The sequence below is a fragment of the Thamnophis elegans genome, chromosome 10 (genome assembly GCF_009769535.1).
Source record: "Thamnophis elegans isolate rThaEle1 chromosome 10, rThaEle1.pri, whole genome shotgun sequence".
Classification (NCBI taxonomy): Eukaryota; Metazoa; Chordata; class Lepidosauria; order Squamata; family Colubridae; genus Thamnophis; species Thamnophis elegans.
In genome coordinates this window covers 34485522-34629700 of record NC_045550.1, presented here as the reverse complement: position 1 = coordinate 34629700, position 144179 = coordinate 34485522, and the positions used below count along the sequence as shown (strand labels likewise).

The window sequence follows — 144179 nt, the reverse complement described above, 5'->3', positions numbered from 1 at the left end:
CTAGTCGGAAAGTGCTCCCATGATCTTTTTAGCGGGGTTGTGTCGGGTTTCTGCCTTGTCCTTTGCCAGGTCAATTCTCTAGGAGTTGGAGAAGGAGCAGAAACCATCTCAGTTTAGATCTTAACTCCCAGTGCAGTTTACATTTCCATAGTAAATATAATAAATGGAAGGTTCCGCTGGTACCTTCCCCCATCAAAGCAGGGTTTAGGACTATATTTCTTAACTCAAACTGAAGAGAATTCTTCAAATCCTACTATTCTGTTTTTCTGTCCCATAGTTGAGCATATGACCTAAATAACAGAGAAGAGGGTAAATGGTTTCTGAGATTCCAGAATTTTCTTTTATACAAAATCTGGCCGTCCTATATTGGAAATAAGGCCCACTGAATTAAGTTCCTCAGTGGACCAAAAGTATCAAATTGTGGAGCAACAGACATTACCTAACATTTTGAGTAATCCAGTCCCTCAAGTCCTAATACGATGGACTAAGAGCAGTGTGTAAAAATATGTACACCGCACATTGTCTTGCATTAACTGAGATTACAAACTCGTTCGTTAATTCGCTAAAGAAAATTAAAAATTAAAGGTAAGTGAATTGTGCAATCTATTTTGTTGCGGCTGCTACACTCTTCTTAACAAAGCAAGGGACACACCAGGCAGGTGTTAAAAATATTGGGTAGCAGGATCCTAGGTATATACAACATAAAAAGAGGGCTGCGTGTGTTGGGACAAATCGCGACAGTAAATCCTAAAATGGGCGAATGACCAATATCTTTTCCATATACTCGATACACCCAAAATAAAATTCCAAGCCTTTTCAGTTGAAATATTGTCCTCCCTTCTGCTCGATTTCCCCCTCCCCCCATGAAAATCCTACAGACAGAAATCCTAAACCCATGTTTTAGGAAATAAATCCCGAGCAAAACAAAAAACACGCGGTTCGAAAATCAGTTCCCAAATGAACAGCGTAGCTCAGAGCGTGTGCGCTGGAGCGCTTCTGGCATGCCTTAGTGGCAACAACAAGGGCAACCTTTACTCCGAGTGAAAACACTCGGACGATTCTTCTCTCCTTTTCTCCAGCCTTTAGGAAGACCCTGAAATGATGGGAATCCGAGGGATTAACAAATTATCTATGGAACTGATCTTGGAGGCGGGGCAGGGAAATGCTCAGGAAAAATCAGCAGGAGCTTCTAAGTAGCACCTTCTCCCCTATATTTGGGGAAATCAGGAATTTTTTTTTATGACTTCGGGAATCGGACGCTTCTCTCCAATTGCACCATTTAATCGATTTTTTCATTGTCCGGTTCTTCATTTGATTTTTCATCCTCTCTCTCTTTCCATAAAGGTTCGTGTTGCTAGAGATTTGTGTTCAGATGGTGGTTGAAAAGGAACGAAGACACAATTCTACGGGGGAAATCGCTTTTAAAGCCATAGGACCCAGCACACAGGCCTCGAATCGAACCTAAAATAACCAAGATCTAAGGAAATTAAAGTCCATGATTAAACGGTTCCAAGTTAAACCGGTTTATGTAATGTTCTTCTTCTCCTTAGAAAAGTGTACTTCTATCTTGTCCCTCTTTTACTCTATGTAATTGTTCCATGTAGATATTTAGAAAAATATCCTTGTTTCTGTAAAGTCCTATTAAATGCAAGAGGTTTTCGCCAACTAAATGCATATGGTTTTCAGTCTAAACTTATATTTTTATATAACAGCTGTGATAAAGTACACTTAATTTAATAATGGATGAGGAGTGGATGGATGAGGAAAGAACACCATTGAAAGGAATTCAGTCAGCTACTCAAATCTTACTAAAACGAACTTGGCAGGACTGGAACCCCACTACTTTACAAATAAAAGAATAAAAGGGAGGAAGCCTATACATTTGTGAAAACGATAAAATCTCCTTCACCCTCTTGTCTACTTTTAAACACAGTATACATTAGAAACAATTTTGTCTATTAGATTTGTGCAAATGGCCATTTGGAAATCAATGGCACAGGGACGCATGCAGGTAATGCTCCTTTGTAAGTGTGCTCTGATTGCTGAGCACAATCAACCAAAGATGACCATTGTAGCTGCCAGATCCTGTGCAGGTTTGCTCAGCAATAACTCTCACTATGGATATTGGAGTTTATTCCCCAAAAAACTGTATCCAATTTTTTTTTATCCAGGAATAAGTTCTTAAATTTAGTGAGATTTAGTTCTGAATAAATCTGCAGGGGGTGATGCTGGGCTCGTGTTTTAAAGTACTTGTTGAGGGCTGATTTGGCATTTCCAAACCAGTGCCAGGGTAAGTCATTGTCCCATTTGGGGGGGGGACAACACTTGAAGGGGTTTGTCTTCTGACTTTCCAAATACAGGAGTTATTAAACCAAAACTGTGCTTGCCTAAAATCATTGAATTCATGTCAACATCTTAAGGTTGTAGTTTGGGATCCTAAACACACTTTTTTCAAGAAGAATGGAATAAAAAGGTCTGACTTTTTCATAAGAAAAGAGTAATTCTATCTATTCATTGAATGTATGCATATATATATATATATATATATATATATATATATATATATATATATATATATATATATATATATATATATATATATATTACTGAAGGGAGACTGGTATAGATCTATTTCAAGCTATTTAGCTCTCATCAGCTAGCCATACCCCTACTGGGATTTGAACTTGAGCTATTGTAAGACACAGCATCGCAGCCTTCCCTTACTCAATTAAATGCCTCCAAATTGTTTTCAACTCCTAGCTACCACATAGAAGGAACCTCAACTTAGGATTTTCATATCAGATGTGTATCAATTTCCCAAATTCCCAGACAACATACTGAGAATCAGGGAAACACACTTTCAACCCATTTTAGGGTCTCAGCTTAGGGAGAATATGGGGAGCTGATGCTGGCTACCAGTTGGATTGTGAAAATACATGTTTTGGTTTAATTCAATATATTTATTCTCTGTATGTCCCACTTATCACCATTGAACAGTCTTAGCCATGTTTTCTAGGGCAACGTAATTGCTAGTTCCAGACTTTTGTGCATTTTCAATTTTACTTCAATATTACAATAGAACAGAAAGTACAAAAAGAAACTCTTGGAACTAAAGTCAGACCTATTTATTTTTATCCCAGAGTAATTATGGGATCCGTGTAGATTACTTCTAAGTAAGTGTTAAATGGAATTGCAGAATTTATTTATTTATTTATTTTGAGGGGGAGATTGCATCCAGTTGATTTTATTTCTGAGGGTTGTAATTTATATTTAAGGTTAGGGCAAAAGAAGTCAGAGCATTGTTTTGTCCTTTTGCCCAGAAAGAGACTTTAAATTTACTGAGTCCAAGGAAAACTAGCTGACAGCCATTAATTGAGGACTATCCCTAAAACCTGAATTGGACTTCCCTCAAGATCCATGCCTGCTTCCATTTCTTGCCTATAGCCTTATGTATTTAGGCCCTATTGATATGTGGGAAGAAATCTTTTTATAGATTTTCTATGCACTGATATGTTTAGAACTAAGTGGCATGCATAGGACAGATCAACTGTCTTTTTTCTGCTTTTAATCACAAACCAATTTGCCCTAGTCATAAATATAATTCACAATTACTGTTTGAAAAAAAAGGAATCCCAGTTGTCAATGACATTAAAAAGATAGTTGAATGAATTCTGATGGAACAGAAATCCTGCTTAAAACTGCTTTCGGATTATGCTTTTCAGAAAAGGTAACTCAGACCAGTAACATTTCTATCAGGCATTTTTACTCAGATATTTTCCATTCAGTTTAAGTCTGCCCACAGGATGGCAGCCTGAATCAGTTTCAAATCCACCAGTATATTTGTTTGTGGTAGTTTATGGCTCAAACTCTCAGTGAACAAATGACAAAGATAGACTTTAATGAATGCAACTGAAGTTAAAACCAACTGATTGCTTAGCTGCCTTTGGATGATTTAAAATGCAGTTTTGTACACACTTAAGTAGTACTTACTAAAAAGATGAAAACATATAATTTTTATTTACAAACCTTTGCATACTTACCTGTGAGTAGATCCCATTTAATTCAGGAAAACCTCTGAGTGAATTAAATGGGATCTACTCACAGGTAAGTATGCAAAGGTTTGTAAATCAAAATCATATGTTTTCATCTTTTTAGTAAGTACTACTTAAGCGGATTTAACAGATTTCCTCTGTTAATTAAAAAAGATTATGTTTTCCTCAAAGTATATTTTTTTAAGAGGACATCTAAATGTAGGAATTATCAGTTTTGTGTAATAATTAACAAAGAGAAAGCTGGAAACCTTCATTTCCTTTGAAAAGTAAAATTATCTCCTCCAGCGCTATGAAAGATGAGCAAACTGCCCAATTGTTTCCTCCTGATAGCGCTGTGAGGGGACAGGGCATCAGATGCTTTCAATTCACAGAATTGTTTATTATTTAATGGAAGCTTTGCGGTGGCTTCCTCTTCACCCCCAAGACTCAGGTCACACTGTGACATTCTTCTGTACACAAATAGCCACCACTATCCAAGTGGACTGTTTGCTAAGGCCAAGGAAGGGCCTGGATTAACTGCTAGCTGGTACTTCAGAACAGACCTGAAGGTACTTAAAAGTGGACTAATGTTACTATCTGATCATTTTTTGTCCTAAACTTAATTATTTCAAAATTATTTGTTTATATACTTTATATTACAGTTCACTCAGGGATTCCGAGTAGCTTATGAAGTGTTCCTATTTCTCTCCCCCCCACCCACCCCAAAAAGCCCACCCCGTAAGGAAGGTTGGACTGGGACAAAATGACAAAGTTACCCACTGATTCTCTATAACATTGTCAGGGTTTGCCCATCATACTAAGTATAGTTGATCCTTTAAAAACCATTAAGGCTAAAGTCACAAATAACTAAGCCTTCAAAATGACTTGTTGTAGTGCCATTCATCAGAACTGGCATTCCGGTTTATTGTTACCACTAAGTCTTTGGTTGCCAATGGTGCAACATAGAAAACAACCAAGCTCATGAACTGGCTGCCTATCGTGTTTTCTAGCAAAGGAGCAAAGACAGGCACTTCAGATGGTGAAGCTAAGGATGTAATCCCTATTGGTAAGATCTGGGGGATTTGCAAACCCTCGAGGTTGAATTGAATTGAATTGAATTGCTTTATTTGTATGTCGCCCTTTTCCCTGGGGGGACTCAGGGCGGCTCACAATTCAGGGGGAGGGGGGGACAAACAAGTTACAAACATAAAGACAATATATCATTAAAAACGCAACAGTCATCCTATTCGAGTGGGGTTGAGGTCTCTAGCCCCAGGCCTGTCAGGACAGCCAGGTTTTAAGGGCTACACGGAAGGTCTGGAGGGTAGTGAGGGTACGAATCTCCATGGGGAGTTCGTTCCAGAGGGTCGGAGCGGCCACCGAGAAGGCTCTCCTCCGGGTAGTTGCCAGTCGACATTGGCCGGCTGATGGAATTCGGAGGAGGCCTAATCTATGGGATCTTATTGGCCTAGTGGAGGTAATTGGCAGTAGGCGGTCTCTCAAGTACCCAGATCCAATACCATGAAGGGCTTTGTAGGTAACAACTAGCACCTTGAAGTGCACCCGGAGATCAACAGGCAGCCAGTGCAGCTCGCGGAGGATAGGTGTTACGTGGGTGAACCGAGGCGCACCCACGATCGCTCGCGCGGCTGCATTCTGCACCAGCTGAAGTCTCCGAATACTCTTCAAGGGCAGCCCCATGTAGAGCACATTGCAGTACTCCAGCCTAGGGGTCACAAGGGCACGAGTTGTAATTTCACTTGCCCAAAACTCAATACCATGCCAAATCCAAATCAAACTCCATTATGTTTGGTGTGATGTCTGAATTAGGGATTAGGGATCCCTAAACTATTTTGATTTCCACATCTTCTGATCTCTGAATGCTAAATGCTCTGAACACTGAATGATCAGAGCATGACACAAAACATGCCTGTTTTCAAAGTTTAAAAAAAAGCACTATCCTTATTACATCTCCAATAATGTGCTACTTTGGACAGTCCTTTTCCATAGAAACATAATTGAATCCAATAAATTCTAAACATTATTTTTATTGTTTAAGTTGTAATTTGAGGTTCACTGAGATTATTACTATAGAGCTTAATGTACTCTCTTATTGTTTAGGACCCTAGGCAATATAGGATCTTCTAATTCTTAATTCCATTCATTTCTTAGCACCTGCATATCAAATTGATTTATTGGTAACAAATACCTATAAAAACTAATATTATCTTTTTTTTCTGATTTGTAAAGTTGGGTTTCCCCATTAAGTCAATTTAGCATGTGAAACCCCCTTTTTTCCTTTTCCATGTATTCCCTTTTTCCCAATAAATGTATTAGACATTACATTCCATAACTTTGTAACTGACATAATTGTTTCTAGAGAGTTCCAGTATTTGTAGACCCTAATATTGTCCATCCAAACAAAGATGCTGTATATGTATATTCCAAAGTTGCACAAATCAGAAAATTAACACCAATTGTTGGTTTCCAGCCTGAACATTTAAAAAACCTTCAGCATAATTTTGTAGATGGGATTATTTTGTTCAGAGTTTAAAGCAAAAAAAATTGTTTTGTGTATGCTCTATTATTGACACAATATGCTAAGCTAGAAATCATTGTTTACAAACCACAATGGCTGAGTTTATACAATGAATGTAAGTCAAAGCCAAAGAAACAGCATGGCTTAGCATTGTCAGGAGGCAGCCCCTTGTTTCGCATTTCTCTTTGAGAAATGAAGACATCTTCACAGAAAGAACTTCATTTCAGGCGGAGTCTGTTAAACCTTTTGTTTCCTAACCAGGTTTGGTGCCAGGCAGCCACTGTTCTCTCCTATGTAGGAAAGGTGGATGATACACAACAAAGAGTGACCTGTGGAAATGGGAGTCATCTTTGCCGTTGTCTGATATCCTTGCATGAAGTCTGGGCGCACATTGCAAATCAAATGATAAACCTGTTACCACTTATTGCACAGATAATATGAACTCCTTTTATATTTAAATTCTCTACAACTGCTTTGTTTATTCTCCTTTTCTGTCACAGAGCCAGAATTGGTAAAGGAAGTCAAGAACCACCATCTGTAGTAGTCAGTCTGAGGCATTTTTTAAAAATTATTATTAAAACCTGATGGGTGGATCAGGAAAAGGCTTACTATTGCTCCAAAATGTGTCCAAGGTGGCTTTCAGCTGGTCCCAATCAGGTCACTGCACAATCTTTGCCTAGTGGCTTCCTTTGAAGCATGTGAGATTATCAATGCAAAAATGGAACAACTGCATCATATTTGGATGGAAAGGGCAAGCTTGCAAACAGGGCAGTTATTTCTGGGATGTGGTAATAAAACTAGCTGCAGATGAATCTTCTTGGAAAAATGTGTAGGTCATAACTTTGCTTATTTCCAATTGGGGGAAAACATCAGCATACAAGTATGGAAATGGGTAAAAAATGTAATCCTTTCCCAAGTTTTATTGACTGAAATCCAACCAACTGAATGTGACGAGGCAGTGAATTGAGAAATATTTTCTTCCAAGTAAATCATAGGGGAGAAATCCATATATATAGCAGGCTGACTTTCAGGTGACTTCATTTTCAGAGGCAGCGTAATTTCTGTGGCATTGAAAAGCAAACTGTCCTCTCCTTAGGCATTGCTGATGATGTAATGGCAGGTCTGAATATCAAGCAGGTCAGGTAGCTTACCTGAGGGCACCAAGAGATTAACTGGCTCTTTTCCACTTGATTTATATATCACATTAAGTCATTACTGTTAGGTATGCACTATAACTATTATCCAGGGGTGAAATTCAGCAGGTTCTGACCGGTTCTGGAGAACCGGTAGCAGAAAATTTGAGTAGTTTGTAGAACCGGCAAATACCACCTCTGGCTGGCCCCAGAATGGGGTGGGAATGCAGATTTTGCAATAGCCTTCCCTCAGGAGTGGGGAGGGAATTGGGATTTTGCAGTATCCTTCCTTTGCCAGGCTGACCAAGCCATGCCCACAAAACTGATAGTAAAAAAAATTGAATTTTACCACTGCTATTACACCAACTACAGTTTATGCTAGCAAATAGTTCAAAAGAGTTTCTATACTCATAGTTCAAAAATTCATAAAATTGCTTATGGTATTGTGGTACTTAGCCAATCAAGGTATATTCAATAAATCATGATTAACATCATTAACACATAGTGAGATTTTTGAATTAGGTCCTAAGCTAACAGCACAATTCAGGGGTGTCAAACTGGCAGCCCACGGGCCAGATGAGTCACAGGCAAGAGTAGATATAGTTCATACCTTTTTTAATGAAAATTATCAGTACTTTTGATCAGTGACGTCATCAAAGTAAACAAACCCACGTGCTGAATACATCACCAGATCATGCCCCCTAAGCGGAAGTGACGTGCACAGCCCCCACCCTCCGGATGTGACGTGCATACCCCTCCTCCCCGGCTGGGGTGTGCATAATTGACCCCACGTGGTGCAGGTTTCACAAGATCATAATCCTAGCCAGATATGTGTAATGGCCTAAGCCTATCATGATGAGTAGCCCTAACAGATAAGTTGTTGTGCGATATCCTAACCCTATTTTTTCAGATAAGACATGTTGAAACTTACCCCATCAAGAAAGATGCCAAGATTCTGTGTACATGATTAGTTTAACCCTAGATTAATTCTATGGACATTCAAGGGTGGTGGGAGTGGGGTTGTAAAATAAAAAAATGTTTTTTATTTGTAATCAATCTCCTAAGGGCTGCATTTAAACCCACTTTTTTCCCTAGAAGGAATTTATTTCTAGGCAATGTTGGTTTTAATTTTTGTTGAGACATGGGGTCTGCATTTAACCATTTTTTCTCTAAAAGGTATTTATTTCTAGGTAGATTGAAGCCCGCCAACAGGAAAAGACAAGGAATATTAACAGGAATTAAAATGTTCACAATAGGCAACCCCGCCAGGTTGCATGCAGTGGATAAGCCTGTTCATTCATGCCTGGGATATGCCCTGACATGCCTTACTCACCCACCCACCCCACTCCTCTGTGATTCCGGGCATGAGCAAGAGACATGTGTGGGACATGCCCGGACATGTCTTACCCGCCCCACCCCCTCCCTCCCCTGTGATTCTGCGCATGCGCAAGGCGCACTTGTCATTACAAGAGCTGGTTAGTTTGCCTTAATTTCAGCAGTCTCTTGAAGATGGCAACCTCTGATTCCAAATATGTTTTTAAAACAGCAGCAAAAGCCAGCATCGAATGCTCTGACACAAGACCCCTGCCACCAGAATGCAACAAACCCTGTTGCAAGGGGTATGATAAAGAAAGTTTTTTATTCAGACCTGTTTTGCATGGCTGCAGCATGGAGTGTTGTAATTTTAACGATGATGTGCAGAGTACTTACCGGACAGTATGTGAAACAGCGAATGATGCTTCATTATCGCCCTGCAATGGTAAGTAAATATGTTTTTTTTTATTTATGATGTTGTAAATGACACTGGAGTGGATAATTCACTAATAAGATGTGCTTTATATTTTGCAGACTCCAAAATAATAACTCCTAGACAGCAAACTCTTCAAGACACCCCGATTTTATATTCCAGTGCTATTTGCTGCGGTCATAAAGCTTCTGCAGATTTTTATGATCTAGACTATAACTGGGGTTCTGAGCTATCCCAGAGACCACGCTATCTAAACAGTGAGTTAAGAGTTGCAATCTGTGTAAAGACTGGTTTGCTTGTGGCTGCGGACATGATTTGTGGAATACAGACTCAACGAATTGTAAAATAGCATGTTATGCACCTCTATATTCTGCTTCTGATAGTGATGATGAGGGATATTTTTCTGATGGAGGGGGCATAACCCTCTGAACTCTGTATAGCCAATAAAAGATTGTGTTAATGTCAATGCTTGCCCCATTTGTCAGTGTTCTTTCAATATAATGAAGCATGAAAAGGTTCTAAGCCATATTTATTATACTCCAGGATATGTAGGGAGTTATGGAGGAGTAAATACCCTTTTCCAGGAAGCTAGAAAACATGATAAAAACCTGACCATTAAGCAAGTCAAGACGTGGCTGTCAGGGCAAGATGCTTATACGCTTCATAAGCCTGCAAGAATTAATTTTCCTAGAAATAAAACAGTAATGTCCGGCTTAGATCATCAATGGCAGGCCGATCTCATAGATGTCTCCAAAATTTCTAAAGAAAACCATGGAAAAAAAATACATCTTAGCAGTTATCAATGTGTTATCTAAATATGCCTGGGCCTCCCCTTTATCTGATAAATCAGGGAGGGAAGTTACATCTACCTTCCAGAATATCTTTAAAACAGGACGTGCACCCCGAAAAATACAGACAGATGTTGAATCAAGTAATTTGTTGAAGTCTTTTTCAGAGTAGCAGACAGGGCACCCATGAAAAAAACACCCGTGAAATTCAAAAGCTGTGGGGGTTCCATTTATGACCGCAAAACCATCCAAAAAATATTTGCCCGCTTTTTTTTCACCACCCTTCAGAGCATGTTGAATATTGAGCTTCTCAGTTTGCTCTATATACAACAACCATTGAATCGCTGGAGCCGAATACCTTTTCTGTGTATTGTGATAATTGTCCAAAGGATCTAAAGCAATGGTATTGCTTTTCAAATACATGAACAGGTACTGCGCCATGCAGACAGATGCCAATGTGATATATTGGAAGGGGTCAATGCATTGAATCTCCTCAACAATATCCAACCCGACCCCACTGTGGTACTCACGCTCAGTCATTTTCATCACCTGATCCCTAAATCGAATACAGGCCTCTCTTAATATATTTACATCCTGTCTGCAATAGTAGGCCAGAACCTTCTTTAGTTTAAACACAGTACCTCTATTAGCAGTGTGCCATTTCAGGAATTCTTCTCTCTCCCCGGGCATCATAGTTTCTGGGCTGTAATACTTGGTTTCAGGGAGTGGTCCCACGTAGTCTTGATTGGCCATTGTATTGAACAAGTGAGGGAAATATCCTTTGCAGCCTTGAAACCCCATAGCTTTGGGTAATTTGGATAATTTAAGTGGTAAAAATGAGAGGCTATCAATAAACCGAATCTTATAGTCTGGAAGGGTAATACACAGTAGTTTCCCCCCCTGACTTATAAGTTGAACCCTAACCTTTTCACGGATCAGCTGCCTCAGTACAAGGTATCCATCATAACCTTTGGAGTTGTGTGCAATAAAAGTACATCCTTTAAACTTATGATTTATAAATTTCTTTATAAACTGTTCCAGGCATCTAACACCATAACAATCCCACCTCACAACATCTTTATCGTCCTCATCTTTCAACATATCCCTGGCACATGTATAATTAGGTATGTGGGTGCCTGTTTCTTGGCAGCATTCAAAATCATAAATAATGTATCTTTCACCAATTTGTGGTTGGTTCAAAGATTTTAGAAAGCATAAATGACCTTCCAAGCTTTCAACCTTCTCAGAGCACTGCCCACATTTGACTTCCTTGCACTTTTTGTGGGGGGTAAAGACATAAAGACCACATGTTTCACAATATTCTTTAGTCTTACACTCAACTTTTCCCTCCTTAGCGAGTTGTGTGTGTCTTTCAGCACATTCCTTAGACCAACAAGGTGCTTTGCACCTACAGCACAGCACCTTCTCCACCTCAACCTACTGACACTCTTGCTTTAGGCACACTCTGCAAATATATTGACACCCATGACTAAATTTGTGGTGGTAAGCCGTGTGGCAGAATTTACAGAAATAGCGTTCGCCCAGAAAGCCCTTGATATTTTTGATGCCATAGTAATGCTTGTCGTGTAATAATATAAATACTATTTTTTCTTGCTGTGGGTGACCTGTAACAAAAAACCGCCACCCGTCCTGCATGTAAAACAAGATCTTTATAGTGACCTGTAAATGTTTTTCAAAGATGTGTACCTGAGAAAAGTCAATCCTGTTTCCTGTGGAAATACCCAGTCTGCTGTGAAGTTCCCTGGCCCTGGTAATAATTTCTTGCTTTCTACCATCAAAACCAATCAGACAGAGCAAACAGCTGGCAAAACAAAGAAATTCGCCTTCCACATTGAAATCTACTAGATGCTGTCTTTTTTTCTCCAGTACTCTGGTGAGCAGCAAAGTATTTAACTTCCTAAGCCCTCCTCCCTCCTTGTTCTTCACAATGGTAACCACTAATTGCAAATTACCCCCCACACACACAATATCTCAGCCTTACTTTGTAGCAGATTTTCAACACTGGTCAGAAAATAATCAGCGTTTAAATCATTCATACACTTCCTTTGAGAAAAGAGAGGACCCCTCTGCATCCAACCGTAGTTGAACAAAATCATTTGGGCCGATGTTCATGGCTACATTATTCAAAAGAATCTGTAACACATTATGAATGGCCTCTATAGCAACTACAAAAGATCGGATTTGGTCAAGATTAACAAATCTGTATCGCTGATAATATTCCACAGCTCTAAAATTCCGGATAGGATTTTCCCATACCTGCACCATATCCAGATAAACATTGTTCACATTTTGAGAGTTTACAGAGCTAGGAGCTTGTAGCTGGGACATAGAATGGCGTGTATCTTCTTCTGGTTGAGAGACAATCATAGAATCACAACTAACACTGTCTGCTGGGGATTCAGGAAGTCCGGCGCCATGCATTTTTGCTTTTTTGCAGGACGGCTCTGATTAAACAAACAAGCAAAGAACCAAAAAAGTTATCACCAACATTCCAAATAAACACCCCCCCACACACACACACACAAACACATACACACATTTAGTTTCTAAAAAATAATACTAATAGAGTTATAGTTGGATAAAATGCTAGATATTATACCTCCTAACGGCCTTCGTTCTTTGTGGCTTGTGGAAGGCTGAGGGGTCATGTTATGCTGGGACCCCTGGGGTTCTGCAGGAATAGTGAGATCCACGAATGCCTGATCGTCCACCCATTCTGGAGGAAAAGAAAAAAATCCCAATAGTCAGAATTGTTGCAGAATGTTTATAAGAATCTAAATATATGAAAGTATGAAAGATAAATACCTTCATATGCCCTCAAACATTCTGAGTCTGTCAATTCATTCTAATGAAAAAAACCAAACAAACAGTCAAACAAACAAGCAAGAAAGCAAGAATGTTATAAACACTTTTTACATCTAACAAGGGGTCAGTGCATCAAAAAAAAATTAGCCATAAATCTACTTACAATTGTAACACCCATCAAACATTCTGAATCTGTCAATTCATTCTAGTGAAAGAAAAAATTCAATCAAACAAATAAGCAAGCACTCTATAAAAACCATTTTACATCTAAGTGTTTCAAAATTAGGCATAAAATTACTTACAATAGTAGATTCCATTCTGAATAGGGGTCTTCTTAGCAGTTCAAATTGCTCCAGAGGTATGGTTATGCCAGAAACCAGTATAGTACGTATAGTCTCCTGCTTTTATACACCTTAGTGATGTCACAAATTAATCACATCAGAAAAGGGGAGTTCTTCACACCTTTTGCAAAAACTGCCCGCCCTGCCTAGCCGGAAGATGCATTTGAATAGAAGCTAATGTAGCAAATTAATCGCATCAGAGTTGATGAGTTCTTCACACCTTTTGCAAACACTGACCAGGCCCCCCCAACCAGCATAGGAAATTCCAAATGAATAATATCACATGAGCTTTAATTAAACTGTATCTCTGTGTTTAACATCTGACAAGTTTAAACAGAAGGGTCAGCAAAAGAAAAAAAACATAATACACCTTTCATATGTTTTGTAAAGCACATTTTATTATAAATTTCATAGCTTTAACAGTTTCTTGTAATTAATTTCTGTTACATTCTGGCATATGATCCTCTTCAGAGCCAATGGCAATTCAGCTTCAATCTTTGACATTAATGACAGCGGTTTATGGCTCTTCTCGATACACTGTATGAATGTCTTGAGATCGTCAAATGTATCCCGGGTGAAATATAATTTATTCACTTTGTCAGTAATACTGATGATGACCCAGAGAACATGCGGCATAGAAAGCCGAATACATAAGCTGTTAATAAGTTCTGTTTCACTGTTTCCATCCACATTATCTTCTGATTTTAAACATCCAATTAAACAATGATGTATTATTTTAATAACACACGCTTTCAGAACTTGCGGCATGCTGACATTTTGAGGCTCCACCATTTCTAAAACAGGAAATAAGGTAGAATTAGATTGGGGTGTTTCAACTAATCAAATACTGTTTTCTTAATTTTTATATTGACTTACCATTTGATATTTTGCAGAATCTGCAATAACAAAGCTTTATATTCTCTTCAATGAAGCCAGATCTTTTTCTTATTCTACGCCCATGCTTGGGAGGTTTGGGGATCAAATTTATATCAAACAAATCCCCTTCTGAGGTTGCCATATAGGGTTTGTTGCATTCTGGTGGCAGGGATCTTGTGTCAGAGCATTCGATGCTGGCTTTTGCTGTTGTTTTAAAAACATATTTGGAATCAGAGGTTGCCATCTTCAAGAGACTGCTGAAATTAAGGCAAACTAACCAGCTCTTGTAATGACAAGTGCGCCTTGCGCATGCGCAGAATCACAGGGGAAGGGTGAGGTGGGGCGGGTAAGACATGTCCGGGCATGTCCCACACATGTCTCTTGCGCATGCCTGGAATCACAGAGGAGTGGGGTGGGTGGGTAAGTAAGGCATGTCAGGGCATATCCCAGGCATGAATGAACAGGCTTATCCACTGCATGCAACCTGGCGGGGTTGCCTATTGTGAACATTTTAATTCCTGTTAATATTCCTTGTCTTTTCCTGTTGGCGGGCTTCAATCTACCTAGAAATAAATACCTTTTAGAGAAAAAATGGTTAAATGCAGACCCCATGTCTCAACAAAAATTAAAACCAACATTGCCTAGAAATAAATTCCTTCTAGGGAAAAAAGTGGGTTTAAATGCAGCCCTTAGGAGATTGATTACAAATAAAAAACATTTTTTTATTTTACAACCCCACTCCCACCACCCTTGAATGTCCATAGAATTAATCTAGGGTTAAACTAATCATGTACACAGAGTCTTGGCATCTTTCTTGATGGGGTAAGTTTCAACACGTCTTATCTGAAAAAATAGGGTTAGGATATTGCACAACAACTTATCTGTTAGGGTTACTCATCATGATAGACTTAGGCCATTACACATATCCGGCTAGGGTTATGATCTTGTGAAACCTGCACCACATGGGGTCAATTATGCACACCCAGCCGGGGAGGAGGGGTATGCACGTCACATCCGGAAGGTGGGGGCTGTGCACGTCACTTCCGCTTAGGGGGCATGATCTGGTGACGTAATCAGCACGTGGATTTGTTTACTTTGATGATGTCACTGATCAAAAGTACTGATAATTTTCATTAAAAAAAGGTATGAACTATATCTACTGGCAAGCCACACCCACCACAGCATGGCGAATGGGAAATACATCGCAAAATGTCATGTGACGGCAATGTGACATGGCAAGTCTGATACCTGTGATCTATATACTTGCCAAGAAGTAAATCTTACTAAGCCAGTGGCATTTATTCACTCTAAAGTTTAAGGGTATACAATACAAAATTGCCAACTAAGTAGCCTGGTTTAGGATTAGGCACAACTTGCTCTTGTTTTGTAAAAGAAGCAATGAAAGAAAGGGATAGCTATCTGTAAAACAGCAAAAAGAAACATTAAAATGAGCTGTCTCCATTATTCCCAGTACATCTTGCTGACTTAATATGAAGGAATCCTACATGGCTTCAGAACAGCAGATCTCGCAGTGGAGAAGGGCCCTTCCCATGGTTAACTTGGGCATGGGGTGGCATTGATAGCACATTCGTGTTCTCAGTTTCACAGAAATTCATGACTTTGGGACATAGACATGCTGCTGTTTGACCCACCAAGACCAGTGCGTTTACCCAAAATTGTATCCACTTTCCAGGCTCTGGGAATTGAGACCGCACTGTTGAATCTACAGCCAGCAGGAGTGAATTACAACTTGCTTTTATTTTCAGTTTATTCATCTGGGTCTCTTGAAACAAAGCTCAATACTCCAGCAAATGTAACAGTACTATAGGGCAAGAAGCTAATTCTGTACAATTTCTTGTTGGGAAATGTAATTCTGTACAATTTCTTGTTGGGAATTTCTTGTTATGGAAATGTATTACTTCACATTAAAAATTTGCAAGATTTAATTTCTTCTGGTAGGTAAACATTTTTTTCTCAAGAAAATCTCATCAGAAATAAGGCTCCTTTTAAAAGTCCAGCAGGAATCTAGGGTTAATGGCTGTTTTTAACAACAACTTGCCCATGATTAACTGAACCATGGTTTACTTAATCAAGTAAACTTAATTTCTTGGATTCGTATAAGTTATTAGTTATCACCTACACACAAAGACTGGGTTAAAAATTTGAAAGAGTGTGATAGCACCATTTCAGACTAACATGTGCATCATGCAAAGCCCACACCCACCTCTGCTCCGCGAAGGGGGAAAGCATTGTGATACATCACATGACGGCAACATGATGCCACAAGTTTGACACCCATGCCATAGAGTAGCATGGCTCTTCTCCTACAACATAGACTGGATTTCTATAGAGAGGCTAAAATATGGTTGGTTAGTTTGTGGTTCTGCGCACCTTGAAAACATTAGTAATCTTTAACCCAAGTACTTCTGAGATTCCTGAGCAGAATGCCCTCCTGGCACAATGGAGGAGTTAATGTTATGATGCCATAAAGTGTTTATTTCAAGGAGGATGTATAGCAACTGAGTTGATTGGAATTTAACACAGAAATCCCATTGAATTTAGTAGGGATTATATTCAGTGAACATCATATTGTATCTTAATACTGGAAAATGTCAAAACACTCCAGAAATTCCTTGATGTTGCTCCACAGAGCATGTTGAGGCATGTTGGATGCTACCCATCCACTTAATATCCTTTAATTGTTCACAGGTCTGTAGGGAGTGTCTTTCATTGATTTCCATTGTGACTATATCTTCTACCTAATCTGGAATCCTACAACTATTAGCAAACCTGAAACTAAACATATCCATGGAGAAAGGAGTCATCAGATTTTTTTTTCCAAGGCAGTATTTTTGTAAAATTCTAGTGCACTACACAAGTGGCCTATTTCAGTTTAAACTAAGTCCAAATGTATATGGCTTGGTAGAACATTTCACCTCAGCTTAAAATTTCCAGGTCCCTCAGTTGGAATCTAACCTTGTAAGGATGAGCTAAAAAGCTGCACATGAGTGTTCAAACGTTCAAATGTTTCTTTCTCTTGCTATCCTCTGCTCTTTTCCAAGTAAAATGGTACAAAAAGAAGATGAAGCAGCAGCTGGAAGATGATGGCAGCAAAGGTTCTACACCCGTGTGTTCATGGATAAAAATCTATGTGGTTGCTAAGAGCCAAAAATGGCTTGATTGCACATAATCGAGCAGTCAACCAGAGAGGGTTGGAAGAAGACATCTTGCTGCAACAACATGTTATTTTGGTAGTCTTTTCCCTCCTTTCCAAGAAAAGAGTGCTTTAATTCAGTAGCCATTATCTAACCTTTCCTGACCTTCCTAGTCTATATCATGATACAATTGCCTTTCCCCTACCCAGGGATACAGTTAAAAAAAAGTCAGGATGGTGGCCACAACCAATGCATATGAAAATAGGTGGACCTTTAAGCATACACACAGCTGTGGCCATCATCCTGATTTTTTTCAGACCATACCTATAGCCCTGTTCCATTTGAGAGGAAAAATTGTCCTTATGTCTGTTGTGTGAAGTAGGCTTCACACAAAACTAGAGGCCCACAGAAAGTTGGTTTGTGGCTCACTGGCTGCATGTGCATAATTGATAATCAGGTCAATTGGACATCCAAGTGCTACATCATCAGAGCATGGTAAACCTGATACACGGAAGTCTTGACTAGTCCTTGTAGGTGTCCTCTACAGTTCATTGCATTGTGCCAAGCAGTTGAATTAATTGTGCTAATCATGGGCCAGTCTATTGTGTAAACAGTCATCCAGTCTTCTTTCCACCCACATCCTTAGATCTAATTTTCCCTATGAAAATTATACCTTCCTTTCCAACATCTGTGCAGCAGCAGATATGGTGGTCTGAGAACGAAGTCCCAAAGGTGCTTTTTCAAGAGGCAACTGGACTTTCTGGCTGTTTCTTTGAAGATATTTGGCTTCATTGGAAGAAGCTTCGCTTCAGTGGAAGAAGCTTCTTGGATGAGAAGTGAAACGTCTTCAAAGAAAAATCAGAAAGTCCAGTTGCTTCTTGAAAAAGCTCCTTTGGGACAACCATGACCTGGATGACTGAGAATCTCCATAGACATCTGAGAAGATATATTCCTCTCTCTCCTGCCCTAACCACAACCATCTTCCTTGTCTCCATCTCGACCTTGCCCGTATATATATATATATATATATATATATATATATATATATATATATATATATATATATATATATATATATATATATATATATATATATATATATATATATATATATATATATATATATATATATATATATATATATATGGAGGGAGAGGGAAAGAGAGAGAGAGAGAGAGTTTGCGCTCGGAGTTGGATTTCGCAGCTCCTTGGCCCTGCGACCGCTTTTAATTAAGGCCTTCTTCGCAAAGGAGCAGAGGTAAAGCCTCGGGCTATAAGCATGGTGCTGGCGGCGGGCTCGTGGCTGTCGAGGTTTGCCCTTCCCACTCGGCAGCGCTCAGGTGGCGGGGGACATATAGTATTACATCGAGATTAAATTAGAAGTGACAGCCCCGCCCTAAAGATCCCTCTTAAGGCCGGACCTTGGAGACAAGGGGCTGCTGGCCGCAGATCACCCGAGCCGGTCCTCGGACCGTCCAACGGAGCACGAGGGTGCATCTGAAGGGGATTAAAAGAAAGCACAACTTTGGCAAGGGCAGCGCTTTTGTTTTGTTTTCAGCCGTCCGGGCTGGCTAATTATTCCCACCTTTGGAGGCAGTTTCATATGCCGATCCCATCGATCCTCCCCCTCCCTTTCAGCCCCCGAAAGATAAAGGATCCATTTGTGTAGGATTGAAATTTTATAGAACCCTAAACCGGGTCTTCTGCGCGGAATTCAAACCCCTTGAATTCATCCCGACTCTTGTCTACGACAAAGCCCTTTGAATCCAGAATCTAATTGGTTTCGAAGGGAAATGACAGATTAGCCCTGCTGCATATCTCTACTCCTTTGGTTCTTTCACGCAGAGGAATCCTACCCATTTTGATTCAGGAGGAAGTCCAGCTGAATTCAGTAAGACCTATTCTGAAGTAAGTGTTCCTGGGGTTGAAGCACTAAAGTCCTATGCAGTTCTCTGGAAGTAAATCCTGTTGTCGTCGGCCCCCCCCCCCCCCCGCCTTTTTTTTGTTGTTCAATTGTGTCAGATTTTCACAGACTGCCTGGACAAGACCCTGCAGTTTTCCTGGCTGGGTTTTTTAGATGTGGCTTGCCATTGACTCCTCGGGCAGAGTGAAAGTGACTGGCCTAAGCTTACCCAGTTGGCTTTGCTCCTAAGGCGGGACTTGTGGTCTCCAAGTTTTTAGCCAATTCCTTAATCACTACACCAAAAAAAAATTATTTACTATCTGCCAATTAAACTAAAGCAGATTTGGTTTCCAATGTTGACTTAGTAGTAGGACTGTTGTTATAGTTACTGCTGTTGTGGCTTTTTCCTCAAAAAGACTTGTGCCATTAACTTCTCTCTCCACCATTCTAATTTTAAAATTTTGTCCAGTCTTCACCTTGGTCAGGTTGGAAGTACTACCTGTGTGAGTAGTAGAAAATCAAGCAGTCCTGTGAGGATGGTAAAAAAAATGTTCATGTTCAGCATCATTTATGCCTGTATGGAGATGGTTGTATGGAATCCTAAGCGACAAACCTCTTTGTTCTCTTTACAGCAATGTGCATTATTAAACTTAGCGACTTTAAGATATGTGGCTTTCAACTTCCAGAATTCTCCCAATTACCATTTCTACCTGAGAAGGAACCTGACACTGTGCCCCCCTTTGTTCTCTCTGTTCTACAACAAGGGAAAAATATTACACATTTTGGCAGTTGCTACTGTTATTTGTATTATTATTATTACTATATTTATTTTATGTAATTTTATCATTCAGTTTTGTTAATTATAGATTTATGTATTTTTGTTGTAGTGTTCTCTGGCCTAAAGGCTGTAATAATAAAGGTTTTGTTCAAATGTTATGCCTTATGCATAGTGCAGTAAGTCGATGGTATCCTATTTTATCTTAATACACTTCACTGCTAAAGTTCATGAATTCAGTTCCCCAAATGGATCTTAATAAGCTTATGAACATTAATAATGCTCCCTGAATAATATTCTTAAAGTGATGGTGTGGGAAGTCAGAAAATTGGCAGAAGAATGCTAGTATGATTAATCTGAGATCTTGGAATTAATATGATTATATATTAGTATGTAAGTATTGTTGTTGGTAGCCTAGCCAATTTTAAAAAAACTAGTAAAGATGAATGAAATCCCCTTTGACTGTGGATCGGTTTCTTTTTCCCATTCCTGTCCAGCTTCTGTCATCTTTGCTACCTTTAATTTATTTTTTGTTTGTTACTATATTTGAGGGGGGTACCTTTTTACCTGTGAGTCACCCGGTATCATTGGAATTTGGATGACATACAAATTAACCAAATGAGAAAGAAAAACAATTTGAGCTCAGGAGTATGCAATATTTCTCTAATCAGATCCCAATAAAGGTTTATGTTTAAGTTAACTTATTTATCTTAAAGATGACACAAGATTTTGATTATCTGATCTAGGAAAAAAAGTGGCAACAGTATTCCATTATAATTATTTTAAATGGCACATTGATAGTGAAACTTTGAAAACAGTTTCCACTAATCATGCAACACCATCATTTTCTAAATGTGAATGTTCTTTTGTTTAGTTAAAAATAACTAATCAAGAAATGACTCAGATTGTATGTATCAAATTCTGTATATATGTATGTATCAGAAAAAGCCAATGTAAACGTTTGCTTGATTTGATCAGGCTATAAATATTATAAAATAGATATCCTAACAGAATACCAGAGTACCATTTTGGCATAGTACTTAAAATATTGGGTTAAAAACCAGGAAATTGTGAGTTTTAGTCCTGCTTTAGGCATGACGCCAGCTGTGTGATCTTGAGCCAGTGACTTTCTTTCAGCCCTAGAAATTATGCAATAGCAAACCACATCTGAAATCTTGCCAAGAAAACTGCAGGGACATGTCCAGGTAGTTACCAGGAGTTAATATTCACTTGAAGAGACACCAAAAATAATTTTCTGCCTAAATATCAGAAATGTCTTGGCCTATATAATGCAAAATCCAGCTCCAGAAATTAATTTTTGTTAAAGGAAATGTTTTATTGCAACCTTCTTCCACTGGATGTCCTTCAGGTGTCTTGGACTTCAAATCTCACAATTTTTTAGGCAGCAAAGAATAGTGCAATTTGCAGTTTAACACATCTGGAGATGGGAGGAAAAAACAGGTTTACTGCCTAAATCTGATATAAGACTAAGAAAGAAACTGCAACATCCTGTTATTATTTTTTGTGATTCTCTAAAAATTTTAGTAGGCCAGATTCTGACCAAGGTTATCACATCTATTCATTCAGTTAAACCATGCTTTTTGTATTTGAAAGACGCATGGCTAAATACTTTATTTTAGATATACTAAATTTAGGCATCACAGACATAGGTTAGGAGTCTCATACCATAGAACATATTTTGCCAACAGGTTCCCTTCTGATAGGTTGGAACTGTAATTTTTCAATAGCATAGCACTAGGTTGGACAGACTACATTCAAACAATATATAAATAAATTTTATGCCAATTTTGAAAGATGTCTTATCACCTTTTCTAAAGTCCACAGAATTGGAGAAGGGGCTAATTACAGTTTCTAAGGATTTACATTCCTAAATTTTGGAGTGCTATAGGACAGTTCTTTTTTCTTTCCAGCCAACCAAGACGTCTTCATAAAGAATGAAGATTTCAGAGGACAGCACCTACATACAGAGATGGAAACTAGAACTTAAACTTTAAAGTGTATTTCTTTATAATATTTCTAGTTGACCCAGGAAAAAAAATGCCACTCAATGCATTACTTCAAAATTGGCATAAGCAAATACTGAAATGACAGACAAAAAAATAGCTAATGAAAATGCAAAATATGCATTTAATTGGTAATATTTTAGCAAGATTTTGAGCTATGATTGTGCCTTCAAGTCGGTTAAATCTGCTTGGAATATTTAAACATCTTTTAAAATCTTTTTAATTTTAAAAATCTGCTTTTGTCATTAAAATCAAGAAAGAAGTTATGATAATGAATTAAAATAATGACAATGGGATGATGTTATGGTTACAGAAACATAGAACTATTGTAGGATTTAGTATGCTTAAAAGATGAAATTAAGAAATCAAAGATCAGGTGGAAAGCCACATGTTTTATGCAATGAATAATATCGTGTTACCTATAGATCGTTTGGTAGAACTGGATAATTCAGATTGCTTCTCAAGTTTCACATGATTTTTCAAAACATGAACGTTGCTATGCCTTATGTTTTTAATATTATCTTTCAGCATCAATGGTTATTTCCTTTTCAACATTTCTCCTCATAAAGCCAATTGAAGAAAAATATTTTTTAAACATCATTCAACAAGAGGCACTGCATAAATATCTCATATTGTAAAGGTAAGTGCTTTTCTTATAACCCCAAGATTATTTGTTTGGTAAAACTAGAGAGCATAAATGAGAGATTGCAATCTTTTTGTATTCTAAACTTGCCATGAATTATTTTGAAAAGTCGCCTGTTGCTTTGTTCCTTGATATTAATATTAGTTTATTGTACAGTTGCTTGTTTATATAGTTTAATGTTATAAATAAACAGTATAATTGTTTTCCTCTTGGTGTACATTTTTGTTTGAAACAAGGATTAATATCTAGATCACAGAACATTGTTCTGGATTAAAGAAGAAAATGTAGTTCTGAACTATCTGATTCAAAATAAAAATTGAACATTAAACAGATGCTTCAGTTTTGAATTTAAAACTGTTTCGCTTTTGGACTGTTTTACACAGGATGCACATTACCACTATGTGGGCTTTGAGGCTTTGTTTATAATCTGTATCGTTGCGAACAACGATACAGATCTTTGTCTATAAAAGGCAACTATCAATAGGTGAACTTTGTCCTCCCAAGATAGAAATGTGCTGGTAAGCAAAGGATTGGCTGCTACCTGGGATGCAGCTGTATCTTTCTTTTTCAGGCTGTTAAACAGAAAGATGGCTCCCATTTGTTTCACATGCCATCAAAAATACTTTTGTTAGACAATCTGCCAGACTCTGCATGTTGTTTTGCTTGGATTTTCTTACCGCATAATACCTGTCATTTGTTCTGAATTTAACCAAGGGTGACCCTTTTGAAACATGCACACCTGGAGGGTTTTCTGTCCTTTGAATCCATTTGTCTGGCATCAATCTGCAATTGTTTGTTTAAAGATAATTATCTCCCTGCTCACACTTGGAGTGTCAGGCCTGTTAGTAGAGTTAAGAATTCTTGAGATGGGGAATTCAGAAGAAACGGCAGGAAACTATACCATTTAAAAAAGGAGTCTGCAAAGGAAGTTCAAGGTAAATGAATTAATGCACGTTGTCATCTAATTCTAAAGAACTTCTTCTATAAACTCTGTCCTTATGTGTGAAATCTTGTCCCAGAAAATCACCTGATAAATACATTCTTATTTCTTCAGGCATTTTAGGAAATCAGTTCATAGTTATCAAATACTGTTATTTATTTGATTTGTTATTGTATATTGTTATTTGCCTACATTCTGTTGTTTTTAATTGTATTACATGGACTTGTTTTAAACTCCATTTGCTAATAGAACTATATACAGTCCAGGAAACTGATCATTGGGCCTCCTGTCAATGTATGTTTATTCTGACACAGTCAAATTTCACTTCTACAAAACAATATTGGCAGAAACATGCTCCTATATACATATACATATAGTACTCGACTTACAACAGTTCATTTATTGACTCTTCTCAGTTACAACAGCACTGAAAAAAGTGGCTTATGACCGTTTTCCCCACTTACGAACATTGCAGCATCCCTATGTCACTTGATCAAAATTCAAATGTTTGGCAATCTGGAGCATCTGGAAACTACAGATGGTGCAGAATGCAACCACATATGACAGTTATGTGCAGACCCCAGGCAATACATGTTGCACCTCTGTTCTGTGGTGTGCTGTGGTGCTATGCTTCTGGGTTCAATTTAAGGTACTGATGACATCTTGCAAAACTCTTAATAGTATAGAGTTGGGTTGTTTGATGGACTGTCTCTCCCAGTTATATCTGCTCATCCCATTAAGTCTGGCAGGAGAGGCATACTCTGGGTCCTATCTACTAGGGAGTGATGTTTGGAACTAAGACCAGAGCCTTTTCTGCCTTTCCAATGGTGCTGCCCTTTGGAATATTATCTCTTTGGAGATCAGGTTGGCCCCGACCCTATTGAATTTTCATAAAGCCTTAAAGATTTGGTCTTGTCATCAGTCTTGGGGATTTGGGATTTGCAGTAGAATGAGTGCAATGGCTGTATTGAGTGTTGTTGACTGCCTCTGTACCTTGGCTACCAATTATGTAACATGGTTTTTTAAAAATATATATATATGCTTTTATTTTGCATTCTTTTGATTTTAGTTGGCTAGCCAGAGTCTTTTGATTTTAACTGGCTACCCAGAGAAATGGACACCTATAAAGAACTGAATAATTAATGAGCGAATGAATGAATCTCAATATACTGCAGATGCCTTAAATATAGGTTAAATAAACCATCATACGTCATGAAGCAATGACTAATTTCTACAAGATGCTAAGATGATGATTCATTTCCAGCAATGCATTAAATCACAAACAGGCCAACTATATTTTAGCCTACTTGCAATATCATACATCCAATACAAAGTCATTACATGAAATTTGTCTGAATGTATTAAAGAAATGAAATATATCAAGAATTTTTTTCATAAGCAGTGCATTGCAATAATTCTCAGATCTCCTAGATCTACGGCCACATCCTCTCTTTTTACTTTTTACCCCAAGCTTAATGAACAAAGGAAGTCCAAAGCTTCATTCAAGGTGCTAAACACCTTTCCTTTACCACTGTCAATTTCTGAGCTAGCAGTTTCCTGAAATTCTTGTTGTGCTTAATGTGTTAGAGAAGTAATTTTCAGTCCATGCTCTGGATTTCACCCCGACCTCAATGAAAAGAGAGTGGAGGGTCAGTTGTGTTTATTCTACATCCCATTAAAACAGGAAAATATGTAAAGTTTTCATTCACTGAGATCCGGCTATTGTTAAACCAAAAATGGTATTTTTGTTTCTAAAATTAAAAAAAAAAGGTTACTGAGTTTTTCTTTTTCTTTTTTCTTTACAGAATTTTGCTGTTTGACTGCATCTGTTTGGATCTCCTATATATTATATAGTACATCTTTTTTTAAATTTACATCAACATGATCACTGAGTTCAAGATAACATAACATACAATTTGGGAGTTTTGAGAAAAACTGTGTTGATCCCAGTAAAGTTATTTTAGCTATCATGATTATTATTGCTTTCAAAACCTAGAGCACGTATGCCAGTGATTTTTGAATGCTGCTCTAACTTTCTGAAAAGGGTTTCAAATGTTCTATATAGAGCAGTAATGGAGGGATAAAATGAAACCTTGTTCATGTATTGCTACTCTAACATCTTCTGCTACTTATAATTGTAAGAAACAGAGTGACACTTTGCTATGCTTAAGATTATCTTCTTGGTTGAAGGAAGACCACAATGAGAATCCACCTGAGAGTTTTTCCATCGTGTTGGATAGGCATGTACAGTATCATTCAAATATACTAGGTCTATTTTTTTTTAGTTTGCAAAATACAGACAATACAACAGCTGTAAATACCTCAATGTGCCTCATGCGTCATATACAGTATATGTCCCAAATGTTTTTGTGTTGTGGGCCTCAGAGTCTGCAAAAAATTCTGTTCCCAACCTTTAATGACATGCTATTGAACAAGAGCTGCAATTGGCTGATGACTTTAGGCAGTGTTGGAAAATCTAAAAAGGGGTGAGGGGAGAAGCCCTAAAACTTCATATTCACCAAACATTGCAAGAAAATCTCCAGTCACTTGCATGACATTATTTTGTCACTTTCCCGTTTGCCGAATGTTTTAACTACTCCTAAAACATCTTCCCCAATTACTAATATGTAGACATTTTCTTTCAGATACAATTTTAAAATACTATCAAATAGATCTCGAAATGATGCAGTTTCCATGTTCCTTTTTTCTCTATGTATTTGAAAATAGTGAAAGTCAAGCAACAGTTTTATTCCAAAAAGCACCAATCCAGCTCATGGCAAGATACAGCCAGCTTTGCTGTCCTAGTCTCATTCATAACCAAGAGCTGGGATCATAATCTTTCACTTTCTTAAACTTGTCCTATCACCAGTAGCTGAGTACATGGGTCTTCATTCACCTAGAAACCTCTCTAATAATCATGCTCCATCATTACCATATACTGCACAAGACAGAAGGGAAGAGATTCTCGCATGTTCAAGTATACTTCATACCTGTTTACAAACTGTCTTCTTTATGTATTCATATTTATTATGGAATTGAAAGCACATTCAAGTTTTGGCTTCCCAGAATTCATAAATAACACTTTAATACTTGTGAACTGTATGACTCCAGTTTGTTTTTTTAGTCTGTCTTATTGTGACTGGTGGGAAAGGGTTAAGGAAAATAATCCCAGTAATTGTGAAAAAATTACTCTCCAACTCAATGTGTACATAAGATCCCTTCTAGGAAATCTTATTATTGGGGATTTTACAGTTAATTTTTTTCTGCTGTCTACAGCCACTTACATAGCCTTCCCTCTGGTTGTTAGGAAAGGGGAGGAGATAGCTTTCCTGAACTGTAGAAAAGTCAGCCAAAGTTTGTTACAAGAAACTAAGAAAAATGCATTGACCGGGGGGGGGGGGGGGAAGTAAACACATGCATTGTCTTGCAAGCAATCTAATATTTTCCTTAGAGGAAAAAGGTTATTAAGTACATTTGGGATGCAGACTAAACCCCATTGAAATAAAAACAACTGCAGTCAGAACACAAGTCATTCATCTGAATGAAGTTTGTGATGGAGCACTTCTAAGTTTTATCTGAAATACTACAAATAAATCCATAGCCACAAATGCAGTAGAAGAAATTTAGACCAGTTTTTCCAAACAGGTTGGGAATTAAGATTTGAAGACACCTAGACAGCCATAGTTTTTAAAAAAAACTTTTTTATATAAAAGGTGATCCAGGATGGGTATGAGTATGAAGAATTAAAATACTTCATTTCATTTAAACAGAATAATTTTGTAATGTATGTATTTAATCCAATTATATAAGTGACATTGTTAAAACTTTTCCAGCTGTTATTAACTGGAGTTTATTGAAATGTTTTTTTCTGCTTTCCAGGGTTTTGCTATCGATAACAATTAACTTTATCTACCAACAATGGTTAGAGGCAAGTATAATGTTTGGCAAAATAGGATCGCCAACATCCGATGAGGCATATGGCACAAGAAGAAGAAAATTAAGGTTCTTAAGACTCACACATGAACATCTTTAATTTCAAATTTATAGGATACAAACATAGGCATACTAACAAAACACATCTATTGATTTTAAAAAATTAAACTAAGGTGGAAAAAATAACTCATAAATATTGGGTAGTATTAATTTATTTCCCAGTTCTTAAAAAGTGGAAAGTCCCAACAATGTAATACTTGCCTAAGTTTTGGAAGAGGTCGTTAATGCTGAAACAATATAGAATTTATTGTTACATATAGAAGTTAATCACAAATATATCACAACTTGAACATTTCAATAGATTATCAATATCATCACATCCAATGTCATCGAATAAAGACAGCACAAACAAGATGCGTTTAATTTCAAACTCCACATTTTCTGCACTAATCCAGTCTACATTTTCTGGTGAGTTCACATGTATATTCTTTTGTTTTCTTTTTAGATATTTTAATCCATTATCTAGAAGAATGAAGAAATAAATTTTCCCAGTCATTCTTACTGTCCTCTTTTTATCTTAGTTCACATAGTAATATTAGGGTATTTACCTAAGAAAATAAATACTGGTTGCATGGCAAGCTTAAATCATTCTCTTAGTTGCAATCTTAGGATGGTACAAAATAATTTGAAGGTGGAATATATCCTGAATATCACCCATTTCTACTGTTTTTTCCTACATATCATGCCTTATAGTAATATTTGTATATGCTGCTTTTAATATCTTATGTTTTCCAAGCAAGACACTTTTCACATCAAATTTCACTTAAGCATTATACTAGTTGCCATAGGCAGCAATGTACTGCATACCTTGAGTATATGTATTTCTATGCAGGCGACAGGAGGGATGAATCATTTCCTCTATTGTCAATATAAAAATTAGCTGTATGTTGATAGCAATAGCAATAGCAGTAGACTTATATACCGCTTCATAGGCCTTTCAGGCCTCTCTAAGCGGTTTACAGAGAGTCAGCATATTGCCCCCAACAATCTGGGTCCTCATTTTACCCACCTCGGAAGGATGGAAGGCTGAGTCAACCCTGAGCCGGTGAGATTTGAACCGCTGAACTGCTGATCTAGCAGTAGCCTGCAGTGCTGCATTTAACCACTGCGCCACCTTGGCTCTTCAAAGGTGATCTACCAAACCCTGGAGCAAAATCTCTTAGAGTATATGTTCCACTTAAGAATGGAATGGAATGATGGATTAGAATAGAATAGAATAGAATAGAATAGAATAGAATAATACAATTCTTTATTCGCTAAGTGTGATTGGACACACAAGGAATTTGTCTTTGGTGCATATGTTCTCAGTGTACATAAAAATACAAGATACATTCATCAAGAATCATAAGGTACAACACTTAATGATAGTCATAGGGTACAAATAAGCAATCAAGAAACAATATCTATATAAATCATAAGGATACAAGAAACAAAGTTATAGTCCTGCAGTCATAAGTGGGAGGAGATAAGTGATAGGAACGATGAGAAGGCCAATAGTAATAGGAATACAGCCTTAGTGAATAGTTTGACAGTGTTGAGGGACTTATTTGTTTAACAGAATGATGGTGTTCAGGAAAAAAATCTCATAAATATTGGCTTTAATGGCATAATCACATAAACTGATTTTGTCTCATATATCTAAATGGCTTAGACTGTATATTTCATTGATCAACAGCAAGGCACCACTTTGCTTCACAGACACTTCAAAGATCCAGTCCAACTCCAAGATAAAATCCAGAGGAGAGGACACTCTTCAAAGCAGCCCAATTATTTTGTGAAGTCATTTTCTAAAGGGTTTTCCTTTTTTTTAGGCTTCATGACATAGCAGTTACATCATGAATGCATGCTCTACTTTAAATTAAATGGACTTGAATTCTACAGAAATTTAAATTTGTAACTGTATAAATATGAACTAATTGTTTTCCCTCTATAGTTGTCCACATGGTTTTAGAACATACACTGTACATTGCTTATGTCAGCCTTCCCTGCCATAATGCTGTCCAGATGTGTTGGGATTTACAGTTGTCAGATCTGGCCAAGCTAATTGAAAATTCTTAGTGTTGCTCTTTTAGCACAACTGGAAGACTAGCTCATGTCACATTTGCTTTCTTATATGTTTTATTCTGGGTTGTTATCACTGCTATAGTGAAACCACTATTTTACAGGCCTAGTGAAGGAAGAATAAATTATTCACATACATTGATAAATCACAAATTAATGTCCTTACTGTCATATAATGTCATTATGCAAATTTCACAAATTACATCATTCATAATAGTGATACAAATGACCTAATAAAGGGGTAAAATTAACATAAATCTATGCATCTTGTCTGGAGTTTTTCAGATACCATGGACTTGCCTATTATCTGGGAAGCCTGGATGGAAAGCTGGTTTGTTGTGTCCAAAGTTTGCTAAATGGGGCTTATGTTAAATCAAAGTTTCATTGTATTGTAATGATTAGCTGAAGCTGCATGCACTCTTTTTCTTGCCTAGTGAATAACATGACCTTGGCAGATTTGAATGTGGTCCAAACGACCAGTGAAATAAATAGAAGGATAAAAGTGGGAAAGATTTGGTGTAGTTCCCATTACTTTTGAAATCAAGCTTCAGCACAAGAAGCAGAAAAACTTCAAATGAATCATATCCATGATAATAGTTTGGCTCCAGACCAATTTGTATGACCACCCGGCATGGAAAATCCCTCAGCACATACTGCCTTTTAGTTTGGGACAATTCAGCTATTTGCATCCAGGACTATACTGGGAATTTAACATTTCACATTTTTAAAAACATTGTCTCAAGTGACCTACTTGAATCTTGTGCATGGTGCAGATCCACCAATAAATAACCCAGAAAGGCCTGCATTGTCATTTGTCATGGTCGTGTGATCAATAGTAGCCTAAACAGATTACAACTGGGACAGGAGTTTTAAAAAATGAATAATATCAAAGGAAGAAAAATATTTTAAAAAACCTGATTCTTCCACACAGGCTATGGACAGGCATAGAAAAGCTCTCATTAATTATTCTTGCTACCCATATGGGGCAAAACAAGCTTCCCTTCAGGCCACCTTCAATATCAGGCCAGAACTATTGCCAACGTTTCCCCCTCTTTTTAATTTGTGTCAACCAATATTAAATTGGCTTCCTGTTCCTCTATGTCATCTGACAGAAAAGTTTCTTCTAATAAACGGGAGACTATTGTTCTTTGATTCCTATAAAAACTCCCTCCTTCATCTTCTCTCTCCAGCATATTACATCTTTGTTCATCTTTGTAAATCTAGTAGCCAGATTTTACAAAGTTGAAATATTGTTATGTGGATGAACAACAGTCTTAGGGTATCATTGGCACGCATTTGAAGAGTTTGGGACCATTTTTGTTCTCATTCTTTTGCAGAATTGAATGGTGGATTTCAGCCTAAGAATTAACTCAGTATTTATTAGCAAGTGTTTCTTGTATGGAATGTGTGAATGACCTTGGGGAAAGAGGGGGAGAGATGCTGCGTAAGAAACAGAAAATTGAGGCAGGGACTCCTAGTAGCTTAATGGTCAGAAAAAGAAAATTAGGAAGGCCAAACAGTTAAAACAGTGCAGGAAATTTGAGCCTTCAGATTTGCAAGATTGATTGTCAGCCCTCCCAGGTAAATTAAATAGTTTAGTTTATGCATAGATCAGTGATGGTGAACCTTTTTCTTATGGTGTGCCACAATTGTGTGTGCATGTGCTATCACGTGCACATGCATGCCCACACCAATTCTCTCCTCCTCGCCCACCTGCACATGCACATGCAACCCCCCCCTGTGCATGCATACACGATGCCTCCCCAGGCTCCAGAGGCTTTCTTGAAGCCTGGGGAGGGTGAAAATGGGGTCCCCCAGCCCCCCAGAGACCCTCTGGAAGCCAGAAATTGATCATTTCCGAACTTCCATTTGGCCTGTTGGGACCATTTTTTGCCCTTCCCAGGCTTCAGGAAAGCCTCCGGATGCTGGGGAGGATGAAACACGCCCCCAATGGGCCAACCAGAAGTTCGGAAACAATCTATTTCTGGCTTCTGGATGGCCTCGGGGGGGGGGGGGGCTGGAGGAGGCCGTTTTCGCCCTCTCCAGGAAAGCCTCTGGAGGCAGGGAGGGTGAAAAACAGGCCCAACGAGCCAACCAGAAGTTTATTCCCGAACTTCCAGTTGGCCCATTGGGCCTGTTTTTCACCATTCACAGCCTTTCGAGGCTTTCCTGAAGCATGGGAAGGGCAAAAACGGCCTCCCCCAGCCCTCCAAAAGGTGAAAATCAGCTGGCTGGTGCATGCATGCACGCTGGAGCTGATTACTGGCGTGCCAGCAAATATGGTTCCGCGTGCCACCTGGGGCACACATGCCATAGTTTTGCCATCACAGGCCTAGATGAATTAATTGTACTTTATTGTAGAATCAATACAAACTGCTTAGCTTTATCAATACAAACTGTTTATCAATACAAACTGTTCAGCCAATTTGGATAATTCTGGTTTATTATGAACAATCAAGAAAAAACATAATCCATTTTCGGCACACCTCACTTAATTTTATGCTTATTTATTTAATCTTATTTAGTCCCCTTAACAGAATAACACAGTTGGAAGGGACCTGGATGGTCTTCTGATCCATCCCCCTGCTCAAGCAGAAACCCCTATACCTCTCCTTTACTTCTTTTCTATTTTAAAAGTCACAAACATTGGTTTGGTTCACAGTACACAATAATGCACTTGCCCAGTTTTGCTTAGCACAAAACCTATGGATTTATGATTATCCACCCTCCATTTTACATATCAAAATTTGCCAATGAAATTAATTTGATCTTTCTCTGACTTTTTCCATAAAAAAGATGCACAATAATTATCTTAAGGGCACACAAGATATCTTTTATCACTTTCAGCTCATTCATGCAGAAAGTAAACAAGAAAAATCAGACACACCTACCCAGTGACACCTCCACACTAACCTGTCAGTTTACTTTGCAATAGTTTAGCTTGTATACTATGTCTGAACTACAAACACCAGGATAAACGCTAAATACAACAATCGGGTTTCAGTAACACAAAGTGTGGGGCCAGTCTTTGCAAACTATTTTATCAGGGATCATAGTGAGGTTTCCTGAAGCTCTAACATTCTTAACCACACTTTTTATATATTGTCTTGTCAGACAGCTAATGTTACTATATTGTATGTCTTCCTTCCTTCCTTCCTTCCTTCCTTCCTTCCTTCCTTCCTTCCTTCCTTCCTTCTTTCCCTCCCCTCCCTCCCTCCTTCCTTCCTTCCCTTCCTCCCTCTATATTGAAAACTGAGGCCATTACAAGCAAATTGCTTTACATACCATTGAACCAGTGGTGGGCTTCTACCTGATAGGACTAGTTCAGGCAAACTGGTAGTTTGATCAGTAGCTGGGCCCACCCACCCACCTGTGCACTATCCTATCCATTTATAACTAACTTTCTGGCTCATTCCCCTTGCCCACACTGCCCAGCTGAGTTCTGTGCCGTGCCTGCTGTACTCACCGGAGCTGCCTGAGTTGATTAGCTGCATATTTGCAGCTCCATTTCTGCCCTGAAGACGCACACCTGAGTGAAGCGAGCGAGCGCTCACTCACAACCAGCAAACCAGTTGTTAAGTGCAGCTCATCTCTGCATTGAACAGGAAAGGATTCTTCTAGTTCTACTGTTGTGATACTGAAACAGGCACTCAAAGATAATATTATAAATCATCTAAAAAGATGTTTAACATTCACCAAATTTGGCGCTAAAGCATAACAGTAATGACATAAGCATTTTCAGTTATACACATGAAGAACTACATAAATTGGAAATGTTTAATGCAAAACTGCAACCCATGGATGTGAGAAAAAGATCACACATATAGCATCATTGTAAGCATGGAAACATTTGAGCCAAAGTCAAACTATCCTTGCTGTTCATCAGTACAATTGGAGATAATGAGCATCTGATTATATATTTTCTATTTATTCACCCCAACTATCATGAATACAGTGTCACGTTCTGGCGTTCACATTGCATACAAACAGAGATTCAGTTTGGTGAAAAACTTTTATCTCTATCTAAGAAACTACGTGATAACCAGCACTAAATGACAATGATACAAAGGTAATCAGTTCTAACCAAGTTAACACCATCACCCATATATATATATTTGGGCATACTGGGGGTTGTAAAAAAATCTAATAGATACCTTTCACCCTGGCTTCGCTGATAACAGATAAGAGCCTGTGGCCTAATGGCTAAGAAGTCTGCCTAGTATGTAATATAGCCCAGGTTCAAATCCCAGTAAAAGGTATGGCTAGTTGATGAGAGCTAAATAGCTTGAAATAGATCTATACTAGTCTCCCTTTATTTATTTATCAGCACAAATACAACAAAATGTAACAAAAAGGCAACAGTAAAAATATTGGGTTTCTGCCTGGATGGTCTCTTGTGACGAGCAGAAGGACATAGAATGGAAGTAGTGTAATATATATATATATATATATATTACAACCCCCGGTATGCCCAAATATGGGAGGAAGATCACTACTTCCATTCTCTGTCCTTCGGCTCGTCACAAGAGACCATCCAGACAGAACCCAATATTATTATTTTTTTACTGTTGCCTTTTTGTTACATTTGTTATATTTGTGCTGATAAATAAATAAAGGGAGACTAGTATAGATCTATTTCAAGCTATTTAGCTCTCATCAGCTAGCCATACTATTACTGGGAATCGAGCCTCAATGGTTATCACATCTGCCTTAGAGGCAATACAGCATAGGCTCGATTCCCAGTAAGTGTATGGCTAGCTGATGAGAGCTAAAGAGCTTGAAATAGATCTATACTATCCCTCTTTATTTATTTATCAGCACAAATATAACATATATGTGTGTGTGTGTGTGTGTGTGTGTTTATTTGTGCTGATAAATAAAGGGAGACTAGTATAGATCTATTTCAAGCTATTTAGCTCTCATCAGCTAGCCATACCCTTACTGGGATTTGAACCTGGGCTATATTACATACTAGGCAGACTTCTTAGCCATTAGGCCACAGGCTCTTATCTGTTATCAGCGAAGCCAGGGTGAAAGGTATCTATTAGATTTTTACAACCTCTTTATAACGGATAAGAGCCTGTGGCCTAATGGCTAAGAAGTCTGCCTAGTATGTAATATATATATATATATGATTTTTACAACCCCTGGTAAGCCCCAATTATGGGAGGAAGCTAACTGCTTCCATCATCTGTCAATCGGCTCGTCACAAGAGTCCATCAGTGGGCTAGCTGATGAAAGCTAAATAGCTTGAAATAGATCTATACTAGTCTCCCTTTATTTATTTATCAGCACAAATAACATAAACACACACACACACACACACACACACACATATATATATAATTACCCCACTCAGCTCCACCCACAACTCCACCCAGATGACACCCACCCGCCATCACCAATCACCATGACCCCCACCCCCACTCTGTGTCTTCATAGCCTCTTTCCTGGTTAGCCTCATCCGAGCAAAAGAGTTACATCAGAGTAGGCAGTTGCACCCAAGTAGACGAGCCACATGCAGCTACAGGCTCAATTGACATCAGAGAGGCAACATCAACGTCGCAGCGTTAGTGGCATGTAAGCATGGCCGAGCGGGCATGGTGATGGACAGGTTCCCCCTGGATGGCAGCCTGAGGGCTGACATACAGTATCCAGTGACCAAATGCAAGGCAAAATGGTACATAATGAAAAAATAATTTGAAGAACTTAGAAAGGTAACTAAAGTTAAAACTTAAAAAATGCTCACATCATATATTCTGTATGAAGTTGATGGAATGTTCATTCTCTTTCCTAGAGCTGAGTATCATCCAATGTTTGGAGAAATTAAGAAATAATTTTTTAACTGTTCAGAATGATTACTGATGTTCATATTTTATTGCTATAGTTTTTCATATAATAAATGTCCATCATTAAAAGTCTCTTTTTGAAAGAACCATTATTTCCCACCATGAACAGAAATTTTGGAATAGAATTACTAAATCTGTTTTTTTTTTTTTAAACATATAGAGAAATCAGACTTTCAGGAACTAGGTTTTAGATGCTCTTCTAATTTTATGGGGGGTCAGTTTAAAAGAGCAGCATGTAACTAAGAAAACAAAACTTTGTATTTTTCATATTGTGTATGAGACCATTTGAAGCCGCTAAGAAAGGTTTTGGCATGCAGCCATAAAGAGGCAGATTCCCAGGTGATTACTACTTTGCAGTTTCATATACACATTACATCATCATAATACACATGTGTCATAGATGTGTATTTCTCTGAGAAACATCATAATTTAATAATGTACTTAATATTGAAATGTAAGAAGGCTCCTAGTCAAAAGACTAAAAAATATATAGATGTGATAAAACTAGCTACTTATACAGATTTTATGACTTTATTCCTTTAAGAGAAGGAAAGATTTGGCCTTAAATGATTGGGGGTGGGGAATAAGAATGCTAAAATTGAATTATCTTAAATATAAGATTAGAAGTGGGTAGAAAACCCGTAACTAAGAAGCCCCAGTTATTTGTCAGACATACAGTTTTAAAATTATTATAACAAATAACAAAATGTGTTAATGAAGTAGGGTTGCACAAGATGCTGAATGGATATAAATCCACAGAGCTTGATACCAGTGGTCTAATTGTTACAGAAAGACCTCAGCTTGAAATATTTGTATGTACAAATTAGCTATTGAAAATAAACTGAAAACATATTCATATTGATGCCAAAAATATAGAAGCCATGAGCAGGAGAAAAGCGAGAAAAAATAGCAGTGCCTCACCTTTTCTTTTGACTTTATTAATAAAAGGATAGTTCATAATATTATAATTTGTTATGGTTCTGTCATATTCAGTGCTATTCTTTGGGATTAGCCTTCCTTTAAAAAGTCTCAAGTATAACTTTTTGGAGAAGTAAAAGAAAAAGGATAAGCCTGAGCAAATTATCATCTTGTGGAATTACTCCCTGACAGCCGTGGTGTCCATATTTACTACCTTGTAAACAGAGGTAATAGCAGTAGACTTATATACCGCTTCATAGGGCTTTCAGCCCTCTCTAAGCGGTTTACAGAGAGTCAGCATATTGCCCCCAACAATCTGGGTCCTCATTTTACCCACCTCGGAAGGATGGAAGGCTGAGTCAACCCTGAGCCGGTGAGATTTGAACCGCTGAACTGCTGATCTAGCAGTAGCCTGCAGTGCTGCATTTAACCACTGCGCCACCTTGGTGGGTTCCTACCAGTTCGCACCAGTTCGGTAGAACCAGTTCGTCAAATCTACTGAACCGGTTAGAAGAGGTTCCACCAGTGGATCCGGAAAGCAGGCCACACCTACAGAAGAGGTTCCAAAAATTTTTGAAACCCACCACTGCTTGTAAATATGGACTGCAGCATGAGATCTGTAGAAACGACCATCTGCAAATGCCCTCTTCATACGATTTACAATTTTGAAAATACCATTTGGTATGCAGTATAAATAGTTGTAATTTTTGTAACACATAGCATAATTATTTTGATATAAGCACTAAGAAAACCTCCTACTACAGCTGAGCTATGCTTGAGTCACATTTTCTTCATGTTTCTCTATCCTTGATAAATTTTTGGACCTATTTTGTGAGTGATTAAGTTCTAACTTGCTCTTTTATGCATTTGCCAGGAAGGTTGTTTCCTGATTTACCTTTGATGGTTGTCCACCACTCAATTCCAGCAATAATGTAGGATATTGAATTCTATTGATTTGGCAGTTACATTTTCATGATATAATCCCAGCGGCCTAAGATTGCCTTTATGAATGATTATTCATAAATTGTCCTCATGAATGCATCATCATAGATCAAATGTTACACACCTTTTCCATCATCTAGCATCCTCTTCAAAAACACTGTTTTCCAACAAAATCAGTTCACGTAGTCAGTTACAAATAATCAAGTATTGCAGAATCAAAGCTAAATTAATCCACCGGTATTCATGATATGTATACAGACTTTTTATTGTAATAGGAGGTGGATTGTGATAGCAGCCTTAAGCAAATAGTACATCCTCATCAGGGGTAGGTTCTAATGCCGGTTTTCTTGTGTCCGCGCTGCACGCACATGTGCTGTGCAATTTCAATTGCTCTGTGCATGCACAGAACTGCAAAACAAAATGGCGCCACTGATGCCGACTGGGGAACCAGTTCAAGGGCGTGCCAGGCCTAGGTCGCTGCCAGTTCCAGCGGCCCAGGCCGCCAAACCATGGTAGGAACCTACTACTGATCCTCAGTCAATAATGAAATAGGTACATAGAGCCAAATGTTATATGAAGACTATTTTTTCAATACTGCTTACATTATGGCAGAAATGTGAAATGAACTCCATGTGGCAGCCGCCAATAAAAGGGGAAGGTGTAGCGTAAGAAGCACTGTGAAAAAGTTTCAGTTATACCTTGGAGCTATATGACTAGCTTAATTGAAACAGTGTGAGAGCTTGTGGCCCATTTAAATGACTACACCCCTTGTCCATCTCCCCTCCTCTCTAAGATGCACAGTTCGTACAAAAGGACATAATTTGGCACCTTTGGTTGCCTCTTATTTTCTTCTATATGCCAACTATTAAAAATAAAATATTTGTTCTCCCTTCCTTCCTCCCCTTTTCCTCCTCTGTAAAGGATACGTTAACAGACGTCACTTGATACCAAAGGGAATATTTGGGATGCTGGCCCCTTTGCAGTTTCATGTTTTCCCTTAGTATATTTAATAGCTAAAGATGACTCCACATCCTTCTACCATTCCCTTCCTAAAATGTGCCTTTACCCCAAGGGAGCTGCTCTTGGAGTTAAATTACTCAGAATAAGCCACAAGAATAAAAATCAAAGCGCATTTCTTTTTCTTCTTATTTCCTGGTTTGACTTCGGCCAGTCACAATCAGATGGTTACTGTCACAAGGGTTCTGATTACTGGGAACTTAGCACACTGAAGACAGTAACATTTCATTTTCAAAATAGGCTTGCACAGTAAACCACGCTATCTCTGACCTTGTGGATTATGTGTGCATTTTGATATGCATAAACCTGTATAAGGGAATTTTATCCCTGCTCCTTTTTAAGCGATTGCAGTGTTGACTGTTGAAATAAAAGCAATTTGTCTCTCTGCCTATAGGTATTCTGGCTTCTGTTATCAAACAAACAAACAATGGAAAAATTCTCTCATGCCACTTCCATGACATCACCACTTTTTGTCTGAACATCTTCAGGAGTTTGGGGAAGCAGACTGCAGCCTTGAAGTCTGGGATCAGAGTATCTGGCCAATGACAATATTGTATACTGTATATTGTATATCTTTTCGTGGCCAATGGCAATACTGTATATTGTATACTCTGAGAAAGCAGAATAGTTAAAGTAGATAGAATAAGATGTAAAACAGAATGCAGAGGCAAACCTTTCTAATTCCCCTCCACACCCTTTGTTTAGAAAAACTTGGAATATTTGTTTATTTAACATTGTCCCCGACTGTAGCATTAGATAAGTATAGGGCTTCATTTTGTGTGTGTGTAGAGATATACACCCACACACAAATACATGTGCAGGCATTGGAGCATAATGTCATTGTCCTTCAGCTGCTACATATAGCATCTATCTGTTGATCTGCAATGTCTTTGTGAAATTATTTCCGTTGCTTGGATACCTGGGGTCATGAAGTTAAATCTTATTTTCATTGTTTGCCTCCCTTAAAAGGGACAAGTGATCTAACCATTCATGATTTGGTAACGTCCAGGGTTGATGACTGCAAATATTTGTATGCGAAGGAACTAAGTGATTAAAAGGGATATGTTTTTAAAGACCATACAACACTGGCACTTTAAAAAAATTGTGAGTTTCTCATGTGTACCCAATTCGAATTGCTCTATTGTTTAAATCAGCCTGAGACACTTGACACAGGATATTGCTCCAATGCAACCTAGCCATTGGTTTACCTAATTTAATAAACTTCAGTATTGTTATTACATGTATTCTATTGTATTTTCAACTTCATGAAATGTATTTTAATCCTTTCAACACTACTTTGCACATCCTGTTCTATGAAGGAAGACATGAGGCTTAAGTGAGGAAAATAGATTAGATCCTCTCTCAGAAGCCTCCCATTTCTATTTTACTACTTCATCAGATTTGGGAGTTTGTCAATCCTATCTATGTTTGATATCAATTAAATGAAGATGGCTTAAATAATCACCCTTGCTTTTCTTTGCTGATAAAAGTATTATTAAGAAGTTGAAAATCTGTCACTGGGTTGTCCTTATGGGATGATCTAATCAAGTAAAGCTTCAAGATGGATATAGTAAATATAAATGTATTATAATAAGACTATAATAAATCAAGTCTTATAGAGAAATATAGAATTTCTAGGAGCATGTGTGCGCCTCTGCTTAATTCAGTCTCTTGAGCTGTAATTGTGAGCATGCACACTTAAGAGTGAATGGTCTTAATGTCAAGAGCTTTTATAGGGTCTTAGAACTCCCATGTTTGGATTCCAAATATCCAGTCAACCAATAAACTGCAGCAAAAAAAAAAAATGTTTTCTGTATCTCACTGCTGCCATCTAGTGCTCCTCTTGTTTTTGCAGTCATAAGTGTAAAACTTTTACTTTCTAGGAATTTTATCAAGCAATAAATTTGGATTTTGCAAAATATAGAAATAAAGGAAATCTGAGACAGAAAAACAGTGAACTTACAGAAATGTCAGTTGATACATTTCAAAGGCTCTTCAAGCAACTGGGAAAAATAATAGCTACATAACTGCATTAATATCTGCTTATGTGAATGTATAATTTAAAAGAGATCTCAATGAAGAGACAAAAGCTGAGATCGAAAATAATTTGGAAGAATCTATAATGACAATTGAATGGAGTGGTAAACAAAGTTAAAGTCAAAGTGAAAGTTTTGGAAAATAAAATGGAGGTTGTTAAATCAACAAATGGAAAATAACCCAAGCAATGGCCTACTTATTGGTCTTATAAAAGAAGCATGATAAACCTTAAAACAGATTTAGGATTGGAGGAAGAGGATATGGGTCTCAATGTTAAATTAAGGGGCAAAAAAATATTGCATAAAATAAAATAAAGTAAAATTGACTTATTTGACAGATAATAAACATTGTCATAAAATACTGGAAGCCTTTATGGAACTTTTGGTGAAATTGGATAAAACTGTTAACGATATTTGTATTTGCTGATGAAAAAGGTTGCCCTATGGGAACTAGTCATCTATGTAATGTAATTTCTAAGGGGAAGGGAAATATTAAGCTTGCCTGTAACTGCTGTAAAGAAATTTGGAAATAACTTCTTTAAATATCTTTTTTTTCCTGTTTTTCTTTTTGTCTCTTTTCTTTTTTATTTTCTGCACTTTCTATTCTTTGTTTCTACTTTATTTCTAATTTCATTCTGTATTATCTATTCCTATTTTTTAAAAATCAATAAAAAGTATTGCAAAAAAAAAGTTGTCTTTCCTCAGTGGTTCTTTCTCTGTCCAATGATAGGGTGGTGTACCAAAAAGTTAGATTGGGTTTTATCATTAGATTTACCACAAGATAATTTGTACACAATCATCATGGGCTTTGGGCTGTCTAGAAATAACAGCTGGATTTTATCTACTTAAATGCGAGTGCTGAAATGAAGTGGGGTGGAGTGAAAAGTGACCTGTATGTGAAAGGGCTGGGAACACAAAAGACAAATATATAATCTCCAAATGTGTGTCTATCCTAAATATATAATTAGAATGTACTTTCAGAATTAACTTGATTGACAGATATGTAATCAAAATGATATAGCAAACAGCAGAGAATTATTCAGACACAGACATCCCAAATAAACTATAAAGAAGCGAAAAAAACAGCAGCTTAGAAAGATAAACTGAAAAACTAGGGGTAACAAAGAATATATAAAATCAGCAGAACTATACAATGTTTCTGCCTTAATAACTTGAAGCAGTATTCAACCAGGTTGGGGCCTTGGGGTATTTAAAGGGGGGCACAGATGAAAACATGTAACAGAGGACTACAGCATGTGCTGAAGGGGCACAGAAAAGCAGATTGTATACTGTAAATATAGGTGGATATAGGTGATAGAAAATGCATCAGGTACAGCTCCATGTCTGTATCCAGTAATTGGACTTGTTTGGGGGAGGTGGTGTGAGTGACAGAGGAAAATAACAAGGTTGGAAGGGAACATGGATGAAAAAGAAAGCTGAGAAACAGCTCTTTGGCTAGGAGAGTACATGGTAACATGTACAAAATGATGTATGGTGTGATCAACATGAATAAAAGAAGCCTCTTCCAGCTCTCATAATAGTAAAACTCAGGATTCTCCAGTGAAATTTATTAGCAGTAAATTCAATTTAGTACCCAATTCATACATGCAGAAGCACTTATTTATGCACAGTTTTAGTATAATCTTTATTGTCATTGTACTTAAATACAACAAAATTGGTTATACAACAAAATTGGTTATTACTTTCTGACTGCACAGCTTGTTGTTGTTGTTTTTACAAGCTGTTTTACAGGATAAATTATTATCCAAACGTAATTTATAGCTTAAAAATAAGATTACACAAAACTAAAGACGTCATTAAAATTATCGACAATTAATTAAACCATAAATGTTCTCTGCAGTATACAAAAACCATTCATACTTTTGCCCCTAGATGGCACTAATTGCTATTGCTATGATTTAGTTAGATTAAGCTTCTGCTGGGACATTGCCTACATACAGTGGAATCAGGGTAAGAAAATGCTTTTTAAACCACTATAGAAAAGAGATTTGGTCGGTAATTTCAAAGATAAAATAATTTTAGTGCTGCAAAATTGAAAGTATAAACTACCCTATGTAATCATTTAAGGAATAACATTATTATCCCCGGTCTATCCCTCCCTCTCTAACACCAACATCTCACCCAACCCCCATATAACCTAAGCACAAAACAGCTCACATATGTTTTGTTTGCTTTATTTTCTGCTGGAAAATGTTGGGAAATCATGATATATATTTTTAGTAGTTTTCTGCCAAAATATGGCAGATTTCTTGTTAGTCCAAAAAAATGGAATGGACTAGAAACACAAAAGCCAACAACTCACAAATGCCAATCTCTGGGCTAGAGGATTTGCAGCCTTACAGAAAGGCTGCATTTACCAATTTAATTTATGGTAGTGTATTCAAAAGTTCTGTTGTTTCCAATTTAATCTTCTAATTAGATAAGTAATTGAATTGTGTGGGCTGAGAAAATCTCATTCCAGGAAGGAATTCATTAAGACTGAGAGCCAATAGATCACGGGAAAGGATTTGCAGTACAGACTACAAAATGAAATTTGATGTGCATGATCAGCAATAGATAAACTGGAGAATTCTCATATAGGATCTGCCTTTCCCTAGGGAGAATTTTTCACATCTCCATTACACATTTCTCAAACCACATCTGAAATGCTGTGGTGCTATTATGCTCTTTTTTTCCTGAATGGATTTCCTGTTGTAAGAAAAAAATGCAAAAGAACGGTTGGAAAATTCTGGGAGGATTGCAATGGGATATCAACTGATGCTTCTAAATTTGCATAAAGGAGGCATTGCAGTTACTCATTAAATTTCACATACTGGTGGTTACTATCACCTTCTGGCTTATTTAATAGTTTTTATTCAGGGATAAAAACATTGGATAATATCAAAACATGCAGAACTCTTTTTTGCACTTACTCCCCTTGTTTACCCCAGCTATTTATATTCAGGGAGGGAGTATTTTTAGTTTGTAGTATTGTTATTTAGGTGTATGCGCACATGTGCACAGTCTTTGAATAAAACATGACTTTGGCAGAAGTCCATGCATTTTTTTAGGCAACATTTTTCAGAAGAGGTTTGCAATTTATATTGGTGATCATTATATATATAGTGATGGTGAACATTTTATGTATGTATTTATGTCAAAGCACCTGGTATGCCCAAATATGGGAGGGAGCATACTGCTTCCCTTTTGCCTTTCAGCTCCACCCTAGGAGCCTTCCAGGCAGAAAACCATTTTTGTGTTGCATTTGTGCTGATAAATAAATAAAGGGAGACTAGTATAGATAGCTATTTAGCTATCTATACTATCAAGCTATTTAGCTCTCATCAGCTAGCCATAGCCTTACTGGGATTGGAACCTGGGCTGTTTTTACATGTTAGGCAGTTGTTGATACTTATCAGCTGATAAGGGAGGAGAGCTTGTGGCTTAGAGGCTAATACAACTGACTAACATGCACACACACACACACACACACACACACGTATGTATGTATGTATGTATGTATGTATGTTTGTATGTATAGTGGACAAAGAATTTGTAACACTGTACCGTAGTTAAAAGCAGTACATCATTAAAATACTAGCTCTCACTCTTTATTTTATTTTTTTCTTATTCACATTTAATTCTTTTCTTTCCCTCTTCTAATATTTCACACTGTTTCTCTTTCATTTTTAAACACTCAACCATGGTTCCACCATCCATCTCACAACCAACAGTAGCAGAAGGATGTGGTAAATTACAAGCATGAGTTTACCTTGTTTAAAAAGCACTTTTTAAACAAGTTATGGAAGAATGTGTTCATCTAGAAGAGGTGTAACAATACACATCAACATTTCCTAAGTTGTTTTCCAGAATCTGCAATTAGAAAAAAGAAATATATGCATAAACATATTTTCACATCTGATTTTTGCATTTTCAAACCAATACAGGTAATCCTCAATTTACAACCACAATTAAGCCCAAAATTTATATTGTTAAGTGAGACATCTATTAAGTGAGCTTTGCCCCATTTTATGACCTTTCTTGCCACAGTTGTTAAGTGAATCATTGCCGTTAATAAGTTAGTAATGTGGTTGTTAAATGAAGCTCACTTCCCCATTGATTTTGCTTGTCAGAAGGTTGCAAAGGTGGTCACGTGACCTTGGGACCCAGCAATGGTTGTAAGTATGAACCAGTTGCCAAGCATCTGAATTTTGATCCCATAATTAAAGGGATGCTTCAAAGGTCATAGCTGTGAAAAATGGTTGTAAGTCACTTTTTTCAGTGCCATTGTAACTTTGCAGTCACTAAATGAACTGTTGTAAGTTGAGGACTATCTGTATTTGGTATTGGGTTGTGGAAGACTAGTGGATAAAGTATAGTCAAAGATTATTATCCTCATGCTACCTTTTCCTCTTCTAACTATGATATTTTTATATTGCTTTGATCTCCGCTATCCTATTCTTTAGCTATCGTAATTGTTTAAATGTTATTTTTACTGTAATTCTGTTAGCTGTTCCGGAAATGCATGTAGCAAATCAGAAAAGTACAAAGGTAAACAATAATTTTACCTAAGATCATTGTTCTCGAGGCTTTCACAGGAGTGAGTCAGTGTGCTAGTCAGTTTGGGGAAGAATGCAACCTATTACCATTGTTCTTTAAATAACCATTTTTTTTTTCATGAATGGCTCTTGCCCATGAGTAAGCATCCCATAATCAGTTTGTTTCCAGACATTTTGCGTTATTTTTAGTTTTAAAGCAATGTTACATTTCTGCTGCTTTGTTTTTAGGGCAGTCTTCAGATGGGTGACTGTACAGATCTGTGGAGGTTAACCAAGCATAGCTCAGTGGCTAAAACTGTTGCTGTAGCATTATGACTTTGAACTTCTTTCACTTCTAAAGTTCTCTCTGGCAGGCCAGGACTTTTCTTATGTCCTTTGTGATAGACTTTTGTTTTCAGTATTTTTGAAGTATTTTGTTCCACCGAGTAGTCAAGTATCAAGCACTCTTTATCCTAGGTTTTTTCCCCACAAACTATAATTTTAAAGATTTATTCAATGCTCCAAATAAATCCACCATGAAAGAGATGACAAGAGAAAGTACAAACATCACTCCAAAGAATGAAATTGATCTATATTATAACAGTATTAATGCAGAATTAGCCCCCAAGTAAAGAAAAAAAAAACTGCCAAAGGTAGGAATTTAAGCATTTTTTTTCTTTTACAGAGGAGAAAAAAGTGATTACTTTAAAAAAGTACATCCACCTACTTTTCTAATATTATGTTATCTTTTCAGAATGTTTGGAGGCTTGTTTGTTTGAGTTTTATTTTCAATTTTCTGTCAGAAATTGCAGTGGGTAATTTTTAGTAAAAGATGAACTACAATTTATATCTGCCACCACCACTATTAATGCTAAATGTATTGGAGACACTAGTCTGGATTGTTGCAGAATTAGCCACATATTCAGATGGGATTTGGCATTATCTACCTAGGTTCCTTCCCAGGGACAGGGGATAGGCAGATGTTGATGTTTGATGATAGTCACAAGATGTAGGTGGTTCCAAGTCAAGCTGCCTTTTGCACTTGATTGAATTTTTCAATGCTAATAGTCTTCAGGTGGCACTCCAGCAGAGGTGGGTTCCTACCAGTTTGCACCTATTTGGTAGAACCGGTTCGTCAAATCTACTGAACTGGTTAGAAGAGGTTCCACCAGTGGACCCAGAAAGCAGGCCACACCTACAGAAGAGGTTCCAAATTTTTTTGAAACCCACCACTGTACTCCAGTAATTATGGGATTACACTTGAGGTGCCTATTCTTATTGATACTACATTTGCTTCCTTTTGCCAGCCTTCTATTTCTATTTGCAGATCTTTGTATTTTGTGATCTTCTCTAGTACTTTCTCTTCTATTCTGCTGTTTCTAAGAACTGCCACATCCACTGTCCAGACTTTTTTGTATTTCTTTATTTACAATTGTTAAGTGTGGCAGTTGCCTGTCCATTTGAATTCTAAAGTCCCAGAGCACTTTAACTTCTTCATTTTCTATTACTTTCTGTATTTTATGGTTCCTTCCACCAGTTCTTCCTTGCTGACAACTAGTATTTCTTCTAATGCAGCATTGTTGCTACTTTGTAGTGCCATTGTTTGTAGTCCGTCTGTGCAGTCTTCTTGCAGCAGCTAACTAGGTCCTCTACTCTTTCTTCAGCCACTTTGCAGAGACAGCATTTGCTGTCTGTTGCTGCCTTCTCAGTTTTGGCTTGTAAGCATTTGTTCTTAAGGCTTGGCAGAACTAAAAGCCCTGGATAAGAGGATTATAAAAATAATGACAATGAATCATAACCTTCATTCATGCAATAATGTTGAAAGACTCTTTGTACCAAGGAAAATAGGTGACCATGGAATATTGCAAGGGCATAAGACAGCTGAAGAACATCAGACATCAGACACTGGAAAAGTATCTGAAGGAGTGTGAAGATGCGCTGAAGCTGGTGTACCATGAAGGCTGGAGAGACCAAATTGGCTCAGAAGAATAAAGAAGATAAAAGAGACATAGCAAGGCAAAGTGTTACATGACCAATACATTAAAAATATCAGGTAAAGCAGATAACAACAAGACCTGGGAATGGCTATGAAAGGAAAAATTGAAGAAAGAGAGGCTACTTCTGGCTGCACAACACCAAATGCACAGAATTGAGAAGACAGGAAAAAATAGCAAATGCAGCCCCTGCAAAGAAGCTGAAGAAACAGTTTGGTTATAGCTGCTGCAAGATTGCCCAGAATGATTACAAACAATGGCAGGACAAATAGAAAGAAAGCAAAGGCAGTACCAATAGTGATGGATACTTTGTGTGCAATCCCAAAACAACCGAAGCATCAGTTGACCACCTTTGGCATTGACAAATTCACCACCAGTTCACTGCAAAAGACAACTTTACTTGGAACAGATTAACATCCAGAGACTATACCTTTAACACCATCAAACATCAACATCTACCTATCCCAGTTTCTGGGAAGGACTTGATTGGTGGATAAAAATGCCAAATTCAGTGTAAACATCTGGTTAAATATGCAAGAAACCAATAATTTATACATACACACACAAATACCATGATTATTATTATTATTTACAAAAAGCATATACTGATTATATAATTGTATAATACTGGAGGATTGTTTGAGTTCAACTATAAAGTTTAGCCTGACTCAGGTTTGTCATCTTTTCCAATTTGTTCTATAAGTAAGTTCCTGCCCCTGAAAAGCTACATGAAAAATTTATTAATCTTTAATATTTAGATGTGTTTTCTAATGCATATAGTTTTGAAAGTGATTTCCCTTGATATGTATCTTTCTGGAAACATTTCTCCCTAAATTATATGATTTAATATGTATTTTAAACACATGCTTGAAAAAAATTATGCTAAATGATTGGGAAATCCGAGTTGATATGTTTGTATTAAAGATCATGGTAAAACTTCTGTTTAAAAGAAAATGCACTACTTCACAAGATAGTGATGGCTTGCTACAAATGGTTTATTATTTGCCCTATAGCAAAGTGATTGCTTATTGGTTCATGTTTTTATTACAGATTTCAAGAAAATGTAATTTTCTTGAAAATGTACTATTTTTTAGCATTTGATGTATCTTCTTCTCTGGCTTCAAATTATCTTTGTCCTGCAGTTCTAGATTTTAAATCAGAAGAAAGGGAATAAAACCTGTTCTTTCCCAACCTTCTCTAGAGTTCTACCATTTGTTTAAAATCACTCACTTTCTATCTCCAGTGGTCTGATAGTATTTGCTTTTGTGTATATAAGAAATAACATCTCTCCAATGATATTCTATCTCTGGCTGACACCTGCAATATTGGAAATATTATATATATAACGCCATGTAACAGAGTGAGCTCCCGTTACTTGTCTCGGCTTCTGCCAACCTAGCAGTTCGAAAGCATGTAAAAATGCAAGTAGAAAAATAGGAACCACCTTTGGTGGGAAGGGAGCAGTGTTCCGTGCACCTTTGGTGTTTAGTTGTGCCAGCCATATGACCATGGAGACGTCTTCGGACAGCGCTGGCTCTTCGGCTTTGAAACAGAGATGAGTACCGCCCCCTAGAATTGGGAACAACTAGCACATATGTGCAAGGGAAACCTTTACCCATGTATGTATGTATGTATGTATGTATGTATGTATGTATGTATGTATAGGGAGTTGAAGTCCACAATGTTAAAACTGGCAAGTTTGAAAAACACTGGTTTAGTAGTTTTGTTTAGGTGAGGGTGGCATTTCCTAGAGCCGAGGTGGCGCAGTGGTTAAATGCAGCACTGCAGGCTACTTCAGCTGACTGCAGTTCAGCTGTTCAAATCTCACCGGCTCAGGGTTGACTCAGCCTTTCATCCTTCCGAGGTGGGTGAAATGAGGACCCGGATTGTTGTTGGGGGCAATATGCTGACTCTGTAAACCGCTTAGAGAGGGCTGAAAGCCCTATGAAGCGGTATATAAGTCTAACTGCTATTGCTATTGCTACTTCTCAGCTAACATTACCTCTCACTATATATATATATTTAGTATCACAAGCCCTGGTACACCCCAATTATGGGAGGAAGCTAACTGCTTCCATTCTCTGTCCATCGGCTCGTCACAAGAGACCATCCAGACAGAAAGCCCAATATTTTACTGTTGCCTTTTTACATTTGTGTTGTATTTGTGATGATAAATAAATAATCTGGATGGTCTCTTGTGACAAGCCGATGGACAGAGAATGGAAGCAGTTAACTTCCTCCCATAATTGGGGCGTACCAGGGGTTGTGACACTAAATATATACCTACCTCCCTGGCTTAAGCTGATAAGGAGGAGGACCTGTGGCTCAATGGTTAAGACATCTGCCTAAGATGTAATACAGCACAGGTTCGAATCCCAGTAAGGGTATGGCTAGCTGATAAGAGCTATATAGCTTGAAATAGATCTATACTAGTCTCCCTTTATTTATTTATCAGCACAAATACAACATACATATGTATGTATGTATGTATGTATGTATGTATGTATGTATGTATGTATATCCCTCCCTCCCTCCCTCCATGTGTGTGCGTGTGTGTGTGTTTGTGTTCCAACATAACTCTGGAACGCCTCAAGCCATTTCAACCAAACTTGGTACACAGATGACTTACTCTCTGGGAAAAAAAATACTGTGGGGGAAAGACACCCCTAACACCCCGAGGGGTGTGTGTTCTGTTAAGATACAGCTTGTTATGCCTTAAAATGACTTCTATTCTACTGCCTTAAAATGGCTTCTACTGTACAGCGCAGTGGAGTTGCCATGGTAATGACTTCACAGTACTCCACAAGGGGACTTCCTCTGATAAGGGGGAAATCCAACATTAGAAATTATGCTTCTGCTGGCACAGGGAAAACATTTTTAACTAATTTAATTGTTGCCAAAATCAGGACTCAGGGAGAAGTTGCTCTTGCAACCACCTCTTTAGGAATTCCGGTGATGTTCATGAAAGGAGGGAGGACAGCCTATTCCGCATTTACATTGCCACTTGACATTGCCATTCCTGTCTAATACAGGATTGGGATAAAAAAATACCCGGGCAACTCCTGATTATCAGCTAGTAACTTATAAAGTGGAAGAAATTCCAGTTGGAACAAATATAAAGAAAAGCTGGAACTTGAAGTACATCCACCAGCTATTTGTTTCTGGAACAATCTGGTCTCCTACTTCTAATGTGCTCACCTGACAATAGGGCACATTAACATTGTGTTGTGGGTTATCCAAAGGTTAGTTTTGATGTAGTGTTGTTTGGTTTCATTATGAATTATGGATGTGTACCATTTTAAGACAAGATGCAAATTGCTCTAGAGAACAATGCTCAGGTTGATCTGTGTAGACTGAGAAGTTAAACTAAGAACAAAATGTAACAATAACATTTGATAATTTCCATTACGTTCAAGAAGTTTACAGTAGCACATATACCGAAATTCCCATATACTAAAGCTTTGAATATGATAGATTAAGAGAATGGGACTGATCCACAGCCATCTACTGAAATTTTCTTCTAATTATTTTTTGTATATGTTTACCATAAATAGATTCTTCTATTTATCTCTCTCACTTATAACTTCTGTGAGAATGGATCTGTACCTGCATTATAACATATATAGCATTTCAGTCTTTAGATGTTGACGCATTCAGTTGAAAAGTTATTGCACAGTAAAGATGAAAATTTAGCTCAAGCTTTAATCGCTCTGTCCCCAGAAATAAACAGCAGTAAATTCAAACACAGCCTTTTGTTCTTCCTACACCTACAGATACTATGACTGAACAGATGTGAAGCACAGAAAGGCATGTCATTACATAACACGCTACAAGTCAGTACAGCAAAATAGACTATTTAAAAAAACCTAACAGGAACTTGGCATTTAATTGTACATTCCTATATAAAATACTAATAAAGGAGGAAACAAATTCCATTGGAAGTCTTCATCTTGTAATCTCACTTGATTTTATTCTTTACCATCCTTTAAATAGCAACTGCTTGAACTTTTAAGAATTGCTTGCATGTGCTTGTCACATTAGACACCCACATATACATTGTTTAAAGCTTTATCACAACTTCTAAGGTATGATTATATCCGTTAATGATCAGGAAGATCATAAGTGTTGGAATAAACAGAATATTTTTTTAAACCCAGTGTGACTCATACCTAGCCAATTTTAGTAAAATACACAAAGGAAATATAAAAGTGATGGATTAGGAAGACCAGAATGAAGTTAGCTTCCTGTATTTTATATCTTCAATAGCCAAATACAATGCAATTTAATGATTCACCTGTTAGGCACCTTGTTTTGTTGATAAAATAAAAGAACAGTTGAAACTACAAGAGATATAAAAATTCAGATATCTAAAATATTTCTGATACATTAAAGAAAAAAAATAAGAATTTGATATAAATTAATAGATGGGGTAGAGGCAAGGAAAAATGTTATAAATAGAGGCAGAAAGAGAAAGAACAGTATTACAATTTTAAACAGTCAATATGAAACAATATGTTTTATATATTAAGTGTCATAAATATATTAAAATATTTCATCCCTATTTAAGCTGTCATTTTTCATTTCAGTTTTATAATGACACCTAGTTCCACTTATTGACAACTTCCCAGCTAAAAGTTCAGATGATTTTCTTCATATGGAAATTAAAAATCATGAGTTGCTATTGAGAAATCCCAAATTACAGAATGTAATTTTGTAACATACCATGTAATCCCATGGCACCATATTTGGAAATTATGTCTTCTAGCTCCTGATAGATACTTTGTGATACAATTCCCTAAAATGATCGATCAATTTAGATGATTTCCCCCAATAAACAAATGTAATTACAATGAAGATTGACGAATAAACAAATATTCCACTTACTAAAAGATACATAATGTTCATCTAGATTTAGGTGTACTTTTATTAGCAATATCACAAGACTAATCTTTAGCTTTTTTCTTACCATCTAACAAAAAAAATCATTTTTTGCAAGTTAAGAATGTAAAATAATGGATAAACTATATTGAATTTCACTAAAATGTACACTTCTATAAACAATTCAGAGACCATAGATGTACTATTACATATCATGCCAGGAATCACCAGCCCACAGGAAGCCAACTGCCAATCAAAATCTTCCCAGGTTTGCTCAACTACTTTTTCTGTGTATGCCCAGCTCAGACTTTTCCAGGCAAAGGGGAAGTGAGTTTTGACCGCCCTCACACTTTATCTATGTAAGTCTAATCAGCTTTTTAAAAAAGTTTACAATCTCTATGTTGTCTAGAATCTCCTGGTAGATTACGAGTCACAATTTGAGAAACCCCAAATTACAGGATAGAACTTTGTGATACACCATGGCACCATATTTGGAAATTATGTCTTCTAGCTCCTGATAGTTAGGAGGATGCAGCTAGTCCTCAACGAATGATCACAATTCAGCCCAAAATTTCTGTTTCTAAGCAAGGCAATTGTTAAGTGAGTTTTGCCCCACCTACAACCTTTTTTTAACCACGGTTGTTAAATGAACCATTGTGGTTGTTAAATGAATCATGCAATTTTTAAACAAATCTGACTTTCTCCATTGACTTTGCTTGTTGGAAGCAGGCTGGTAAGATTACAAATAGTGATCATGTAATCCCAGGAAATTGCTACAAATTCTACATAGTTTTTAAAATTCAATGGGATTTATATACCGTAAATATATAAAGCACCTAAAATACCTTTTCATGATCAAGAACTATAATAAAGGTCTAGCTTTAATAATTACAGCTATGCCGCTATTATAGTAATTACAGGAACTGAAAATGATACATGTAATCACCTACAGTATATTTAGTCACAAGGAAAGTGATGAGAACTACGTATGGAGATGTAACAATTGACAAGAACAATTTGTAGTAGCAATATTTGTTATGAATACAAGAGTCACTGGAATGTGGTAACTGAGTTAATAGAATTGAATCAAGGTGTTCCTTGATAGGTGCTTCTGCCACTTCAAATGGATCATACCATGTTTGAAAACAAGTTACAGCAAACAAATAAACAAAGAAGGATAGTTGGAAATTTGTTACACATTGCATTGGAGGTATGGAGTATCTTGATGTGGAAATGGACAAAGTCCAACCTCCTGAGGACCATGCATCTTGGGCAGCAGTCTGTGGCAGTTTCTGAAAGTAAATTCTTTGAACTGAAGCAATGGGCCAAACTGTGCCCAAGAATGATGCTGTCTGAAGGAGTTTTGGCATGTTCCCGAGGGAATAGAATGGCTCACAATGCCCTGGAACAATACATTCCTGGACTAATGAACTTTGAAAATCTTTACATCACATCTCTTTTGCTGAAAAACAAAGCAAATTACACTTTACAGTACGTTCTGTTTGGGATAATAGAGCTGGTTTTCTGACTCTTGGATCTGGAAAAAGATATCTTGGAAGGGGAGCCTGCTGGATCTCATGGGGAAGGGGTATTTCGCGGGGGGGGGGTACCATAGAAAAGCTTTGGTTTAGGAAGTTTTCAGACACTAGTATTTAAAGCTTGGAACAAAATGTAAGTCAACAACGTTGGTTTTAGTGATGACATTTAAAATGGAGATAGAGCACTAACAAAACATCTGTTTATAGAGTGCTCATTATAACCTACAATATTTTAAGTCTTGAAATATCCTAATTTCTGCAAACTAGTATGGCAACTAATTCCCTACCCCCCCACTTTGTTGGTATAAAATCTGTTTAGTTGCTTTCTAATTATGTTTTCCACTTAACAAGAAAACTGTGTAGGGGAGAGAAGAGTTTATGTAATTTCGGGATATTATATTATATTATATTTATTATATTTTCATTGAGAACTACTGCTTGTTTATTTATTCCAGCTGTTCTAAGGACAGACAAACTGCACCCTCTCCAGTAGGTTAACTGTAACTGGAATATTCCTCCTTTAGCATTTCACCCCAACACTGTGAGTAGTTGCACATTACATGAATTCAAGATTAACTTCCCTCTTCCAATGCCTCGTAATGAGTTCTGAATAACTTGCAAGCTTGCATTCTCTTTTATTATTTTATATACTGATCTAACAAAGTACTATCCTAATATAGAATTGAAGGAGGATGGAGATGGGGGAATTAAATGGAAGTTTATTGTAAAGAAGCACCAGACTCTAACAAAGAACAGCTGCATACACCACCTTCTTAGAAGACTATTTCGCTCAGTGTTCCAGCAACAACAAAGCATTCAGTGTACTGAAATATGGTAATTTTAGCTCTCTATCTTGGGAGAGAATACGCTGTGGTCAGTTTTGCTATCATGAGACAGCAGCTCACAAGATCAGATGCTGGGTTCCCAGATCACACGACTGATAAGGTCCCACTGCTAGGACAACAGTGTAACAGGCATCCGATAGGCCTTTTCATCATTTAGTGATCACAAGTGATAATACATCTTTGTTTAAACAGGAAAACTGTTCCTTTACTAATGGAATACTTAACTTCTGCAAAATGCTGAGCATACAAGGAAAAAAAAAAGAGAAGTAAGAGTTGTGATGGGAGAAAGATGGTTTCTCTGTATTTTCCTATGGCATGGATTAAAGAAATTTTAGTCCCTGGACTTAATACATCTAGAGAACCCTCTTTCTGAATTGTGAGCTACTTCTGTTAGGAAGCGTGAAATCAGTATGTGATCCACATTTTATGCTTTATAATTGGTCTTCCTCACTGGGATGAGGAAATTTGACAGCCTTGAAACAGAGAGGGGGGAAAACACATTGGGCCTTTCTAAAATATCCTAAATTCACTTAAATCAAATTGCATACTGGCTATTTGAATTAAAGATTTATAATAGAAGACTACAGTAAGCTTTAAAATAAAACAATACAGTAAGTGAGCATTTCTAACCATACACATGTTAGTTGCTTCAACTATAAAGTAACAGAATAACAGAGTTGGAAGGAATCTTGGATGTTTTCTAATCTAATCCCCTGCTTCAGTAGATGACATTATACTTTTCCAGATAAATAGATGTCCAATCTCTTCTTTAAAAAAAAACCTTCAGTGATGGAGCACCCACAACTTCTGGAGGCACGTTGTTCCACTGATTACTCTCACTGTCAGAAATTTCTCCTTAGTTCTAGATCGGATCTCTCTTTAATAAGTTTCCATCTGTTCCTTCTTATCCTGCCTTCTGGTGCTCTGGAAATTAGGTTGATCCTCTCTTCCCTGTGATAGCACCTCAAATGTTGGGAGGCTGTTATCATGTCAACCTTCTCTTTATTAAGATTAGATATGCCACATTCCTGCAACTGTTCATGTTGTAGCTTCCAGCTCCCATCATCTTTGTTGCTCTTCTCTGCACTGCCTCCCTAAAAAAGTGTTTCTAAACATAATAAGGAAAGGATGCTGCAATAACTAGCCTTAGCCCTAATAGCTATTGGCACATCCATACCTGTTAAATGTTTCTATCATGGTTAGATAAGAGTGAAGACATAATCTCTATATTGGGGATGGTGAAGTAGACTGACACTAGATACCTCTATTGTGGATTATTTCATTTATCCTTCTCTTATATAAATTCAAATAGCATGGATTAAAGTGTTGTGCTATGTAACTAAATGAGTAATAGCATCAAAGAAATCTAATGGAGCAGTGTGCAAAATGGTTTTGGACTCATTTTGTATGTAAGCATTTTGATTAATTATTGCAATGATAAACATTTATCTTTACTTTTATTTTTACTAAATGATAACCAGATGAAGAGAGATGGATACGACATACTTAAGTACAATCTAGGCAACCACATTTTAATCTTCTGTGATCTATAAACCCAGCCCATTTTGTCAGTTTATTCTTTAATGTGTCATATGAACCCAGAAAAAGTGGTGAATCAAATAAACCATAGTTTAACTAAGTACAAATAAATGTCTATTGGGAACAAAGCCAGTAAAATAGACTTAATTAAACAGCTTAAGAAAAAGGAGGCAGAAGCACCAAGAATTAAAATTAATTACTGGCTAGATTCTGGAAACACCACAAAAAAATCCTAAGTTATTAAACTTCTTTGAATAGTGTGAGTCCTGGGCAAATGAGCATTTTCCCCAAGATATATTTTCTCTGGTATTAGTGCATTGACTTCTGAGCTGGATTTACTCAGAATATATGATTACAAATATGTAAATTCACTTTAACTAAGTCATATTTCCTTTTCTTCAAAAGAGATACCACAGAATCATTACATTCAAAGACTCTAGCAATCCATGTTTCTGACTTGCATTATGAGTCCCTTCATGTAGCTAATCTATGTCTTCCCTTCCCTAGGAGTTGGAAATAACTTAATAACTCATAATCAATCATGAGCCTGTTACTACTGATCCACAGCAAAAGCATGCTTTGATTACACCAATCGCTTTCTTGTCCCCATGATGGTCCTCTCTTAGTTCAACCCATGAGTGAGGTACCCTTGCAAATTACCATTAGCTCTATTGGTATGAAAATAACATTTCCCCATTTATACTGGCACTGCCCAATTCATACTTAAAATGAATAAAACCTGATATACTTTGTGACCCATTATCTTGCAGGGAAAGTCAGCTGAGCTATTGTGGGTATAACTGGAGAAGCGTTGGGAGTGTTGATGAGTGTTGGGAATCTTAAGAATGCCCCTTTCCATCTGGTCACTTGCTAGCTTCCCCAGTTGGCCCTCCCCTCTCACCGTCTGTTGTCTCCATTTACATGTCATCTGGGGAATGCTTTTCATACTCTTCACTTCCTGTTTTTGACACCAGCCTCTCTCCAACCAAGGATCAAAATAACAAAGGAAAGCACAGCAGATTCCAGTTAATTCATTTAGGGAAGAATCTGGAGGGTGTGTTTTGCATTTTCATAACAGTTAATGTAGTAATAACAACTTACTAAATCTACATGTCCACCTCCACTTTTTGAATCAAGGTAACTTACAATTGTTAAAACGTTTTTAAAAATAACAATACAAAAAAATACAATCAGCACAAGACAAAGGAAAAATAGTGGTGAATAAGCCCAGAGGGAAACAGAAAGAAAGAAGGGGCATGGATCAATTAAAAATTAATCTTTACCTTAAACCCTGCTTTTCCAGGAATTGAGGGATGTCAACCTAGGCTTTTATTGATCACATGCTTCTCTCTCTCTGAGATCAGTTTCAATTAGGCCTTGCTCCTATGAAGAATAGTCTGAGTTCTTTCCCCTATAAACTTACCTGGTTATACAGTCATAATGGGGTCTACCTTTCTCCTTTCGGAGGCCATTTCGTTCTTGGGTTCCATTTATTATTGCAACATTAAGGATCCCGCTTTGGAGTGCAAGAGGATGAACAACGCAGATTAGCTTAATGAAGACAATGAAATGAGATCCACCCCATTTCTGCCACTGTGTCTGATTGGTGCATATTTTAATAATGCCTGGTGAGAGCTGAAAAATAATAGCAAAACTAGAGATAAAAATCACTAATTTTGCCTAAAAGTAATAGTATACTTTGAAATATTCTATTACAAAAACCAGTGCTCTAGAACAGGTACAATAGGGGGATATGGCAATGCAGTAAAAAAAAAAAAAACATGCTAGTATTGTTTTGTTAGTCGAAGGATGAGTCAATAGTCCTTTAATTAATGAAAAATGTGGAGTCCTCTTAAATTTATTTCTGCTTATATTGAAATAACATTCTCCTTGAAAAATAATCTATTTATTCATATATATGACCTTATCCAAGCAAGGTAATTTCTCTGTACCAGTGATCAAGATTATGTCTAACTGTCTTATCTATCATTAACCTCCTCCTGGACAAACCACAATTTTATATCCAATAATTACATTGGTCAAAGTGAACCAAGTCAATAATAGCAGCAATTAAACTTAAAACTTCACTAAGTCATGAAGCTCATTGAATAAACAGGCCAAACACAGAGGAAGTGCATATATTACACTATGACACAACGTGGTTTGGTTTATGTACTAAGAGTGGTGTATGAATTCAGTCACTGTAGTTTATAACACTTTGCTAACATGGCTTAACTCATATCACTATCTGACAGAGAAGAGTGGAGAATCATGTAAGTTATCTTTAGTATGTATACTAGACAATCTATTGGGTCATTGTTTCAAAGAACAGATTACTGCAAAAAAGCGGTAGAAATGGGAGCAACCTTTGACTTCCTGCTGGCTTCCCCACTTTCTTGTGGGAAGGTGGTGGGGAACATGAGAAATCTTCCTTCTCCTTCCCTTTCCTAGTAAGCAGGTGGTTACTGCATTTGGTGGAGGAAGCAACGGAGCATGTGAGTGGCTAGCAGTGTGAGCTCAGAAGAACTGACAGACAGTGCACCATTTTTCTGATGACTTTCTATCTAGAACAGGGGTAGTCAACCTTTTTATACCTACCTCCCACTTTTGTATCTCTCTTAGTAGTAAAATTTTCTGATCGCCCACCAGTTCCACAGTAATGGTGATTTATAAAGTAGGGAAGTAACATTACTTTATAAAATTTACAAAGCAGAGTTATAGCAAACCCCCACCGCCCACCATGAAAGCTGGAATGCCCACTAGTGGGCGGTAGGGACCAGATTGACTACCACTGATCTAGAAGTTCCCACAAGCAAACACTTTTGCTAGTGAAAACGTGACAAGGAACATCAACAGCCATATCAGTAACTTCTAGTTTCCCATGGACTTGTGGAAAGCTGCCAGGGAATATTGAAAATGAGAGTATCATAACCACAGCTGGCAAGTGGCACTGTACAGCCAGGACCAAAGAAGGGAAGTAGCCAGACTTCATTCCCTTGGCAATAATGGTTCCCAGCATTCTGTAACCCATTGATACCCAATTTGGAAGCCATTTGAGGTATTCTTCTTGACAACATTTTGTCTTTAATGCAATATTTCTCCTAACTGAAGGTTGCAAAGTATCAAACAGTTGCAAAATGTTTAGTACCATATAGATTATTGCTGGACAAAAATAAACCCTAAACAGAAATAGGTATCTAAAATGTTACATAGAGTAATGCCAATTTTATTACAATAGAATAGGTTGCACACTGATGTTGCAAGAGTCAGATATCAGAATTGATATCTTCGAAAGTAGCATGATAAAGATGGTAGTAAACAAATAATTGAGGTTCTTGTGTATTAACAGGCATAGAATTAAGAAGAGTCTGAGGAGTAACTCAAAAAAGTGAAGACAAACATGGAATTCAGAAAAAATAAATCCATAGCCTGTTTAGGAAAATCCAAGGATATGAATAACATTCAAGCCTTTAAGTCTCCCACCCACCTTCGAAAAAGTTTGTCATGCAAGATGGTAAATAAAACAAAAAGAATGAGAAACCAGCACCATCATACTCTTGAAATGAGGGAGGAGGTTGCAACATGCAGACCTTCCAATCAGCAGAATCTGAAATTTATATGCTGCACTGGCTTAAAAAGATATCACCTAGTAATTAGAAGGGATGTGGTCACAAAGAATAAAACCTCATCTTTAATACTTATCTTTTAATGGAGGACTGGTTAATACTATAGTTATTTTAAAAAGCCAGCTTTATTTTAAAAAGTAAGTTCAGAATAGCATTAAATATTATAAACAACTTTTTTTTGATGAAGAGTTTTGGAGAACTTAGAAAATTGCATCTTATACCTTGGTTGGTTTACTGGTTGAGCCATCATTGTTTTTAATAACAATTTATTGCAGGGGTGTCAAACTCGATTTCATTGAGGGCCGAATCTGGGTTGTGTTTGACCTTGGGAGACCAGGATGGGCGTGGCGAGCTCAATGTCACTTGGCCTGTGGCGGCCAAGCACTCTGCCAGCAAAAATGGCTCCACAGCTCCATTTTGGCTGCGATGGCCTCCTGCAACCCTCTGCCAGCGAAAATGGAGTTGGGAATGCTGCCATTGCAAGCTTCATGTTCAGCTGTGACGGCTCCATTTTTTCTGGCACAAGCACAGTGGGCTGTTCTTTCGCTGTTTTCAGGGCAACCCCGCGGGCCAGATCTAAGCACCCTGTGGGTCGGATGCAGCCCCCGAATCTTGAGTTTGACACCCCTGATTTATTGGTTTCAATAATTTGTCATGATTCCTGGTTTGTAGACCAGTGGCCGATTATGCATTAACAATAAGAAATGAAATGTTTTGTTATGTAAGAACCTAAGTTCTGAGTTAGTGAATTATCCCAATGCTTTGGTAGTTAACATGGATTTTGGAATTTTGCAGGTTTAAGTAGAATTAGAGGAAGACGTTATATATATGGGTCCCCATTTTTTGACAAACTTAGTACCTTAAGTCTTAAGGTACTTTAGACTTATATCCGGTAAGTCTAAGGAAACAGCAAAAGTAAAGCCTGAAATTCAAACCATTTGACCCCAAATTCACAGGTATAGATATCAAATTCCAAAGATGACACTATAAAGGATAGACCTTAACATCTATATTTCATACAAACTTTAATCAATTACACAGAAATTTGATTGAATATGACAACAGCAAGTAAAACAATTTTGTGTAAAGCAAGATTAAAATGATGAAAAACAAAAAGGAGCCCAAGTTTTCCTAAATCAACATCAGATTTGATCTAAATAAAAGACTTAAATCTTTTAAAAGTAACTATGATCTTAAATCTGGCAAAATTTAGCAGGCATTTTTCCAAACTGGAGAGGGGGGGGGGGAGGATATTTCTCCCAAGAATCATTGCCAAGCCCAGTCTTTTACCAACTACAAATTTAAGGCATACTTTGTAATTATACTGAACTGAGTAAACAGATATGCAATTTTGTATGGGATCGAGTTCAATGTCTACATTAACTCAGTGGCTTTGTTCGCAGAACACCCTGAGTCATAAAGTTGCCAGCCACATTTTAGCGTAGGGGTTACTTGCGCAACCTCAACAATGACTGAGTAAACAATAAACACGGTTTAGCCGGTCGTGGGAACACAGCCAAGGCAACCTACTCCAGCCTTTCCGCCCCTCCCACCACCCACCACAACCCCCAAAAGCTACGCGATGCCTCCTCGGCGGAATCGGTTCAGTGTTTCCTCGGCTACAGCCCGAAGCGAAGGAAAACAGAGTCGTCCTTTCTCTCCGCAGCGCGCTGCGGCGGGGACGTATCTGGCCTGCGACGGATCGAACCTCCCAAGCGGAACTCTCACTCTTCATGGGGGTGTAACAAACCCGGAGAATAATGCGAGAAGAAAACGAAAGTACGTGTTGCAGAGAGTGAACTTCTTTCATGAGATTGGCTGAGGTGAACTGGAAGGCGGAGAGAGCGGCGAGAGCGAGAAGGGGCTGGTGGGAAGCTGTTTCCTAGGTAATGTTCGCCACCGGCGCCACCATTGCTTTCCTCCCCCCGCGGGTGCCTGCATTAGAGGAGTAACAGGCTTCGTTTCCCAGCAGGTAAATTACGTGTTACCGGCGACGGAGCTGAGCAGGAAAAGCCGCCACCGCGGATAGAAGAAACAGGAAGCGAGTTCGATTGCCGCTTCTACCCGCGCTTGAGTAGGTAAGTGGCTGAAACCAGAGGCGGTTGGCCGGAGAGTGAAATCACCGGTTTGGTGAGAAGGGCAATCCGTCGCCTTTCCCTGCCGTCGTGCCTAGTGCTGTTCGGCTGGGCTCGTTAGTGAAGAGGGAGCACCCCGGGGAAGGCGACTCGGGGCGGAACACGTTCGCCTTTGAAAAAGTCTGCCTGCTGGGCTGCTCTTGGGAATTTTTTCCGGACAGCTGATCTATATTTACTATTTGGCTGTAGGTCCCGCAAACCGTCCCAGAGAGACGAGATTTAACAAAACGAAAAATAAAATAAAATAAATAAGGAACCCACCCACCCCCCCGACGCCACAAAGCTGTATTTTATTCTTTCGTAGATGCATTGGGCTCAAAAAGATTGTGGCGCCATCGGAGGTGTGTGTACGTGGGTGTATGTAGTCCTCCTCTCCTCCTTTTTCTCCTCCCCAAATAATATTTAACTCCCTGGTAAAGCATGGCCTTTTTTTTTCATTTCTTCATTGCAAGCATAGTAGAACGGTAGTAAGAAGACAAAGATGTGTGTCTGACGTCTTCATTTAAAAAAATTGCAAGAGTAGTAAGCACAGAGGCAGAAGGCTTCTGCTCTCTTTTTCAAGCGATCATGTGAAGTTTAGTCACCTCGCAATCAGTTGAGATGAAGAAGGAGGTTAGAAACAGGGCTGTGGCATGCTTAACAAAACTATTAGTGTTTTTAAAAAAAACCTTGGGCTTTGTGAAAAAAAAGATGTTATCAGTTTTTGGGCATGCCATGTTGTGAAGAATGCGAATCATCTTTTATTGCACCATAGCCCTGGAAGGTGAGAGTCAACCCCTTCTGTTTTAATGATTACAGTGATTTAATGATTAGTAACATTTATTGTTTTTATTCAGATAATGGCATTATGTGAGAGGATATTTCACATCAGAGTGCTATTGTGTGTGATTTTAAAATAGCTTTCACGTTGTGATGTTTAGCACTCTTCTTACAAAAGCTATTCGCCAGCTGTTTCCAGTTTTTCTTTTTCCAGGAAGAGGCAACAATAGTTCTGTAATAAAAATACAGTTTGAAAATCTGGGTGTTGTGTATAAATTGCCAAATTCTCACTAATCTTTTTGGAAATTAGATGAAATTAACAGTGTTATTTAATTAAGAAAGATTATTGCTGTGTCAACTCTACAACTGACCAAAGCCAGGCCCTTCCTGTTGACAGTTGGTATTTTTCTGGGTAATCCTTTGATCTTAAATCTTAAATGAGGAAGAGGAAGTTGCTTGGGTCAGTTATGTTCTCTCTTTCCAAATCTTAAGAGTTCATTGTAATACTTCTCATTACAATATCAGAGCCTTGAGTAAATTAGTTTTTTTCTTAGGTTGCATATGTTCACTGAATTTGAGATTGCATTGAAATACAAGCCTGGCAGTTATGTATATTGCTTATTGTCCAAAATTTAAAGTTCTTTTCTTTCTCCTTCTGCCAGCCGATTTATTTTCCTTTCTTCCTCTGCGAAGATGACTCTCTGATAAGGAATACTGTAGATCACTGTTGTAGGCAGTCTAGGCTGATTATTTGCAGGAGCATTTTTTCATTTTGGTTGTGGGTTTCAGGTTGCTTACTCTGGTTTAAGAAAAACCACCCACTAAACATGATTACATTGCAAGTACTTAAGTGCCAGGAAGAATATTAACATTACCTTGCATTTACTAGAAGAAATGCAATTTGTGGCTTGATGGACATAATTAAGAGACAAATTGATATACAGTAATTTTAATAATAACAGCTATGGTGCCTGGAAGATAGGAGATAATTGTCATAAAGAATAATGGTAGGTTTTCAGATATGCATTCCAGTCTTGCTTGAAAATTCAGGGATGTTTATGCAGATACAGAAAAACTTGATTTTATTAACTTGATTTTGTAAGCCTATTCAAGCATTATGTGAATTGGGAATTTTCTCTTTTGACTAGGAATGTCAAACTAGCGGTCCATGGCCACATGTGTTATGTGCAGCACCACGCCCACCCCAGCTCTGTGAATGGGAAAAACGTCACGAGACGGCAATGTGATGTCGCGAGTTTGACACTTGTGATTTAGATAGCCTTTCGTGACCAATATCATTTAAATGATGTTTACTTCTATTCTGAATCGGTTTGTTTTTGTAGGAAGTTGATGTAATTTGTGAAAGCCAGGCCCCTTTCTTGGTAATTAATTCCACTGTCAAACTGCTCTATTAAGAGGAAAATGAAATTATTTTTGTGATTTAGAATTGTTCTTCTGTTGGTGCAGCTTAGAATAAAATTTGCCTTTTTTGGAGACACATCACACAGTGCCTTATAGTAAATAGGTAATCAAATACTATCCCAAGACTTTTTTTCCACAAGTACCATTTCCAAGTCAGTATCCTCATCTAGTAATTATGCATTTGGTTTGTTTCTAGAAGGAATAAAGGTATAGTTACATTAGTTTCAGCTTATTTCTCTAACTGCTGAAAATAATTTTGCATTTTATTGCATCTAGAATATTTGTGTCATCAGCAAATTTGATACACCTGTCATGTTATTCGTTAAAAAATACTTTAAAATGAAGAACTGATTCTTCTAGCATTCCACTTGATATATCCCTGCTCAATTTGACAATGTACCACTAGTGAGCACTTTGAGTATGAATTTTCATACCATGCAGCCCTCAAGCTTGCAAATCAGAGTGCCATCTTCTGTAATGTACTTTGATACAGTCAAAATGTATTTATTTGAAGCATTTATATGATGTCCAGTTAAGATACTCTGATTTTAAGTGGTATAGAAGCAAGGAAAGAAAAAAAAAACCAAGCAATGCAAAAGACAACAGTTATCATTAAAATGTCCTAAACCAGTGGCTCCTGATCTTTTGGGCACCAGGGACTGGTTCCGTGGAGACAAATTTTTCCGTGGACCAGAGGGGCCATAGTTTTAACATGCTGCCTGCATCCCGCAGATTGTTTGCGTGGCCTAGTTTTTCACATGCTGGGGAACAGTGCTGGTCCACGGACCGAGGGTTGGGGACCCATCCTAAACAATAAAATAGTGACTGGAACAGAAATATACATTGTCTTCAAATTAAGAACTGCTTATCCTGGCCCAAAAGTCTATGGAAAAAGCTAGTTTAAACTGTCTTGATAAATGCATGCTAACTTCTGATTATTGTATTGTTTTAAAAGGTTTGTGCATCTCTCTCTATGATCCATTATAGAGTCTTCCTAAATAGAAGTGTCATACTAATTGTAGTTTGCTGGATCTTCAAATTTCCATTTGTTGAAATTGGGAGCAATTGGTACTTCACCAGTGCTTGAGGATTTCTGAAAGATAATATACAAGCATTCTGTGATACCATTTTTTTTCAATACCCTACAGTGCAATTCTTCTGGTCTTAAGAATTTAAGCTTAAAATCTTTTTTCTACCAATCTGGAACGTGATTCCAGTCCTTCCCCATTTCCTGGTAGAAAATAGACTTTTTTTTTGTTGAGCTACATTGAACCAAACCAGAAGTTTATAGCAGTGCCTTTTCTTTATTACCTGTTAGGTAACTTATTATGTAACCTTTGTTACTTATTCTTTAGAATTTGTTCATTCTTCTAAATATAGTCCCAAAGTGTGGTTGAATTAATTGAAAATATTATAGTCATCATGGTAAAACAAAATAATAAGTAATATGCAGTACTAAAATGTTAAAATGATAAATCCCTTAGGCAGCTAAAGTAGGGTTACTGAGTCCCAGTAAAAGAAACCACACCGTTAAGTCCTGTAGGGACTTTCCAGGAAACCTCTGGGATTACAAAGCAGTGGAAAACATGCAGGATTCTAAATGAAGGCACACATATTCACCTACCTTCTCTCTCAGTTGTATTATCATGCTAAAACATTTCCTGGGCTTTTCAACCTTGTAAACCAATAAATTTGTAGTCCTGCCCCATTTTCACATGCATGTTTTGTTCTTTCAAATTACAAATTGTCAGTAGCAACAAAAAGATGACATACTTAAGCCTGATATCAATTTCTTAGTGTGAAAATAGTAAGAAAACTATCCTCAGATGATATTGTTTGTCTCCATATGTATGAGGGGGATGGGCTCTTTAAGTTTGATAAGTAAGTTTGATAAGTAAATAAAATAAATAAATAAATAAAATAAATACTTAATTATAGTGCAAAACTACCCTGGAGGAGCATAAAAGATCTTATTTGAATTTACATTTTGTGATTCTTCTCTTTTTGTCCTAAACATCAAGTTATATTTTGCTTTAAGTAATTTTTGATTTGATATATGCAAATAATACATATTTTATATTAAATTTAGTCAATTGGTAAACAAGTAAACCAAATAATTTATACAATTTATCTTATTTAGCTATTCATGAAGTTTAGTTTAAGCTATAAATAAATAGTTGCCTATTTATTTAGCTTATATGCAGCTCCATTTCTCAAGCTGCATTGGTTTACAATTAACTACATAAAACTAAAAGCACTGAGTGGCCCAGGGTTGTTTGCTAAGATGGATGGCTATAGAAATCAAATAAATAAACAAGACATAGAAAATCAGTAACATAATCATAACACCCATTAGGCATAATGTGTCACTACCTGTAAAGCAAAATATTCAGGCATTGCAAATAGTTCTTTGAAAAGTTATGCTTTCGTGGATTTTTGAAAACATAATAGGGAGAGGGTCGTCTAAGTATCTGAGTTAAAAGGCAGAGTGCCATCACTAAGAAAGTTCAAGCACAAGGTTCCTGTAGGCATCTCTCTAGGTTTGAGATTTCCCACAAATCCTTTCTACTACATCTTACTGTATGGGCAAGCTCATTTCTGAGAAGAATGAAGATATCCAAGTCTGAGCCACAGAGGTTTTAAAGATAATAACTGAATTGTACCCAGAAGTCAACTGCCAATCAGTGCAATTTCCACAGCAGTGGTTTTCCCATAATTACTCAAACTAATGTCAACTAAAGCTTCTAAATAGTCTTGAAGAACAACTCCATGTAGCATAAATTATAATTATCCAATGCAATGTGATGAGGCAGTTTGTACAGAAAGCAAAGCTTCCTGTTACAGAAATGTCTCCCATAGGTGTATTTGCTGCTCCAAGTCACAGGTTCAGGAACAACAAGCTATGAGTCCAGTAAAACTTCCAAGATTACAAGACCAGAGCCAGTATAACCAAACCAAGATGAAGGGTCTCTGGATATTGGCTTAGCTATTCTATAGTAATAGCACTTATATAACACTTCATAGTGCTTTACAGCCTTTTCTAAGCGATTTACAGAATTAGTATATTGTCCCAACAGTCTGGATTCCCATTTTAATGACCTTGGAAGGATGGAAGGCTAAGTCAACCTTGAGCTGGTGAGGATCAAACTGGGAGAGTGAGCAGAGTTAGCCTGCAATACTGCATTCTAACAATCTTGGTTAGAATAGTGGAATTGGAATTCAGTCTAAACTTCAGTCTAACTTTAATCAGGAATTCAGTAAATAAGTCTTCGTTCATCCCCATAAGCTATTTAGTACAATAATGATTAAAGGTGAGCAAAACGTGTGTGAGATTTTTCACTTGTTTTATTTTCTTTCAAATTTTTAATAAAAAATATCAGTTTGTAGACATAACTGCATCAGAGAGGTCTTAAGGCAGGAAATATAAAGACATAGAGTGGACTCTTGTAAATTTTCTGTGTTCTAATTTTGATTGTTCTAAGCAGGTAATTAGTATTAGATTCAGCAGAAATATGGATCAGGTGGAAATGGATAATTTGGAGCAAATTCCAATTCATCTGTGGCATGACCAGGCTTTTGAGTTTCCTCTGTTCTGATCCAGATTTTCTAGCAATCCTTGGTTCATCTGTCTCTCTGCCGCCAAAGCATGCTACAAAAGGCAGTATTTGCAGCAGCCAATTCTCCACACTGGCGAAAAAAGAAAAAAAGAAAATACTTTTGAAATTGATATAAAATTTCATTGTGTTTTGCATTTCCCTTACCTTGGCTATTTAAAAATTACATATTTTTATTGTATTTTAAATATAATCTATTAATTGCAAGGAATAGGTATATAAATATATCTATAACTTTAGAACAGTGTTTCTCAACCTTGGCGACTTTAAGTTCTGTGGACTTCAACTCCCAGAATTCCCCAGCCAGCGCAACTGCGCTGGCTGGGGAATTCTAGGAGTTGAAGTCCACAGGACTTAAAGTCGCCAAGGTTGAGAAACACTGCTTTAAAATGTAGAATAAGACAATGAATAAGAGTCCTGAAAGCTATGAGTTGACCTTGGTTTGGTTTTGGTTTTATAAGAGTTTTTTCCCTGCTTGAGTGAACTTATTCCTAATGAGCAAAGTGCGTCAGTAGTTTTAAAGGAGGGGAAATATTTCAGGTATTCAGTACAAATGTGATTTTAGCATTAAAATGTTTATGGCTATAATAAATTTGACTTATTCTCCCTCCCTCCCCCCCCCCAAAGTATTATTTTTGCAAGTACAATGTAAAACAAAAACAGACGAAGCAAAGTAAATAAAATATTTGTGAACGTTGCAAAAATATTTTAAAATATAAGAATCACATTGTAAATCTGCATGTTGGAGTATCTTATACAAATTTTAAGTTTTTTGTCAATGCTAAAATAAGTTAATGTTTGGGATAATGCAAAAATGCAATTAAAAATTAGATGTTGAAGTTCAGGCCACTACTGGTCCTTTAGCTGGCAGAAAAGTGTGCCAACATAAAGTTTGCAATAGAAATGGAATAGAATCTGGAAAGGACCTTGGAGGTTTTCTAGTCCAGCCACCTGCTCAAGCGGGAGAACCTATACCACCTCAGACAAGTGTTTGTCCAGTTTCTTCTTAAAAACTTCCAGTGATGAAGCACCCACAAGCAAACTATTCCAGTGGTTAAATTTCCTCACTGTTAGGAAGTTTCTCCTTAATTCCAGGGTGCTTCTCTTTTTGGTTACTTTCCAACCACTAGTTCTTGTCCTGCTTTGGAGAAAAATTTGACCCTCTCTTCTTGGTGGTAGCCCCTCAAATACTGGAATATTGCTATCAGGTCACCCCTAATTCTTCTTTTCTTTAGACTGGACCGACCCAAAACCTGCAGCCATTTTTCATATGGTTTAGTCTCCAGACCTTTGATCATCTTAGTTGCTCTTCTCTGAACTTTTTCCAAAGTCTCAACAGCTTTTTGTAGTATGGTGACTGTTGTGGCTCGGTAGGAGCCTTTGGAGCTGCTATCAGACTCTGACACAGAAAGCTCCTGTGAGTGGTTTCAGGATGCTCACAGGAGAAGATAACAAGCAGCTGTGGCTCGTTAAGGATCTCCTGCTGCGATAAAAGACTGGTGGTGCCACGCCCTAGTTGCAGAAGTCAACATTCCCTCCGTGCCTGTCCTAGTCAAGTCTCGGTTTGTGTGCAATCATCGAGAAGAAGCACTTGAATAAGTGATTTGCTTTATATAAACCTGGTTTGCTGTGAGAGTTTGTTTTTGCATTTGCTGTTTAACTTTTTGCCAGAGAATTTATCCATGTTTATTTTGGGCTCGCAGCTAGCAAAAGCCAGGACTGATAAAGACATTCATTTGCAAGCTGTTTGTGGCTGTCGTTTCTGAACGAGCAAGGTGGGGGTCAGAACAGGTGATCAAAATTGGTTGCAGTATTTCAGGTGTGGTCTTACTAGGGTTTTCTAAAGTTGCACTAATACTTCACGTGATCTTGATTCTATGCCTCTGTAATAGATGCTGAGCAGTAGCTCTTCCTATGACCCTCTGTTGACTTACGGACAGTGCCAATATTGCAGAATATACAAAACCTTAGGGTACATAACTAAGCTCCATTTCATACTGAATAAACTAAATTATTAATGTATTTTAAATAGAAAACTCTTAGATAATTTTTTATTCCAAAAGCATTTTATTAAAATAAATTTGATTTAAAAAATTTGATTTAAATTTTAAACATCCATTTTTTTAAACCATCGATTTTTATGCACCCTGGTTTTAACTCATGGCAACTTAAAGCAGTTTGTGGATTCTGCTGGCTTTATTTGTCCATTAAATGAGTACAATTTCCTGGAGTAAAAAACAGCCACCAGTTACTCTGCTTAATTAGAACTAGTTTGGGGTAAGAGGTGAGTTTTCACGAATCTGTAGATGGATGGTTTTATCCATCAGTTAAAGTACTTGATGATTGGATGTGCTTGAAAATAATAAATGAGGAGAGAACCTCCTCCTTTATTCATACAGTGCTGTGTTATTGTACAAAGGTTTGGGGAAAATGCTACACGTATGGAAGAGAAACAATGTGTATCTTATATAATAATCCTATTCAAATAAAATATTAAGGTATATTTTGTTTTATCCAATCTAAAACTGTTTTGTACATAAGCAAAGAAATTATAGCTTCTTTGACAGTTTCTGATTTTTTCCACTAGTTTTTAGCTGCTATTGCATAATTCCTCTGTAGATCAGTAGAGGCTTAGGTAGTCACAAAAACAAACAATACGTAAGCCAGAAAATTGAAGAAAAAAACAATGATGCCTTGTTCATGCTAAACTGCAATCAGTAAGCTACAACAAATCTATATGCATAGTCTCCTGCCCTAAAAACATGTTTTAGTCATTGACTTCAATTAATTTAGTTCCTCCAAACCAAACCAAATCAAATATACTATGACTTAGTACAAGCTTGTGAATTTAGATACTTTCTTTTTTATATAGTCACTACACATTATAAATGAAAGAATTCAAATGTAGAAAACTGCAATCCTCTCAATTCTGTCTTTCTATTTTCAGTGTGACTCAAAAAAGCCAGTGGTTTCCCATAATTAGTAACTGTCTAACATCTTTAAAAGTGTGTAATAGCTTCAGTACAATTATACTAGTTGCTCAGTGATTCATAATGGTCCTACAAACAAATAGTGGAGTTATTTAGATGTTGATGCTAGGAAACAAACAAACAAAAGTCATGTGTTATATTAAGCTCAGATTCTGATCCTAGACCGTAACTGTCACCAAATTTAGATACTCTCATGGACAGATCTGACTGATACTGGAAATCCTAATTCTGAATTTGTAGGTCTTTTGTCTTTAGTTCTAAATCATTGAACAGACGGATACAGGGAGAAAAAGAGACAAATGGAAAAACCTGTCTTAAACATATAATACAAATCTTTGAAAATACAATTCTGTTATATAGAAAAATAGAGACATAGAACTATATATTAATTCCTGTAGAAATAAGAGAAAGAAGATCAGTGAAAGTTGGAGGGAGTACATCAAATCAGGTAACAATTATCACTACTAGCTAGCTGCTTTATTTTAGGTTTATTTGTAATATTAATCCATAGAGATTCAGTCAGACTTCTTCATGTCCTTAAGATTCTTTTGTTCAACAAAGTGCCAAATTAACAATAAGCTTTTCTGCCTTATTGTGCTGCCACTGTGTATGCGGGAGGCATTCACACATATGTGTATTGTATATTAAAGAATAGGCACTTTTTGTTCTTTATTTTAAAGTTGGAATGACAAGTACTATAAATGTCTCTGTTAAAAATTACAAATAATTACATTAATGTTATATTACATTGATGATTACATTAACAGTAACAACATTTAATCTTCCTGTATTTTTAAAGCTTTCATATGTTTCCGTCCCCTATTGCAGTGCAGGCTCCAACATGTTGTACTTACTATAGCCTTCAGCAGCCATACAAAAAAAAATCATATCCTTGGTTTATGATTAAGATGCCCAATTTATAGTATTTCAGCCAGAAGTAATCTGTATTATACTGGATAATGCACTTAAGTTCAATTTAAACCATAAGCAGAATAGCTTTCCTCAAGCCTTTATGGCTAAGCATGTTTGCTTTAACCAGGCTTTATGCCAATACTATGTAATTGGAAACGTTTTAGTAAAACCTTAAAAGTGCTTCTTTTTTTAAAGAAAAAAAGAAAAGAAAATGGATGAGGAAGGATATAAGTACAGTGTGCTTTGTTGGCTGGGTAAATCATTATTGTCTGAACCAGACTACTATAGAAATGATGACATTGTAAACATTTGTAAATTTGGAATTACTGCTTCACCATTGGGAGTTTTAGAAGTTATATTTGTATTTATTATTTTTTACATTGTTCTTTTTTGAGACAATGGATTGGCTATGTTTATTTTAAAAACCATTCAAAATACTTTGAGTAAACATGGCAGTGGATGTAAATGAATATTTCAGGTTTTCTGTAAGTGCAATTTTATTTAAAGAACTTTTGGAGGTGATTGTACTGTAGTGTTCAAACAGGAATCTACTGCTACTAAACTTTGCCAATGACGACAGCAAAAGCAGCAGTGATACTTAACATAGTTGCTATGGTTAACTAGGCAGTAGCAATTGCACTCATCTCTGATAAGTCAAGAGAAATAAGGGCAGGAATTCCTTCAGTTTAATTTCAGGGTAGTTTCATAATTTATAAAATAGCTAGTTTCTTAAATCCTTAATTCATTGAAAAGCAAGAGTACATTCAGTTTTTTAAAAATTAAATCACTTGTCCTTTTCCAGTTCAGAGTATGCAATGGTCTCATCATGTGAAGAAGAAACTTGGGCTTTGGCCCACTGATTGCTTGACCAAGAGCCATACATACTTTTACTCCCATGTGTATTCATGCCCACCTTTGTGAAAATTCTCTATGTCTGCACATGTCTTAATCTTTACCTTGTACAGATAGTCCCCAGTTAACAATTCTTCAAAATTACAGTGGCTTCAGGAAGAGTTCTTTATGACCCATAAAGCACTTCCTGCTATTATAAAATGACCCCATCCTCATCATGTGATTGCATTTTGAGCACTTGGCAACCAGCTCATATCTACAACGGTTCCACCACAAAACCGCGGTAGACTAAAGCGCGCTCGACGAAAGCGCGTACGTGACGTCATCACAGCGCGACGAAAACAGCACGCTGTGAGCGGGAAACTTAAAAATAATGCGAAAACCTTACCCTAACCCCCCCAAACCTAACCCTAAGCCTAACCCTTAACCTAACCCTATACCTAACCCTTAACCTAACCCTATACCTAAACCTTAACCTAACGCTAAACCTAACGCTAACCCTTAACCTAACCCTAAACCTAACCCTAACGCTTAACATAACCCTAAACCTAACCCTAACCCTTAACCTAACCCTTACCCTAACCCTAAACCTAACCCTTACCTTTACGTGAATCGGCTTGCTGTAAAAGCGCTTTTTAAAGCGGCCTTTTTTTTCCACGGTCGTATTTGTTGCGCTGATGATGATGTCAGGTACGCGCTTTAATCGGGCGCGCTTTAGTGGACCGCGGTTTTCACGGGTCACGTCTACAACAGGTCATGTCATCCCACTGTCATGTTGGCCATTTTCTGGAAACCAAGAAAAAATGGCCATTGAGTGTGCTGGATTGACTTAACCATGTGGCTTGCTTAATAACTGCAGTGACTCACTTTATTATGGTTTTAAAATCAAATCAGATCATATTGCCCCGACTTTCGATCAAAATTCAAGACCCAGTTGTCATTAAATGAGAACTACCAGTACACATTGCCCTTTTTTTCTCAACAGTCACTGTGGATTGGTAGTTTATTGTGATCTAAATAATTTGTTAGTATGTGGGAACCCAGTTCCTTTTTTTTTTTACAATTAATGATAACAAGAAATCAGTAATCTACAATTATTTCTTTTTACCAACCAATTGATTAGACCAGACAACTAGGTAGAGTTTCCAAGCAGCTAAGTGTAATACAATACCATTTATAAAAATAATACCTATTTGCACAGAAATGGGAAAAATTGTATTAAATAACAGCTAATCATTCCAATATGTGCAGTACTTTATATTCAACTTCCCAAATGTAGGACTACTTTACATCTCCTTAAAGTAGCTATGCCTTTAAGGAGTTTTAGACAGTTATTAACATTTACACTCTGAATCATCTTTGGAGATTAAATCTGAAGTGTTGCACAACAATAATACCATATTCTTGATAATAAGAGTTAACATATTTTCCGTTAATGATGGTTATCTGAGTAAACATCAGTGCTATACTGTTTTTATATTGCTATCCCTATACTTGAAGCTGTTCAAATAATTGAAAACTATGAAATTGCATCAATAAAAACATTGAAACAATATAAAAGATATTATTTTAAAAGATTACCATATTTTTCGGCGTATAAGATGCACTGGAGTATAAGACGCACCAAGGTTTTGAAGAGGCAAATTAAAAAAAAAGTTTTTGCACTTTACAAACCTCCCAAAAAAGGCATGGATAACCTTTAGGGGGCTTGCAGAGTGCTCCCGGGGGGGGGGGGGGAACGAGCAAAACCCGGCCCATTTTTCATGAAAATGGGCCCATTTTTGGGGAAAAAATGGGGGCATGAATAGCCTTTAGGAAGCTTATAGTACGCTCCTGGAGTCTGTGGGGGGTAAAATTGAGCAAAGAACGGGCCACATTTTGCTCATTTCTGCTCTCCCCAGCCCCCAGGAGCTCTCTAAAAGCTTCCTAGAGGCTATGCATACCCTGCATGGCCATTTTGGTGAAGAGGGCAGAGTTTTGGGAGGCAAAAAATGCTGTATTCAATGTGTAAGACACACCCAGATTTTCAGCCTCTTTTTTGAGGGAAAAAGGTGTGTCATGCTCCGAAAAATACGGTACCTAAATAATTCATCCATGGTTCATACAGGGGTAAAAATGGAAGAGAAGTCTTCAGCAGACCCCCCCCCTCCGGATAAAATGACTATAGCTTCAGAGGCAAACATTCCAGAATGCAGAGGCCACCCCATAGATGTCCTACCTGTCAGTAGCTGCAAGATGATTGGCACAATAAATACAGTAGGACTTCCCTTGGTGGTTTCAGTGACTGACCAGGTCTGTACTAGCAAAAATTGCTTTTTTGGACATTTTGAAGGCCTTTTTTAAAAAAAACCTAAGATGAAAGTAATTCATCTTCATCATTACCACCATCACAGCAAGAATAATAATGCAAACAGTTAAAACATTATTGGTAAAAATATTAAGAGAAACAATAATAAAGCAGAAAAGTATCCAGGAAAGATGTTGCGCCACTAGGAATTGACTAGAAGAGACTTGCACACAACTTGTAGAGGGAAGGGGCCTCATTGATAAATTGATAGTTGTGGGCCACCGAGGAACAGCTGATACACTGATCAGCTTTTCAGAGGTTTTGTGGCAGCAACAATGGAACTGCTGGTATCAATGAGCCTAGAGGCATTGGAGGAGCTTATCTTTTGTGATATCAATATCAGCAGATTTCCTGTGGTAACATTTGGTGGTGGTGGATTTATCAAGTTCTCAATGTGGGTAGACTGCATATTGGGCAGGCATTCTTGAGAAGTATATTGAAACTGTTTCCTCCCTTCCTCAACTCTGCCCTTTCGGACACTCTATATTCTGCCACCGCCTATCTCTGCCACCCCAAACTGATCTTTGCTGTCTTCTTCGCACTGCTGAGGCACACCCAGTCAAATCAGCTGCTGGCTTTTTGTGAGGACCAAGCAGCTGCCTCAGCCAGGCATGCCGGGGGAGCAAGAAGACCCTTGGGGTCAGATAGGAGTGGCAGGATACAGGTGGTCCAAAGGGCAGATATGGGAGATAGACAAGTGATGGCAAGTCAGAAGAAATGTGAGGTCCTTTCCTAATGATGGTAACTGATACTATGTGGAACTGCTGTTGTTAAGTGGTGAAGTCTTGTGATGTTTTGCCTAATAACTGCTTCATTTGACAATAGAAATTCAGTCCTAATTAAAGCTATTAAACTAGGACTACTTGTAGGTATATTTGGTTTATTTCCTATGTTGTTCCCAAATAAGTGGATTTCCTTGTTATATATTACCCAGCATACTAGTAAAGCAAACAATTACAACTTTTTCTTCAGTTTTTAGATTCCCCGATAATTCTTTCCATATTTTCTTTTCAAACAGAAGCAATGTTAAAGTGCACTGTATTCCAGTTAAAAGGTTTACTGCACTAATCAAGCCTTGATTATCCCAGTTAATAGGAAAAGGGCAGCTAACAAAAATGTGTGTTGCTCTAAGAAAACATTTTACATTAAAAGTTAGGGCTGGATTGTATTGTGTATCAATTCAAGTTATTCAGTTACAAGGTGCATCTTTGTTCAAGCTGTTAATGTAGAACATTACAGATTCCTTTCCGTCTTTTGGTGCTAATCCACACTTGTTCCAATCGTGTTTTGCTGCCCTCCGCCAAATGAAGCATTCTGTCCCCACTTGAGCAAAAATTGCAAGCATTCTAGCAAATTCTATGTTAATGCCAGTCCACAAGGCTCTAGCATCTTGTTTTTTCCTTTATAGATTTCAATAATCATGTCTTAAAGCAATAGCTTTCAGAAGCAGGTTGTAAGAAATGTGAATTTTTCAATTGTCTATGGACATGGAGAGAGATCCCACAATCTTCACTATCTCTTCAGATTCTGTCAGAAGGCATGTGCAATTTGAATATACTGTCACTTCATGATAAAACAAAACATTTCAATATTTCTATAATTTCATTGTTTTTGCTAAGGATTTTCCCCATAGACATTAGAGCATGGTTTGTACCCATAGTTCAACTTTTCCCAGTTAAATATTTCACACATATTATGTGGGTGTTGTGAGATAGACATATCTAGAAAGCACTACACAGTTTCCATGAGTGTTCTGGAGATAGACGCAGAGAAAGATGCAGCAAGAGAATCTATTCTACAATTTCTTACTCTGTACGCTCAAGCACAATGTTACTATAAACTTTTCTGAAATGAGAAATTTTTGCTTTAGCAAAGCAATTCAGATTATTGGAGGTGAACTTTTTGTTTCACTGAAGTGGAACAAACAACCTGAAGTGATGAATTGATTTAGGAGGAGTTGCTGCTGCAGAAAGCTTAGCTCAGTCTTCTCCCCTAATATCTCCAGTGTGTGCTGATATTTTTTTAGGTATTTTAGGTATTTTATTGTCACTTATAGGCCGCCCTTTTCCCTGAGGGGACTCAGGGCAGCTTACATCTCATGGGAAGGGGGTGCAAGACAAAACGTAAAATAATATGTGAATACAAATAATAATAGCAATAAAACACAACATTCATTCAACATTCGGGTGGGGTGTATGAGGATCTTATCCCCAGGCCTGACGGGATAGCCAGATCTTAAGGGCTGTGCGGAAGCTCTGAACTGTGGTGAGGGTGCAAATCTCTACGGGGAGATCGTTCCAAAGGGTCGGAGCTGCTACTGAGAAGGCTCTCCTCCGCGTAGTCGCCAGTCGGCACTGGCTGCCGGATGGAACTTGGAGGAGGCCCACTCTGTGCGATCTGATGGGACGAAGGGAGGTAATCGGCAGAAGGCGGTCTCTCAAGTACTCAGATCCACTACCATGAAGGGCTTTATAGGTGGTAAGTAGCACCTTGAAGCGCACCCGGAGATCAACAGGTAGCCAGCGCAGCTTGCGGAGGATGGGTGTTATGTGGGCGTACCGCAGTGCGCCCACTATCACTCGCGCGGCCGCATTCTGGACTAGCTGAAGTCGCCGGATGCTCTTCAAGGGCAGCCCCATGTAGAGCACATTGCAGTATTCCAGCCTGGAGATCACAAGGGCTCGAGTGACTGTTGTGAGAGCCTCCCGGTTCAGGTAGGGTCGCAACTGGCGTACCAGGCGAACCTGGGCAAATGCCCCCCTGGTCACAGCCGACAAATGGTGGTCAAAAGTCAGCTGTGGGTCCAGGAGGACTCCCAAGTTGCGAACCCTATCTGAGGGGTGTAGAATTTGACCCCCCAGCCTGAGCGATGGAACACTGGCCAAATTATTGGGAGGGAAACACAACAGCCATTCGGTCTTGTCTGGGTTGAGTACCAGTTTGTTAGCTCTCATCCAGTCCTTAACGGCCTCAAGACCCTGGTTCATCACGTCCACCGCTTCATTGAGTTGGCACGGGGCGGACAGATACAGCTGCGTATCGTCCGCATATTGATGGTATTTTATCCCGTGCCTCCGAATGATCTCGCCCAGCGGTTTCATGTATATGTTAAATAGTAGGGGGGATAAGACCGAACCCTGCGGCACCCCACAAGTTAGGGGCCTCAGGGACGATCTCTGCCCCCCAACCAACACCGACTGCGACCTGTCCGAGAGGTAGGAGGAGAACCACCGCAGAACAGTGCCTCCCACTCCCACCTCCCGCAGTCGTCGCAGAAGGATACCATGGTCGATGGTATCGAAAGCTGCCGAGAGGTCAAGGAGAGCCAGGATGGACGCATGGCCTCCATCCCTGGCTCTCCAGAGATCATCGGTCAATGCGACCAAAGCGGTTTCTGTGCTGTAACCAGGTCTGAAGCCGGACTGGAAGGGGTCAAGATAACTTGCTTCCTCCAAGGTCCGTTGGAGCTGGAAGGCCACCACCTTCTCAACAACCTTCCCAAGAAAGGGGAGGTTGGAGACTGGACGGTAGTTGTTAAGAACGGCTGAATCCAAAGATGGTTTCTTCAGGAGGGGTCTCACCACCGCCGCTTTAAGTGCGGCGGGGAAGTGCCCCTCCCGAAGGGAGGCGGTTACAACCGCCTGGATCCAGCCTCGTGTCACCTCACTGCTGTTGGCAACCAGCCAGGAGGGACACGGGTCCAGTATACAGGTGGAGGCACTCACAGCTCGTATGGCCTTGTCCACATCCCCAGAGGCAACATCCTGAAACTCAATCCAGAGATGGTCTGCCAAGCTCTCCCCCTGTGTCTCGGCTGGATCTGCAGAGATGGAGTCCAAGTCCGACCGAAACCGAGCAATTTTGTCCGCCAAGAATTGGACATATTCCTCAGCCTTACCCTGTAGGGGTTCGCCCACGTCCCTCCTATTTAGGAGGGAGCGGGTTATCCTAAACAGGGCGGCTGGGCGTGACTCGGCAGATGCAACCAAGGTGGCAATATGTGATCTTTTAGCTGTCCTTAATGCCCTGATATATTCCTTGGTGCATGTTGTCAGGAGTGCTCGGTTCGAATCGGACTTATCGGACCTCCATAGGTGCTCTAGGCGTCTCCTCCGGCGCTTCTTCTCCCGGAGCTCCTCGGTGAACCAACGAGGTCTCCGGGATCCGCTGATATGTTTTAGCATTAACGGCTTTTATGTGGGTAATCGCATGGCACTTTGTGAGACCACTCATCCTGGAGTCCCCTTGAATGTGCCCTAAAATTCTTTCAAATTGGCTTCTTTGTTGTCTACAGCAGATGGTAAAGGTAGCCAGTGTGGAAATATTTCAGCATCCATGAAGAGATTTCTAGAATGGTGTATGATAAGAAGTCATTATTGGGGACACCAAAGATATCGTATCATAAGTAAACAAGATACTTCGCCCTAACAAGTTTACATAACTTTTCCACATATGCCTTGAATGATTATGTGGTTTTGGGGGCTGCTGTTTCCTCTCCCAATGGAATTGGAGTGACCTACTCATAAAATATTGTAAGAACAGTGATTGTTTTAACAAGAATATTCAAGCCTAATAGTGGTTAGGTCTTTTAGACACATTATACTACATTGTTCATGAGTTTGGGGGATGGTTCTATTTAAATTATAAACAAAATTGAATGTTTGGAAGTTATATATGAAAATACAGTAAATACTAAACACTGAAAAATATTCAAATGCAATGTGTAAAAAATAGGTTGAACAACAAATAATGGAGTGCAATCTTTCTTTTTCTTTCAAGTATCTTGAAGTCAATACGTTCTGCATCTGTAGAATGAGATGATTTTCTTCTGCCTTAATTATAAATATGTGTCTAAAATAATTCAAAAAACTCACTCAGAATATATCTATATCTGTCTTTCTATGCACGTATGTGTATACACACACACACACACACACACACACACACAACCAGAAATTGGAAGAAGCAGCAGAAATGGATATTTCTGTTCACCATATGAGTTCTTTGCAAATTATCTGGCTATTTATATGACTTGCTACATGTATTGGACTGACAAATTAATATATTTGTGTGACCATTTGATTTTTCTGGGTGCTGCTCTAGAGAGTCCAAACATGGGTTAAATACAGCCAATCTGCCCAGGACTGAATTGAAACTTTAAGCCATGCCTCTGGCGCTGATTAATCCTCAGATTTTTTCAGTTCAGCTAGCCCAGTGGACGCGCTTCCAGTTTCTCTTCATTCCTAAGTGATAAACCATCATGTGTAGCATACCGGAAGTTCAAGATTCAATCCCTTCAGTCAATTCTGGGTTTCATCAGGCTGTGAGATCTCTTAACATCCATAGATCTCAAGGAGGCCTACCTCCACATCCCCATTCGCAAAGCTCACCACAGGTTCCTGAGATTCTTTTATGCAGGCCACCACTACCAGTACAGATCTGGTAATTTGCAAAGATCCTAGCTGCTGTGGCGGCCTTCCTGAGATCTCGCCTGGTGCGCCTGCATTGCTACCTGGACAACGTCCTCATTCAGTCATTGTCACGGCAACAAGCGGTGGAAGACCTGCAGCACACACTGCGAACCCTCCAACATCACGGGTTCTCCATCAACAAGGAAAAGAGTAATCTGCATCAATGTTCCCTCTAATTTTTTTTCAGTGTGAGCGGAAAAGTATAGTGTGTGAGCTGCACAGTTTCATGCCTGAGCACGTAAGAGAGCCACAGTTTGAACTGCTGTCGCGTCTGCTGGACATTTGCGCAACCTTCCAAGCGTCAAGCGCCAATTGCGAGCGAGGTTTCAGCCCGATGAATGCCAGACATGAAAAGTGCCACTCAAACACTATACTTTTCCCCTCACCCTGAAAAAAAAAGGCTCTCTGCTCAGCTTTTAGATTGTTAGACTGGCTAGAGAGAGACATGGCACCAACAGGGTCCTGGGTCCTGGCATTTTGCAGGCAACCTGTCCTCTCACATTCCTTTGGAATGCAACCCATCACATGTGAATTAGATTTTGCCAATTATCCTATTAAAAAATAATGCTATTATTCTAAAATATGACTAACTCAATATTAAAAACTGTAAATATGTAATGCTGATAAATAATAGCAGTAATTGTTATTTAGTATGATTAAAATCAGTATTGATATATCAATATAATATCTATCGAAATTGACAATATACACTAAAATAACAATACAAATATATAATGTGGAATATAAATGTAATAAATATAATATATAAATGCAACATAAAAAACTCTCCCCCTTTAAAGTAGTAAGATCAATTAAATAGTCTAGCAAGTTTGGACAATATGCTATATGTTATGTTACTTAAGAATATATATACCTCAGAATCAGATACAACATCCACATCATTTCCAACTGAGTCAATAAAATCATATGCCATGCCAAAACTATTTTAAATAAAGATATGAAATTAATCAAGTCTTGCATTTATTTTTCAAAATGAATGTACAATTTTTTATTATTTAAGTTTTGTACCCTATCTTTTCTAACTAACGTTAACTTTAAAAAGATGTTACATCAGACTACAATACAAGTAATTAAATGAAGACTAAAATAAGTGTTTTGGCATATTGAGCTTTTTATATTTCTTTCTTATATTTCTTCCTTAGTTGAGAACTTGCTCCTCAGCTTACTTACGCATTAACTGTTTGTTGCTTTTATGGTTTATTCATTCACTGCTCCATCTTCAGTTTTTTTCACAGGGGGCAGGGCTTCCTTCCTCCCTTCCCTCCCTCCCTCCACTCCTTTGGCCACCAATTTGGATCCAACTCTCTCTCTCTCACACACACACACACACACACACACACGTTCTTTGGGGGGTTTTTTGAATTACTCCACCTCACTGCGCAAAGTCAGCTCAGCATGTGTTCGGCCCCCACTTACACCGAATCAAATCCGCGGCCAGCGGGACCAGGGGGTTGCATTTCAAAGCCGCCAGTCCTCTTGCTTCTTCTCCTTCACCAGCAAAGCTCCCGCTGGCTTCCCAGCCCATGGCAGCGGCGCCTCTCCCTCCACGCGGAGCACCTGAGCTGGCCCCCGCGTTATCCCTCCCCCTTCCTCCTCTGCCGTGCTTTTGAGGCCGCGGGAGCTAGTAGGAAAGCGGCGGAGGTGGAGGCGGCGGCAGGGATAACCCAGAGCCCAGCTGACTCCGCTCGGAGCACCTCAGCTCAGCTGGGCTCTGGGTTATCCCTGCCGCCGCCTCCACCTCCGCCGCTTTCCTACTAGCTCCCGCGGCCTCAAAAGCACGGCAGAGGAGGAAGGGGGAGGGATAACGCAGGGGCCAGCTCAGGTGCTCCGCGTGGAGAGAGAGGCACCACTGCCACGGGTGGCTCATCAAAACAAGTCTGGGGAGGTCCTTTACAGGCGGCCAGTTCTAGGCGCCTGCAAAGAACTTCCCCACGTTTGCTTTACAGAAAACTCTGCGCGGCAGATAGAATCTGCTGTGCGGGCTTTTCTTGTGAGGTGCGCGGCCGCGCAGGCGCGCACCTTAGAGGGAACAGTGATCTGCATCCGACCACCAGGTTGCAGCACCTGGGCGCCATCTTCGACACCACCAGTTGCCAGGTCTCCCTATCTCCAGAGCGGTTGGCAAGCATCAGAAGCCAGGTGTTGCTGGTACTGCAGTCATCGCAGGCATCGATCGTGCAGCTGTCACAACTCCTCGGCAAGATGATTTTGTGCCTGTCAATAGTACCTTGGACACACCTTCATTCTCAATACCTACAATGGCTCCTCCTGCCCTACCAGAGGGCCAACATGAGCAACTCTCAATAGCTGGTTCAGGTTTCACCAAAGGTACGTCAGTCCCTCCAGTGGTGGCTGTCCCCCACGCTGGCAAAGGGCACCCTCTTCAAAGAGCCAGACTGTTTCACCATCACGACAGATGCCAGTCTATTTGGCTGGGGCGCTCATCTCCACAACCAGATTGTGCAAGGCAGATGATCAACACCCGAAGCGTCCCACAGCATCAACTGGTTAGAATTGAGAGCGGTGTGGCTCTCTCTCTCTCACTTCCAAGATGACATCATGGGGCGTCACATGAAAATCCTAACAGATAATGTGGCCACAAAGGCACACATAAACCGCCAGGGGGGCACTCGCTCCAGGATCCTGATGGAGGAGACAGAGCACATGGGAAGGTAGGCAGAAAAATACTTGTGCTTGATCCAAGCAGAGAACATCTCTGGGGACCACAACATCCAGGCAGACTGTCTGAGCAGGGCCACAGTCAATCACTCGGAGTAGCACCTGCACCTGGATCTGTTCCACCAATTGTCTCAGAGGTTCGGCCATCCCCTGGTTGACTTGTTCGCCACCCTGGAGAACACGCACCTCCCCAGGTTCTTCAGGTTCCACACCTTGCAAGCCAAGGGGGTCAACACTCTCCACTATCCGTGGCCATCGAGACTGATGTACGCATTCCCCCCCCCCCCCCCATTGCCTCTTCCCAGGGTGATTCGGAAAATCCTGTTGGAGGAGGTGGAAATTCTACTCGTGGCTCCCTACTGGCCCAGAAGGACCTGGTTCGCCGACCTGGTGAGTCTTTCTGTCAACTCTCCTTGGCAGATTCCCTAGCACGAGGTCTCTCTCAGCCAGGGAGCACTTCAATATCCAGAGCCCCAGTGGTTACAACTAGCCATCTGGCACTTGAGAGGGACCTCCTAAGTAGGGGTAGTCTTTCCACCAATGTCATTCGCACCATTCAGTCGTCCAGATGGCCTTCTACAACCAGAATATACGACGCCACATAGAAGTCCTTCGACAGCTGGTGCAGAAAGCATGATGCTGTGGCCACTACGGCTATGATTTATCAGATCTTAGACTTTTTGCAAGATGGACTCAACCAAGGCCTGGCCCCTAACACTCTCAGATGACAGGTGGTGGCCTTGTCCACGATCGTGACAGTAGACGAGCATTCTTCCCTTGGTCGTTATCCCATCATCGATAGTTTTCTTCGGGGTGCAACCAAACTGAGGCCTCCGGTCGTTCACAGGTACCCCTCATGGGATCTCAATGTGGTGTTGCGGGCTCTCATTGGCCCGCCCTTTGAACCTCTCCGATCAGCCAGCCTCAAACATCTGACATTTAAGACAGCCTTTTTGATTGCCATCACGTCGGTACAGCAAATTTCTGAATTGGCAGCACTGTCAATTCACGAGGACTTATGCTTGATACAACCTGACAGAGTAATCCTCCGTTTGGACCCGGCATTTATACCCAAGATCAACTCTTGGTTTCACCTTGCCCAGGAGGTCATAATTCCGGATTTTTGTCCGCACCCCAAACATCCCAAAAAGAAAAAGTGGCACATGCTCGATGTTCATAGAGTGTTACATAAGTACATCAAACGTACGGCTGCCTTCCGACACTCTGAATCACTTTTTGTCTCGTTTCAACCTGCATTCCAGGGCCATAAAGTTTCTTCTCAGACCATCAGACATTGGCTATGGGCCTGTATTACCTCGGCCCACGCTGTTTAATCTATTCCAGTGCCACGCCATATCACATTCTACCAGAAGCACTGCCACCATGGTGACCTGGGCTACCCAGGCACTGATAGAGGAGATTTGCAAGACTGCCACGTGGACTTCTTTGTATCCCTTTGTTTGAAACTACAGACTGGACAAATTTGCTTCTGCGGAAGGGGCATTTGGGAGGCAAGTTCTCCAGGGCATTCATACCAGCGGAGAGACCCTGGATGCTTCTGCTTCCTGCCCTAGTGACATTTAGCTTGGGTATGTCCCATGCTTGGACTCTCCAGAGCAACACCCAGGAAAATGACCATTGGCTTACCTGAAGGGTCATTTTCTGGGTGTTGCGAAGGAGAGTCCAACCCCACCCTGGGGTCTGCTCCGCCATTTGTCATATGATTTCTTCTGGACTTGTGGATATTTTTTTTACGACCTTCATTGACTTGGTTCCTGAACTTCTCAGCGCACATTGTCCACATCTTCATTGAAGAAAATCTGAGGATTAGTCAGCACCAGAGGCATGGTTTAAAGTTTCAATTCAGTCCTGGCTATATTTAACCCATGCTTGGACTCCTTCACAGCACCCAGAAAAGGACCTTCAGGTAAGCCAATGGTCATTCTCAACATAATAAAGAAGTTAAAGCCATCTGTAAGATCTGTTAGTATCTTACTTAAATGCATGTTTTAACTTGTGCAGGAAAGGAATGGGGAACTAAAGAAATTAGGTTACCCACAGACTATTTCAAAATGTTAACAGAAGCAAAGCATCAGGAAATTAAGGCTGCATGAAAGTTCTTGCAAATAATTGAAACTTTTTACGTTCTGAAAATGTGATTAACATTAATAATTTTTGCTGAACTGTGGGTTAAGATCATCAACTAGTGCTAAATTCATTTAAATAGTGCTTCTAATCTAACTAGCCAGAAATTATTGTTGCTAGATTATCATGCCTGCAACACTTACGGCATATACCATAGTATGGAGCCACAAGTCCCCAAACTCCAGCATATTGTAATGCTCTCCCTTCAGCTGCTCCAGATAAGTAATAAAGAAATATCCTACATCCTGAATATATGTGACTCTGTGTAAGTTGTATGTGATATATATGTTGTCCTTCAGTACTTGTTCTGCTAGAACTGCTTCAGAGCACTCTCTGATCTCTGATTTAACAGGCTGCTAATTCACACACATCAATCTTAGGTTTTTATATTACTTTTGTATGTGTATCCTCTGTAATACTTAATATTTCCATCTGTAGTGATCAGATAAATAAAAAATTATATCCATGTATTTGTATTTTTGCTCATTGTTTTGTAATTTAGTCTTTTGGTTTTTATTGTTATATCTTTACATATATTAACATACATATTATTTTAAATAATTTTTTAAGTGTCAAAAATATTTCCTGTGCTGATGTTTGACTGTGCTATATAACTCAGCATGGACTATTTTCAAGACAGATACATGTCTGAATGTATCCAGCTTTTTCAGTGAAAGTAGTACATTACAAGCTCTGTTACTGTTGAAGGCATTGAGGAATCTGGTAAGAAAATATCTCTGAAAGAATGATCTATGGGGTTGTACAATGTCTATGTCATAAAATGCTTTATGATAATTTTATATCATAAAATATTTTTTAAAATCTGCCAGATTCCACATGAAAAAGTGGGCTTCTCATAATTTTGTTATTCCACAGAGAAATTGTCACAATGGCATCATAGTTAATTAAGGCTTTACCTACACTTCTGTTTTGCTTTTGAGAAGGTAATAAAAACAAAACACATTTATAAATATAGAGGTGCAATTGGCACTTGGCAAATCCAAGTGTTAACTTTTCTTTTCTTCTCTTGTCCTTTTCAGTGTAGGATTATTGTAAGGTTTTTAAAAATTATATTTTATATTTCCAAGGAAATAAACCAAATGGAAAGCTGGAAAAAAATACTGATGAAGATGATACCTTTTAATTCCATGTTTATGTCACTGTTTCTTCCTTTTAAATTTCTTACTATATTGTTTCAAGAACTCAAGAAAGTAGGATAGAAAAATAATCAACTTCCATGTAAAACAGATTTAAGTTCAGGGCTTTCAATTGCCAGGTGGTCTAATATGGATTTTTTCCCCATAGAATATTTTTGGAATATTGGAATTATTATGTACTATGAGATGTGAGTTCATATGGTATTATGATATGAAATATACATTGTGTACATTTGCAATTTGCAATTAATTGGAAATGAGCATAGAGCTAATATATTTTATGATTTAAGCACCTTCTGTTCAGTCATGCCATTTTCCTCTTCTTCTTTTGGAACAGTTCTGACATCCAGTCCATCTTTCCAAGAAAACCAAGAGAAAAGATGGTTTGCACAAATAAGCTTAAGTGGCCAGAATTACTGTGAATGAATTCTGAACAGAAAAGCAACAATGTAAGTTATCTTTATTGTTAAAGTTACAATTCCATAAGCTTATATATAAAGGGGATAATTTTGATTGGTTTTTCTCAACATTTTTAAAAGATCTTTTTTATCTCACCTTTATTATTTTTATAAATAACTCAAGGTGGCAAACATTCTTAAATACTCTTTCCTCCTATTTTCCACATGACAACAATTCTGGGAGATGAATTAGACTAAGCATACGTGAGTGGCCCAAAGTCACCCCCTGGCTTGCATGCCTAAAGCGGAATTAGAACTAACACTTTCCTGTTTCGAGCGTAGTTCCTTAACCACTAGACCAAACTAAATTCCAGAGCTGAAGAAGCTTCTTTTATGGAAAGCAAAATATCTTCAAAGAAAAAACAGAAAGTCCAGTTGCCTCTTGAAAAAAGCACCTTTGGGACAACTATGACCTGGATGACTGAGAATCTTCATAGATACTAGACTAAACTACACTGTATTACTTAATGGGGTGAAAATGAGAACTAGCATTAATCAGCACTGAAATCTTTATATGATAATTCTTTTATTTTTCAATTATTTGAAAGGGCAGGAAAGCTTGTATAAGAACATAAGGCATATCTACTAAATAGACTATTATTGTCTCTAATGAAGGTTAGATTAGTGCAATTTTAGAGAAGTTCCATTTTTCTTTATTAATGTCAGTATAACAACTAAGCAATATCTATTCTTAGATGGGACCACAAAATTCATATAATATCCTTCTCCGCAAATCTACTTCCAGCTCTGTGAACCGGAGACACTACATTCATACATGCCGGACCAAGACATACCGTATTTTTCGGAGTATAAGATGCACCTTTTTCCTCAAAAAAGAGGCTGAAAATCTGGGTGCGTCTTATACGTCGAATACAGCATTTTTTGCATCCCGAAGCCCCACACTCTTCACCAAAATGGCCGCGCATAGCCTTATGGAGGCTTTCAGAGAGCTCCTGGGGGCTGGGGAGGGCAGAAATGACCAAAAAAGTGGGCCGTTTTTTGCCTCCCCCCTCCAGCAGCACTCTATAAGCCTCCATAAGGCTATGCATGCAATTTTTTTGACAAAAAAGGGCCCGTTTTCATGAAAAACAGGCCGTTTTTTGCTCATCCCCCCCCAGAGCACACTGCAAATCCCCCCCCCAAGGCTATTCATGCCTTTTTAAAGTTAAAAAACAGGCACATTTTCACGAAAAATGGGCCATTTTGGGGAGGTTTACAGAATGCAAAAACTTTTTTTTCCTTTCCTTCTCCAGCACATGGATAAATACATCTGGAAACATCTACCTACCTACCTACTCTCTCTCTCTCTCCCTACCTACCTACTCTATTTCTCTCTCTCCCCCCCTCTACCTACCTACCTACACATACACTCTCTCTTCCTACCTACCTACTGCATTTCTCTATCATCCTATCTGTCTCTATTTCTCTCTCTCTATATATATATCCCTTTATCTACCTACCTAACTACTCCCTCTCTCCCTACCTACCTACTGCATTTCTATATCATTCTATTTCTCTCCCTCTCTCTTCCCCCCCCCTTTATCTACCTACCTAACTACTCTCTCTCTCCCTACCTACCTACTGCATTTCTCTCTCTTTCTCTCCCTCTCTATCCTTCTATCTAGCTACCTACTTTTTTAAAAAATTGCCTCTTCAAAACCTTGGTGCGTCTTATACTCTGAAAAATATGGTAATTTGTTTTGGCTTAGTGGGTATATGAATAGATACAAACAGTAGATACAAACTATTCTGGAATTAGTAATTCAGCTATATCTGAAAACCATAGATTCTCCAACTTTAATTTAAACAATAATAGTATTAATAACCAAAGCAGCTTATATTTTCCAGCATGATTCTGTTTCAAAATTTATCTCACATGTTTGCCACAAAGATGAAATGTGAATACCCACCGAAATCTTGGCAAGGTAGAAGTGCAATATAAATATGAGGTAAATGCAAGTCACTTTCAACCAACTGGACAACTACTGCCAAAGGATCAATGCTGCTTTTAAAAATGTATTCTGGTGTATATTGGTAAAGATAGGTGAGATGCCACTTTGCCTTCTAGATCTCCTATATGTGGAAATTCTAATATAATGCACTTTTCACGCCACTGTAATTCTTTTTTTCTGTTTTTGAAATCTTATCTTGAGGAACAGCATTTAAAACAGCATTTGTCAAGAAATGCACAGGCCTATGGAAAAAATTAAAAATGTTACTCATGTCTACTGCAGAACTTTGTTTAAAATTATTTATTAAAATCACTGTTGCATAGATTGGAAAACTGTTTTGCTAGTCTTACAAGAACAAAGTTATTCAGAGGATGAAAGCCAATATCATATAGTAACAAAACACATGACTTAGATATTAATAATGAATGAAATATTTGTGGCTCTTTCTGTAATATAAAAATCAGAATTCTTGGCTGATAATGACAATTGGTTTATTGTTGAAGTGCTGCATTTTTGCACACTAATTTTTATGTAAATAAAATTGGCAAACAAAGCAAATTCAAATAAGGGTTTAAATCCACCTACTGAGATGGTGGCCACATACAGTTTAACAATGATCCTTTATTTGATGAAAACTGTCATGAGCAGGGAAATAGTTTTGATAGAATTATATTGTCACTAACATTGAAACAATCCACTCAAAAAAAAAAAGGATTACCGTATATACTCGAGTATAGGCCGACCCGAATATAAGCCGAGGCACCTAATTTTACCACAAAAAACTGGAAAAGTTATTGACTCGAGTATAAGCCTAGGGTGGGAAATGCAGCAGCTACCGGTAAATTTCAAAAATAAAAATAGATACCAATAATGTTTTTGAATATTTATTTCAAAGAAAAACAGTAAACTAGCGGTGTATTCAATGAAATACTTCACTCACCTCATGATGCTGATGTCCCGCTGTGATGATGATGTCCCGTGCAGCCGCGGGAGCGATGTCCCGCCTCCTATGACACACGGCACAGTGATTCCTATCATTGGATCACTGTACCAGAGGAGGTGGGACATCGCTATGTGGCTGCTTGCCATAACAAGGAGGAGGTGGGACATCGTTGCAGAGCGGCAGGAGGGGGAGGAAGGGGAATCGTAAGACAGCCCTGCATTACATTAGAACGTGAGGAGGGGGGATGGTGCGGTGCGCGCTGCGCGGCAAACTGACACAGAGGGAGGGGAAACTCACAGGGGCACTGGGCCATTCACGAGTGTCACCCAGCGGCATGGCCCCGCCCCTTTTTCTCCTCCATTTCGGGCAAATTTTTCACTGACTCGAGTATAAGCCGAGGCGGCTTTTTTCAGCCCAAAAAGTGGGCTGAAAAACTAGGCTTATACTCGAGTATATACAGTAAGCTTCCTCCACTTCTGCTCCAGTCAAAACATCTGCTTCATGCAGCTACATTTCTTTCTAATTCAATGGCTGGCTTTACCATGGAAAAAATCAGTTTATCAGTTTTTACTTTGTTTTTTCGGAATATGGTATATTAATGCTTATTAACTATTATTAATAATAGTAATTATATATTCCCTAATTATCCTGCCACGTGCATTTTGGTGGGGATGGTCTTCCTGGGAGAAATGAAGAAAGTGTACTAAAGATAATCCATAGCTAAGGCATGAAGGAAACTCAAATACTTCAGCCAGAAACTTAAATACTTTGGCTACCTAATGAGAAGCTAGGACTCACTGGAGAAGATCCTAATGCTGGGAAAGATTCAGGGCAAAAGAAGAAGGGGACGACAGAATGAGATGGCTGGATGGAGTCACTGAAGCAGTCGGCACAAGCTTAAATGAACTCTGAGGGATGGTAGAGGATAGAAAGGCCTGGAGGAACGTTCTCTATGGGATTGCAATGGGTCGGACACAACTTTGCAACTAACAAAACAACAAAGGCATGAAGGTCTCATTTAAAACAAACAGCACATACAGTTTAATGAACAACAGCAATGCTAGAAGATGTTCAAGTAACCAATCTTTTAGACAACAGAAAAGGCATAATTTTTATACAGCAAGGGAGAAGCAATGGTATACTGTATTTTACAAAAAAAATCCATCCTTATTGGATAGATAAGATAAAATGATTAAGGATGATGGGCCCTTAGGCTGGATGCCGCACAGCACACATAGAGGAAGAGCTAAGATGTTTTGGAGTTTTAATGATATTTATGATGTGGCTAGATTAAAACTTTCATGGCATATACTGACCTTACCATACAGGAAAAAAAAAATCTGAAGCCCCAAAGACAGAATTACAATTGGCACATAGAATGTAAGAAGCATGAATGTTAAAAAACTCAATACAGTGAAAGATGAAATCAGTTAAACTTTGGCATCTCGGGTATCAGTGAATTGAAATGGACTGGAACTCTGCAATTTCAGAAGATCATGCTATTTACTAAATAATAGTAAATTAGATTTACTATTTAAGAGCTGAGGTGGCACAGTGGTTAAAATGCAGTACTGCAGGCTACTTTTGCTGCCTGCCGGCTGCCTGCAATTCAAATCACCAGGCTCAAAGTTGATTCAGCCTTCCATCCTTCCAAGGTTGGTAAGGTTTAGGTTTAGGTTTCGTTTTATTTATATGCCGCCCTATTCCCAGCGGGACTCAGGGCGGCGCACAAACCCAAAGGGGGAAGGGAGACACAAAAAGTACAATACAAGCATTTAAAAAAATAACCAACAGCCACACAGATCAAGAGGGGAAGGGAACACATCAACCCCAGACCTGCCGACACAGCCAGGTTTTACCGGCTTTTCGGAAGGCCTGGAGAGAGGTGAGGGTCCGAATCTCTGCGGGGAGTTCGTTCCAAAGGGCCAGAGCTGCCACAGAGAAGGCCCTCCCCCGGGTGGTAGCCAGATGACATTGGCTGGTAGACGGAACCCGGAGGAGGCTAGCCTGTGTGATCTAATGAATCTTTGGGAGGTAATTGGCAGCAGGCGGTCTCTCAAGTAAAATGAGGACCCAGATTGTTGAGGGCAATATGCTATATAAAAACCTTTTGGAGAGGGCTAAAACACTGTGTAAAGCACTGGGAAGCTGTATATAAGTCTAAATGCTATTGGTAATGCTATTGCTAGTATTAGGACATGAAAAACTAGGAAAAAGTGTTGCTTTTACAGTCAGAAAAAATGTAGCAGGTCATCCACTTCATTCCTCATCATACATACCAAATCTTTGAGGTGCATCATTTACTTTTTTTTTGGCCCAGGGACATGCAGAACTCATATCAATACAGTCATCCTTATAAATAACTTGTATTTTATGGTGAATTTCAGTTGGGGAGACTTCTTTGACTGTGAAAATTCAATTGTAGCATGTTATTCAAATTACACTGAGTTATCACAGGCTTCTATTTTACAAAGAATAGCAACACACACTTTTTTTCTCCCAGGAACCTGCTGCCAAATGAAATGAAATAACAGATGCTAAAGAACATGTCAGAGCTTTTGGAGTATTAGTACTGACATCTGTTGGTGGTTTATAGCATTGGAAACATTAATTTTCAATCAACCCTCATATTGCGGTAACACTGCATTGTGAACTACAGTTTATTGGCAACTTGAACATAATAATAAATGATACTGTCCTATTCCTTTAATCTGTGCACCTGTTAGCTATTCTAAAGGCATTATATCATTTCTTTGCAGCTAATGAAAAGCTATATTTAATGTGAATCTTACCATGCTTACTGTTAATAGGCTATTAGAAAGCTAACCAACAACAGTTTAAAAGGAAAAAGAACAAAGACAAAAGCTTTCAAATTTTATTTTATTTATTTATTAATCAAATGTATATAGCCACCTATGGCACTGAAGGCAACTGTGGATAGCACATAAAAATGGATTTCAATCATTTATATATATGATATATGGTGTGTATGTGTATGTGTGTGTATTCGTTCGTTCCAGCATAATTCTGGAACACCTCGAGCTATTTCAACCAAACTTGAACATAGATGACTTACCCTCTGGAAACAAATATGTGGTAGTAAGACACCCCTAAAACCCCCTCGGGTTCTTCCCGGTATGATATGGTATGGTACGCCAGAAGAGGTAGTAAAAAATCTATAGGACCAGTAGTAATAATGGTGTCCTGGCCACGCTCCCGAATCTGTTCTCCTGTCAGAAGCTTTGTTAGAAGCTTTTTTTTTTTAAGGTTTCTTTTTCTCTGCCAGTTCATGCAAGGGAAAAAAAGCTTTAAAAATAAAAGAGAGAGAGAGAGAGAGGAAGGGAGGAAGGGAAGGGAGAAAGAAAGAAAGAAAGACAGAAAGAAAGAAAGGGAAGGAAGGAAGGAAGGAAGGAAACTCACTTTTCATCCGAAAGATTCAGCAAAGGAGAAAAACAAATACTGTCATTTTAAATTGGAACTGAGCATGCCTGGCTGTGGAATTCTGGGAGTTGAAGTCCACAAGTCTTAAAGCTGCAAACTTTGGAGAGTCCTGCTTTAAATTGAAAAGCTGCTCGGAAGGAGGTTTGCAAAGTGACATTCAGCAGTTTGTTTCTGGGTCAGCTGAACAACAAACTAGATAAAAGGAAGGATTCTTATATGGTTCTGTGTTTTTGAAGTTTTGGGGTTTGTGTTTGGATGATTCCCTGTTTGTGTGAATGAATGGAGCCAAACTTTCTATAGGCTCATTATATCCTTATCACTATCTGGCAGGAATATGGAATGACCCTCAGGCAGGTTTCTTTGTTAGCAGCTTGATTTTTCCCTTTCTAGGACTAATATTTTTTTTGGAGGGGTTGCTTCCCACAGGGAAGGGAGAAAGAAAGAAAGAAAGAAGGAAGGAAGGAAGGAAGGAAGGAAGGAAGGAAGGAAGGAAGGAAGGAAGGAAGGAAGAAAGAAAGAAAGATGCACAGCAATTTAGGGCTAGACGGGTACTCAGAGGTCATCTAGTCCAACCCCCTGCTGCAGCAGGAAACCTTACATTGTCTGGATTATTTTGGTGCCTCTAACAGAGAGAAAAGTTGCAAGAAAGGAAAAGGAGTTTACTAGAACAAGGCTGCCATGCAGAGGAAGGCAGAGATAGTTCTTGACTTATGACTACAATTAAGCCCAAAATTTTGGTTGCTAAGCAAGATCACTTGTTATTTTTACTTTTTTTATTTTCTTTCTTTTCCCTTCTGTAAGCCACCCGGAGTCCTTCGGGATTGGGCGGCCTATAAATAAAATTAAACTTACAAACTATCGTTAAGTGAGCTTCACACATTTTATCCAATCCATGACATCTCCTGTTGAGTGACATCAAGTTGGCCATGCCCATCCAGTCACATGACCACCAAGCTACGCCCACAAAATAGGCCACTCTACAGAATAAGTAGTAAAAAGTTTTGAAACCCACCCCTGCCCTCAGGGTGTGTTCTGTTAAGATACAGCCTGTTGTGCCTTAAAATGGCTTCTACAGTATTGCTTCTACGATACAGTGCAGTGGAATTGCCATGGTAACGGCTTCACAATATTCCATAAGGGCTCCCTCTGGTTAGGGGAAAAATCCAACATTAGAAATTACATTTGGTCCGGGCATTTTCCCCCTATAAATAAATATCTGGGCATCTCCAGATTATCAACTAGTTGCTTCATAAAAATGGAATGCTAATGTTATACATAATATTGAAATGTGATAAGATTTTGCTGACATATCTTTATATTTACACTAAATACTTAATTTGTCTTGATAGTTGAACTCCCTGGATACAGTGGCTTCATATGGACATAACATTAAGCTAGTGGCAATGCCTGGCTGACTTATCAAAATTTAAAAGGTAAGCAGGCCAGGCCTGGTTAGTGTTTCAATGGGGAACCTCCAAGGAATACCAGGAGTATAGCCTAAGCTGAAAAAAATCAAAAAGATTCTCATAAGAAGACAATAGTAGACCACTTCTGTACATGTACATTTCTGTGAAGTCACCCTGGCTCAAATGGAGACATTAGCACAGCCTCTTCTTAGCATATTGTTGCCAAGAAAATTGTGTGTTTGTTGTTGTGTATTCAACAGCAGTTGAGCACATCTCAAAGACACTTTTATGTATTCATAGAATTTATTCATTATAAGGCTGGTTCTACTGGAATTTGACTTATAATTCTGTAGATTTTTGTTCCATTTTTTTTTTCCAAAATGATCTGTGGGACAGAAAAAAAATCTCAGCTTGCTCCATATTTGTTTTTCTTTCTAGGTCCATGTGGTTATGATATTTAAATTCTATAATGCCTCCTGCCATGGCAGATATCCTGGACATCTGGGCAATAGATTCACATATAGCAGCTGATAGTTCAATCACTGTGGATTGCCTGCTTCCCACTGGAATTTACATCAGTCTAGAAGTTCCTCGTGATGCCACTATTTGTCATATCAAACAGGTAAAATGCTGCTTAGATATTTTTTATCAGTATTTTTACTAATTAAGATTCTTCATATGAATTATTAAGATGTTTTTAAGATGTCTTATGGGTTATTTTTTTTCTCCTATGAGAGCACAAGTCATTTTCATGAAACGTCCAGTCTCAGTAGTGGTTATCTAGCTTCTAGTCATAGAAGAAGAGCAATATAATAAATAATATTTTGAAAAGAAAATAATCCACTGCATCCCTTAAAGAAGATTCCAGAGGTGCTGTTCTGAACCCTGTGGATCTTTAGGAGTGTACTTGCTCAGCCAACTCTCTCTTCCATTAGCTAAATAATAAATGTAGGAGATCTCTGTTTGGTACTGAAGATAGCCAAGCACTTTTATTCCATTTTTAGGAAATAAGTCTAATGATTGATTAATAGAGTAAATACATTTGGTTTGGAATTGATTTTTGCTTTCATAGTTACCCAACCCAGTTCAATAGTTTGAGAAACTTACAAAAGAGATCACAAAAGAACCAATTTGCAGAAAAAAGCTCTTAGAACTTTCTGGTTAAATATAAATAAAGTTTTATAAGTGTTCTTTTTGTTACCGAAAGGCTGTTCTAGAATACTCATTGTAGTAGAAGGAACTAGTTTTCTCTTAAACTCAACATACCAACACATGGAAATTTGATACTTTTGTTGTTCTTTGAAGGCTTGAGTCAGCTGGATTTGATTTAAGGATGTTTGTTTATGCTGGAGTTTGAGTTTGCAAGAGTAGGAAAGGAACATCAATTAATGCTGAATTTAAATTGAAAAAGAATTTACTTTCCAGTTGATTCACAACTGCTACCACAATTTGATCTTATTTGCAGCTATTATGGAAACAAGCACACAGCTATCCTCTATTTCATCTTCTTCTGGAGATTGATTCCTACATGTTCTCCTGTGTGAACCAAACAGCCGTACGTGAGGAACTGGAAGATGAAACCCGAAGACTCTGTGATATTAGACCATTTCTTCCTGTTCTCCAGTTAATTACAAGAAGCTGTGATCCAGGAGAAAAGTTAGACTCTAAAATAAGTGTTCTCATAGGAAAAGGTAAATGTCAATGTTCTTGTTTTGGGGATAACGCACTACATGCACATTAACTTGAGATGAATTGAAGCAAGATAATTATATTTTTATTTTACACTAAACAACCCATGACCTGTTGGGTCATTTCTTTTAGGAACATTTCCTTACCTAAACAGAATGACCACTGGTGGGCAACAAAACAGTGGGAGCAGGATGGATTTCGAACTTCCTGTGTGCTTCCCAATTGCTTTTGCTTGTGGGAAGCTGGCAATGAGCATCAAAAAACCCTTCTCCTTGGCTGGATTACAGAACTGCAGTCACTTTGTGACTGAGGGGATAAATGGAGTCAAGGACCATGAGGAAAACTGTACTCCCCTGCCCATCCCAGCATGTTCCAAAGGTTCCCTCCCTCCATGAGCAAGAGGACATAGTCATCGATCACCAACACTCTTTAGATAGTCCTACTTCACCAGCAGGCATCGGAGTTGCTTTCTCACTATCCATCACCACTAAGATTACAGATTACAACTTTGGTTTCAAAGCAGCCAATTGCTGGTTGTATCTCAGTCTTTGCCATCAACCTATTGGGTATAGGGAGGCAGACGGAGTGTGGAGTTACAACTGTCCCATTTTTCCTTGTATAATGTAATGGATTTTTGGGATGTTTAATCAAAAGTATAATATTTTATCTATTTATTGCTGAGAGCTGCATTAAGAAGTCCAGATACCTGGAAAATTTGGAGAACAGACATGTTCCAACTTGCATAACAGTTTGAGAATTCTGAACTGGGTCAATTTAAATAATATTGTCCAACTTCTTTAGCTCTCCTTTCCTCCACCCCTGTTGCACTTTATACATGAGAATGACATCTCCTCACTTAGCAGCTACAATGCATTCCTTAAATTGCAAGTAAAATGGTTTCTAAGAGAACAGATAAAGATGCCGTGAAGATCACTGGTTTCTACTGTCCCATTTCAATAAACTCTTGTATAGCTGTGCCAGCATTACTCTCATTCTGCGTGCATTGTGGTCAGATGCACAAAATTTAGTTAGTTCGTGCAATACTCAGAAAATGATTTTTTTAAAAAATTACCATTGTATTTGCAAATAGTAATTAACTAAAATAGCCTATAAACGAGGAGTTATAGACAGAAATGTAAAATGTACAGATTGTATTTTTTTTAAAAAAAACTCTTTTATCCTACAAATGATTAAATATGCATTAAAATTAACCTTTCAATATGAAGAAAATAATTAATTCTATAGTTATTAAACACTTTACTTTTTAAACCTCATGGACTGTAAAAGGCCCTTAGTATGTGGGTGTCATAAATGTTCATATATTAAATGGACTTTAATGATTATAATAATCAATAAGTAGGTACAGTAAAAGCTTTAATTTTGCTGTTGTTTTTTTTTTAAAACACAAAAAAAATCTAGGCCTCCATGAATTTGATGCCCTACAAAACCCAGAAATCAAAGAATTTCGGCTCAAGATGCGACAAATTAGTGAAGAGAAAATGCAGTCACTGATGGGATTATCTACGATGAATTGGTTAAAGCACACATACCCACCAGAATTACAACCAGCAATCCAGGACAACTTCCAGGATAAACTTTATGGTGGCAATATTGTTGTGGCTATCCATTATGAAAACTGTCAGGTGGGGTTTTTAATCTAATTTTCAAACTTTTCTATCCTTTAAATAATGTTCACTAAATGTGAAGGAGTTGATGGGCATTCTATGAATTTCTGGTCCCTTAATTGTATTATTTTGCAGACAGCTATTTTTTAGAACCAAGAACAGTTTTAAGATCTAATCTGATATGGCATTGCAGTTGATTGAGAGCAAACATGAAAATTCTATGACTGAGTGTAACTGTACATTTATGTATTTTATATACTATAAGCTGTCCAGAGTCTTTTTTGTTGGATGGCCTCAATACCTAATAAATTAAATTGCATGAATGATTTTGGATCCCACTCCTTTCATCTCCTTGTTTTTAAACCAAAACACTTTTTTCCGATACCTTCTGAATTAACTGTTAAATTTCACATTAAAGTGGAACATGGCTTTGAGCATTGCAACTTGAATTGTGAAATTACAATATAAATCTATTTTAATTTCTGAATGTCTGGGAATCAATGGCATTTTATGGCATTTTAAAAAGTGACTAATGTAGGTGGCATTGGAAACCTTAATTTCATTCTCAAAAACCTAAGTGCTTATATCTGATAGTTGTTCTCCTGTTGAAGAGTAAAGTAAAAGTAAGTAAGTAAAATCTTTGTTACGGTCAAAGACCAGCAATACACATTAGTTTTTACATTATATTAAAAAATACTAACATTAAGATATAATTAAATAGTATTGACATTAAAAGTGGATAATAACACAATGGTCCAGAGATTATTAGTGGGATGTCCAGATAATTGGTACAAGATGGTACTATACTTCTATAGCCAATTTTTTTGTTATGGAGATTGCAGCAGCACAGAACTTTGCCACTGCATACGTGGTAACCGTGTTAGTGTCCTGGAGGAGAAAGCCTAGATAAAAATTGTCTGCCCTCCCTGGCAATCTCTCTAATAAGGGAAGAATATATGCAGACCTGTATAGCTCGCAGTGTAATAGTACATGTGAATTATCTTCCACTTCTCCTTTACCACATATACAGACCCGTTCTGCTATAGGTGTTCTCTTATATTCTTTGTTTTGGGGAGATCAGGTCATTTAGATATCTTGCCGATTCCCACACACCCTGTTTGATTCTGTCCCTACTGGGGAGAGGCAACCTATTTAGTTCTTCTTGGAACTCCATGTCCCTCATTCTATCAATTACTACTTGATTTGCTTGCTCAAAGCCTAGGGACATTAAGAATAATGGTGAGAGCCCATAAGAGCCCAGCTTGTGATGAATTGCTTGTTTCCAGGGGGAAGAGAAGTTGTCAGTCAACACTAGTGGGGACAGTCCCTCTGGAAAGAAATGCATTTTAAACCAATAAATGATCATCATCTTCCAGGCTCTTACTTGAATTTGAGGCATGCCTGTCTCAATTCTTAACTGGGCATTTGGAGTTCCATTGGGTGCAGCCAAGATGGCTCGCAGGAATTTTGTTTGTATGGATTATAACAAGTCTCTCTTTGCAAGGATTCCTGTTTGTGCCCCGTAAAGAATTTGTGCCAATGTTTTGGCCTCAAAAGGTTTTAAGGCAGCAGGTACTAACTGACCTCCACCTGTATAAAAGAAATGTTTGATTGTATTTGAGGACCTAATGGCTACTTGCAATGTGTGATCCAGGTGTGCCTTCCATGTCCCTAGCGAGTGGAAAACCACACCAAGGTATCTAAATGTTCTAACCTGTTCCAAACTATATCCTTCTATTTGCCAGGAGTATTGGCTTGGTCTTTTAGCAAAAACTAAAATTTTTGATTTATTGAAGTTAAGGACCAGCTTGTTTTGCCTGCAATAGCCGAGTGTTGCCCTAATTGCTCTCTTCAGTCCTATGCGGGTTTGTGATATGATAGCAGTGTCATCAGCATATAAGAGAATTGGCACTTTGCGTTGTGCTAGATTAGGAGGATGGAAATCAGGGTTCTGTAAAAGATCAATCAGGGGATTAATATAGAAGTTGGAGAGGGATAGGATGCAACCCTGCCATACCCCTTTTTGTACCCTTACTGAGCCGGTTAAACTCCCTTGGGGGCTGCACCTCACTTTCAGGGTGGAATTGGCATACAATTTTTGTATGAGGAAGAGGAGGCGTTTATTGATAGTGGTGCATTTTAACTTCTCCCAAAGGGTTGTCCTGGATATTGAATCAAAGGCCTGTTTAAAATCCAGGAAGGCCACAAAAAGAGAGGATTTTTTTTATATGTGTATTTTTGTACTAAATGGTGGAGTACCAAGATATGATCCACCGCCGATCTTCCTTTTCTAAAACCGTCTTGTTTGTCTTTGATTATCCCCCCTGAAATTAGCCAATGTTGAAGTTTATAATTTAGGTGTTTGGCATACAGTTTACTAATAATGCTTAAAAGACTAATGGGTCTGTAGTTGCCTGGGTCATTTCTATTCCCTTTTTTATAAATTGGTATGATAATTGCTACTCCCCAATCTCTAGGCATGTGGTCTGTTTTGTCTATAAATGTAAACAGTGATGCTAAAAGTGGAGCCCACCAACTGGCGTTCTTTTTAATTATTTCTGGCAGGACATTATCAGCCCCAGGTGCCTTATTAGCCTTTAGGGCTCCAATCAACTGGGATATCTCTTCTGGGGTAACAGGGGACCAGTAAGGAGTTTGGGCCAAACTAGCTTGGCTCTCCTTAGTTACATAGGATTTGTATAAAGCTCCCTAAAATACTCTTCCCAGGCATGAATCGGAACCTGATTTGTTGGGGGTAGGAGAGGAAGATTGTTTCTTTCAATTCCAGACTTATCCATTCATATTAGGATAGCTGCAGTTTATGTCTTGTCCAGTTAAAACAGCAATTTCAAAATAAAAGATAGCATAAATGTATGAGTTACATAGTTACTAACAAAAAATGTTTTGTTTCTATATGCATAAGAGTAAAACAGATATACTATAGTTGTCTGAAAGTAAAATTATATTATTTTTTTCTGAGTGCTTAAGATTAATCAATATAATGTTTATGAACCTGCTTGAATATATTTATTTTTGAATATATTTTTGAATATTCTTATTTTCTTTACAAACAAAAATCGGGGGCGTAGAGAAATTAATTTAGCTAAGGGCATATTAACTCTTTCTTGCCATGTGTTTCCTGACTCAAAATTTCCATATCAGCTGATATTTGCAGGAATTGTAGTTTAAGAGGAATTTATCAACTGGGAAAATAGCTTTTTTAGAAAAAGTTAATTTCAATCCCATCTCTCCTAGAAAACTTATTAATATTTATGTTAAATTTTGTTCATTAATGTATAATACTTAAACTGTGTGTAGAGCTTTATAGAAACAGGTGACTCCTATGAAATATCAACTATATACAGAAAACATAGCTGATGACTTTATTTTTGAATATTTGCTATTTCAGTTTATGTCTTGGGCTTTGGCAGAAACTTCAGAGAACGTAACAGTTTTGAGACAAATACATTTTGAAACTAAGAAAATATTGAATTGATTTTGACTGACTTCTTCATTTTAGCTATGATATTCCATCATGATGTTTGGCTGCTTACCAAAAAGCTGATACATAAAGTCCCAGACAAAAAATAAAAATAATAAAACCAAATGAAATGAAAACTGAGCTATGATTTACATTTGTCAATAATTGCTTTTGAATCCTTACATTTTTTTCTAGAGTGAAAGCTCCATATGTCTTTATAAAACTATTTTGTGAATGTGGAATAGACACTGCTAGGAGGATTCTTAACAGCAAAACATTTTTCTTGCTTTATTTTAGTTGTATAGTGTCGGCATATTTCTGGCCAATTTTGAAGTGTCTGTAAGAATCAGCATTTGAACTCCGAAATACCTTTAAGAAAATTTTAAAATTATTTTTCACAGAAGTTTTTAAAATACTGAAACATAAGAGTTTTTGTTTTTCTCTGTAGAATCAATTTTGTTTACTCTTATTTTTATTTGCCATATAATAACCCTTAATTAATTATTGCACAGGATTTATATAATAATGCTATGATAATGCATAGAAATTATAATATAATATTTTATACATTTCTATGTTTAATAATAATTTAATATATTTTATTAACAATTTAATAAATAATAATTTCATAAAAAGAAATTAAAGTCTTAAAGCTGATAAAAGCTTATCATGGGAACAGAAGATTTAGAGACCAGATAAGTGATAAGATAGCTCATCAAAAATTTGAAAGGATGTCAAAGAGAAGGTCAAATGCTTTTTTGAATACATTCTTGTAGAGATTACTCAACCCATCTTTCTGAGATGCTTTTAATTTAAGTTCTGAATTGAGCAGGATGTGGGTATAAGAGTTTTATATATGGTGTGAGTTTTCTATATCGTATGAGAGCCTTTATGAGTTAAAAACATGCCTATAATACCTCTAGTTATCAGTGATTTAACCTGTCAGATAAATTATGTCAATCAAAAGTAATTTTGTTGAAAAATATTTATCAATCTAAGTCATTCTTCTACCAGTTATATAGTGTCTTTTTCACCTAACACAAAAGATAACTTAAAATAATTATAATTTCATAAACAAATTCCTTTTAATGCTTGATAATAATACATTCTGTCTCTTCTTAATAGGATGTATTTAGTTTTCAAGTGTCTCCTAATATTAACCCTATTAAGTTGAATGAATTGGCAATTCGGAAATGGTTGACTATCCATGGAAAAGAAGATGAAGAAGTTGATCCTTGTGATTATGTGTTACAAGTTAATGGAAGAATGGAATATGTTTTTGGGGATCATCCATTAATTCAATTCCAGGTAGCTTTCTCACAAAATAATATGCCAATTTGGAACTTGGAAAAACAAATTATATATAAAATATTGATTTAAACTGTGAATAATATTATTGATTTTTTTTCTTTTTAAGATAAACTTATTTGTTAATGCTAGTACACATGGACTTAAAGAGAGAAAGAATTTCATATAAAGGATTATGAGAACTTTGTTGTCATATTAATAAAAATTTATAGTATTATACATGTCCCAAACAACATTTTAAAACTTAAATATGTAGAGGTGGGAGCAAATTATTTAGTTACAACTTTGGATGTATTGCTTAATTGGTAATAAAAGTATAATCTTTTTTCAACATACTCTTATTTTCTGAAGTTCTTTGGCCTTAATTATATTTTAATATATGGAAGTACATACTGTGTTTTTGACTGTATATATGTATTTTTACCTCTTAAAGTGAGCAAAATAAAAGTATACAGAACTGGAATGGAGTAATATTAGTATGAATAATTTATTAAATTTAAATGCCATTAATGTGGTTTAATAATAATGATTATGAACATACTGGATGTCATAACAAAAAACCTTAAATGGCACTTAGAAAATCAGCGGAGTGACATAGTTTCCATCTGTCAATTGAAAAAAGCCACACTGCTTGGATCCACATATATAGCCTGACTATACATTATGACCTCCTTAGGAAGAACTTGAGATAGATAGATAGATAGATAGATAGATGATAGATAGATGGATGAGAGAGAGAGAGAGAGAGAGAGAGAGAGAGAGATAAAGGCCAATAGCAGCTAAAGAACTGCCAAGTGTGGTTTCATATTGTCATGATCAGATAATAATTTATTAATCTTACATAAATATAATTTTAAAAGTATTAAATTTATATGCCGCCTGGCTCCCAGCAACTCTGGGCAGCTAAATGTGATTTTAATTTACTGAAGATACAATGTGTATAGTACTATACACTACACAGTAGTATGGAGCTGAGGGGGCGCAATGGTTAGTGCTAGCTGCAGTTTGGCAGTTTAAATCTCATCGGCTCAAGGTTGACTCAGCCTTCCATCCTTCCAAGGTAGGTAAAATGAGGACCCAGATTGTTGGGGGCAATATGCTGACTCTGTAAATCACATAGAGAGGGCTGAAAAAGCACTATGAAACAGTATATAAGTCCAAGTGCTATTGTTATTGCTACACATGCAAATTAACATTTTCTTAAGATTAAGTTATTAAGTGCAGTTAATTAAGTTACCTATATTTAATAATTCCCTGCTTCCATTAGAACTTTTACAGGAGCTGCAGGGCTCACATTCTGTCTTTGGGAAGGAGCACAAAGGGCCCTTGGGACTTTGCACAGTCACATTCCTATTTGAAATGCTCTATGTAATTCTGAACTTCCAAGTATAATTTATAATAATATAAATATATTTATATTATACATAAATTACATATTTATAATATATAATTTTCTTTTTCAGTATATCCATTGTTGTGTAATAAACAGAGCTCTTCCTCAGCTGACACTTATTGAATGCAGCACAATTAAAGCAATGTATGAACAGGAAATGATCGCTATCGAAGCAGCAGTAAATCGAAAATCAAACAATCTTCCTCTTCCTCTACCACCCAAAAAATCACGTGTGAGTTTTCATGCATATGTGTGGATGTTACTATTGGGGGAGGGGTATTATTGCTTTAGACCTGAGGTGAGGCATTTATTCAGAGAACTCTGATTGCTATCCAGAGATTTTCCTTTTGCCTTAGAATGATAAAATATATTTGTGTCCTTCAACAAAACTACTTCAGCTGTCATAGTTTTGGTTAAACCTATGGAAGCCCACTGTAGACTTGTTCAGGTAAGACGGGGGAGTTTTATCAGTGATTCCAGTTTGCCTAGAATCGTGTTTTTTTAATTTGAAATATCCCCAACCCACAATGTGCGAACTTTTGAAGTAAACAGAATTTATGACTTCAGTTTAATGTTTTTGTTCTAATCTGCTGAAATGTTATTTACAAAAGAGAAATGATTCTGATAAGAATCCTAACAGGTAGTTTTGCATTTTTTCCTGTTATTGAATTGGAGGGATGAATTACTGTATTAATGCCAGACTTCTTTCTGGACTCCCTGGAATAAATGATCTCTGATTTGGGCTTATTGCCTGCAAATGTTCTGCAGTTACTCAGCGCTTCCAAAATGGATTGTCCTTTTTTACACCTGGAGCTTTATCCAGTGTTGGACAAGCACTTCCATTATATCCAAAACCACTCCTACCAGATGCTCTACAAATTAGAATTGTACTACTAGTATATTGATTTTGAAATGTCTATGTACAGTACAGAGGTGGGTTCCTACCAGTTCGCACCTTTTCGGTAGAACCGGTTCGTCAAATCTACCGAACCGGTTACAAGAGGTTCCATCAGTGGACCCGGAAAGTAGGCCACACCTACAGAAGAGGTTCCAAAATCTTTTGAAACCCACCACTGGTACAGTATATAAGTATTACTTAAAGAGAATGAAAATCACACAATGCTGTTTTCTTTCTACCACAGTTGACTCAAAGTGTCTGGGAGATTGGTCACCCTTTCAAAATTTTGCTAGTAAATGGTAGCAAATTGAATACAGAAGAAATTGCCAAAGTAAGTAACTATTTTCCAATACAAGAGATACATTTATCTGTTCATCCCAGAACATTTTGTATATTATGAACATACTTGAGTTATTATTGAATTCATGAGCAAAGCTATAGCAATAGCAATAGCAATAGCAATAGCAATAGCAGTAGACTTATATACCGCTTCATAGGCCTTTCAGGCCTCTCTAAGCGGTTTACAGAGAGTCAGCATATTGCCCCCAACAATCTGGGTCCTCATTTTACCCACCTCGGAAGGATGGAAGGCTGAGTCAACCCTGAGCCGGTGAGATTTGAACCGCTGACCTGCTGATCTAGCAGTAGCCTGCAGTGCTGCATTTAACCACTGCACCACCTTGGCTCTTCTATAGATTTATATAACTTATATTATTTGATATTTAATGTTATTTAATGTTCCATTTACTCATTTTACAAACTATGGACAATTCAAATTGAGTCATACATAAACATTCTTTTCTTTGGTAAGTATAAAAGGAAATGAACCACATCCTATGAACCTAAAAAAATCCACCTTTTAAATTACATTGTTTTAGTATTAAACGCCATTAACGTGTTCAGTAGCTTAGAGATGAATTGCTTTGAACAATTTAAATAGAGTGATGCCCAAGTACAACATACAAATGTTTTCTTATATTTAACTACCACAGAGTCATGGAGGATATGTTTTATTGTGTGCCTATTGATTTCTGCTCAATTTGTTTGAGTAGTTTTACAGAACAATTACTTTTTAATTCATTCTTGTGCTCCTTAGTCTCTCAGTAGCTTTTAGTAGTGTTCAGCATGGCATCTTTCTGAGATAGCTCTGAGGTGAAGGGATTGGGGACACCATTCAGGGTGGTTCTTTTCCTTTGTCCAGAGCCGGTTCCAATAAGTGTTGGTTGTGGAGAGGATGTTCTCTGAGCCCCTCCTTTGTGGAATGCCTTTTCCACCTCCTTTTCAACATATAGATGAAAGCAATAAGTGATGAGAACCCAGGCATATCTTTTGATACACACGCCCAGGTCAGCAAAGTGAGCCTGTTGAAGTTCTGTCTCAGTGTCTCTAAATTGTCTGGGTTTGGCTAGGGAGGGACCATCTCCATCAAAATTCAGATGTTTATGACAGTGGCAGTGTCCTGGGATCATGTGATCACATTTTGTGACCTTCCAACAAGAAAAATCAATGGATAAGCCATATTACTAACTGAATGTGGGAGGAGGGCCATAAAATGGGACAAAACTCCCTTAACTATCTTGCTTAGAATGTAAATTTGGGGTAAATTGAGGTCGAGGGCTATCTATATGCCTGATTTCCATTTCATTAGAATTTGTTAATAACTATTTTGCTTATGTTAGCATTTGTTTTAAGCAAAAATACCACAAATCATAGTTTGTTTATATATTGATAAAAATTACAAATGTAAAGTATCTTAATTCTATCAGAACTTTCTAAATGTAATTTTATTACAAAACTCTGTTTATCAGTGAGACATGAGAAGGTTTTGAAATTGTATGTATGTATGTTTGTATGTATGTACCGTATATACTCGAGTATAGGCCGGCCCGAATATAAGCCGAGGCACCTAATTTTACCACAAAAAACTGGAAAAGTTATTGACTCGAGTATAAGCCTAGGGTGGGAAATGCAGCAGCTACCGGTAAATTTCAAAAATAAAAATAGATACCAATAATGTTTTTGAATATTTATTTCAAAGAAAAACAGTAAACTAGCTCTGGGACATCGTTATGTGGCTGCTTGCCATAACAAGGAGGAGGTGGGACATCGTTGCAGAGCGGCAGGAGGGGGAGGAAGTGGAATCGTAAGACAGCCCTGCATTACATTAGAACGTGAGGAGGGGGAGATGGTGCGGTGCGCGCTGCGCGGCAAACTGACACAGAGGGAGGGGAAACTCACAGGGGCGCCGGGCCATTCACGAGCGTCACCCAGCGGCATGGCCCCGCCCCTTTTTCTCCTCCATTTCGGGCAAATTTTTCACTGACTCGAGTATAAGCCGAGGCGGCTTTTTTCAGCCCAAAAAGTGGGCTGAAAAACTCGGCTTATACTTGAGTATATACGGTATATGTATATATATGTATATGTATATGTATATGTATATGTACCGTATTTCCCCGAAAATAAGACAGGGTCTTATTTTCTTTTGACCCCCCAAAATAAGCGCTTGGCCTTATTTTCAGGGAAGTCTTATTATTCTTGAGATGCAGAAGGCAGTAAACATGGTCACCTCATGGCTGCTGCTGTGTTGCAATATTTTCAGGGATGGCTTATTTTGGGGGGAGGGTTTAATTTTAGCGCATGCACTCAAAAGCCTGATTGGGCTTATTATCCGCAGAGGCCTTATTTTCAGGGAAACAGCGTATATGTATATGTATGTATCAGTGGTGGGTTCCGGAACCAGGTGCAACAGGGCCCGGTGTCCACCACATGAACGTGTGCAGCACACACGTGCAGCGCATGCATGCGTCCTTGCCTCCTGCGATGCTCCAGATGCTTGGTGGAGCGTCATGCAGGCGCTGTACGCTCCGTGTGCGGAAGTGCCGAAGAGTTCAAATACCGGTAAGGAATGCGGACGGGCAGGTGGGCCCTCCGGAGCACCGGAACGGAACAGTACTCGGTGCTCCCAGCAGGCACCAGTATGCCCGTACATTATACACACACACACACCACCTTTTTATAAAAAAACTCAAAGAAACATACCTAACACTCTTTGGCTGTGATAATGCCAACAGAGATGGAAAGTTTATTTTAAATCATTCTTGTTCTCAAAATGTAAATTAACAATTACGTAAAATAAATTTGTCTCCGTACAGCAGAATTTTAATAATGCATGGTATTATTTGTTTAGTTGATACAATATTTTAAAATAATTTTCTATCGTGTACCTTGTAGGTTCATATCAGGGCTGGCCTCTTCCATGGCAATGAACTCCTTTGTAAACCTATTGTAAGCTCCGAAATAACAGGGAGAAATGACCATGTTTGGAATGAACCCTTGGAATTTGACATCAACGTCTGTGATTTGCCGAGAATGGCTAGATTGTGCTTTGTGGTTTATGCTGTTATGGATAAAATGAAAAATAAAAAATCAGCCAAGGCACTGAATCCTTCCAAATACCAGACCATGAGGAAAGCTGGGAAAGTGGTAATGAAAGCATTTAATTCCTTCTTTACATTCCTGTTCGCAGCAGGGTACTTCATGTGTATCTGTGTGGCTGTAGATATTTCAGGTTTCTATTTCCCTCTATATATGCTAAGATATTAAAACTCCTGAAAAGCTATTTCAAACCAGCCATTGTTTCTTTCAACCTAGTCTATTTCACGGGATGGATAAAATGAAGGGGGAAACTTCCCATGTTCAGTGATGGAACCCATCAAAAGATATACAGATTGTCCTTGACCTGTGACCATTTATTTGGTCAGCAATGGTTCCAAATTAGAATGCTTCTGAACAAATTATAGTTACGACTGGTTTATGGAGTTCCTAGCCATCCCAGCACCCCCCCCCCCCGCTAAGCACACTGTTACAGTTTGGATGCTTAGCAACCCGTTCACACAATCAGTTTCCAAGCATCCCAATCATGTGATCGTAACCTTTTCTGACATTCTGCAGATTGTCAGTGTGGAAGCTATCAGAGAAGGTTGCAGGGGAACGTTTCCCTCACCCGCGCACCAGTGGTGGGTTCCTATTAGTTTGGACCAGTTCGGCTGAACCAGTAGTGGTTTATTGGCCTGGGTCACTGGAATAGTCAGCAACCCAGACCGGCCACGCTCCCGAACTGGCGGTACCATCTTGATTTTTGGTTCTGCGCATGCGCAGAACAATTTTCATTGTACAAATTTATTTTGGTTTTTTAAATTTTTTTAACATTTTGCGCATGCACAGACCTATTTATTTGCAGATGCATAGAGCGCATGTCAGGCATGGGAGCGAATCGAGCACATGCACACAAAATTTGTGAACTGGCAGTGATGCCGACAGCAACCCACACCTGCTGCGCATCCTTCCCCACCTGGTTAGCAACCACATACCTGCTTGAGGAACTGGGACATGCAAATTCATGCCAACTTTCCCCATTGGCTTTGGTTGTGGATAGTCATCAGAAAGTTCCCTTGCATAACAGCCATGGTATTCAGTTAACAGTGACAAACAGGAATTGCAGGAATTGCTGCCACTGATAAAGTCACATTTTATGACCACACTGCTTAATGATGGAAATTCTGGTTCCAGTTATCATTGTAACTCAAGGGCTACCTTGTAACTGAAATAAGAATATGGTGTTTGACATTTCAGGTTGTTTCAGCACTTCATATTTTGTTTGCATTTCAATAGTGTTTCCCTAATATTTCCTGTAATAAACATTAATCTTAACCTTTTTAATGTGCGTTTTGTGCACTAAAATATTTTTATAGTCTAAAAAGACAAAGGCACTTCATTCTACAAAGATCTATTATTGGGCTAATTAAATTTAAAGCAAGTGTGCTATCTCAGTTAAACTAGTCTAGCATGTTAATGAAGTATAAAATGTTAACTATAATCAACTTGAATATTTTTATATTCATCTTTAGGTTCATATTTTTTGTAAATGTTTATTTATTTATTTACACTTGCATCTTTTCTATCAGGGTGCTCACTATTTACATTCATTAGCTTTTTATCCTCATAACCATTTGCAGTTGATCACATTGAGAGAATAGGGCTGGTCAATCAGTGGGAAAATAAGTTGCTATAGTTTGTGCCTGGATGTCCTTTAGTCCCATAGTTCAAGTTTGAGATTTGAGATTTGAGAAGTTTATTTATATGCCGCCCTTTTCCCTGGGGGGACTCAGGGCGGCTTACAACTCGAAAAAGGGGGGGGGAAACAAACATTTAACACGTAGGACAGTACGTCATTAAAAACACAACATTCATACCATTCGGGTGGGTTACAGTCTTTAGCCCCAGGCCTGACGGGATAGCCAGATTTTGAGGGCTGTGCGGAAGGTCTGAAGGGTGGTGTGGGTGCGAATCTCCACGGGGAGATCGTTCCATAGGGTCGGAGCTGCCACCGAGAAGGCTCTCCTCCGCGTGGTTGCCAGTCGACATTGACCGGCAGATGGAACTCGGAGGATGCCTAATCTATGGGATCTAATAGGTCGAGTGGAGGTGATTGGCAGTAGGCGGTCTCTCAAGTACCCAGATCCACTACCATGAAGGGCTTTATCGGTGACAAGTAGCACCTTGAAGCGTACCCGGAGATCGACAGGTAGCCAGTGCAGCTCGCGGAGGATAGGTGTTATGTGGGTGAAGCGAGGTGCACCCACAATCGCTCGCGCGGCCGCATTCTGGACTAGCTGAAGTCGCCGAATACTCTTCAAGGGCAGCCCCATGTAGAGCACATTGCAGTACTCCAGCCTAGTTGCAAGTTCTTGAATGTCTTTTAAGATCCCTCCCACCATCAGCAACTTAATTAGTAGCATTTTCCCCCTAATGATTGTACCTTTGGATTTGTATATCTCAGTGTCACTGTACCGGTTTTAATTTTCAAAATATTTGGTTTGTCTTTGCAGCACTATCCTGTGGCATGGGTCAATACTATGGTATTTGATTTTAAAGGACAGTTGAAAACTGGAGATCTTCTTTTGCACAGCTGGTCATCATTTCCTGGTGAGACTGGTGCTGCTGTATGGGCACCTGCATAGCCTCCATTGATTTCATAATGACTGAATTTGCTGGGACTACCTACTCTAGAATGAAAGGCATGCAGTGTGGATTAGGATTAATGCAGTATTAGAGAACAGGATGAAGATCTGTAATGTATAGTTATAAAAAAAGATTATTGATAATGAAATACTGACAGGAATGATAATCAGTCCCAAATAGAGAGCTCTTTTCGCTAAGATGAAATCTTTCCCTTGGCTACCAGTGGTAGAAACTTTCTGTTAAGAGATGGATATCTTGTGGTGGCTAGGTTAATACTTAACCTTTGCAAGGGAAGCTGCTGTGTCAAGAAAAAATGCATCAGACTTAAAAGTTGTTGCACATAGGTGATATAATTAGTGCACGTTCTGAACCAGTTTTTGAAAATTAAATGTAAAGCACTGTAGATCTCTTAAATGTTCCATTTTCATTAAAATAGGTTAGAACTTGTTTGTTTGTCACTGTATTTTAAGAGTAAGATGAATGGAAAATATGTATGTGTAAGGGACTAAATATACTGCCTATGTTTATTTTAATACAGGTATACAAAAGATTTAAAGGCAGATAACATTCCAATTTTGAAATATCCCATTCTGATTGTAACACAAGTGACTCAGTCTAAAAAAAAATTCATTCTGTGAGATAGAGGAGTAACCATTTTGACCCTGGACCACTTCCAGTAATGTCATACAGAATATTTTGCCATTGGAACATTTCCAGTGAAGTCAGGGTGTTTCACCCTTGAACTGTTCAATTCACCTGTGTTCAGAATATTTACATTTCCATCTAATTTCCAATTAGTTTAGAACTTCCATTAGCTTATATGGAAATACATTGGTCTCTGTTTCTTTGAAGGTTGTTCAATGATCTGTTGGCCCTCATAGAAGCAATTCAGTTAAAGTAACCTATCTCTTTATAAAGTTTATTTAGCATCGGAAGCATAGCCATGAGGATCTTGAAATGTGTTTATATATTTACAGAAGTAATGCCCTTAAACAGCATGTATCGTTAAACAAAATGTGTGTTATTCTGATTACCTAGATGAACTGGAAGAAATGTTGAATCCAATGGGAACGGTACAGACTAATCCATATACTGAAAATGCAACAACTTTGCAAATCAGATTTCAAGAATATTCAAAATGTCCTATTTATTACCCCCCTTTTGATAAGGTAAGGACTCATGATAATTTTTGCCTATGCTTTCACTTCCACACCAGTGCCCCAAAATACACACACCCAACATACTTCTTTGTCCAATTGTATTGTTACCAGGGAACTTACAACATAGCTAAAGAACTCACAAAAAAGCTTGGACATCTCACAGAGGGGAGCAAATATTCTATCAACTCCCCCTACAGTGACTCCAGAAAATCAAAGAACTAATATAGAAGGTAAGATGATGGTTTCACTCAATCTCACAGCACTCCTTACATCCATAGATTCAGAACCAAGGGAAAAATGCATGGCAACAGTACTATACAATATACCCAAAATAACAAGTACACTAAGATTGACATATCAAACCATAGACCTCATCAACCTCTGGCTCACTGCCTACTTTCAGTACAATTGAAATTATATATCAACAAACCACAGGGACACTCATGGGATCACCGCTTTAAGGATTCATAGCAAAGACTGCAATGCAGCGTCTAAAAACCATAGCACTCCCATGCATACAACCAAAAGTGTGGATCTGGTATGTGGACAACAGCTTTGTCATAATAAAAAAGGAAAAACTAAAGAAGAAATGAAGCAATCAACATCATCTTCAAAGAAATAAAATTCATATGGGAAAAAGATAACAACAATGCACTGCCCATCGTGAGTGACCTCATTAGCAGAAGAAATGGTGGCAAATTAGAAAAATAACTAACTCACTTATTTAGTGAGCCACTACCAAAGTAACAACCCAACTTTCCATGAGGAGAGCAAAACTTATTCAGATAAGCCAAACCACTGCGGCCACCCAGAACTAGAAAAGAAAACCGATCATCTAAATATCTTCTAACAAAAAAGAATACCTACACAACTTTATCAAAGTGCCTGACTACTCAACCCACTTCTGCACAACCACCACAAGCTATAAGAAGGATAATACTACATACATTAAAAATATCTAAGAATAATCAATCTACAGGCTATTGCAACCACACAGCATCACCAGCACACACACCACCAACTAAATCCCTCTACAACATCTTCAGTAAAAACAAAAGACCCAGTAGCCCAAGGGGGAAAATATAGGAGTTACCTGCAACATACAAAATAAAATCTGTAACAGCCACTATGCAGGATAGACAGAGTGCACCCATAAACATCAACTTGCTGTCAGAAGACACCATGAAAAATCCTTAATTTCACAACACACCAACTTAATCATAGTTTCATCCTAGACCAAACTAAATCCAAAATTCTTGGGGAATTCCTGAAAGCTTGCCACTCAAATCAACCATCAACAAGTACATAGACAACATTTATACTCTGTTCAAGAGACAAGAGCTGTTAAAAAAAGATCAGAACATCACCTCACCAGCAATCAATAGCCAAATAAACAGAAATTAACATGAGGATTAACACCAAACAATCAAGCAGTAAACAACAGCCTAATCAAGGAAATACCAAGAAGAAAACAACACCCTCATCAATTCTGACATGGCAAGCCACTGTATATAAACAACAAACTCTACTCCTTTCTAGCCCTGAAGATTTTACTTAACCGGGTAACAAAATATCTGCAAGAAAACAACCAATTTTAGAGACCATATGGACTCGAATAGTCACTTCAGTTTTAAATCTATGAGATTGTCTTCAAAACTTAGGTTGGAGAGAAGTTCTCTGTGTGTGTGTGTGTGTGTGTGTTTGTTTGTTTGTTTATATAAATAAATTTATATATTTATATAGATAGATGAACAAAGTTTCTATGAGAAATATTTAGCTCTTAATCCTGCAGATATGCTACTGTGTAGCTTCAGAATCCATATGTATGTTTCAATAGGGGAGGGGGTCATTTAAATCACAATATCTAAAATGTGCAGATCATTTGAATCTACAGTATCTTTGGATAGAAAATCTACTTTGTTCCTCCCATCTGTAGGAGGGATATAAACATACATTTTAAGTTGCGAATAGAATAGAAATAGCCGAAAAATGAAACAATACTATAGCTACAACTTGAAAACTTTAAATTGACAAGTTGCATAAATGGTTGTCTACAACAATGGTCCCCAAACTTTCTGGTTTACTGGCCTGGCAGGGAAGGGGAGAGGATGTTTCATCTGAGCACAAGGACAAATGGAACATTGTACAGGCTCTAGGTTAGAGATCAATATGGAATTTGGGCCAATTTGATGCCTATTTCCATTCTACTCTTTCTGCTACCATCTACTGCTAGAAATGCTGAAGCAAATGAATTGAGAATTTGAAACCATGAGGAATTTGAAATTACACTTTTTGTCATAAACCTGTCCCCAGTAGAACCTTGAATTTTACAGTCTCAAGTTGAATCTTTGGCACATCTAGATAGATCTGGATAAAAAAAATCCTGCATATTGAGCTAGAAGGTCTATTGGGCAAACCGAATATAAGTTTCCTTCTCCTTAATTAAAAGTAAATGCAACATTCCAGCCAGTATAAATCTGAAAAAGCAATAGTACTTAAACTTATATACCACTTTATAGCCCTCTCTAAGCAGTTTACAGAGTCAGCATATTGCCCCAAACAATCTGGGTCCTCATTTTACCCACCTTAGAAGGATGGAAGACGGAGTTAACCTTGAGCCTGGTGAGATGAACTGCCAAATTGCAGGCAGCAGGCCATCAGTAGAAGTAGCGTGCAGTACTGCACTCTAACCACTGCGCCACTGCAGCTCATTTTTACAATGTTCACAAATATGCGATTTCAAGGTCTGCATTCATTGTTTAGTATTTACATTTTGTTGCAGACCTTGTTATTGTTGGTCCAATGAATTTTCTTACAATGAAATAATGGAACCTGATTCATCTTAAGATATGATGATATAAGATGCAAATTTTGTATCTGAACAAGGACAGGAAGAGCAATGTAAATGACATTAATTACCTTACATGCACATGTTATTTATCAGGCTGCACAGAAACCAGTTAATCTTTAATTCTAATATTGTCTGACCTTGTTCAAGTATAAGTGTGTGTGTGTGTGCAGGAAATTTTAAATTTAAACCTAAATTTCTTAACATGAGTTAAATTTTCTGCAGATACTTGAAAAAGCAGCGGAGATTGCAAGGAACAGTGATTGTTCTGGCATGGCAGTAAGTATCAAAGATAAAATAATTGCCATTCCCCATTTAAAAAAGAATGTATTTATTTTATGTATTTGCTTTTACCATGTGCTAGATGCTACTATTCAGAAATAATTTGGTTAAATTGTGACATTCTTTCAAAATTATATTTCTAGTAAAATACATAAAAAATCCTGCTCGTTAGCAGTCCACTAAATTTTGTGAAGTGAACCAGAAATTGTGAACATATATGAAAATGAGAGTAAATTAATTCATATAAATACGTATTTTTATTGTACTTTTCTATGTTTAATATTTAGAATTATTAAAGCTTTTAATAGTGTAAGATAACCAATGTTTGTTAGCTCAGTAGAATGTTTTGACTTAAATATTTATTGTATATGAACTGTTCTGAAAGCACTATGTTTTGATTGTTACAGCTTTTTGGATTAATAAAATTTATTAGTAGACAATAGTCTGTAGGTGTTTTATATGAAATAGTCAGAAAAGAAATGGTTTTAAATCAGTGAAATTTGAGCATAGTTCTGCACTCTAATTTCATGATATATGAATGAATCATTGTCCTTGCTGTCACTTTTAAATTCCTTGCTCCTTTCTTCCCCTCTTATTTTTAATACCCTTAAATTTTTATTTAGCTTTTTATTACCCATAGCTTTCTAAGTCAGTTGAGCCAGGAGTTGGAATTGGCTGAGGCTTGGATATCACGTTCTGGTTTATTTAAATAAATATAGCTTGAATACAAGACAACATGGCAAATTGTGGGTAAATAAGAGCCTAAGTGGATGCTTCTACTTTCCTTTTTATCACATTGGATAAGCCACAACAGCTCAGGAGAAGACTTAGTGTACTAGGCATAATTCCAAAGTTTACTACAGGTTCATAGCAGCAAGAATAAATTTAGCACAGCATTGGAAAGGATATAAATTACCAAAAATAGCAGACTGGGAACTTAAACTTGGAGAATATACAGTAATGGCAAAATGCAGCAAAGCAAGTATAAATATCAATAAATAGCAATGTTGGATGGGGAATTCTGGGAGTTGAAGCCCACACAGCTTAAAGTTGCGAAGGCTGAGAAATATGTACAGTTTTTAAAGGGGGGGGGAATCTAACTAAAGCACTAAAATCAAAGATACACACACAAAAAATGAGATGTCTGTAAATGTTGTACATTAGTCAAAATATGATAAAAGGCAAGTTAGAAACTAATGTTTTAAATTTTTTAGTAGAGTTTCCACCTTCCCCCCACTTTTCTAGGTTTATTGTTTATATTGTATGTTTGAATGTGTATGGTGGGGGAAATGATTTCTACATTTTTCCCATTTTTAACACAGTGTTGAAACATAAATGTCAAAAGTGCTGTTGGATGTTGACTTCATGTGGAATTCTTCACTCTCCTTTAATCCGTACATTTACCTTTAAATAATACAAACTTTTGCTTTTATCCATTCTTTGAATTTTAAATTCAAATTCACTTCAGCAGAAATTTCCAAAGGAAATAGTAAAATAACAATACTGCCCCTTAGTGGTCTTCATTGAGAAGTGTATATTTCATGAACGACAATGTTGGCATTTGTGATGTATATAAAACTTGTAAAATGAATATGATTTGATAAACATTTACAGTTTTACACTAAAACAAGGGAAGTATCTGTTATGGTCCTATAGCATTTGTAGCAATACTAGAACATAAATGCTTGTTTTGATATATATGTAAAAATTTACAGAATGTTTGCTTGAACATTTATCAACATGCAACCCTCTAGGGTCGTGGTGGCAAAAAATCTACATTGAGCTAAAGGAGATCATGGAAAGGGACCCCTTATCTCAGCTGTGTGAAAATGAAATGGATCTCATTTGGACATTACGATTTGACGTCGTGAAAATTTTCCACAATCCCTGCCAAAACTGTTGCTTTCTGTGAAATGGAACAAGCTTGAAGATGTTGCACAAGTAAGGACATATAGCAAACTATGTAGAGCAATAGTAATACCAGGGACAAAGCGAATATTTTTTGCAGGAATGTGGCAGGTTATAATTTAAATGGGATATTGTTAATTGGAAAAACCTAGACATGCCAATTATTTACAGAAGAAAATGTTCTAATTTCATTTTCATCAATTTTGTTCAAAAAATGAAAATGTTATTGTAAACTGCTTACCAGTATTTTTCATTTGTAAATTCTGTCCATTTCTCTTCTGCAGTTTTTGCATTATTTTTAAATCAGGTATTTGGGAGTTGAGAAGGTGAAGGAACATCATTGTTAGTATACAAACATGGGTAGAGTTTCCTTTCCAAATCAGTCTTGAGTAATTGTAGCAGAATAAAATGTAGATACATCAGAGCAATTCCTAAATGTAGTTCATTTACATTTCATCATGTGCAAGGAAATACAGTATAAACAGTAGTCAAATCTGGATATTATGATATAGTGGCATTGCGTTCCTTTTTGGTTTGCTAAAAATGTTGTGTTTCCCCAAAAATATGACTGGGTCTTATTTTCTTTTGACACCCCCCTCCAAAAAAACAGCTAGGGCTTCTTTTTGGGTGGGTCTAATTATTGACTCACTGACTCTTCAGCAGCGGCACCAACAGCCCCTCCCAGCAGGAACCTGCTGCTGGCCCACTTCTTCTGTGGCCACTTACCGCCCTTTCACGTGTCACCTCCAGCCTCCATTATGCCATCAGAGCCTTCCAGAAAGTTATCTGCAGCTGAGAAAACAGGTTCTGGATGACACACATGGCACCCCCTGACTTCTGTTTCATCTTCATATCCCTTCCAGAAAGCCCTATGTAGCCAATAAAAGAGTTCCCCATCCCCACCCTAACTTAATTTTCACCTGTGTGCCTCGCCCCATCTCCTGCACCCTGGGGTGTGTGGGGGTATTAATTAGGGCTAGTTTTGGGGTTAGACCTTAATTTTAGTGAATGTGTTAAAAACATGATAGGGCTTCTTTTCGTTGCAGGTCATATTTTTTGGAAAACATGGTAACTTAATTTATTAATTGTTTTAGTACTGAATAGCATTTACCCAGTGTTCATAGTAGGATTTTTAGATACTGTTCTTTGGACCAGCTGCAGAAATCTGATTGATGTGCCATCCAGTTGTTTTCAACTCCAAGTGACTGTATAGATATATTTTCACCATGATGATTTATCTCAAAACTGGCCTTTCAGGTTTTCCAGTTGTGCAAAAGAATCTACCATATTTTTCAGAGTATAAGATGGACCTTTTTTCCTCAAAAATGAGGCTGAAAATCGGGGTGCGTCTTATACACCGAATGCCGCATTTTTTTTGCCTCCCAAAGCCCCGCCCCTTCACCAAAATGGCCATGCATACCCTTATGGAAGCTTTTAGAGAGCTCCTGGGGGCTGGGAGGACAGAAAGAAGCAAAAAACGGCCTTTTTTTGCCCCCTCCCCCCCCCCCCCCGCAGCATTCTAAGCCTCCATAAGGCTATGCATGCAAATTGTTTTACAAAAAACAGACCCGTTTTTGTGAAAAATGGGCCATTTTTTTGCTCATCCCCCCCCCCAAGTACTCTGCAACCCACCCCCCTCCCGCAAGGCTGTTCATGCCTTTTGTTTGAAAAAAAATGGGCCTGTTTTTGCAAAAAACGGGCTGTTTTGGGGAGGTTTGCAGAGTGCAAAAACTTTTTTTTTCCTTTTGGAAAGCTCTTTAACTGATTGATGAGAATTATAATGATCAAGTGCTGTGCAAGCAAAAACAAGGTGCGGCAGATTGTAAACTATTTTCTTCTCCAGCACATGAATAAGTAGAAACATCTACTTACCTACCTACCTACTCACTCTCTCTCCCCCTATCTACCTACTGTATTTCATACTCTTTCTTTCTATCCCTCTACCTACCTACCTACCTACCTACCTACACTCTCTCTTTCCCTACCTACCTACTGTATTCTCCCTCTACCTACCTACCTACTACCTACCTACCTACCTACCTACCTACCTACACTCTCTCTCCCTATCTACTGTATTTCTCCTATATCTTTTTCTATTTCTCTCTCTATCCCTCTACCTACCCAACTCCCTACACACTCTCTATCTACCTACCTACCTCTTTCTCCCTACTTATCTACTGTATTCTCTCTCCATCTCTTTCTATTTCTCTCTCTCTATCCCTCTACCTACCTACCTACCTACAGACACTCTCTCCCTACCTACCTACTGTAGTTCTCTCTCTATCATTTTATCTACCTACCTGCCTAAGTACTCTCTCTCTCTCCCTACCTACCTACTGTATTTTTCTCTCTCTCTCTGTCCCTCTCTATCCCTCTACCTACCTAGTTACTTTTTAAAAAAATGCCTCTTCAAAACCTTATATTCTGGGCATCTTATATTCAGAAAAATACGGTATTTAAAATATTACTGCCCTAATATTATTATAATTTAAAACCTTTTGAATAATCTAGTTGTATAAGATAATGCCATAAAGAATACTAATTGTCTGTTAATATTTTATAAGAGCAAAATTGTATATTGCATCAACCTTATTACATTCAGAAATGTATTAAATTTATTAAAATGTAGCTAGAAAGTGGCATAGTTCATTAATTCTGAAATTAGGAGAAAGATTCCTAGTTGCTGCAATTTTCCTATTTATAATGGGAACTTTTTTTGTAGATACTTTTGCTCTGAATCAATATATTGATTGTCCTGTAAAAGTATTATTGTTTTGGATTTGGTTTTAAGAAAGGAAAGCTTTGAGCCAGATGTGATAAGTCCCCTTGTTGGCCTCTGACCAACACTCTTAGATCAGCCAGTACCCACCTGGGATGTTGATCTAGCTGGTCAGCATTTCCCTCTTATTCAAGCTCAGAGAAAGAATGTAAACAAGAATTGGCTGTATTTTGGAATCTTTTTGGCTCCTTCTCAGGTCATTGAGCTCTTGTTTCCTCTAAGGGTCATATCACTTAACTTTTTCTAGTTCACTAACCTCTGCCTCTAATTTTAAGTTTTTTTAAGCATCATAATCCTAGTGGCAACAGAACAATAGTCCATATGTTGCACACATTTTTGAATGCTTGGATTCTGTTATCTGATATTGTATAGATGAAGCCAAATATACAGAATATTAAATTCCATGTTTCTTGCAAGGAAGGACTCAAGTTAGAGCTCTTTGGTGCTCAGCATGTTGAGTTCAAGTGTAATTCAGGGATACATCAATGCTCAAAGTATCCTTTGTATTTGCACTTTTACGATGGGGCAACTAATTTTAATATTAGCATTTAATCAAATAAGATACAACAGATAACAGGGTTGATATATGAGACTATTTCTATATAAAAATAACCAGTCCTTTGTCAACTTAATTGCCAATAGCATTTGTCCCTGTTTTTAGAATTTGCAAATAAACATAACTGAGCTAATTTGTGTCCAGATTAAGGGGATTATACACATCTCTTTCTTTATGTATCATAAATGTATTCTCTAATATTTCATTTGAATTTCATTTGATTTGATTTATATGAACTACTACCCCCTTGTTTCTCTTTAGTATTTTACTCTGCAGATCACCCTGATTTTTCTAACCCTCTGCACACACAGGGTCTTTATTCTGTCACAGGTAGAGGAATAATGAAGAGCTTTAAATCTCCCTCTTTTACATCATAGAAGAAAAGAAAACAATGCAAATTATTGACATTTTCTCCAACTGGCTAGAAATAGGAATATTAAAGAGGTCAGAGTTTGTGCTACCATTCTCCTCCTCATCAGTTTTGAACTGAGGAATGAAGTCTTAACTGGTGTCTCTCTATATATTATGTTTTACATCTCTGTGGAACATGTTTCCTTTGTGTATGTGAGGGGGCAATATTTTATTTATTACCTGAATAAAATCTCTAATTTTTTAGATTTATATTCAGTCCTTCCTCCATGAATTCAAGGCAACTCAAATGGGATTTCTCTCTCTCTCTCTTTCCTCTCTCTCTCTCTCTCCTCTCTCCCTCCCTCCCTCCCCCTCCCTCCCCTCCCTCCCTCCCTCCCTTCCCTCCCCCCTCCTTCTCCCATCCCCTCCCCTCTCTCCCTCCCTCCCCCTCTCTCTCCCCCTCTCTCTCTCTCTCCCTCTCTCTCCTGGCTCCAGTAGTCCAACTCTATTTATAGATGAATTCTGCTCATAAATATTTTATTTATTGAATTCTGCATATATTATGTTTATTTTCTGAACAGCTTCAGGCTCTTCTTCAGATATGGTCAAAACTGCCTCCCCGAGAAGCATTAGAATTACTAGATTTCACTATCCTGATCAATATGTAAGAGAATATGCTGTGGCCTGTTTACGACAAATGAGGTGAGTAGTGTGGTAACTTTATCCTAGTAACTGGCTCACAAGTTGGATCTCAACAAGAAAATCCTGTGGCTTTTACCTGAGTGAAATAAATTCTCCAACTCAGGAAACAATTCCAGCTGTAGGCCAGGCTAAAATCCCAGTTTACTGATGATATCAGTAAGATCAGTCTGGGTGGTCCTCCTTTGGGAAGTGGTGTCTAGTCAGGAGAGGACAAGTCTCCCTTTCTCTCTGGGGCAAATGCTACAAGCATTGGAAAGACACAGATGTTTTCAAAATGCCAAGTTAGAAAGCATCCAACTAATGTCCTATGGAGGTGACTCTTCGCAAATTTAGGATTATGTCATGTGAAACATACAGGAATGTACACTTGAGCAGATGTGCAACAGATTTGGTATGTGTGTTTATATAATAGGTTTCCAAGAATCTGTTTATTTGTTTAATTTTAAAGCATAGATTTATGTATTCAATGAATTTTTTCAGAAAAATCTTACTATTATCAGTGCGTGTTGTTGGGTTTGTGGGCCGTTGACTTTTCTGTACAGTGCTGTATATGATTAATAGCATTTCTTATTTATTTCCAAGGCTAAATTGCTAACAGAATATTTGACGTCCGTAAAATGTAAACAAGGGATTTTTCCCTGTAAAACTTGTCTAAGTTTGAGATAGTAACAGTATTTGAGAGGATTGTTTCTACTGAGCATTGGCATATTGTAATTATTTCATAATTTTTTATGTTTTGCGTGTGTTATATCTTTCAGGAGATCATTTGCATTCAGCATGTTATGTCAATTTTTGCAGGCATCTTCCTTTCTAAGCAATATATAAAACAGAAAGAATGTTTAAATAATCTCAGTTGACAAAAGTTATAAATGCTAGAGTCTGAGAGCGGAAAATGCCATAGTTACCAGTACCCTCTCTAATGTTGTTGTAGCATTATAGTAGTAGTTTAGTAGTAATTTATTGGCCTTGTATGCCGCCCACTCCCGAAGGGACTCCGGGCGGCTTACAATAAACAAGGGAATGGGATAAATAGACAAAACAACAATTTATAAATACACAACATCATAGTACCGGGGGCTGGGTACTTCAACAGCCCCCGGCCTGCTGGAGCAGCCAGGACTTAGTGGCTTGCGGAAGGCCGGGGAGAGTAGTAAGGGTCCGGATCTCCACGGGGAGGTCGTTCCAAAGGGCTGGAGCTGCGACAGAGAAGGCTCTCCCCCGGGGAGTCGCCAGCCGACATTTGGCTGGCAGATGGAATCCAGAGTAGGCCTAGTCTGTGATGTGATTAGGCCTATTCTAATGATGTGACTTAGTGTACTAGTTACATCATTATTGTGCTCTAGAAGGGTCTTGAGGAGAATGTTGGCAGCCATGACTGGATGACTGAATTTAGTGATTTATTTTTTTTGCTTTAGTACTAGAGTATTCTTTTATATATGAATGGATAAAATATATTTTCTCTGTTGATATGATCATTATTTGCAATTTCATTTGAAATGAAACATACGTATTTTCTTCAGCAAGAAAGTTGGAAGGTGGAGTCTTTGAACTTTCCCATTGATCTTAAGATAAAATTCATGTAACTAATGTTAAGAGTAAAGATGTAGATATCTATGACACCTAAGGAAGTTGACAGTATCTTTCAGAGATGAATCCAGCCACCTGTAAATTATAACTTTCTCCTTGTGGTGATGGTACCTGCCTCCAGACAGGGCACAAAGACATGAGCTAGGTCTGTTGCCTGTCTTGAAGGAGGTGATAGTGTATCTCCTCCTCAAAAAGCAATCCTTTGGTCTGAACATCTCAGAAAATAATCAGCAAGTCTCCAGCTTGCCATTTCTTGGCAAGGTTGTTAAGAAGGTGATTAGATTTCAGCTACAGAAAATTTTGAATGGCAAGAGTGTGGTACAGAAATTGGTTGTTCTTGTGAAATGATTTACAGGAGAATTGTTTACCAGATCGTTTTGACTCTGTAAATTGCTTAGAGAGGGCTGTAAAGCACTGTGGAACAGTGTATAAAGTGCTATTGCTATCTTCTTTGAATTTGCATCAGCTGCCCAGTAAGGAGATGGCAACTGGCTAAAGAGCGATTCAGGTTATGTATATGCAGATTCATTTTTATGTATTGGTTGCATTCTTGGTCCTGCACAATGGTCACTCAGATTTTCAAAAAGGAGATTGGGAAGGAGTTGTATTCACTTGCTTCAGCCTGACCTTTTACAATTCCTTTTATATATCTTAAGATTGTCCTTCCGCTGTATTTTCCATCTATTCTACCTAGAATATTATACGGTCCTTGCTAAGGAGTACCCTCTATTAGGACACCTATAGTAGCATAAGAGAACCCAGCATCAAGTATTCTCTATAGCAGGCCGCCTCCCCTGGAATGGTGTGCCACCTAAAGCTTGAATGGCTCTCACAATCATGGCATTATGGAAATTGACAAAAACAGGCCACTTTTTGATCTGTCATGATACCACTTGTTAATTTTCCAAATATTTAGTTTTGTGTTTTGTTCTAATTAAGTTTGGATTTTTATCTTATTTTTAAAACTTAATTTTTTAAGAAGGTAGCTGTATTCTTTTGGTTTTTTGGGAGCTAAATACATCTTACAAATCAGTAAATATATACCAGTATGTACATAGTGTTTTATTCTTGATTTTAATTTAGCTATTATATTCTTCAGTGAGAAAGTTTAAATGACAATGTAAAAATAGTATAAAATTGAGAATGCATTTATCCAGATTCCACTGGGTTTTATCCCCTTTTTTCTAACCTATTTCTAGTGATGAAGAACTTGCTCAGTATCTCCTGCAGCTTGTGCAGGTCCTGAAATATGAAGCTTTTCTTGACTGTGCCCTCTCCAGATTCCTATTAGAGAAAGCCCTGGCAAACAGAAGGATAGGACAATGTTGTTTTGGCATTAAGGTAAGATTTGAAATGAACTTGTTATACAAAACACCTGCAGCAAATAAGAAGGGGGCCCTCTACTCATTCCAAATATTATATTTGGTTATTCTGTTTTATATCATATGTGTATAATTTATGTTTTCACTATACCAATTAAATAGAATGCTTAAAAGTAGATGACATTTTAAAAATGCTTTAATTGTGGGATTTTTTCAAACACCAGAGAGAGAAATGGTTTATTTTTACCATAGTCAATGGTAAATAAGTGAATTCCAAATAGATATACAATATACAATTCTTGAATACAAGCATATTACTAAGAATCAATTAAAATGCATGTAAAGGTAAATGCATAACTATAGTCAGTTGGATAAACCATCTACAGTTGAATGATCAACTTGGAAGAAATAGCTAAGAGTTGCTTAAAGAAAGATTTGCTGTAGTTTCTGAAGCAATTTTTTGTGACACTGATCTCATTATAACAGCTGGATATAAAGGGAATGAAAGTACTTGACCACAAATGGATAACAATTCTTGCTGAGTGTCAGCATAAGGCAGGAAGTAAAATATGATGCAGGGTTTCATTGTGATCCCATTTGAGTGGAGACACTGCAGGACTGTTATCTAGCATGGTGGATAAGTAGAGAAAGGCAAAAATGTTTTCTAGGCAAGATTGACAGGTCTATTTTTATCTTTGTGTCCTTGGCATATTGCCTAAGGTTGGTTGAATGTTCATTCATAGCCCACTGAGAAATTGTGGCCCATGAAAATCAATGTGGATAACCAAGATTAGAGGAGACAGAAGGCTGTAAGAAAAGTACCTTAAGTCAGTAAAATATATATGAATCCAAGTAGATATTTCAGTTTTAAGTAACTGGCTGCATGGTACACCATTGCATTAAGAATGGAAGTACCGTGTTTCCCTGAAAATATGACCTGTCCTGAAACTAAGGCCTTACCATATTTCTTGTGTGGGAAAAATATAAACATCCCCTGAAAATAAGCCTCCTGGACAACCCCCTCCCTCGGCCAGGCAGAGCACTGCTCACCGACCTACAGTATCCCGAAGAACCAAGCTGTGGCAGTTGGGGGAAAGGCACTCACATTGCTTGGCGCCTTCGGGATACCGCTAGGTTGGGAGTGGTGTACTGCCTGGCTAGAGTGAGAAGTTGCCATGTGGCTGCTTCCTTGCAAGTGGGCTCCCGAAGAGCCGAGCACAACCTCAGGGTGAAGCAGCATGAGGTGACCACACTCACGAGCAGCCGCCCAGCAAACCCCCCTCACCAGCCAGGCAGAAATACCATTCACTGACCTAGGGGGTGTCCCTAAGGCAGCAAGGCCACATGGCACTCTGCCACCCCCCAGCTCCCACAGTTTGGCACATCAGGATACTCTCTAGGTCAGTGCATGGAGCTCTTCCTGGCTGGAGAGGGTAGTTCCACGACCCACCTGTTCCACCCCCAGGTCGCATGCCTCCCAGCCTCACCATGCTCTGGCTCAGCTCTTCCTGCAGGGCCAAGGGTGCCACCGCGCTCTGAGCATAACTTCTTCTCCAGCTTCCAAACTTCGGAACTCGGCTTCCGATTCCCTCCAGCAGTGGGCCACTCTAGGAGTATACTCTATGGTGTGGGCTGGCTGCCATAGGGCCCACAACCATTAGAGCACACTCCTAGAGCAGCCGCTGCTGGAAGAATTGGAAGCTGAGTTCCGGAATTTGGAAGCCGGAGAAGTTTATGCTCGGAGCACGGCAATGGCAGCAGTGCCCTGGCTCTGCAGGAAGAACTGGGCCAGGGCATGGTGAAGCTGGGAGGCATTGTGAGATGGAAGTGGAACAGGCGCTCGCGCAACCTCCCTCTCTAGCCAGGCAGAGTTCCATTCACTGACCTAGGGGGTATCCCGAATGTGCCAAGCTGTGGGAGCTGGGGGACAGGCAGAGCGCCACATGGCTTTGCGCCTTAGGGATACCCCTAGGTCAGTGAATGGTACTCTGCCCGGCTGGAGAGGGGGTTTGCCAGGTAGCTGCTTGTGAGCGTGGTCACCTCATGGCTGCTTCACCCCTGAGGCTGTGCCCGGCTCTTCAGGAGCCTGCTCGCAAGGAAGCAGCCGCCCGGCAACCCCAAAACAATAAGCCCTCCCCTGATAATAAGGCCCAAGCCATATTTTTGGGATCAAAAGAAAATAAGACCCTGTCTTATTTTCAGGGAAACACAGTAGGAAACTTGGAAAATGAAACTTAAAAATTGGCTTTGTATCAAGTGGAAGGGAATGACTTGTAGGGACTCAACTAAACTCTAAAAAAGTGGAATGTGAATCTCAGCCAAGAAGAGTTTAAACACTGCAGGTACAAACTGAGCTCCTTTGGAGCCTATCAAATTAATTTTACTCTTTTCATATGTCACATCCCAAAATGAATTCATCAAGGTTTTAAGGGCTTTTGAGAGATGGTGCCCATGAAGGCGGAACTGCTATGAGACAGCAGTGAAAAAATAGTAAAGGTTTAGTCTGCAAGTATCTTGCATTATATAGAAGATTAAATAAGTGTTATTTTGATAATAATCGTGTTCTACTTGTATGGTTTTTCCATATATTTTTTTCAAAGTATTTCTTTAGAAGCAGAACCACGTAATTTCTTTAGGTAGTTTCTTTATAGTTTATCAAATATTTATTTAAAGATGTGTATATTTTTCCCTTGTCCCTTTTAATGTTGACACAGTTGTGTTCTTCAAAAGCAACAAGGTAGCTTGGGCTTTTGCTTAAGTCTTGGAATTCAGTGAACTTTTTCTTTACTACTAGAAGACCAGTCTTGGATTTATTTACATTTTATACATTTGTGATAAAATATATCAGAAGATTCTTTTTGTTCCTCATAAAAATCACAATCATGTGTGTGGTTTCATTCCATACAAGATTGTTTTACATCGTAAGGTCTTATTCATTAATCCTTAGATCCATTTTTTGTCCCCCATTGAATCAGCATCTCAAAAAGCATTGATCCAGCTGAGATAATTAAAGAGAAAGGATCCATCAGATTGTTCTTCTAATATTCTACCTACAGTTAATGAGTAAAAACAGTAATGATCAGGCTTTTAAACTGCAGCATGCCTTCAAAATGCCTTCTTCTCCCTTTTGATTTCTAAAGCTGCAGTTCCAAAAGTCATGCTTCCACTCCTTTTGATACTTCTATAGTCTGGAGCTCTAAAGTTATATTGACTTTCTTGGGGGAATTTGGGGGATTAGATTAACTTCTGCTGCAAAGGGCTTGAGTATTGTCTTTTAGGTATATTCTTTCCACATGCAAGGGTGTACTTGTCTTTGCATTTGTTTATTTGTAGAGCAGTAACAACATAATTTTGGTTTTAACATCTGTACATTCAACTATCTACCTTCTGATTTCAATATATATTATACATACGTAGATCAGAAATGCATATCCTGCAGTTTCTTTGCAGTTTGGAGTGATATTGGAAGCCTATTGTCGTGGAAGCATCACTCACATGAAGTTCTTTCCAAACAGGTACTACTATTTTAAATCCTTCTCCCGAGATTATTTGCACGAAGTCAGTATGATGTAAAATGCTTTTATAGGGCAGACATTTTTGAAAAACACCTAACAAATTCACAGTAGTTGTCTTATCTGTAGAAATAACCAGTAATTGTTGCTTAACCAGTTGTGAAATGCTGCTGACCATATTCATTGGGAAACTGGCAAAATAATAGTTTTAGAGGGTTTTTTTTTTAATCTCCTGAAATCAGGTATGAATCTTTACCTCACAAAATAATTACCTACTCCTATAGTATAAGAAAATATCTTAATTATACGTTAACATACTTGAGTAAACCATTAAAAGCTAATAGCTGTTTTAAATATATTCAGTTTAGTCTTTTGTGGACTGTGACATTTTTTGTGCACTTTAGAGGAAGTGCATGTCAGTGCAATCAAAGAAGGGGCAAAAAATTCCCAACTGTGCAAACACGGAAGAAATTGAACCTAGAAAGGCTTCAAAAAGTTTCTGTTTGTCCAGTACAGGTTGAATTTGTTCCCTCATATTGTTTGCACAGCTCCTACAATTGTAGAAAAGCAGGGATCTTTTGGTTTTCACAGATGGCTGACCTGACAAGTCTCTTGTCATTTCTTTATAATCAAACTCTGGACAGCTTCCATAGCATCCTGCTTGGAATGACTCAGCCTTGTGTAAGAAAGTTTAAGCCTTTAAAACATGCTTTATACTAAAATCCTTTTTTCCTTACAGAACCTAGGGAAAATATAAGTAGATGCTAATTACTAAGCAATATATTTTCCATGTTTATTAATACGGTTTTAAGCTTCAGATTTGTAAAGAAGCTATTATTGTTCTTTTTGTTTAGTGAGTAAAAGTATCAAACACTGGATATTAAGAAATGTCTGACAATTCATGGTCTAAGGTCATATCCATAGCTTCAGCATTATGTTTCTAGAATTCTGAAATGAAGGAGGTAGTAATTTAACAAAATTGAGAGAAACAACCAAGAAAAATGTTTGTTAGCAGGTCCATATTAATAGTCAACGTTTGTCAAAAGTAAGGTTGGATTCTGTATCTTTCATCCAAGATTTAAGGGCACAGACTGGGAAAAAAGAAACAAAAACTAAAAAATTTATACTGAAACAGACAGACATAAATCTAGTAAAAGAATTGAATTTTTTTTTATTTGCTCCTCACAGTCATCTTCACAATTGTTACATTTTAACTATCATGGTTCCCCGAAAATAAGACAGGGTATTATTTTCTTTGACCCCTGAAATAAGCACTTAGCCTTATTTTCGGGGAGGTCTTATTATTTTTGACGTGCAGGAGGCAGCAAGCATAGTCACCTCTTGGTTACTGCTGTGTTGCAATATTTTGGGGGGGAGGCTTATTTTTAGCGCATGCGCTCAAAAACCCAATTGGACTTATTATCTGGGGATATCTTATTTTCAGGGAAACAGAATATGCTTTTTTAACTCTGATAGGTATAGAGAGCAGACCTGTTTGCATCCTGTAGACGTAAATGTACCAGCATCAAAATTTGTCTTCTGATAATAGCAATTCCCTGGTTGCTATGTTATCTGTAAAAAAACTGCATTAGGGATGATATTAAGGTCATTCTAATCCATTTAGATTAGATGCTTTTTTATTGACCACATGTTAAAAATGCTTTCTATTTCAAGATAAAACTATGTCGGTCACTCTTGGAATCATATTGGCTATCATTTTCTTTGCTTCTGGTTCAACAGTTAACAAATGTTGTCTTCAAATGTATATTGTTTTAATATTGTTATATATTTATGCTTTTTTAGTTGCCAATAAAATAAATAGCTATGTGGGGAATTCTCTGTACTTCTGGGAAAGAACTTTACTTCAATTTATTGTTAGCTTCTTTTGGCACAATGCTATCTCCTATTTAAATTAAATTGATAAGAGGAGATGTGATATAGAAAATTTATAGAAGTTATCATTTAGCTACGATTGCCGTAAAGAAACAAACGTTAAATCTCACTTCTGTGGCTCCCTTAAAAGTGGCTCCTTTGTCAAAGGCTATAATTGGTTTTGGTGCAGCTCAGAGAAAAGTGCTTTTACCATATGCATCACCTTGTATTTTATATGGTGAAAATAAATATAAGGGGAAAACAAAATATCCTTGATTTTGGGGGGGCTTTTAAAAAAATTTAATATGCTGAGTGTTGAAAAGAGTTTGCATAATATTGTATAGTTACTTAATTTTAGAAATTATTGCCTGTACTTTGGATTATCCATTGACATATGCATACTTCATACATCTTAATAATTTATGATTTGATTAAGCAATATTTGTAAATAAGCCACAGTAGCCAGTACTAAACAAAGCACAAATTACCGTGATATGTGAACCCATTCATTCATTCTAGAAAGTAGCATTTTCAAATATGTATTTCAGGTTGAAGCACTGAATAAGCTGAAGACTTTGAATAGCATAATCAAGCTGAATGCCATGAAACAAAGCAAAGCTAAAGGGAAGGATACAATGCATACCTGTTTAAAGCAAAACGCTTACAAAGAGGCTCTTTCTCATCTCCAGTCCCCTCTAAATCCGTCAGTCTTACTTTCAGAACTTTGGTAAGATGGCCTGCTTTCATTCATCCATGTACACTGTACTATAAGTTGTAGTATTTAAAAAAACAACAGAAGGCTCCAATTATTTAAGTTCTGTGCTCTTTATTGCTTAGTAGACATGGCCATGCATAAGGCAGCATTCCTACATGTGGCTGACATTTTCTTTTTCTCAATCTTAGTCATATAAGCAAATCTCTGTTGTTTTAAGATTAAAATGTCAGTTCTAATCTGGAGTGAAGTTTGGATTACCCGTTAAACTGTTAAATGTTTAGCATTTCCAGAAATAATGGCTTAAATTAATAATTTATTGCTAATTGTATTATCAAAATATGCACAATAATAGCTTAAGTGACAACTTTTTAAACACAAAACTCAGTAAAATTTGGATGAGAGCACTCATCCAAGTATACTGAATTGGTTTTGTACGTGGTAACAATTGCTATAATTGTTTTACACCAGAAATTACAATCAATTTCTCCTGTGTCTGTCTGTCTGTCTGTCTCTGTCTCTGTCTGTCTCTGTCTCTGTCTGTCTCTCTCTCTGTCTGTCTCTCTCTCTCTCTTTCTCAGAGAGATTGATTTTCAAAGTAAATATGCATCTTTATTTCAGGTTTTGTATTAGTAGCCACTAATACCAAGTAATGTGCCAGTTTGCCAGTGTAATTGATATTGAAGCAACAGAATGAAAGTTTTGAAAAGCATTTGTCCAAGTTCTAAAACTCCTTTATAGAATAACCTTCCATCAGACTTATTTCTTCCCAATACATTTTTATGGCTCATTAATCTTTTAACTGAACTCACCAAAAATGTTATTACCTTTCTTCTAGTATAGAGAAATGTAAATATATGGACTCAAAAATGAAGCCTTTATGGATAGTATACAGTAACAAAGCATTTGGTGCTGACATGGTGGGAATCATTTTTAAAAATGGAGATGGTAAGTACATAGAAAACTTATTTTCTGCTGTTGGCATTTTAATTTTAGATTTACTAACATAGTATTTTGAACTTAAAGTTTTAGACTTAAAAAAAAGGTGTAGTGGAACATTGCATTATTTCAGGCAGATTATATTGACATTCTGTGAAATAGTATTTTTTTTACAAATCCAAGTATGTTTTATTGATGTTTGAAAAATTTCCATATTCACATAGTCCTCAACTTATGACCCCAATTGAGCTCTAAATTTCAGTTGCTATTTTCAGCCATTTTGTGTGAGGGGAGGTTGTGCCGTTTTCAAGCATTTTGGGGCTGTTTTGCATGTTCAGTAGTAGTAAATAAATAGAGAGGGAAGTTGTACCTTGTTGAGGCCTTTGATTCAATTTCCTTCCCTATTAATTTACTGCTACTGAACATCCAAAACAGCCCAAAAAAATTGCCTTAAAAAACAGCTGGAAATAAGCTGAAATGGCTGAAAAACAGGCAGGGGCGCGGTCAGCCAGTGGATTGCTGAACTGGGCAGAATTTTAACAAATGATTCACCTGAACCTGTCCAGACTAGCTGAAGCCCACCTCTGCATGGTCCAGTCAAGGTGCCATCTGGTTGCCTGCTAACTTTACTCCTCCTCACTCCGACTACCTGTGGGAATGTCCTTGGTTCCCAGGAGAAAATATTTTGTTTTGGCTAAAAAAATCATCAGCTATCTCTATTCCCCCCCTATCCCTCAGCTCAAGTGTGGCAACTCTGAAGCCTAAAAAATAGCCTTGGTTAAATCAGCTTCAGGGTTGACAGACTACCTATATATTGCACATTTTTCTATTATTTTACATATCCTAACTATCGATTTTTGTTACAGATCTACGACAAGACATGTTAACTCTTCAGATGTTACGTTTAATGGATTTACTTTGGAAAGAAGCTGGGCTAGAACTTCGGTAAGTGGATTCTTAATGTTGTTTTTTAGATTGTCAGTATTACTATTATTTTTAAATACTACTTATATGAAAACATACAAAATGATTCAAAGTTACCTGCACAACTTCAGATAATTTCTAAAAGAAATACTTCTTTATACTTAGCAAGGAATAGAAGCATATATTACCATTTTTAAAGAACAAATCCTATACAATATGCTAGTTTAATATGATAAAAAAGGATTTTCAACAATACAAAAAAGTTGCATCCTGATTTTAGCTTTATGTAATAAGAAATTAATTGCTGCCCTATAGAGAACAATAAAAATAAACCATTAACCAAGATACATTAGTTTTTAATATAATGTCAGATACAAGAATATTTCATTACCTATCATAGTATAGCCACTTGTCTAAAATGGTATAGGGTCTCCTGGAGGTTGGAGTAGAAGACCTCCAAAGTCCCTTTCAGTTATATTCTGATTGATTGTCCCTCATTTATGATGGAAAAGACCAGATTTAAATGCTTGTATTCAAATTGTAGCAAATCTTTTGAAATGAACTATTAATATTATAATATTTTATGTGTATCATGAAACCTGAGATATCTATTTTTGCACATAGATTTCTTGAAATAATTTGTTACTGTATTCCACCTTATTTATTAAATCCCAGAATTCTGGAACATCATGAGTGTAACTATCAATCCCAGTCTCCCTCTACAACTTTTCAAATCCTTGCTTAAATCATCAATCTTCACTTTAAAATAAAGCTATTTTTCTCTGAGCATCATACTAAGTCCTGTTGGAATACCACGAATGGCAACAGAATAATTTATATTCTGTGGTGCCATTTTGGTGGTGGAAATATGATGCAGCTCACTGTACTTCGGTTTCCAAGTTGCCATTAAGTAAGTAGGAAAACAAACAAACAAAGAAACATAAATAAATAAGATTAGCAAGGAAAAATAATAAAATGCCTATTTTTATGTCTTTACTAATGATATTAAAATAGTACTGATTGCATTATTCATATATCCTTCAGCATGACAACACTGACTCATGCTCATACTTTACCCAGTTTGATTTATAAATGCTACTCTCTAAGTAGCTCCTGTGCTTTCCCTCCTTGGGCCGGTTACTCTCACTCAGCTCAACTCAGCTTTCACTGGGTTGTTGTGAAGAAAATAGGAGGATGTATTAGGTATGCGCATCACCTTGAGTTTCATATATAAGAAAGGCAGAATTAACAACAGTAGTAACAACTTCATACACGATATATTTTTTCCTTTGTTAATGCTTAATGTATTTATTTAGTCCTTGTTTAAATGGGCAGTTGTGCAACATTTGAAAAGTTACTTTGCTTTTTCTCAATAGTGGATATAAAAGAAACAAAATGGTTTTTTAATGATAGAAACTATATCTTTAACTCACCAGATGGTAATCTGGAGCTCATCTCTTAAATATTTTAGTTTAACAAACAGAATGAACTTCAGGCATATGGTAATCACACAGATAAGAGCAATATTTATCAACAAGTAACCCAGGAAAGTAATAAGGTATTCATGAGAAAATGTTCTATAATTATGCATCTGATAGCAGAATAAATTAAATACAAAAGATTCATTTAGGAACTATTACTCAGAGAAAATGTGTGGTTATGTGCTCAGAAGTCAGTTACTGATTTACCATCAATTTGGAAACAAAACAAAAATCCCTGATTTTACAAATAAGCACTGTAATTGTTACCAACCTCTTAAGAAGTGTTGGAGGGGGTAGGATTACAATTAATTCCAGCAGAAGACTTTATGCATGTTTTTAAATACACTTTTATATTAGTGCTAAAAGCTACAAAGGAGATTTAAGCCAATATTGATGCTACTGAACTGCAGAGAGGATGAGAACTTAAAAGATCTTGCAGCTAACTTCATGCTGTAGATTTCCTCAGTGTTTTATTTAAAATCCTCAAATAAGAATTTTCACTTACATTTTAAAATTCTCATTAATTGTACTTTGAATTCAGTTCCAATTGCCAAAGAGTGGAGGTGGGCAGCACAGCATTCATATTCATCAGAATGCTCACCAGACCTCAGTCTTCAAGGAAGACTTTAAATATATGTATTTATTTAAACATTCTTGAAATTGCTCAGAATTTGATGTTCTTATGCAAGATCTTGTGTTAGAAGGTTGCCGGATTTGGAAATCTGATATGACAATTTCTACTGAAATCTTATGAGATTTCAAAGAGAAGGTTGCCAAAGCTTGCCATAGATAAGCAGAATATAATGTGATTAAAAATATAGTTTATGTTGAAAAAAGATTATGTGAAGAACCTTGTCTAGGAATCTATAAGAAGTACTTATCTGGCTACTCCACTCAGACAAATAAGATCCAAACCCTATATTTATTAGGATCAACAAAACATTACTAAAAGTTACATGAATGAGCTTCCTAAAACTTTTCATCAGCCTGGCCCTAGGTAGACAATAGATTGAGAAGAAACAGAAGCACTAAAAATGTGGCCAAATATTTAATTAGTAACTGCAAATGACCTCTATGTAAATGTATTTTTCTGGAAATCTCATGCATTCTTTCTTTTTTAAAAATTTCATTTGGCTAACATTCAGTTGTAGTACTTAGAAATAAATAAGGGAGATAGCACCATCTGTTGTTAGAGTTTTAGAAATTCAGAACAATGCTTTCCTCTTTCCCTTTTTTAATTAAATACTGATTTTGGACAACATATTGATTTAAACTCTCTTTGTAGAAAATAAAATCAGATAAAAATAACTTAGATAAATAAAAATATTCTGTCTTAATTATAAACTCATATTTTTTTCCAGATTGTTGCCTTATGGCTGTTTAGCAACTGGAGATTATTCTGGTTTAATTGAGGTGGTTTCAGCTTCTGAAACAATTGCAGACATTCAACTCAACAGCAGTAATGTTGCAGCAGCTGCTGCATTCAACAAAGATGCTCTGTTAAATTGGCTTAAAGAATACAATACTGGGTATGTAGAAAATGCTTAATTACGTTACTCCTGGTTTTAGCAATCTTTCAGTTTTCTGATAGATTAATGACGTTTGAGAAATTCACTACTGAAGGAGTTGTGACAAACTAGTTGGTCTTCAGTGGTGCCTCTGCCCAGAGACTTAAAAACACATCTCTTGTAATTTGCAATCACTCTTTCTACCTTTCCATTTGTTGTAGGGGGACAGAATGTTGTTAAACTGTTATTGTCAGGCATTGATACAGTTTTCACAAATACATTAAGATGTTGCACAGTACTCCATAAGCAAATAAATGTATTTTTTCATGTAATATTCTCGACACCTATAGAATGTGTGTGTGTGAGAGAGAGATAGAGAGACTGGGGGGGGGGATAATAAATTGATTGTAATTTCTAGTGTAAAACAATTCTAACAGCTGTTACCACATACAAAACCAATTCAGTATACTTTATAAAAATTACTAAAATTTAGTGATATTTTAAAAATAGGCTGGAAGGAAAAGTTCATATCATTATAAATTATATTCCAGAATATTATAGAAAATTATATTACAATGTTCCTGCCAAATGTGAAAGAAAAATCCAACTTGATTATTGCATTTCCAACTATTGTTTTCGTGAAAAAATTTGCTACAGCCATATCATTTTTATCATTCTCACTACCCTTGTGATTTCCTATAATGTTAGCATTTTTAAAATTTAAAGTGTTCCTTTCAATTGCATTCTTTGATGTACAGGTAATCCTTGCTTAATGTCCATTTATTCGGTGAGCATTCAAAGTTACAGCAGCACTAAATGAAGGGACTTACCCCTGTTCCTCAAAGTTCTGGCTGTGAAAGCTTCTCTCACAATCACATGAACAAAATTTGGGCGCACCTGCATTTTGGTTGTCCACCTACCCACTGCCACCAACTGCTCCCACTGCCAGGCCTTCTCTGCCATCGCACCATGCGCCACTGCTGCCCTACCCAGAACCATCTTTTGCAGCTGGAACCTTGTCTCATATACTCAGTGTGATTTTTTTAAATGTGTGAACTTCATTGCAGTGCTCTGTGGTGTTCTTGTAGTAAAGCAGATCTGTAGGCAGTTCAGATGATACAAGTTTTAGGGTTTAAAAATGCATATTATTTCTTGCTTGCAGCTTACAGTGTCTTGTAGAGGCATACAATCATTGTTGTGTCAAATAACAATAAAGAACATAGATCTTAAATCACTTTATTAATAGTTACATGATGTGAAGATGTAATTATTGGGGAAATGGCTATAGTATGTTGTGAATTAGCGGGAAGTAATTCCAAAAGTTCCTTTTGCATTTGCCATTCCATTTTGCAAGATGTTTTCTTGATAATGTGCTTGGAGTTGTTGTGGTAGAAAAACTGAATGAGTCTCAGCTCTGTAATTTAAGCAGCTCTTAAAGTATATATGTAGTATAAAATTATAAATGCCTAGTTCAAGTCTGTTTATAAAACCCATTGCTTCTTAATTTAGAGAAGATTTGGATCAAGCTATTGAGGCATTCACTTTATCTTGTGCTGGCTACTGTGTAGCTACTTATGTCCTGGGTATTGGAGACCGACACAGTGACAATATCATGGTCAGAAAGAATGGTCAGGTAAGAGTCAAAATATTAAGGTTTGTTTGGAATGTTCCAGTAGAGACATTCACTCCCAGCTCAGAATGATGATTGCTATGCGGCTTTCTGGCATGCAGTGATCCTAACAGTGATTTTGTCGGGAAAAAAGTTTTTTCACAGTATATTGTTAAGTTCATCATTCCAATAAAATCATTCTATAAATATTTCATTTCTAACAAATACAACATTTCCACATAATAGGAAAATAAGGCCATGACTTTAAAATATTTTTAAATAGGCTTTTGAGTAAGTTCATGCTTTGCACATCTTCTTTGATACGTGACAATAACTTCAACCTTGGATATGTGTGAAGTATTATGTATTGATTTAATAAAAGAATCATTATAGTGCTCAATAACTCAAGAGTTATTATCTGCTCAAGCCTTTTTTCTCCTCTTGGCTTCCTTGCACTAAATGCCATTCACAAGATATCTTCCTTATGCAGCAATTTTCTCTCTGTGAGTAAGCAGCTAGCACCTGTTTTGATTTACCCCCATCCTACTTGGCAAACATTAAATTGTTGTTTAATTCAATAAGGATGGGATTAACTCAAAATTCTTAATGGGCTTATATTTTTTTCAGGCAGCTATAAAGTAGCAAATTAACCATTGCCAAACATATAGCTGAAAATACTTGCCTAAATATAAATTCTTTCCTGAATGAATACTTCTAAGCTCTAAATTGACATTAAGGACTGAAGATTAAATATTTCACTACACCAGAAGCTCACCTTGTTCCCAATACTCTTTTACCTTTCCATCAACTGACCCAATAGCCACTGCATTTCTTCTAGTCACATCTTCCTCTCCCTTCCAAAGAGAAATAAGTTAATCATTTAGGTGGTTTAATTGAAAAGATGCAAATTATTAATTGAGAACTTGCAATTATTCATTGTAATTGAAGAGATGCAGTTTTAATTCATTGCAGAAGACTTTATAAATAAAATAATAGTGTTTTGTTATGAATAATATGAATGTTTCCCCATAAATAATGACTTATTATGTTTCCCAGCTGTTTCATATAGATTTTGGTCATATTCTTGGAAACTTCAAATCCAAATTTGGAATTAAAAGAGAACGAGTCCCTTTCATCCTTACATATGATTTATTCATGTCATCCAGCAAGGAAAAACTGGAAACACAGAAAAATTTGGTCGGTAAGTACTAAGCATGTTAGAATAATGTAGTTCTGGTTTAGTCTTAGATCCATATGTGACAGAATCAAATTGATGCTATATGAAACCTTGGTTGGTGGGAGATGGGAGATTAAGCAGGGTTAGACCTGGTTAATATATAGGAAAGCTCCATACTGTCAGATAGGAGTGGAACATTAAAAGAAAAATCTAAGAAAGCAATAACAACCCTTTTGTTGCCAACAACAACCCAAAAATGGAACATATTATCCATGTAAATGGACATATTCAGGTTGTTAATGTCTAGCTTTGTATATGAAAGAGGGCAACTAATGATAGACATTATAAGAAAAGTAATCTTTTTATAAGCATTCTTCTGTACATCAGATTATAAGAATTTGAACCACTATTGATTTTTAAAGGAATTCTTGGAGTGAGTGTGTGTGTATGTATGGACACACATGTGCACACATGCAGTCTATTATTTTTACATATAAAATATTTTTGCTGATCACAAAGTCATATATTGAATTCTTTTGAAATAAATAAGGTCTCCTTTTTTTAACAAGAATGAAAATGATTTTTTCTACTTGTTAGAAAACATGCAAAAGTATTATCATGAATATCTTAAGAACATAAATGAAAGTTGTTCTTGGAACTCAGCGCTAAATGTAATAATTGGAGAACCACTTTTTCAAACAATGCCCATTATTCAGTTGGGGGAATAATGTCTTTAAATTTATATAGAATAGTCAATAAACAGTAGTAATACTGTGAAATGTTATTCTTTCTCTTGGAGAATAGTCAAAAAAATTGTTTCCAATAACTGATATCCAGGATTGCATGAATTGTCCTAACATCAGATATGAATGCAATCATATTTCTGATCCCGGGGAATCTTTACCTATGATGTACTCACTTGTTCCATGTCTGTATGAATATTTCTCACTCTAATTTGGATTATAATACACAGTTTCATTCTGTCAAATAACTGGAGTTACCATGCTCTTAAATATGCTGTTACTAAGTAGGAAGTAGAGCAAAATTTGCAAATAAGTACTTTTCAGAATAAATAAGCTGTACGTATTTTTTTCAAAGAGTTGCAAAATAAGAAGCAGTGATGATGAGAGCATCAACTATCAATTATGAATTCATTTTGTTTATAAATGTCTTAAACCAGACCCTCCTGTGCAGTCTGTCTATTTTTATTGCCCTGATTTACAGTGTCTGTTTTTGAATGCTAATGTTAAGGTTCCGCCAATGCTGTGAAGAAGCATACTTGATCCTGCGAAGACATGGCAACCTATTTATCACTTTATTTGCACTGATGTTAACAGCTGGGCTTCCAGAGCTAACCTCTGTTAAAGACATCCAATATCTAAAGGTACATCTCTAATAATTTAGGTATATGGATAAAATATGTTCAACTCTTTCCTTGTTTGCAAAACTCATTTCTTAATTTTTAGTCAGATTTTATGCTCTCCAAGAAAACTTGATATAGATTAAATAAATAATTAAAAGTGTAGTCAGATAGTATTGTATATTTTTTCTAAATTTTGTCAAAGCTTTCTCAGAGTAATTATCTAAATATATAAATATATATTACTATTTCTCATACAAGATGAACATATGCATCTACCCAGATAGCAGTATTAATTCCAACTATTGTAGTGGCATCTTCCTAAAATCTCAGGCAGAGTCCTTGCACAGCCCTGCCACAATATCCACCTCAACTCCCTAACCCAGGGATCTCAAAAGTTGGCTACTTTAAGACTTGTGGACCTCAACTCTCAGAATACCGCAGCCAACATGGCTGGCTGGGGCATTCTGGGACTTAAAGTCCACAAGTGGCCAACCTTGGATACCCCTTGCCCTAAACTAACCCAAGATACTGTATTATTGAAAGGCTGTTCTCCTCATGCCTTTTCATTTATCATGATGGCCAGACCAGACAGGAGTTCAGCAGTATTTGGAAGACATCATGTTGCCCATTCTTTCTCTTTAGAGACTCTTTAACTTATTTCTTGGACAATGTGTGTGATAACATATAATTTATGCACTTTTCTAATAGTTTCCACTGAGAAAATACGCAAGGATACATGAATTTTTGTTTGTTTACCCATGTTTTTTTGACTCCTGAATAATTCTCTAATAAACAGGGCAAAAATAATTTTCCAAAAAGTGAACATCACTTTTATCATTCTTATGTAAAGAATGGTGCAGTAAATATGTTTTCTAGCTTAAATCACATTTTAGAAAGGACTCTATACCTGGAACTTTTCAGATTCTTTTTTACTGAACTGATTCTTTCATGAAGGAATATTTTATTGTTAATTTTGGTTTATAAATAAATATGGAATTGATATTTACTCAGCATATGCAAACTTTCAGCTTTATTTATTTATTGTTTGTTGTATAGTAACATAAATTCCTTTCACCTAAAAGTAAAAAATGCTAGCACTATATCATATTTTGTTGAGTTCTGCAAACCCATAGGAATTAAATGCAGAATAATAAATCTTGTCAACAGTTTGCAAAATAATCTGAAAATATAGTGCACACAAGACAAATAACCATGTTTTTGTTACTGTTCTTAGGACTCTCTTGCCTTAGGAAAAAATGATGATGAGGCATTAAAACAGTTTAAGCAGAAATTTGATGAAGCACTCAGAGAAAGTTGGACTACAAAGTGAACTGGATGGCGCACACAGTTCGGAAGGATTACAGATCCTAAATGGTGGATGAATTTGCACTAACCTTAGAAGTTATCCTGACAATAAAGCATTAAAGGAGAACAAAAACCCTAACTATTTTAAAAGACACCCAAGAAAATTACCTAAAGATTCCTGATTGTTTGGCACTCTGCTTTGGGAATGTTTCAACAAGATTTTGCAGAGTCAGTAATCGCTTCTGCTTACTTTGCACACTGAAAGTGACTACTAAAGTTTTATATTGTTTTGATACAGTGTAAATATTTGGGATTTTTATTGCTTAGACTCAAACTGATTAGATAGAGATTTTTTTTGAAGAACTGGTACTAAACTTCACTAGAGGTTTTTACGCCTTTAATTTTGCTTCAAGTGAACTTTAAATGCATCAATATATTTTTACTGGCATAAACATACATTCTACATACAGCATTATAATATTGCACAACTAATAGCTGCTTATTGGTTTCTACTGCTGCCAGAAAAGAGAACTCTATACTGTACTTAAAAATGGGAAAATGTAAACAGATTATGCCTTTTATTATATAGTTGTATAATGTGTTCAGTGTAATGTTTTAAATTTTATGTGGAGAATTATATTTAAAATATTTTTCAGCTCTTGGAAAATTCTACAAAATGGACTGCTGAATCTCTTTTTAAAAAATCCATAGCATCTGAAATGTTGGATAATGTCAATAAAAAGGAGTTAGCCTTTCAGTTTTCCAGTAATATCTGGAACAGACAGATTGTCCACTCCCGTGTAATATATGTAAGCATAAAAACAGGAATAAATACAAAACAAAATCTCCTTACAAGGTTTATATATATGTCCCAAAATCTGTGTTTGTTAAAACCTAGAGGTTTGAAGAAAAGTTCCACTTTTAAAAGGAATCTCAAAATGAAGACAAATCCACTATGCTATACTCAGTGACAAAACATTAAAAAGGAAAAAACAGATGAATTAAAACAATTATATGAATGATTCTGATTCTTTTGCACCTTGTTTGGGAATGCTTCAGCAAGTTTTTGTAAAATTAGTATTCTAATTCTGATTAGAATTCTGATTATAATTATTATAACTGTCTGATTCTGCATGTTGTAATATTCTTTGTGATAAAAGTATTTTCCCAGGATGTTTGTATTCAGCCTTAAAATGACTGTGATTGAAAAACTGGACATACTTTAATTTATGAAACGAGGTACCATGTTTTAAGGCAGCATGCCCTAACCTTTTGGGCACTAGGGACCGGTTCTGTGGAGATACATTTTTACACAGACCAGAGGGGGGCGTGATTTCATGTGCTGCCTACATCCTGTGGATGAGACATCACTTGTTTGCGCAGCCCAGTTTCTGCCATGTAACGGATTGGTGCCAGTCCATGGACTGGAGGTTGGGGACCCGTGCTTTAAGGTGCTTAAAAGAACAGTTCAAATTAAAAGTGCAATAGAATATTTTGGTTTAAAGATATAACATGAAATATTTGAAAAAAATGGCAAAATGTATTTGTAATGGGCTCTTGCTTGCCAAAGAACCTAATAGCTGTTAATTTCTGTTGTGGGTGAGTGAACATATAATCAAAACAGTGATTTTTAAATAGAATTGCATAAAACTATTATATTTTGTCGAAGACTTGTTTCTCTAAACATTGTGAATAATGAATGTAGTTCTTGTTTAAAATCTTGTCAAAATGTTCAAATACTGATAATACAAGTGTGTAGCTAAATTACAAAATACGTTGTATTAACAAGTAATTGTTACAGAAGATCCCCATTCATTTCATTATTGAAAGGTCAATTTTTAGCTTTCATTTTCAGTTCATTGCTTTAAATGATCTTATTACTATTAATTTTAAAATACATATTTTGCTACTGATGACAATGGAATGTTTTAAATCATATGAGCCTTTAATATATACACTAATGATTTCCATCTGTTTCCCCCATCCCTAGTTTGTGCCTACTGAATTTCAGACACAGATAAAGTCAGTTTATATTGCCTTAGGTATCAATGGGAAACTGTCTGTTGTTCTTTCATTTGTAACTCCTTTACAGTATATAGTGTGAAATGTTTAAGGCTTAGTTATGGGGAAAAAAATCAGACTACCAAAGTTAGCTCAGACAAAGTCCCCTATTCTGTATAATTCATTTCATTCCTGTCAATTTTACTATTCTACCTTCCTCCCCTTAACTCATACAGCCCACTGCTATGTATGTTTTTTCAGCAGAAACAGAATAATGCAAGTGAAAACAATGAGTAATGAATTTTACTTTTGGAATTCATCCATTGAATTTAGCTGGTTTTATAATTGAAATGAATGAGATGTATTCATTCTTTTAGATTATTAAATGAATGCACATCTGCATGAATAGCAACTGTGCTTTTCTGAAGCGTCTTGTTTTGAGACACTTTGATATTTGTCATATAGCTTACCTTGTATGTTACATGGCATCAAAATTGTTAAATCTTTTCCATCAATTATTGTGGGGGCTAATGGAGTATTATTACAAATAATACAAAGATACTTCCAGTTGAACTCAGCTCCTGGTGCATACATTGGTACAGTATATCCATGCAATTTTCATAGCAGCAATGAGGAACTGATTATTCTTTCCCAGGATGCTGGATATTTGCACTAGTTGCAGTTTGTTGCTCCTAAGTGACGATAATGGTACTCATCTTTTTACTTTCACCTTCACAAACAGAACAGCTACTTCAGATTTTTCTTGTTTCACCATCCTTCCAAACAGAAAAGGCATGTTGGTATCACCTTATTTATATTTTATTAATTCACAAAGGGAGATGCAAAATAATGTATTAACTACTGAATCATCGTGCTGATTTCTTATTCAAGCTACCAAAGAACAGAGCGATACATGGAGAATGATACACCAGTTGCACAGAGAAATTTCATAAAAGGTACAAAGGTGTATTAGATAGTTAATGTAAGATGTGGAAAGAGGCAAATAATATTTTTTTAAAAGATTTGTCTTTATTGACTATAGGAGGGGAGAGTTTGTGTATATTATGACAATGAAATATACTAAGATTATGGTTATGCCACACAATATTTTATTATTCTTCCAAATAACTTTTACAATGAATAATTATTGAATTTGGAAACAGGTGGCTCAGAATGGGAAAAGACATGAGAAAAGGATGTTTGTTATCCCAGCATATTTTACTTATATGTGAACATACAGAAATGGCAATGTTAGAAGCAATATCAACTAGAATCAAGATAAGTGGTCAAACACATTCTGAGATGCATAGATTACAATTTTGATATGGTTACTAAAGAATAGTAGACATTTTGGTTCCGGACCAAATAAATGCCCTTAGAGCAATAAGCAAAATTTCACAAATTAGTGTAGGGTGAATGGGAAGATAAGGTAATTGAAAAACGGAAAGACAACAAACAAGGGTGAATTTCCTTGGATGATTATTGAAGACTGGCTGAGATAATGAATGTTTGTCCATACAGTCACCAGGAGATGAGCTCAGTGACAATTAATTTTACTATGGGAAGTCACTATTAGGTTCAAATGAATGATTTCATTCAAATGATTTCATTATTGGGGACTTCAGAACTCCAACTTCGCATTCTACTTGATTTCTTAGAAAATTTTC

General features: G+C 37.5%; 1 protein-coding gene and 1 long non-coding RNA gene across 2 annotated transcripts; one reads left to right on the top strand and one right to left on the bottom strand.

Moving 5' to 3' along the window:
• Positions 1-13075: 13075 nt before the first annotated feature.
• On the bottom strand, positions 13076-13433 carry LOC116513799. Its single transcript, XR_004256038.1, has 3 exons — positions 13367-13433; positions 13228-13269; positions 13076-13104 (listed from the first exon to the last, which is right to left on the bottom strand). It is a non-coding gene; the product is annotated as an uncharacterized LOC116513799 (long non-coding RNA).
• A 47126-nt stretch (positions 13434-60559) lies between these two features.
• PIK3CB (phosphatidylinositol-4,5-bisphosphate 3-kinase catalytic subunit beta) lies at positions 60560-142435 on the top strand. The gene is given in 31 exon segments (XM_032225669.1): positions 60560-61381; positions 61468-61573; positions 86337-86448; positions 94143-94226; positions 94638-94821; positions 95665-95890; positions 97308-97531; positions 102120-102302; positions 103766-103927; positions 104838-104924; positions 107825-108076; positions 110482-110578; positions 111653-111783; positions 114848-114901; positions 116659-116680; positions 116683-116766; positions 116769-116845; positions 121080-121143; positions 121146-121200; positions 123987-124128; positions 127527-127609; positions 130017-130220; positions 131044-131153; positions 132011-132089; positions 134911-135078; positions 136567-136690; positions 137723-137810; positions 137813-137867; positions 139095-139227; positions 140441-140531; positions 140534-142435. Coding segments are annotated over 27 exon segments (3192 nt in total). The 5' UTR covers positions 60560-61381; positions 61468-61573; positions 86337-86448; positions 94143-94226; positions 94638-94668; the 3' UTR covers positions 140578-142435.
• The last annotated feature ends 1744 nt before the right edge of the window (positions 142436-144179 follow it).